The sequence below is a fragment of the Girardinichthys multiradiatus genome, chromosome 15, assembly GCF_021462225.1.
Source record: "Girardinichthys multiradiatus isolate DD_20200921_A chromosome 15, DD_fGirMul_XY1, whole genome shotgun sequence".
NCBI lineage: Eukaryota > Metazoa > Chordata > Actinopteri > Cyprinodontiformes > Goodeidae > Girardinichthys > Girardinichthys multiradiatus.
The window spans coordinates 8,115,616-8,259,794 of record NC_061808.1 but is presented as its reverse complement, the minus strand read 5'-3'; the positions used below and the strand labels follow the sequence as shown (position 1 = coordinate 8,259,794).

The 144,179-nt window shown below is 39.3% G+C and overlaps 2 protein-coding genes and 2 long non-coding RNA genes across 6 annotated transcripts; 2 read left to right on the top strand and 2 right to left on the bottom strand.

The window, feature by feature from the left end:
* Positions 1–91,173: 91,173 nt before the first annotated feature.
* LOC124881770 lies at positions 91,174–97,787 on the bottom strand. The gene is made up of 2 exons (XR_007041741.1): positions 91,787–97,787; positions 91,174–91,466 (listed from the first exon to the last, which is right to left on the bottom strand). It is a non-coding gene; the product is annotated as an uncharacterized LOC124881770 (long non-coding RNA).
* A 2,786-nt stretch (positions 97,788–100,573) lies between these two features.
* Positions 100,574–101,529, bottom strand: LOC124881574. The gene is made up of 2 exons (XR_007041691.1): positions 101,403–101,529; positions 100,574–101,021 (listed from the first exon to the last, which is right to left on the bottom strand). It is a non-coding gene; the product is annotated as an uncharacterized LOC124881574 (long non-coding RNA).
* A 245-nt stretch (positions 101,530–101,774) lies between these two features.
* tfap2d (transcription factor AP-2 delta (activating enhancer binding protein 2 delta)) lies at positions 101,775–120,179 on the top strand. 2 transcript variants are annotated; one of them, XM_047387193.1, is made up of 8 exons: positions 101,775–101,989; positions 102,595–103,113; positions 106,106–106,166; positions 113,596–113,761; positions 115,213–115,331; positions 115,420–115,561; positions 115,970–116,083; positions 117,482–120,179. In XM_047387193.1, the coding sequence occupies exons 1-8, from the start codon at positions 101,951–101,953 to the stop codon at positions 117,696–117,698; spliced, it is 1,377 nt and encodes a 458-aa protein (XP_047243149.1). In that variant the 5' UTR covers positions 101,775–101,950; the 3' UTR covers positions 117,699–120,179. The 2 variants fall into 2 exon arrangements, with proteins under 2 accessions (XP_047243149.1, XP_047243148.1); XM_047387192.1 differs by lacking the exon at positions 101,775–101,989 and having other exon boundaries at positions 102,544–103,113.
* Positions 120,180–128,743: 8,564 nt separating this feature from the next.
* Positions 128,744–139,861, top strand: tfap2b (transcription factor AP-2 beta). Of its 2 annotated transcripts, none has more exons than XM_047387140.1 (7): positions 128,744–128,859; positions 130,636–131,097; positions 132,422–132,476; positions 133,596–133,815; positions 133,968–134,086; positions 134,633–134,774; positions 138,815–139,861. In XM_047387140.1, exons 1-7 carry the CDS (start codon positions 128,812–128,814, stop codon positions 139,104–139,106), a joined length of 1,338 nt encoding a protein of 445 aa, XP_047243096.1. In that variant the 5' UTR covers positions 128,744–128,811; the 3' UTR covers positions 139,107–139,861. The 2 variants fall into 2 exon arrangements, with proteins under 2 accessions (XP_047243096.1, XP_047243097.1); XM_047387141.1 differs by lacking the exon at positions 128,744–128,859 and adding an exon at positions 129,771–130,399.
* Positions 139,862–144,179: the final 4,318 nt, after the last annotated feature.

Genomic DNA, 144,179 nt, shown 5'->3' with positions numbered 1-144,179 from the left:
AAACCTGATATGTTTTGAAATTAGCAGCTTTCAATCATGTGTTATGGCTGTTCAGAACAAATATTTAGCAGCAACAAAAAGCAAAAAAAAAAAAACAGTTTGAGTGCACCAAACATTAAAAAAATGGTCAGCTTTCATGTTCATCTTTGAATGACCCACAGCTGAAGCAGGTCTCACTTGCAGGCGAATATGCTGACGGTAGGGAGTTTTGTAACGTGGCTCTTTTGGCAAGTTTGCGTTTCAATCCAGTGTTTTTGACTCGGCAGAGTGCCCCATGCCTGCTGCTGGGTTTGCACGTTAGTTTGCCTTTTCTTTGAATGAGTTGTATTTACATTCAAATGTACATTTACATGTACATTTTAACGTACCTTTTGCTGTTGACTAATGCATAAATAAATACATAAATCTTTTATTTAATACAGCTTACTTTCTCAACTGCAACCTCAGTTGACTTAGAAACAGCAGCATTTCATGATTCTTGGGGGTCCACGAGCACTGGTTTGTCTGTGCTCTTCATGCTGTTGTGTTTTAGTGTTGCTGTACGTGATAATTTTTGAAAGTTGTTGGAGGAAACATGGTGTTCTGTACATTAGCTCCTGCACATAAACACTCTGTATTAATACATTTAAAACAATTTCTTCAGTACTTGTTCATAGCAAACCAAAAGAGCTATACTGAACATTTTTACCACCAATTCTTGTTTCCTTACACCCCTATTATTTAGACATAACTTCTCAACATCTCCTTGTGACATCTTTTGTGTGTTAATACAGTATACATCTAAGAGAACTGAGAAAAGTCTAATGCTGCTGCTTCTGCTTCTGCTTCTGCTTCTGCTGCTGCTGCGGTGACTACCTCCTACACAAGACAGGTTTATATACACCGTTTATACACTTTTATGTATTTACAGCTAAATGAAATATTCTTCTAATTGTGAAATAAAAAGTAGCACCACACCATTTACATATTACCTCCCCTAACTGCACTATATGTACTACATATCTCTGTTACCTCTTGGCTTTGTTAGGTGGTGTCCACACTGTAAAAGTCTTATTTGAAAACACAACCGCTTTTCTTTGGGAATGTGTTTTAGGTCTTTCGAAACTATGCTTTCTGAAAACGTGTATAAAAAAATCTTGCAATGCCACCTGTGCATTTTCAGATAGATAACCAATGTGCAACTTGTATACTATTGTGTAGTTTTTATACACATGTTTAACAACTTCCTCCATGGCATCATTAGACCTGGCATAGTTACCAAAAGGTTTTAGGTCATTTTCTGTGTTTTTTTTAAACTAAGACGTGTTTATTTAAAAAAAACAATGTCATAGTTTTAAGACACCTTTCACATCAGACTGATAAACTTTTGTAAAAGCTTGGTTTTTGTGTGGACAAGGTTTCATCCATTACAAACAGGCACAACCTGTTTCTTGTGCTTTCTTTTATTCTGCATCCTCATGGCAGTGATATATTCTAGGGTACAAGGGATCAAAATGTAGAACATTGTTTTGAAAGAGTGTCCCAAGATTCCCTTAGTCTGCCCTGTTAATTAAATTGTTTTAGGTGTCAAATGTTTAATCTAGGCTGCACGGTGGCGCAGTTGGTAACACTGTTGCCTTGCAGCAAGAAGGTCCTGTGTTCAATTCCCAACCTGGAGATTGCATGTTCTCCCCGTGCATGTGTGGGTTCTCACCAGGTACTCTGGCTTCCTCCCACAGTCCAAAGACATGCCTGTTAGGTTAATTGGTAACTCTAAATTGCCCTTAGGTGTATGAATGAGTGTGTGCATGGTTGTTTGTGTGTTGCCCTGCGATGGACTGGCGACCTGTCCAGGGTGTACCCTGCTTCTCGCCCATAGACTGCTGGAGATAGGCACCAGCTCCCCCGCGACCCACTATGGAATAAGCGGTAGAAAATGACTGACTGATGTTTAATCTAGAAGCTAACAGATCAATTTTAACAATCAAGAACACTGAATGAAATCTTGAACTCTAGGACATAATATAATAATATAAAGCCATGGCATTTTAAATATTGGTAGAAATGTTGGTCTTGTTCTTTCTTTTTAAGACATTTTGTTGATGTTTTGTTGTTTTTAAATTCTATTTTCTAATATCCTCGGGTTTTGTACATTATTAAAACCTTTTAGAGTGTTTTGTTTCAATTTTGCTCCACACATGGCTTAATATATTTTTTGTTAGTTAGCAGAAATTATTTGCACGTTCGTTATCCAATCAGTGTCAGCAATCATTGCAAACCCTCACAGAGAGCCATAAAACAAGAAACGTTGAAGCCAAAATGATTGCTGAATAATCCAAAAAGTAGTGACACTTTCCCCCCTCTATGTTTTTTAATTAATCCTCAGTGGAGTTGTGGAGAACCACGTGAACTATTTATCTCGTTGCCTGCACAGAACGATGGAAGGAAATGCTGGCAGATTAAAACCTGGAATGCTATAGGACAAAAAAGGACAAACTGGTTTTTTTTGCTTTCACATTACTGCATGTTCTTCCTATCTTCTCTTTGCATTCTACATCCGTTCTCTTTTCATCCGGTCTAATTGTAGAAATATAGCTTTGGAGCTAGGAGACATTTTGAAAGACTGGTTGAAGGAAGGAGGAGGTAGCCTGTCTGTCTCCAGCTTCAAACACTGACCTTGGCTGCTAATGATGCTAACTGAGCTAATCATAGCTCTATATGTGTGTACATGATTCAGTGAATGAAGAAGTGTGTGAGTGAGGGGAGCATGTGAATGTATCATAATCAGAGCTGCTAACGCTAATGAGCCGGCCCTTTGAAGAGAACCGCCTGGAAAGGGCTCCACTCCTGCCAACTCATTAGCTGACCTGAGGAGTCCCTGATTAGAATGTGTTTGATGAAATTTTCAAGGATTTTCCCCCCAAAAAAGAGAAAAACTTAAATTTTTGCGAAGTGGCAAAAATATTACACTCAACTTTTTTTTGTAGGGTGTTTGGTGGGCTGCAGTTGATGTGGAAAGTGGGAGGTCATTCACATCAAAAAGCCCTGCGAAGGGCGCCGAATGAGATTGATTTGCTGTTTTTATTGGAGATTAAATGCACAAATATGTTTAATGGGAGGAGAGAGCAGGAAAATGTATCCCTTCCCTCTTCAAACACCCAAACGCTCTGTCTTTTTCTCTCCCCAAACACAAACACATATGATACACACAGCCTAGCGCCCCTGTGGAAGTCAGCAGTTCCCTTTCCATGGTGTCACCGACATGCGAGGGAGCTCTGGTAAATTAGCTTTCGTGAGAAAGTGAACAGGACAGGTTTCTCAGTTCTGAAACTCCTCTTTAAAGCAAAGATACAGACTACACGCGCGGCGCTCAGCAGCGCAGTCACATCATCTCTCATTTGACTGCGTGGGGAAGGAGTCTGGATCAAAGTGTGGAGATGCCAGGCAGGAAATTATCTGATACAACGCCGTGACAGTAAAGTCTTACAGCCTTTGGTATGTTGACCAAAAAGAATAGCGTACCATTTTTAAGTTGTATTGTTCAATTTGCATAAAATTCTTCAAGAACATCTGCAGCTTTTCTTAGCCTTAATAACTGTTGACACACCTGATGAAAAAGTATGATATCTTTATGTGGTTTGCAGAACTGCACTCAGTGTTTAAGATTTTTGGCCCATTCGTGAGGATATTATGACATTTTCTTTCTATATGAAAAACCGCTGCAGCCTTTACATGTTCCTACATAAAGACACCTTCTGTTTACACTAATGGGCTACTTTGGGATTTTATTTTGACTGATCCCATCCACCATTCAAAAATTGCAGCTCCTTTTGTGTCATAATCAGAGGATCTTGAAGATTATTATTTATTTTTTTTACTGAATGCTGCTTTTACAACTTCCACCTGAAGTCTCATTTCATTCTGGGTTTGAATTTTCTTTCTTTCTTCCCCAAAGTTGACCCAAGTCCCAGTCCAATACATCAGTAAAGTCAATGCCATGTTTCTAACTACTTGACACATGCAGCTGCAGAATTTGAAAAACTAAAGTTTTCATGGGTAGCAGTTTGCTGAAGAGCTAGGATACCTGTATTGTGTTAACTCTTTTTTGACTCATTGATCACTTGGCATGTGGCACATTTTAATGTGTAATTGTGCACAGACAGCAATTACAAAGGAGTTGTTCTCCTGCCTTATAAACTTAGTGTTTTTCTTTGAACATCATAATATTAATAATGACTAGTGTTTTAGCTGCATTTTGTGAAGCTCCTAATTACACGAATGAGCACAGAAGGTCAGACATAAACAGACATGGAGCTGCAGCAACCAAAACATTCTCTACTTCAGTGTCAACATCATTGCAAAGGGTGAAAAACGCTTATTAGGAATAGGGCAACAAAATGGTATGCTCAAAGTACGCTCTCAGGCCACTTTATTAGGTAAAGGGTTCAGTTTCTTATTAACACAAATAGAGAATCAATCAATAACATGGCAGCAACTCAGCTCTTTTATGCATCTAGTCATGGTGAAGTGCTTCAGGTGTAATATGATTTTTACATAAAACCATCTCTCTGGTTTACAGATAATGGTCTGAAATATGGACAAATATCCAGTCAGTGGCAGTTTTGCGGATGAAAATGTCTTGTCGATTTCAGTGGTCAGAGGAGAATGGGGAGACTGGTTTGATAGAAAGCCAACAGCAGCTCAAATGACCACTCGTTACAACAAATACATGCAGACTACATCTCTGAACACACAACATGTTAAACCTGGGAGTAGATGGATTACTGCAGCAGTGGACAATCCAGGAAACTGAGACTACAATTTACACAGGCTCATAAAAATGGACAGCAATAGATTGAAAAAACATTGCCTGGTCTGATGAGTATCACATTCTGCTGCTACAATTTCACAAGTTTAGATAAATGAAGTAAACTACATTACAATACGACCCATCCTGCCATGTATCAACAGACTCACTGGTGGTAGTAGTGTACTGGTGTGGTCAATATCTTCTTGGCACACTTTAGGCCCTATCATACCAACTCAGCATTATTTAAATGCCACAGCCACCCTTTTATGACCACAAGGTACCCATCTTTTGATGGCTACTTCCAGCAGGATAATGCACCATGCCACAAAACTGAGATAACCTCAAACTGGTTTCTTGAATATGCGTGTACTGTACTCCACTGGCCTCCACAGTCACCATATCTCCATCCAACAGAGCCCAACTGGGATGTGGTGGAACAGGATACTTGCATCATGGATGTGCAACCGACAAAGGCAGTCAAAACCTCTGAGGAATGTTTTTCTGGCACCTTTGAATCTATGCCATGTAGAATTAGGCAGGTGCAGTTAACATAAAATCACAGACACCAAACCAACAACGGGTATCAGGAGTTAAGTTTAGTGGGCTGCTTTTACACTGGTCATTTAAAAATGACATGATTGGGACCCGGTTCAGAATGTCCTTACTTTTTATAAACCAAAACGTATTTTATTGCTTTTGTCAAAAAAAAAAATCTTGTGTTTGTTCAGTATCACTGTGTGTTTCCCAGTATGCTAAATGCAGGTTATTCGAGCAGCTGCTGTTTTCTGTCATTTTGTCATTTTTCCAGCTCTAACAGGAATACCTTGGTTGCAGTTTAATGTCTTCACAAATTTTCCACAGAGATTTCTACACTTGGATTTACGTTTTTTTCTTCCAGTTTTCCCATCGATAATTGTTCCACACCTGTTGAATTCTGTTTGGGGTTGTAGGGGGGCTGCTGCCCATCACCAGCAGTGAGTGGGCAAGTATCAAGGTCCACCCTGGACAAGTTGTTAGTCCGTCACAGGCCCAACTCAGGACTGTTCACTAAATCTCACACCTGGACAAATTAGGACCGGACTCAGAAGGCAAAACTCAATGCAAATATTCATTTTATCAGAAGTTTTATTTATCCAAACATGATTTTTAATCAGTATGGTTAATAACAAAGAAAATGCATTTTTGTTTTTGCGTAAAATTACAAAAGCTGTAACTTAGAATAACATTCTAATTTCTAATTTTCTTTCTACACTGACATTGGCTACAGTGCAGATTCCTAATGTGCACACACTGTGTACTGGGACATTTGTTGAGAAGTGCTAAACCTATCGTTTGCTAAGTTCTTAAGTAAAGGTAAACAATAAATTTGGGAAATATTTGCTTCTTTGTCTATTCTTTAGCTGTTTGTCTCTGTACTGTTTCAGTAGGGTTATGGTATCAATGAGAGAATATCCTTATAGACAGGACTTTGGTAGTATTGAGCATCCTGTATGTTTGTTTCGTAAAAGCCTTCTTAACTCTTAACGTATGCCTTTATAGTAAAAAAAAATAATCTTCAAACAGTCCTGACTGGGATTTGCAATTTCAGAAAAGGCTGAAAGTGTCTTTCAGCTTAGTATAAGTTATGAAAAAGCAAGCCAAAAGTTTTTCACAGCTTATACATTTTTGTAAAACGCATTAGATCTATAAATATAGTCGAACAACCCTGAGCATAGACTGGGCTGCAGAATGAGCTCTTGAACAATTTCCCATTTTAAGTTTCAGGTGGGACTGCTGGATGTTTGACTCCAGGTAGAAAACAGCACAAATTTCCCAGAGACCTTCTGCAGGCTGAAGTAAAGGTCCTGTGATTGTCTGTGCATTTCCCTCTCAGTCTATGTGTTTGTCTGTCTGCCTTCTTCCCATGCGTGTGTTTCTTCTTTCTTTGAGCATGTTTGAGTTGGAGTAGTTTAGCCAGGCACAGAGCTGGATCTCTGATGGTGAATTTGAGCAGACTGGAGCCTGAGAGGCAGTTCAAAGACCACAGGCCCACAGGCAACAACCAACACTGAGGCCGCTCTGCGTGTGTGTTTGCACTAGTGAGTGAGGGAGAGAGCATGTTTGGTCTGTGGGTGCATGTTTTTTTTTGTGGTCCTACATGTGCATTTTGATTTGCTTGTATTTCTAGGCGTATGTGGTTTTGCCTTGATGGTGTACATCCTAATCTGCCTTTCTTCTCAACGAGTTTCACTCCATATCCTCTTACATCGATAAAGTTAAAAACTGAACACAGCTGCACAGCACAAACACATCTTGCATTAGCATGGGCATGCCATGCGCTGCATACACCCTCAACAGCTGTTCTGGACTCTGACCCTTCTGTAAGTTATGCACGAAGGCTGCCACAAAAAAAACACCAAATAATTCATTATAAAAATGCTTCCTGCTAATTGTTGGGCTGTAATTAATGAACTAACCTTTGGAGAGTGGGAGAGGAAGGTGGAAATGGAAATTATTCATGTTGTGTTTGCATATATGAATATGGAAAAGATAATTATCCCCTCTGAAGAGAGTAAAAAAAAATAGCCCAATGTCTCTATCTGAAGCTTGGTTACTGTGACACAGACACAGATAAACACACACTTCCTCTCTTTACTCCTCTGTCATCTGCAGTTGCTTTGTCTTTGTCTGTCACTCTTTATCTCTTCAACATGATCTGGTCTGATGATAGGTGGCTCTGAGCAATGCACAGTATTAAATGGATAAGTGTTCCACTTTTGATGAATATCACGAATCGGTATATGACCTCTGGCTAATTCCTTTTGGAAACAACTTTGTTTTGTCAAGACTTTGTCCCAAAAGTGCAGAGCCTGACATGTGTTGCACGTTGACACACAGGTCAGTGTCAGGCTATGTGACTTTGATGAGCGGATTTTGCTTTAAAGTTGTCAGTTTCAAAAGCCACAGGAGAGTGGAGGTTTTAAAAAATATATCCTTGTTTATTGAAGGTAAAACTTTGTCAGAGATTGTCCTGCTGATACGTTTTTATGCTGATATATAAAAATGTCAGTAGTGAATTCAAGTTTACAATGTCTACTTTTTCTAGATGAATTTTTGGATTATACATATTCATCTGCCGAGCCTAGACTTTATTATGAATACAGAAAAAGTAGGCTTTGTCCCTGCTGGCTTCAAACAGTGACTTATTATCACTCGTGCAGCTTATGGAAAGTATTTTCCTTTTAATATTGCTCAGTTTCCCTTTTGGATACAAAGACATTTTCTCAGTTTTAGGATGATTTACAACCTAATTTCTTGATTTTCATGTTGTTTCCTCACCTGACAGTATACCCTAGCAGATGGGTCCATGTTTGACCAAGAGTTGCAAAAGTCATTCATCAGCATAAAATTTTGCATTTTGACAAGAAACATCTTGCATAGCTTGCTTCTTTGATAAATCCACTCAGCTAACAGAATCCAATGCAAACCCATAGAGATGTCTACATTTAGCTGGGATTCACAGCACAAATTACATGGCACCTTCCTAACTCAAAGAGCAGCCAAGTAACTGACATTGCACATAGCTTGCATGTGTTGACAGTGGCAATTTTTCCTCTCCACTGTCAACACATTCATGCTCAGCATGAGGGATTGCTGTAGAATCAAATATTTTATGCAATCAAATGTCCGATGTTGCCACATGCTCATTCAGGAGAAGCAATTGCTGCAGTGAAGTCAGTTACTCTATGCAATCGGCTGGGTTTCCTATGAATTGTTTTAAGGCTCCGATTGAATTGGATTGTAGGTAATTACCTTTAAATATGTGGATATGATTAGACTGAACTGATTGTGTATTTATTTACATTTAGATTTGTTTGTTTTGTAATGTTCTTTCACTCAACATTTGTTATGAATCAGCACTATATAAATAGATGGAAGTGACCTGAAAATTGAAATTCATGATTAGCCCTGTGTGATTTTCTTTTTATAATCCGAACTAAACCCAATCCTTCACAATATCCTGGAGACATCTGGTGAGTGCAGCATAGGATTAGTCACTATTTGTATCTCAGTAATTTACTGCAAAAGGATTATGAAGCTGCCATTGACCAAATGTTTGGAAATTATAACTGGAAATTATAATTCACAATGAAAAATATCTTATTTTTATCTAAATTTATTAATTCAATGCTCTCTTTTTGCCTCACCCAACCAAAATGTTTTTTTTTTTCCAATACCACACTATCATAACTGCAAAATCACAACTGAAACTGTTTAGACTTTTATCTTCAGGTCGGCGCTACAGACTACTAGTTGCAAAAAATCAGCCGCCAAAGAGACAGTTTCTTCCCCCAGGCTGTTTCTCTGATGAACACTTAACAGTCAGAGAGCCCAGATCGATCACATGCATATGTGCACTAATTCAACCATGTCTTCCTCTTTTGTAAAAACACTGTATATACATATTTACAAAAAACACTTTTATTTCTCACAATTCTTTTTAGATATTTATATTTAAAGTGTCTTCATTGAGAGCAAAGTGGAACTTAAGTCAAATCCAATTCAGTTTTCAATTCTTTAAATTAAGTTTATTTATAAATTCATAACACATGCCGTCTCAAGGCACTTTGTAAAGTCAGTTCAATCGAATCATACAGATTTCAAGTCAATTACATAAATTCCAATTGATCCTAATTATCAAACAGTACAGTCGGATTCAGTTTACTATTTAAATTGGTCAAAACGTTTTCTGTCTAAGGAAACCCAGCAGATTGCATCGAGTCAGTAACTTGCAGCATTTACTCCTCCTGGATGAGCATGTTGCGACAGTGGACAGTTGCTTGCATTGTGTCACTGACTTTGCAGCAATCCCTCATACCGAGCATGCATGTAGTGACAGTGGAGAGGAAAACTCCCCTTTAACAGTAGGAATTTTCCATCAGAACCAGAACCAGGCTCAGTGTGAGCGGCCATCTGCCCACGACCGATGTTTGAGAGAACAGAGCATACACACACAAAGAACACAGAGGCACTGATCCAAGACAACGTTCTATGTGAAAGAAAAGTTAAATGTTAATGGCAGTAGCTCCTTTGGTTGCTTCATCTAGGAGAGAACATACAGTTAGTCACAGTAGAAGCTCAATCAGTAGCTATGTCTAGGAGAGAGACAGGGTTAAAGACTGACAGGGCAAGTGTATCATCTGTAGAAGAACGTGAAATTGTTGACAGTAGTAGCTTAGCCGGAATTCCCACCTCTGGAAGGTGTCACAGCTAAACACAGAGCCAGGCCAGGTATAATTTCCAGGAAGAGAAGAAACAGAAAACATAAGGTTTAAAGATGAAACAATAGTAAATAATGCAAAATTGTAGAGTAGTCGAAGAATGTAGCAGAGAGACGAAGTGGTCATTATGTCCTCCAGCAGTCTAATCCTATAGCAGCATAACTACAGAGATAGCTTAGGATAACCTAAGCAATTCTAACTATACACTTAATGAAAAACGAACGTTTTAAGCCCAGACTTAAAAGTACACAGGGTGTTTTGTGTGCACAAACCTGGCAAATAATAAATACATTTTTATATTTTTACACATTAATTTGACCCGTTTGTCTTGTGAAGTGCCATGACATGAGATTTGTTGTAAAAATGACACAGTATGATTAAACTACACAGACCTGAATAAAAGGATCTGTCCTTTAAATAACATAATGGTTTTAAATTAGACATTTCTCTCCCCTTTCTTGTTTTATTTATCCTTTGTTAGGGAAGTGTATTGAGCATTTGTGTTGTTGCTGCTGCTGCTGCCCTCTGGGCTGGAGAGTCCATTTCAGATTCTGATCACATTGTAACTGACCTCTCTTGTGTGTGTATTTTTCTGTGTGTGTGTCAGACAACAGACTGTGCATATCATATCCAGTGGCCACATTGATTCTTTAGGTCAGATGAGGAGAACTGCAGCTAATTTAAAAAATGAATTATATATATCTGAATAATAATTTAATGTTTTGTTCTGGTGCCTCTCAGCAAGAGAAAGAAATGACCTCTCAGGTGGGATAAACTGTGTGTGTGTGTTTACGTGTGTGTGGTCTCATTAGCTTCAATATATTACCATAACGAACACACAAAGTACAATGTGATCAATGTCTATTGATGCACAGCAGACCATCAGACACAAAGATTTACTGATCTCCTGGAAGACTCATATTATTTTAAACAGACGAATACAATTGCACAAACTGCACTAAACTACAGCAAATATGGTGGTTTGCATGGTGTACAAAGTTGCCACATTCAGATAAAAGCCCTCGTGCCTTTAGGCATGCTAATCAATCTAAACGAATACATACGGTCTTCAGGATGCCTTCATCTCTGGATTTGCTTATTTCTTCTTCTTTTAAGATGCCACCACCAAACAACAAACTCCACCCATCCCTGGCCAGTTGCTCATCAATAAGGCATTGACTTGCATTGACCTTGCCTCACAGACTCTGTACATACACACACACACACACACACACACACACACACACACACACACACACACACACACACACACACACACACACACACACACACACACACACACAAACTCGTGTGAGCAGTTATTGTTATGTAGGTGCCCATCCCAGGTGGCGTTGATTAAGTTTTCATGGATGTCCTCAGGGCGAAACACTTAGGGGTTAACCAGCTTCCTCTAGCAGAATTAAAAGAGTTAAAAGTCAGCCCTACCTTTTCATGTGTCTCTTTATTCTCATCTGTTTTCTGTCTTAATGTCCGCTAAAATTCAGGCTGGTAGATCAAGATAATAGACAAAAAGTCACAGACTGTATAATACAATCATTTTCTATAATTAGATTTTTGAAGGTAATTTGGGTATCAGAAGTGGAGTTTTTAAAATCCTAAAATGGCATGTGAACGCAATTCAAATAAGGGTTTTAAAGCTGATAGAACTTTTAAAAAGTGAAGGTCTGTGTGCAACAATGTCCAATGCCTTGCAATCTTCTCAACATTATGTTAGGCTACAAGACCAGGATTCATTGTATTTTATTGGGATTTCACCTACACAACGCTATGTGTAACTGTAAAGTGGAAGGATGAGATAAAAAAGTCAACTTCTCAGCCAATATGCAACACACTCTGCGTCACAGAAAACCTATGCTGAACATCACTCTGAACTCAACATGCACACTATTTAACATGGTGGTGGCAGTATCATGCCGTCTGGGAGATGTTTTTCAGCAGGGACAGGGAAGTTGGTTGTAGGTAATGGGAAGATATATTGAGCCAAATATAAGGTAATCCTGGAAGAAAACCTGTTTGAGGCTACAGAAGACTTCAGACTAGGGGGGAGCTTCACTGTCCAGCAGGTCATCGACCCGAAACATAAGCTAGAGCTACAGTGGAAGGGTTTAGAACAAAATACTTGCAGCAGTAAATGCAGCTAAAAGTGTTTCTGCAAAGTATTGAATAAGAAGGGCTGAACACAAATGCGTGCCTCTCTTTGCATATCTTTCTTTGTATGCTTTTAATTTTGTTTTGTAAACTAACCTTGGCAGGCGTGCTGTGGTCCAGTCTTCATGATTCTTATTCTGTGACAAACCTCTGAGGTCTTTCCAGAACAGCTGTATTTACACTAAGATTAAATTGCACACCGGTGGACTCTACTAATTAAGTGACTTCTGAAGGCACTGCGTTTCATTGAATTATATTTAGGTTTTATATACTAAAGTGTGTTGAACACAGACGCACAAAAAACTTTTCACATTTCTATTTGTTTTACATTTTTAGGCCAGACATCCTTTTAATTCCACGCTACAATCATGCTTAGGTTAGGGTTAGCTTGGTGTTGGTCTGCAACAGAACTGCAAATGCACCACAGGTGAAGTAGAGTAATAGATGATGCATCATGAATTTCTGAGGTAAACATCATCAGTATTCTTTCACACAACGTGCATTTTGAAATGTACCACACGTCTCATCAAATCGTCAATATTCTTGTCATATTTTATCAATAAAACAACGATACTGGTGTATGTTGAGCCTATTACCATCTTTTGATATGTTTTTTTTTGCATTTTATAATGATAAACAGCCTGGTGTATGGTTTACACATGTTTACAAGCTTGATTAGTGCTGTTGTTGGTATTTTCATTTTATCCTAATCAAATCTGAAAATATTAAATTGATCATACATAAATACTAATAAAAGCATGTCAGTAAATCACTCAAATAATTGTGTGTTTTTGATAATAACAAATCCAATAATATCATTCCTGATGAAATCACAAATGTGACTAAAATTTTACTGAAAACTACTTTAACAACAAAAACATTTAAAACAGCCTAAGAGACGGATGCTTTCTTTGACACATTTCAATTGCAGAGCTTGTCAGGGGAAAGCTGACAGCAGCGTGTCAGAAGTGACATGCCTGGGTTTCGAAGGGCCGATTCGGCGTTAACATATCTGTCAGTTGTGGGAAACCTCCTCGCGCTGCTTTGACGTTCCGAATGCAGCCAGACATCCCAGACAGATGGCAGCAGACACGCAGCCGCAACCTCACATCAGTCATCTTAGACTTTTACTGACGATAAAAAACAGGGCGATGTCTGTCACTGTGGTGATATTTTTAATTCAAGCTGTCCAAAGAGAGTAGCAACTCTCTTATGTTTACAGATAAACACACAGGAGTCCAAAGAATCTCAGTTCATGATTTGCTTTTTTTCCTTAAAAGCTACAGAAGTATTCAGGAAGTGCGTTTTTACTGTTATATAAAATACAGTAATCTAATATGGCATCTGGTAACACTGTGAGTAAGCTCATACTTATCTTTAAAGTATCCTCATACCACAGAAGTAAAGTAAAAGAAATTACGTTTTGAGAAATTTCTCCAATTGCAGCATAAAATATACATACAGTTTCAAGTATAAACCTGAGCTAGTCGGTTTACACGTAATTAATACACAGACCTGTCCAGATGTTTCCATGTACAGGTCCTTCTCAAAATATTAGCATATTGTGATAAAGTTCATTATTTTCCATAATGTCATGATGAAAATTTAACATTCATATATTTTAGATTCATTGCACACTAACTGAAATATTTCAGGTCTTTTATTGTCTTAATACGGATGATTTTGGCATACAGCTCATGAAAACCCAAAATTCCTATCTCACAAAATTAGCATATCATTAAAAGGGTCTCTAAACGAGCTATGAACCTAATCATCTGAATCAACGAGTTAACTCTAAACACCTGCAAAAGATTCCTGAGGCCTTTAAAACTCCCAGCCTGGTTCATCACTCAAAACCCCAATCATGGGTAAGACTGCCGACCTGACTGCTGTCCAGAAGGCCACTATTGACACACTCAAGCAAGAGGGTAAGACACAGAAATAAATTTCTGAACGAATAGGCTGTTCCCAGAGTGCTGTATCAAGGCACCTCAGTGGGAAGTCTGTGGGAAGGAAAAAGTGTGGCAGAAAACGCTGCACAACAAGAAGAGGTGACCGGACCCTGAGGAAGATTGTGGAGAAGGGCCGATTCCAGACCTTGGGGGACCTGCGGAAGCAGTGGACTGAGTCTGGAGTAGAAACATCCAGAGCCACCGTGCACAGAAGTGTGCAGGAAATGGGCTACAGGTGCCGCATTCCCCAGGTCAAGCCACTTTTGAACCAGAAACAGCGGCAGAAGCGCCTGACCTGGGCTACAGAGAAGCAGCACTGGACTGTTGCTCAGTGGTCCAAAGTACTTTTTTCGGATGAAAGCAAATTCTGCATGTCATTCGGAAATCAAGGTGCCAGAGTCTGGAGGAAGACTGGGGAGAAGGAAATGCCAAAATGCCGGAAGTCCAGTGTCAAGTACCCACAGTCAGTGATGGTCTGGGTTGCCGTGTCAGCTGCTGGTGTTGGTCCACTGTGTTTTATCAAGGGCAGGGTCAATGCAGCTAACTATCAGGAGATTTTGGAGCACTTCATGCTTCCATTTGCTGAAAATCTTTATGGAGATGAAGATTTCATTTTTCAGCACGACCTGGCACCTGCTCACAGTGCCAAAACCACTGGTAAATGGTTTACTGACCATGGTATCACTGTGCTCAATTGGCCTGCCAACTCTCCTGACCTGAACCCCATAGAGAATCTGTGGGATATTGTGAAGAGAACGTTGAGAGACTCAAGACCCAACACTCTGGATGAGCTAAAGGCCGCTATCGAAGCATCCTGGACCTCCATAAGACCTCAGCAGTGCCACAGGCTGATTGCCTCCATGCCACGCCGCATTGAAGCAGTCATTTCTGCAAAAGGATTCCCGACCAAGTATTGAGTGCATAACTGTACATGATTATTTGAAGGTTGACGTTTTTTGTATTAAAAACACTTTTCTTTTATTGGTCGGATGAAATATGCTAATTTTGTGAGATAGGAATTTTGGGTTTTCATGAGCTGTATGCCAAAATCATCCGTATTAAGACAATAAAAGACCTCAAATATTTCAGTTAGTGTGCAATGAATCTAAAATATATGAATGTTAAATTTTCATCATGACATGATGGAAAATAATGAACTTTATCACAATATGCTAATATTTTGAGAAGGACCTGTATGCGTGGGCCTGAATACTACAACAATTTTGAGCTTTTAATCATGCATTTTTTACCAAATTTTAAAAGAGGAGGAAGTCTGACCTTTTTGAAAGGCCGTTCCAGAAGGTTAATGTTCTTTTTTCAGCATGGACTGATTATACTCAAATCTAGTTCAAATATATACCTACACCCTCTACCAATACTTTTATAAATGCCCCTTAGAAGCATGACCACACACTTTAAAACCATCAAGAAGCTTCTGGCTAAATAGTGAGCCATTCGTCTTTGCAGATTTGGTAGAGATATGTGTGTAGAGATTATTTATAGTTGTTGGTTTCCAGAAATGTGTAGTAACTAGTTACATCTACTCAGTGGCATTTACTTTTAGTAACTTTTTAAAGAAATGCGCATATATGAGTAGTTTAACTGGCATAGTCTTTAACCTTTATTTAAAGAATTAGCTCTTTTGAAGTAACACTACTCTCTAGTAAAATCTATCTACTCTACCCAACCTGAGTTACCTCTCAAGGCTCTCAAACCTAAGAACACCTTTCTAACAGTCAGGCTTGGTGGGGATAGCATCATGGTGGGGGCCCGTTTAACAGTCAGGGGGTACTGGCATTTCAGGAAAGAGGATGAATCCATATCAACTGAAAGATTGTGCATCTTCAGGTCTTTTTCCCCTTTTTAAATGGTATGATTTTCAGATACTGCATATCTACCTTAGATTGTCTCTTAGGCCTGGCTGTTCCTTTGTCCTCCTTTTTCAAATTTTAACACATGCTGCATAACATGCGGACATGCTACCAGAGTTAGGTGGTCACAAGAGAGCATACGATTTCAAAACCTGGAAGGCAAACATAAATGCATTAGGAATGACTCAAGACCTTTGCGCAGTACAGTTATTTATTTTATTATATCCTTTCAAGGCATAATTGAGGACCTAGTTTACACTATTCGAATACCATGCATAAGTTATTTGTTTTACTGTCCCCAAATTTTCCAAATTCTCAGTTTCAAGAAGAAAAATTATTGTTTGGTCCTTGATTGCAAGCATCAGATCCAGTTATCACAGCTAACAAATTATTGTTGCTGCTGCTTGTGTATTTTTACCCATGAATAAGAAGTTGCATCTTGCAAGAAAATGTTTTTTGTCTAAGATCTGAACATCATTTTGTATTTTTATAGGCATTGGCTTTTTTTGGTTTTGGAAAAACAAAAGCCTAAGTACAGTTAATATTAATACCGCTTAATTCTTTTTACATTTTGTCACATAACAACCGTAAGCTTCAAAATAGTTTATTGGGATTTTATAAAGATAAAGTAGGGCGTAATTGTGAAATAAAAGAAAAATTATACAAGGCTTTCATAACATTTTCTAAAAAAAAAAACATTCACTACAGTTAAAGTCTTTTGGGTATGTCTCAACCAGCTTTTCACATTTAAAGACTGCCATTTTTGTAAATATGTATTTTCAGAATAGCTCAAGTTCAGTCAGAGGTCTGGCTTTTTGTTTAGAGTTGTTGTCCTGAAGGTGTTCCCCTGCCCTAGTCTAAAGCCTTTGTAGTGTCCCATGGGTTTTCTCCTACGACTGTCCTGGATGTAGCTCCAGTTTCCCATCAACCTAAACTGGCTTTCCTGTCCCAGCTGAAGAAAAGCATCCCTACAGCATGATGTTGCCACCACCATTTTCATTCTTCGGAATGGTGTGTTCAAGATGTGAATTTTCTACCACACCTTCTTCCACATGATAACTGTGATCCTTGCATGGCCTATAAGAAACTCCTTTGGCTTTCTTTTAATAATTCAACAGGCCATGTTTGTGGAGTGCATGACTAATAGTTTTCCTGTCATTAGATTCTCCCACCTGAGCTGTGAACGTCTGCAGCTCCTGCAGAGTTACAATTGACTTCTTGGTGCTTTATTGATGAATTATCTCCTTGTCCGGGCCTGTCAGTTTAGGTGGACCACCATGTCTTGGTAGGTTTGTAGTTGTGCCATACTGTTTTTATTTTCAGATGATGAATGGCACAGAGCTCTGTGAGATGTTCAGAGCTTTGGACGTTGTTTTAGAGCTGAACATAGCTTTTAACATCTTCACAACTTTCTCCCTTTCTACTTTGTTCCTTGGTCTTCATGATGCTGTTTGTTCACTAATATTCTCTAACACACCTCTAAGGCCCTCACAGAGCAGCTGGATTTATACTGAAATTAAAATACAACAATAAACTCATAGAGTAAAAGGGGCTGAGTATATAAGTGAGCAGTACTAATATTACTTTTCCTTTGATTTTACAATTATGTGAAACTTTGTGTTATTCCATCACAAAAAATGACAATACAAATTTGCCATTTTGTAATTGTTACATGACAATAAGTGAAAAACATTAAGGGGTATTCATATTTTTTTCAGTGCATTTAAAATATATAAAGCCATGTTTCACAGAGTAGATAAAAAAAAATCAGAAAGAAAGTCACATTTTTTAAAATAAAAATCTTTGGTCAAGAAATAACCAACAAAATGTTTAAATCCTACAACACTGACTGAAATGTTCTTGAGCAAAAGGCCTAAATCCACATCTGAAAACAAAATGTATAAGATTTCCTTATAAAACACATTTAACTGCATCACCGCCACCGTTCCCACCTCCTCTTCTTCCCCCTGAAAACAAGCAAAACAACCAATCAGGGTGGGCTGAGCGAAAGAGGGAAATACGGAGACACGATGGGGCCTGGCAGCTTTTAGCAGCTGACACAGAACGGGAATGACACACACACAAAAATGGAAAAAAGCAACGAAACGAGATCTTGATGCACACCAATAAACACACACCAAGTGACACAGACTCATAGTGACAGCCTCTCTCCTCTGGCAGGGAGTGGCAGGTCTGAAGCCCCCCAGGCAAAGCTGCTGCTACTGGAGGGAAAAAAAAGTACCCAGCAACCCCCTGCCCCCATCAGCTAACTTCCCTCCACCCATGCTACAACCTTCTGCCCCAAAACGATTAATATATGTGTGTATGGTTTCATGTTAGAATGATGCTAAATGGGCGATGACTTCTGCCTCTGAGGCTGCATGTGTCTGGTGTCAACTATAGTTCTGCAGCTCCTGAGCACCACTGTGGGTGTGTGTGCATGAGAGTGAGTGTGTGTGTGTGTGTGCGATGGTCAAAGGCCCGAGGCAAACGTCCCCAACGTTCGCTGGAGGGAAGTCAATAATCGTTAGTTTTCCAGGTGAGAGGTGCTTAGAGCAAGAACCACAGAGCTCTTTTTAAGCTCAATTGGCAGGAGTGTGGTATTGTATGCATTGATAAAGCTCAAAGCAAATCTGTTTGGAACTATTTAAGGTGTGGTAACAAAATATAACTAGAGGATATTTTAAGATAGAACTAGATCCAGATAAAATTATTGATTTTAAAAAAGTAAATCAGATATATTCCAAAACCTGCTGCTTTTGTTTTTTAAGCTATTAAATCAGACTTTTCTTTTATTACTAACATAAACTCAGACTTTCTCCTTTAACATGAAGATGTCTGATGAAAAACCTTTCCTCAACATTGCTAATGTTTTAAAGTGCCTGACAAAAACATTCACACCCCTTCAACTGTTTTTCTCACATTATAACCAAAATTGTAACTTTGCTTTGGTAGGATTTTACAGATAGACAAACACAAAGTACTGCAAAACTGTAAAATGGAAGGAAAATGATAACGTTTGCAGATTTTGTGCAGTCAATTGTCACCTAATTAGTAAAGATTTTCTACCTGTAACATCACCTTGAGGAGCTAAGAACACACCAGACAGGTCTGGGATAAGATTACAGAGAAATTTAAAGCAGGGTTAGGGGATGAAACTATATCTCAAGGTATGAACATCTCACAGAGCATTGTGTGAGTTGGAGAGAGCCATGGCTCAGGTGGCACAACTATAAGTTGTGAACTCCACAAAAGTGGTCTTCATGGAAGGGTGGCAAGATTTTTGAATTGTTGTAAGAAACCCATTAGAGGTCCCCTCCACAGTTTCTTTCAGACAATGTAGAGAACACGGGACACATGTAGATGGTCAGATGAGAAAAAAATCTGAACCTTTCCAAAAAAGACTTGAGAGTAGGAAGGAAGTTCACCTTCCAGCACCACTAAACTTACAGCCAGAACTGCAATTGTAGCCCGGATCAAAGTGTATTCATGTGTTAGAATGGCCCAGCCAAAGTTGAGACCTAAATCCAACCGAGACTCTATAGCGATACTTGAGAAGAGACTTTCAAGGACCCTGAAACCTGATGGGGCTTGAGCTATTCTTCAAACAAGGATGGGCAGATTTGAAGAAAAAAAAAGGTGTTTTTATATGTAAAATGATTAGAGACATACGTAAAAGACCCAGAGGTGTAAGCACATTGAAAGCGGGTTCTACAAAGTACTGACTTGGGAGGCTGAATACAAATACACACTACTCTTTTCAGATTTTTATGTGCTCCTTCTTTTTCAGAAACACCAATAATTTTTCTTCCACTTCAGTTATGGACTAGATTAGGCCTCTCTATTATAAAATATCCCGATAAATTATAATGAAGTGTGCAATTATTATATAATAAGTTCAAGGAGCACTAACACTTTTGCAAGGATCTGTAAATTGTGAACTTACAATCTGAGTTGGAGCTCTTGGGTATTTCGCAATTTTTCTTTGCACTGCACCATCTAAGCTTTTGGTGCTTTTGCTGGGATGCCCACTCCTTTAAACTACTGTATCTTTGTCTCTATAGAATAAGTACTCTGCACAGATTGACGGGAAATTACAATCACTTCGCTGAGGCCCCTGCTGAGGGTTTTCTGTAACTGGCTTTTAAATGTAAGCAGTATCATTCTCAGTGTGCCCTATAAATTCAAACTTGTTGTCAAGAACTGACAAAAATGTATTATGTATTTTAGATTTATTGACAGCAATAATAAATTAATTAATCACAATGACTCAGATGTGGATTTAGATTGCTTTTCATCTGAGTAACATTTCAGAAAGTCTTTTTGTTTGTTACAACTTACAGAACTATTTTTCCAGGTGTTCCGTGTGAATGTAGTGAACTCCAGTTCCTAATATTGCTGGATTATTGATTGTTTGTGGTTTGATTTCAAGGAAAGATTTTAATAATTGCATAAGAGAAAAAAAAATCAACATTAACTTATAAATGAAGAGGTTTGTAAGGAATGCATTAGCAATAGCAGACGGATTAACATGCATGATGAGAACTACAGAAATGTGAAAATTATGCCAAACTGTACAGTTTCACTTCTGCCCATGAAAACTCTTCAAGGTCCCAAAAATGGTCTCAAAAGTGGATCAACCTTGGACAAATAGCATTCTGGGGAAACGTTTCCCAACAGGATTTCACTAAATGTATTCAGTTCAATACAGAAATATAGCCATGCCTTCTTTCAAGACAGTAACTCAGTTTGATCAAGTTAAAGTTTAGAAATATTTGATGGAAAATAAAACAACTTCGAGTTGATGTATCTCTTCCTTTATTTAGCTGAGTTTGATAGTAATCTATGTTATTCAGAAGTAAATTTATTCTACTGTATAATGGTTTAGTTGACCTGTGGATATATCCAGGTTCCCTGGATGCCTGGGTTTTTAGATCAGTATTCAGCTGCAGGTTAGTGATCAGTACCTGCTCAGGTTATTCACAATACATCCATGCCTCAGAAACAAACAGCTGGCATATTGACAGCACCTGATATGACTGTTATGGAGGCTTGGTCCACCTTTTCTGCAGTTACTTACATTAATTTTTCCTAAATTTTTTGTCTCCCTTACCATCCTCCTCACTGTCAAATGTTGCTGGATCTTAGTCCAGCCTAGTGGGCAACGACAAAAAGAAATGGGCATCTAAGTCATGTCATATTTATCCCCAAGGTGGACAACAAGTCATAGATTATTTATTAGAAGTTCTGAGACACTTAAGGGGCAAGTAAGGGGCATCAATAATTGCACCTCAAAGGCATTTACACTTTTTAAACAGGGATGCCAAAATTGTGAGGAGCACTGTCATTCACCAAAGTATTTCAGTAAGATCATACTAAGGCCAAGGTCTATTTACCTTCGGTTTGACTGATCTTAGAAGATTTCCTACTTTAAACAAGTCGAGAAAGTATTTTCTAAATTACTGCATATTCCAGGATCATTATTTCAAACAACTTTATGTCAGTCACCCCTTTTGTCAAGGACTGAAAGAAAACAAAACTGGATAAGATGCACAGGAAAAACATAGAAACCACTCAGGCTCAACTGGGAACTGTTCACCAATGACATTATTAAAATTAAAGCTATTTCTTTTCCAAGGCCGTGGATGAGAGGATACTCATTCAAATCTAAGATCATTGTACCAGCTGTCAAGCATGGTGGTGGTATCATCATGCTTAAGGTCATGCTTTTTGCTCATTCAAATAAAAATTGACATTCCTCAATTATTTTTTGCCAACTTGAACCAGACCTCTTCTGATTTTTCAGTTTTCTGCAGCAAAAAATAAGAAAGATGTATGTAAAATTGCAGCTATAATGTGGCGTCACTTAAGGTTTAATAACAGGAATAACATCTGTAGTAGTCTTCACTGGATTAGCAAAATTACCAAGTTAGACATGTCAATATTCCTCTACATTAGCTCTACAACTGTAATAACACATTTACGACATGGCTGGTTGGCTCACTGTGATCATGGGTAGGCACACTGACTGTTTTTTCCTAACAGTGCATAATTTTAATCATTCTTGCATCATTCTTTATTCATAAATCAGGTCAGTCTTGTTGCTGTCCTTTGTCATTCTCTAGCTTTAATTTTCCCTTCAACACAGTCACAACATTAAATCCGACTCTAACCACAGTGATGCTGCATTCATGTTCTATTTGGAGAATAAACAGCCCAAGAGTGTCTCTGTGTGCAAAGTGAGCTTAAGTGCAACTTGCATTGGTTTGGTCTGTGTGTGTGCACGTGTGAGTATGTGAGCGTAAATGTCCATGAGAGTATGAGGTTGATTAGTTCAGGTTTTAATGTGGTGTGGTCGGCATAGCCTCGGGTCATGCAACAGGCCTATTGTGGGAAGTAGACCCGTAGAGAGAGAGAGAGAGAAAGACAGGAGGAAAGAAAATTAAGCAAGAGAGGAAGCAAAGTGTGTCTATCTGTGTAAGGTGCACGAGTGCGTGTGAATGTTAATGTGTCTAATTAAAGACATAGGGGATCATGCTTCAGCACTGAGCTCTAGCAGCCGCCTGGCGTAGATATGACCTAAGGCCATGGTCTAACCCACCCACCCACACACACACACACACACACACACACACACACACACACACACACACACACACACACACACACACACACACACACACACAAACACACACACACACACACATTTAAAACCTAACCAGAATGAATGCATTCACAGCAAAGTGCTATTCCTCATTACAAACAAATTAATACAAAGGTCTTACTGTGGACAGATCCAAACAAGCTGATACACCTGGAATAATAAAAGCAGAGAATTACTCAGAGAAAACAACCCCCTCTGAAAAAACATTATTCAAAAAGCATTAAAAGAATAAATAAAAAATACCAACACTCAACAAAACTTTCAAGGTGATGCTTTTCCCTGTTATTATTAACTTAAGCATAGATTCAGTTATTTCACTGTTTACAAACTACCTGAAAGAAAACAAAGTTGAAAAGCTGCTGATCTGTGGTATTATATATACTGTATTAACATTTGCAACGTTTTTTTATCCATTGTCACGTTGTCTCACTCAGTGCAGTCTAGGCATCATGTTATGAGGAACATTTAACTCCAGAAGGAAGATTTGACTGGTGGTGCATTTGTTTGTTTTTTTATCATTCAAACAGCAGCAATACAATATTATTGCAATTCATTCAGGCAAAAAAAAATAATAATGAGAACAAGAACTGCAGCTTCCATCAAATAACGGAAATAGAAAATATTACAGCAAATTTGACATAAAAAACGTTTAATGTTTATCGTGACTCACTTGATGCACTATCCAATTCCAACGTTTGGATCCACCAGATTCATGTTCAGCTGACCAATGTGGGTACTAGAGGAAACCGGAATACTTGAAGAGAACCTATGCATCCACTGAAACCCCTTCACCAACGTGGTTTCCCGGGCGTGATTTCGAACCTGCAACGAGTGTTTCCACCAATGAAAAGAGGTTCCAAAGCGCAAACTTTGGTTCAACTCAGGCTTTGCAGAATACTTGGTTCCTTGTGCGAACCGTAACGTCACCTGTGGGTGGGTCGAAGCAGCAGCAAGTACGGCAGCAAAGAGGAAGAACGTACCGAATAAACATTTATATGTTTGCAAAAACACACTAAACACGCATAGGATACTACTCATTTCTGCTACACTCGGGATGCTGAACATATGCAAATGAAAACATCATACTTACCATTGTTCTTGCACGGAGTTGCCGTCTCCTTTTCCATATTAACTGTAGTTTATGGATGCTTTAATTTTGCCTTAAAAAGAAGGGGGTCAGCAGGTCAGCAAGCTCTGCTGTGTTGCTACGAAGCTTCCCCCCTGCACTGTGCAACACCAACTGTTGATGACACATGTTTGGTTCGCAAAACTGGTGGAAATGGTGCTGAACAAAGCAACACAGTTTAAAGGCACGCAAACCGAACTGGTTCAAGAACAAGAATTCTTTTGGTGGAAAAACGCTATGAGAGAGCAAGCAAACTCCATTCAGTAAGACCCTGGCCATTCTAGATGATACCTCGTATCTAGTATCACCTTAGCTGAGGTTTCACACAAGGTGAACCAGTTATAAAAAAAAAATAACATAAAACCCTGAAGCACCCAGTTTTAAGATTCTGTGGTAACAGAACTATTGAATCATGAAAAAAGACAAAGCTGAACTCAATCAATTTCTTTTCTTGAGAGTTTCAAAATGTCTCAGTTTGGTATCATAATATTTAAACCAACATAAATTGAAGATACAGAGATTATTTAAAAATAAAAAAAAATGTTTGCTACTTGCAATGATTTAGACTTTCTGATAAAAATTTAAATGGTTTTTGACTCATTGTCATTGTTTTTCTAGCTGCTTTGACCCACATGCAGAAATACACTCAGGAAACAGGAAAGGTTTAACAAGTTTATTATGAAATATGGTAGTTTTCTGAGGGGGATAAGATGACAGGTCTTAGAGAAACGGTCGATAATAGTGAGTATGGTGGTCAACTTTTGAAGTGGGAAGTCCGGTGACAAAGTCGAGGACTATATGTGACCAGGGTCGCTTAGGAATACAAAGGGGTTGTAATAGTCCCGCAGGCGGTTGGTTAGAGGACTTGTTTCTAGCACAAATAGTACAGGCTTCTACATACTCTTTGACGTCTCTATGAAGGGACGGCCACCAAAACCTTCTGGAGATTAGGGCGATGGTTCGACTAGAGCCAGGATGGGCCGAGAACTTGTATGAATGGAACCAGTGGATCAGCTGGGACTGGATAGTTGATGGGACGTAAGTCCGATTTGGGGGTCCAGTTCCGGGATCTGGTTAATTCCTGAGGGCCCAGGAAACCAAGTTCTCCACATCCCACGTGAGGGCTTCAACAACACAACTTGGTGGTAGAATGGGAGCAGGTTCCTCGTCAGAGTCGTCTGGGGAGAACTGTCGAGAGAGGGGGTCGGGCTTGATATTCTTGGAACCAGGTCTGTATGAGATCGAGAGGTTAAAATGGGAAAAGAAAAGGGACCAACGAGACTGGAGAGGGTTAGTGCGTTTGGCTGCTTGAAGGTAGGCTAGGTTCTTATGATCTGTCCATACCACAACTGGGTGTGCAGCGCCCTCTAGCCAATGATGCCACTCCTCCAGGGCCAGTTTTATTGCCAGAAGTTCAAGGTCTCCCACATCATAATTTTTCTCTGCTGGATTGAATCTGCGGGAGAAAAAGGCAGAAGGGTGAAGTGTGCCATCAGAGTCTGAAACTTGGGAGAGCACAGCTCCTGCTCCAATGTCAGACGCATCTACTTCTAAGGTGAATTGTTTGGAAGGGATTGTGCGGAATGAGAATGGGGACTTGATAGAAACTGTCCTTGAGTCTATGAAAAGCAGCATCTTACTGTGGAGTCCACTCAAAAGGGTGTTTAGTGGAAGTCAGAGCGGTTAATGGAGCTGCAGTTTGACTGTAGTTTCTGATGAATCTTCTATAAAAATTGGCAAAATCCAAAAACCGTTGAAGTTGTTTACGTGAGTCAGGAGTGAGCCATTCAAGTACAGCCTTTATCTTGTCTGGGTCTGAACGAACCTGTGCACCCTCTAGGATGACTCCGAGGAAGGTAACAGAGGTCTTGTGAAACTAACATTTTTCAGCTTTTACATATAAACGGTTCTCTAGGAGGTGTTGAAGGACCAGGCGGACGTGTTGTTGATTCTCTGAGAGGTTCTCTGAGTAAATGAGGATGGCATCTAGATACACAAAGGCGAAACGATCGATGAAGTCCCTCAGGACATCATTCAGAGGCCGAAAGGCATAACAAGATACTCAAAATGTCCCAAGGGGGTCTTAAAAGCTGTTTTCCATTCGTCCCCCTGGCAGATTTGGATGAGATGGTAAGCATTTCGGAGGTCGAGTTTGGAGAATATGGTTGCATTTTGTACAGGTTCAAATGTGGAAGAGGATATTTGTTCTTTATTAAGAATATTTATTAAGATAAGATTGAGTCCCTTGTAATCAATGCATGGACGAAGGGATCCATCTTTTTTCCCCACAGAAAAATCCTGCCCCTAGAGGAGATGATGAGGGACGAATGATGCCTGCAGCTAGGGACTCAGTGATATATCTTTCGACAGTTTGTCGTTCTGGGCGTGAGATATTATATAGTCGATATTATATAGTCGCAGAGGAACCCCAGAGAGAAGGTCAATGGCGCAGTGGTATGGCCTGTGAGGGGGTAAGGACAGAGCCTTGGTCTTAGTGAAGACCTGTTTTAAATCCATATACTCCTCAGGAACTGAAGTTAAGTATGGGTACTCCACTGTTCCAGGATCGGGTTCTGGTTGTTTGGGCCGAACGGCTGAATGTAGACAGGATGAGAGGGAGTTAGTGGACCAGGAACTTATTTGACAGTTTGACCAATTAAGCAGTGGATTGTGTTTCTGGAGCCAGGGAAAACCTAACACTAGGGAGTTCTGAGAAACAGGAAACACGAAGAAGGATATCTGTTCACGATAATTGCCTGAGATTATTATCTCTGAAAGCTTGGTCTTGTGTGTGATGTGTTGAAGGTTCTTACCGTCAATGGCAGAAACCAGTTGAGGGAAAGGAAGACGTTCTATGTTGATCTGAGCCTGCCCCACCAAGCATTGGTCGATTAAATTTTGCTCACTTCCTGAGTCAATGAGAGCAGATAAGTGGAGTGAGTCTTGGGAGAACAAGATGGAAGCTGGTATGGTGAATCTGTTATTGGTAGGGGTGAAGTGATGGTCCGTCAGGTTCCCCTTTACAACTGGCGGACCCTCTCTTTTGGTCGCACTGGACAAGAGGCAATGAAGTGTCCATGAGTCCCACAGTATAAACACTGCTTGGACTCCATTCTTCATTGGCGTTCCTCTGGGGAGTGTCGAGTTTGACCAATCTGCATTGGTTCTAGGGAGGGTGAAAGTGGTTAAGGGCGAGGTGCTGCAGCTGAGCTCAGAGGTGCCTGTGATCTCACAGCAAACCTTTCAAAACATGACTTTCTTCTATCTCTCAATCTATTATCTATTCGAGTTGCTAAAGCTATTAACTCATTTAGAGTCTTGGTTTCATCTAGCAAAACCTACTCATCCTTCAAAGATTCGTCAAGGTACTGGAAAAAGGCGTCTTTAAGAGCGCAGGTGTCCCAACCTGTTGCGGCTGCCAGAGTACGAAATTCTATAGAAAACTCGGAAATTGGTTTATTTCTTTGTTTTAATGCCCACAGATGGCGGGCTGTATTGGTCTGGTCTAATTCGGTGTCAAAAGTCTGCTTAAACTCACTTATAAAATCATTATAAGTACAGCTGAAGTGGTTAATGCCTTTCCAGTCGGGAGTCCTAAAATAAAGGAGATTTTAACATCGTCATGGAGAAAGGATTGTGGAGAACGATTAAACACTAGAGAGCACTGTAGGAGGAAACCTCCACAACTATCAACCTCACCGGAAAACTTCTCCGGGTTGGAGGAAATGACGTCACGGGAATAAGGAAGTTGCTGTGAGACTGCAGACTCAGCGGCGCCCCCTGGTGAAGCGGGGCTTAGGCTGTTCAGAGCATGCTGGAGTAATGAGGACATCTGCTCAATCTGTTGATTGGTGTGGTGTTGTTGTTCCAGAAGGGATTGAAGTGAGTTTCCGTGGGACTGGATCTGGAGGCTATGATCTGAAAGGGTCCTCCTGAGTGTATCTGCTGGTTCAGATTGGCCTGAGTGTTCTGTCATCGTTTTTCTAGCTGCTTTGACGCACATGCAGAAATACACTCAGGAAAACAGGAAAGGTTTAACAAGTTTATTATGAAATATAATTGAATGCTTGAGAACCAGGAACTCGCCACTGTATGGAGAAGGGATCAATGGTAAGTGGCAGAAAATATTCTGGGTTGTTGATCTTGATATATTTTGCTTACAGAGGGTGATTTGGAGATCCGCCAGGGGGGAGGAGAAGAAGGACTGATGGAAACTCCGAGAGTGTGTGAATGGTCCAGGTAATCAGGTCTTACTTGCACTTGAGGTGGAGGTGGCACCAGGTGGATAATCTTGGAGGGGAGCACGGTGGAGGGTGAGCCAGGTTCGTTCAAAGGAAGCCTGAGGAGCCTCGCAACCTGAATGCAGCCAACTGAGAAAATAATCCATGAAGCTCTCTTGCAAAGAGAGAGTCTGGGTTTTCTGCACAAGCAGACTGGATACAGAAGCTCGGAACTGGAGGTAACCTGGGAAGGAGGACACGAGAAGGTAAGTACTCAGAAAAAATCACAAAGAGACTTGTCTTGGCCAGCTAGAGTTACCACTGCAGGTTAACACTCAGGCACCGGAGTGTTGACAGCATTGGGTTCTTAAGCTCCTCTCCTGATGAGGCTGATGGAGAACACCTGTGGACTCAGCTCCTACCGTGCATCTGGTGCCATCTAGAGGTTGGATGGGGTTAGTAGCAAGTAAAACAGGTGAACAGAAAACTCCCAGAACTCCGACACTCATAGTTTTCCAGACTTTATCCAGGTCTTTTTTTTTTTAAGTTTTAAACAAATTTCTCAATGACAAATTGAAGATATGTAACTAATTTAGCTGCCCAAGCGTACTCATGAAGATAACTTCTAAAATTTAAAGTTGCAAAGAAAGAAATCACCCCTCTATTTTTCTATCAGACCTTGAGAGGTAATTGCTTTCATTTTCTGTGAAGGCAATATTAAAAAACACAGAGTGTTGGAGTTTGGATGTCATGACAGTCTGCATTAGTGTGTGTATGTTTCAAAGAGGAGGAAGAAGATGGTGTTGGTAGTAGGCGGGCAGGTTGGCAAGGAGAAGGTGGGGTGAGCTGGTGGAGAGGAACAGGGAGGAGGGAGTAAAATGGGTGTCAGAGTGCTTGCAGTCTGTCGCCCAAGGCTGTGACATTACTGCACTTCTGCTCCGCTTCAAAAGAACCAAATCTAACTGACGACTGCTGTGATGGCTCATTGCGAGTGTGTGTGTGTGTATGCAGCACGTACAGTATGTGTGTGTGTGTGTGTCTAAATCACACTCACTGTGATCTGAAATTGGGATAATGTGCTGTGACACACTGTGCAGTGGAAGACTTGGCTGTATTACTCCACTGAACCAGAACCCAGGGTGTGTGTGTGTGTGTGTGTGTGTGTGTGTGTGTGTGTGTGTGTGTGTGTGTGTGTGTGTGTGTGTATTGCATGCGTAAGGCCTAACATGTGATAGACTGATTGACAGATAAACAGGTCATGGTTAAAAACCATTCATGGATTCTCTATCGTGTTTTTAGTTTGTGTAAGTGTCATCGTTTTCTTTTAAGGCCGACTTGACCCACGTGCAGAGAGAAACACTCAAACAGAGAAGCGTGGATTCGATGATTTATTTACACAATTTTCAGAGAAATCAGTCAGAGAGTGGCATGGCCGGAGGTCAGGCTGAAAAGGAAACGGCAGACGGTGAGTGGTGGCCAAGGTAAGAAAAACAATACAATTGGCTTAGCTCACAGTTCAGGCGGGGATGGATCTGCCCGGGGGAAGAGAGATGCGAGTCTGGGGCTATACTGCTGCGCAGGAAAGCAACGTGGTCTGATGGTCCAGAGTGGTCTCGCAGGTCGAACACGATCAGACTGGAGGGTACACAAGAGCAGCTGCCCGGCATAAGTGATCCAGGGAAAAAATCCAGATTAGTTGTAGGTGGTTCCAAAAGGATCTCCAGCATGGAGCTCAGTTTACAGGCCTAGGAATAAAGGAAAACAGAACAGGCAATTAGTCAGAGAACTACTGTTCATGATTACAAGGTAACGGCCAGGTGATCACTACCACAGTGGTCAAAACACTCAGGCGTAGAAATGCTGGGGAACCGCCCTCATATAGTCCTCCAGCTGATGAGGCAACGATGTGCACCTATCAGGAATTCAGGACCCGGCTCCTGCGCCCTTAGTGGTGGAAGAAAGTAAACAGCAGGCAGGATGAAGAGCAGACTCTGACAGTAAGCTGTGCAGATCTTAGTGTCCATTGACAGGCTGAGTGTTATTAAATGTACAAAATCAGTTTGCAGCTCAACTAACTTAAAGCATTTAAGATGCATGACAAAAGGACAGGAGAGTTGCAAGTTAAAGTAAAGCAAGGGACGTTTCCAGCTTCATTTGACCATAAATTGTTACCCTTTATGTTCTATATGAATCAAAAGTCTTAGATATTACGCTCTTTTGATCAAAATGTAGCTTTTTTTATTAAGTTTTAAAGTGATTTTTAAAAAGGAGACATTAATGTGTTTTAGAGCCACACCCAACAATTTTCTTTGCCGTGCAACACTTTTTCTTTGTCATTGGAAACAAAACAGCATGCAATGGGTTACAATATCACCAAAAATAACATGAAAAAATAAAACTAAAAACTAAATTCTAAATCTTTAAACAATAACATTATATTTAGAGAGATGGTAAACATGTCCTGTGACAGTTGTAAAACAAAAAACAGAAAAACTAAACTAAAAAGAGAGTCATGATCTTGAAATATTTATCTGTTTGTCTGCTAACTTTCCTGAACACTCCCTGAGTCTGGCACCACTGCTCTGGCTACACCTTACGTTCATCAGCCTCACTGTGTAAAAGAACCAGCGGAGCTCACACTCACTGCCAGATTGTCATGCTGTGGTTGTGAAATTGATCTGAGCAGCTCTCCTCTGCCCGATTTGATGAGTGTAATATATTTCTATGGATATGTACTTAACAAAGGAAAATATATGATTCATTGTGTTGCACCTTTTTTTTTTTTGTTCTCTGAGGCTAAATACTTCTTAAATCTCTGCCACTCGTTCCAAGCTCTGCAAAGCTCAGCAATTCAAGACTAGGTAGGTTGTCAAACATTTTTATTTGTAAGTACTTGAAAACATAAACCATCAGAGTAGTGCAATGTTTAAAACATCCCAAGAAGGATCAAGCTTTTGTGGTTTTCCTGAGGTAACACTGTGTCTGAGCTGTTATGAAAATAATTGCCTCAAAACTCCACTGCTGGTTGGTTAGCATGGATTACCTTCTATTTGGTCATAGTCACCCATCTGCTACCAGCTGAATTCACCCCTCCACACAGTCTGCCCTCCTCACCCTGGTTAACAAGGAACTTAATAGATGCTCATTCTGGATGACCTTGATTTCTACCTCCTTGATCACTATCACCTCCTCTCCCTTCCTGCAAACCACAGTAAGGCTTTTTGCCACAATGTCTACATCATAATCCGGCTGTTTATTGAGGGATAACTCTCCTGCTTTGTCTTGTAGATCAACAGTCTCCCCTTGAAAAAAACCCACAGCTGTGAAACTCAAGTCATTATTGGACCTGGTATTAATAAATCATTTTAACTTACCTCAGTGTGTCTGGAGTGATTCTACCTTAAAGTCCAGAAGAAAACTACATATGACACAACTATTTACAGATTAATAGAAGCAGCATCTGAACAACAAAGTAACCAAATGTCAGTGCTACATACAGATAGAAGGTCTCACAAAATTAGAATATTGCATAAAAGTGCACTATTTTTTGCCAGTCATTTCAGAAAGTGAAACGATTATTTTATAGGGATTCATTCCACATGGACTAAAACATTTCAAGCTTTTATTCCCTGTACTTTTGATAATTATGGCTTACAGGTAAACAAAACCCAAAATTTAGTGTCTCAGAAAATTAGAATATCAAATTAGACCTCTTGAAAAAGGATGTTTGTAGCACAAATGTCAGACTTCTGAAAGGTATGCCCATTTCTATGTACTTGATACTTGGTTGGGCCTCATCTTGCATGAATTACTGCATCAATGTGGTGGCATCAAGGCGATCAGCCTGTGGCACTGCATAGGTGTAATAGAAGCCCAGATTGCTTTGATAGCTGCCTTCAGGTCATCTGCCTTGTTGTGTCTGGTGTCTCTCATCTTTCTCTTGAAAACAGCCCATAGAGTTTCGATGGGGTTCAGGTCAGGGGAGTTTGCTGGCCAGGAACACTATGGTCATTGAACCAGCTTTGGGTATCTTTGGCAGCATGGGGAGGTACTAAGTCCTGCTAGAAAATAAATTCAGCATCTCCATACAGCTTGTCAGCAGAGGTAACATGAAGTGCTCTAGAATTTCCTGGTAGATGGCTGCATTGACTGTGAAATTCAAAAAACACAGTGGACCAAAACCAGCAGATGACATGACACCCCAAATCATCACTGACTGTTGAAACTTCACACTGGACTTCAAGTAATGTGGATTTTGTGCCTCTCCACTCTTCCTCCAGACTCTGGAACCTTATTATCCAAATGAAATGCAGACTTTACACTCATCTGAAAACAGGACTTCGGACCATTGAGCAACAGTCCAGTTCCTCTTCTCCTTAGCCCAGGTAAGATGCTTCTGACCTTGTCTCTGGTTCAGGAGTGGCTTAACATGAGAAATACGAAATTTGTAGCCCATATCTATTATTCATCTGTGTGTGGTGGCTCTTGATGCACCGACTCCAGTCTCAAGCCACTCCTTGTGAAGTTCCCTCAAATTATTTTCGCTGGACAATACTCTAATGGTTCACCACCCCCTGTTGCTGCTGAACCTTTTCATACCACACTTCTTCCTTCCACTCGATTTTCTGTTAGTATACATGGATACAGAACTCTGTGAACACCCAGCTTCTTTAGCAATGACCTTTTGTGGCTTAACCTGTGTCGATGACTGTGTTGTGGACATCTGTCAAGTCAGTCTTCTTTCTGAGATAATTGGCAAAAAAAAGTGCACTTTTATGCAATATTTAAATTTTTTGAGATGTACCTGTACTGTCACTCAGACACACCCTCCTGAGCAGTAAATCATGTAGCAGGGCTCCCACCACCAGTCATGAGACTGGGAGTATTGCAACACATTGTTAGATTACTTATTGTTGGTCTGAACAGGGTTACCTGTGACCCACCAAATAATAAGTTCAGTACATATATTTAATTATGTGTATCATCCAGTGTTTTTCAAATTTGTTTCTACCTGTTTCTACACAGGAAACATCTATAAAGCAAAGCCTGAGGGTGTTTATAAAACCGTACGACTGGTTGGAATTGTAACCAAAATTTCTCTGCAAAATTAGCTTAAAAACATTTTTGTGCACAATGTGGTTGTAAGAGGAAGGTTTAATTGAAACATTCATTCCCCCTTCTGGCTCTTTGTGCATGGAGGAAATTTTATAATACACTTTAGAGCCCATGATAAAATGTATGTTGTATGAGAATCAAAAAAGCAAAGGTAACTATTTGGAGCAAACATTAAAAGTTGGGTTTTGTCAGCAGACTTGGTTAAACAAGTTAACATCTTACTTTCATCCATAATGCATATAGGTGGAGCGTCTATAGTCTTTTCCTCTTAAATGATTTATATAAGTTATAGTTATATAAACTACAAAAAGGTATTAAATAGTCCATCTGGTCTATAGTTTGCTATAAATGTGAACTCAATTTGCAGTGTGTTCACTATGAATACACATTTCTGATTCTAGTTTCCAGTTGTTTTTGTGAATTAGGGCAATCTGGTGGGCTTTCTTTTTAACTCTTTTTGAAAGATTGAGAAAGGTTTATACAGTGAGTATCTCAACATCTTATATGGATTGTAATTATTTTTTCTGCTCTTTCAAGCTGCAAAACTCTACCTGGTCACTAAGTCAAGCATCTCTTTGCAACCCAGCTTGTGTATCTTCAGAGCAGCACGTCTATGGGCAAACTTGTGTGCATTCACTCTGTCATGGCATACGTTCTGACATAAAATATTACAGTAGCTCCAGGTTTTTGTTTTTTTTTAAGTTATATATCAACAGAAAGTCATTCCTTATTAAAAAGCAGAAGAAAAATGGTAAATGATTTTCAGTTTATTATTAGAAATTAAAATGTAAAACTCATTGCATGGCGGTGTACGGGTGTAACAAAGCATTGCTCTAACCCTGAACCATAATTTAACCTTTCAGCAGAAAACTGTCTCTGGGCAACACTCTGAACACACCATACTTATGGTGAATGTGTTGGCAGCATCATGCTGTGGGAAGGCTTTCTTATTAAGGGACAGGGAAGCTAGTCAGGATTGATGGGAAAATAAATGGAGCTAAATAAAGGGCAGGGGTGGGAAACTCCAGTCCTTGAGTGTCCTGCAAGTTTTAGATGTGTCCTTGGTCCAGTACACCTGAATCAAATGGGTGAATTACCTCCCCAGTACCGGTCAGGTTCTCCAGAGTCCTGCTAATCATCGAATTATTTGATTCAGTTCATTGATTCAGTGTTGAAGCAGAGACACATCTCAAAATTAGCCCTCGAGGACTTGAGTTCCCCACCCCTGATACAGGGCAATCCTGGAAAAAACCTGTTAGAAGCAGCAAAACCCTTAAATTTGTGGTGGACATTGGCCCAATACATACCAGCAAAATTACAGTGGTATGGTTAGGATGAAAACATTTTCATGTCTACAAAGAGTCCAGTTAAAGATCTAAATCTGGTTAAGAATCTGTGGCAAAATGTAATTTTTCTTTCACAGATGCTCCCCATCCAATAATACTGAGGTGGATCTATTTTGAGGACCATTTTTTGTATTTCACCAGCAAAGTGAGAACCATTTGTTGTAAAGTGATTTTCATGGTCCTCACTTGCTATTTTGCTGGGGGTTAGGTTTAGGACTAAGGTGTGAATTGAGTTAAGGTTAGGCTTAGGGTTAGGTATATACTGGTATTAATAGTTTTATGGATAGGGTCAGGGTTAGGCCATAGAAAGGGTTGAAAATGAATGGAAATCAATGGAAGTCAATGCAAGGTCCTCACAATATATAGTAAGACCAGTGTGTGTGTGTGTGTGTGTGTGTGTGTGTGCTCTGTATGCACTCATGAAAGAGTGGTAATTTCACGCGTGGTCAGACGGTTGCATCTCAGCTTTAGCCTGGAGTGTAGCAGGAACTCCTTAACTGTTCAATGACTTTAGCTTGAGGCAAGGTCCGCCTACGCACACACACACACACACACACACACTCCCTCTCAGCACACACACGTTTAAAATTACACCCATCTACTTGTTCTGCTTCCATAACCACACACACACACACACACACACACACACACACACACACACACACACACACACAGAGGCTTTTGTTGCTGTAAGATGTATGTAGTTGTTTAACGCCGGAAGGTAAGATCACTGCATTGTCTGTTTGATAAAGCTACAACGTCCATCTCCTTCAAAGAACACCGTGCTGTTCTGATATGAGGTGAGCGTGTTGATGGATTTGACGATTATGCTGCCCAGGGCGCTGAGCAAGAAACACTGATGGTGCTACTCTGTAAACCAGAAAAAGGAAAAGAACAGAAATAACTTCATTAGAGAAGGGGAAAGGTAAGGAGTCTCCAATGAGGGACATCCACACCTGCTGACACAAACTCTCACCTGGCTGCAAACATGAAGCTTTAGTTTTATATTCTGTTTTAGGTTTTCATATCCTGATATATTTACTGTGCAAATGTTTTTGGTCTCAGTTCTTCATATTTTGCTCCCTGAAAGCCAAAGTTTCTAGCAATCATTTAAAGTTGGCTAAGGTTATTCAGTCTTTGTAAAGATCTTTTAACAATTTTCTTTAAACTTTTATTGCGTTTTCTGGTTGTATTTATTTTATAGGTATACAAAGGTTCCTGGAAAGGTTACAAAATCAACTTCACCAAAAGCGCACAACCAAACCAGAAGACTGTCACTTTTGGAGAAAAAATTAACAATGGTTAAAAAAAGATTATTTTTGTATGAAAACCTATACATAAAGCATACATATAAAGGCATGTGCATAGGTTCAATTCACAAATTGCAACGTGCTGAGTTGAAATAAATAGGGATATGAACTACAAGACAGTGGTGCAGTACTGACCATTTAGTTGCAGATAAAAGACATTCTCATGCAGAAGATGATCAACTAAAGCAGGGGTCCCAGAGTCCAGTTGTCAAAATACACCTCAATAAAATGGCTGAATTGCCTTCTCAAGCAATCAAGCTCTACAATGTCCTGCTAATTAACTAATTATTTGATTCAGGGGTGCTAAAATAGAGGCACATCTAAAAGATGCAGGACATCAGATCTTCAGTACCTCCTAAATTCAACTTTTCGGTCTTCTGTAGTTGGAGTTTTTCAGCCACATTTTAACTTATCAATGTTGCCAAATGTACGTTGCAAAAGATATTCAACTTTCCCGAATATTGTGTGGACATTTCCTGTTTACATCCCTCACAAGGAAACCCCACAGATTTTGTCAGATTTAGTTCTGGACTCTAACGGGGCCATTCCAAAACTTTATTATCTTCTGGTGAATCCATTATTTTGAACATTTGGTGGCATGCTTTGACTCACTGTGATGATGAATAATGAAGCCCCTCTACATATATATATATACATATATATACAGGGGTTGGACAATGAAACTGACAATGAAACACCTGGTTTTAGACCACAATAATTTATTAGTATGGTGTAGGGCCTGCTTTTGCGGCCAATACAGCGTCAATTCGTCTTGGGAATGACATATACAAGTCCTGCACAGAGGTCAGAGGGATTTTAAGCCATTCTTCTTGCAGGATAGTGGCCAGGTCACTACGTGATACTGGTGGAGGAAAACGTTTCCTGACTCACTCCTCCAAAACACCCCAAAGTGGCTCAATAATATTTAGATCTGGTGACTGTGCAGGCCATGGGAGATGTTCAACTTCACTTTCATATTCATCAAACCAATCTTTCACCAGTCTTGCTGTGTGTATTGATGCATTGTCATCCTGATACACGGCACCGCCTTCAGGATACAATGTTTGAACCATTGGATGCACATGGTCCTCAAGAATGGTTCGGTAGTCCTTGGCAGTGACGCGCCCATCTAGCACAAGTATTGGGCCAAGGGAATGCCATGCGTGATGTGGCAGCCCAAACCATCACGGATCCACCCCCATGTTTCACTCTGGGCATGCAACAGTCTGGGTGGTACGCTTCTTTGGGGCGTCTCCACACCGTAACTCTCCCGGATGTGGGGAAAACAGTAAAGGTGGACTCATCAGAGAACAATACATGTTTCACATTGTCCACAGCCCAAGATTTGCGCTCCTTGCACCATTGAAACCGACGTTTGGCATTGGCATGAGTGACCAAAGGTTTGGCTATAGCAGCTCGGCCGTGTATATTGACCCCGTGGAGCTACCGACGGACAGTTCTGATGGTAACAGGAGAGTTGAGGAGCACATTTAATTCTGCCGTGATTTGGGCAGCCGTGGTTTTATGTGTTTTGGATATAATCCGGGTTAGGACCAGAACATCCCTTTCAGACAGCTTCCTCTTGTGTCCACAGTTAATCCTGTTGGATATGGTTCGTCCTTCTTGGTGGTATGCTGACATTACCCTGGATACCGTGGCTCTTGATACATCACAAAGACTTGCTGTCTTGGTCACAGATGTGCCAGCAAGACATACACCGACAATTTGTCATCTTTTGAACTCTGGTATGTCACCCATAATGTTGTGTGCATTTCAATATTTTGAGCAAAACTGTGCTCTTACCCTACTAATTGAACCTTCACACTCTGCTCTTACTGGTGCAATGTGCAATCAATGAAGACTGGCTACCAGGCTGGTCCAATTTAGCCATGAAACCTCCCACACTAAAATGACAGGTGTTTCAGTTTCATTGTCCAACCCCTGTACATACAGATATATATATGTGTTTGGACACACCTTCTAATTCAAAGAGTTTTCTTCATTTTTATGACTATGAATATTGTAGCTTCACACTGAAGGCATCAAAACTATGAATTAACACGTGTGGAATTATATACTGAACAAAAAAGTCTGAAACAACTGAAAATATGTCTTATATTCTAGGTTCTTCAAAGAGCCACCTTTTACTTTGATTACTGCTCCGCACACTCTTGGCATTCTGTTGATGAGCTTCAAGAGGTAGTCACCTGAAATGGTTTTCACTTCACAGGTGTGCCCTGTCAGGTTTAATAAGTGGGATTTCAAGCCTTATAAATGGGGTTGGGACCATCAGTTGTGTTGTGCAGGAGGTGGATACAGTACACAGCTGATAGTCCTACTGAATACACTGTTAGAATTTGTATTATGGCAAGAAAAAAGCAGCTAAGTAAAGAAAAAAGAGTGGCCATCATTACTTTAAGAAATGAAGGTCAGTCAGTCCGAACAATTGGAAAAACTTTGAAAGTGTCTCCAAGTGCAGTCGCAAAAATCAAGCGCTACAAAGAAACTGGCTCACATGAGGACCGCCCCAGGAAAGGAAGACCAAGAGTCACCTCTGCTGCGGACGATAAGTTCATCCAAGTCACCAGCCTCAGAAATCGCAGGTTAACAGCAGCTCAGATTAGAGAACAGGTCAATGCCACACAGAGTTCTAGCAGCAGACACATCTCTAAAACAACTGTTAAGAGGAGACTGTGTGAATCAGGCCTTCATGGTAAAATAGCTGCTAGGAAACCACTGCTGAGGACAGGCAACAAGCAGAAGAGACTTGTTGGGTTAAAGAACACAATGAATGGACATTAGACCAGTGGAAATCTGTGCTTTGGTCTGATGAGTACAAGTTTGAGATCTTTGGTTCCAACCACCGTGTCTTTGTGCGGCGCAGAAGAGGTGAACGGATGGACTCTACATGCCTGGTTCCCACTGTGAAGCACGGAGGAGGAGGTGTGATGGTGTGGGGGTGCTTTGGTGGTGACACTGTTGGGGATTTATTCAAAATTGAAGGCATACTGAACCAGCATGGCTACCACAGCATCTTGCAGCGGCATGCTATTCCATCCGGTTTGCGTTTAGTTGGACCATCATTTATTTTTCAACAGGACAATGACCCCAAACACACCTCCAGGCTGTGTAAGGGCTATTTGACCAAGAAGAAGAGTGATGGGGTGCTGCGCCAGATGACCTGGCCTCCACAGTCACCGGACCTGAACCCAATCAAGATGGTTAGGGGTGAGCTGGACCGCAGAGTGAAGGCAAAAGGGCCAACAAGTGCTAAGCATCCCTGGGAACTCCTTCAAGACTGAAAACCATTTCAGGTGACTACCTCTTGAAGCTCATCAACAGAATGCCAAGAGTGTGCAGAGCAGTAATCAAAGCAAAAGGTGACTACTTTGAAGAACCTAGAATATAAGACATATTTTCAGTTGTTTCACAGTTTTTTGTTCAGTATATAATTCCACATGTGTTAATTCATAGTTTTGATGCCTTCAATGTGAAGCTACAATATTCATAGTAATAAAAATAAAGAAAACTCTTTGAATGAGAAGGTGTGTCCAAACTTTTGGTCGGTACTGTATATATACAGGGGTTGGATAATGAAACTGAAATACTTGACATTTTAGTGTGGGAGGTTTCATGGCTAAATTGGACCAGCCTGGTAGCCAGTCTTCATTTATTGCACATTGCACCAGTAAGAGCAGAGTAGGGTAAGAGCACAGTTTTGCTCAAAATATTGAAATGCACACAACATTATGGGTGACATACCAGAGTTCAAAAGAGGACAAATTGTTGGTGCACGTCTTGCTGGCGCATCTGTGACCAAGACAGCAAGTCTTTGTGATGTATCAAGAGCCATGGTATCCAGGGTAATGTCAGCATACCACCAAGAAGGACGAACCACATCCAACAGGATTAACTGTGGACGCAAGAGGAAGCTGCCTGAAAGGGATGTTCGGGCGCTAACCCGGATTGTATCCAAAAAACATAAAACCACGGCTGCCCAAATCACGGCAGAATTAAATGTGCACCTCAACTCTCCTGTTTCCACCAGAACTGTCCGTCAGGAGCTCCACAGGGTCAATATACTATAGCCAATATTGCTATAGCCAAACCTTTAGTCACTTATGCCAATGCCAAACATCGGTTTCAATGGTGCAAGGAGCGCAGATTTTGGGTTGTGGACAATGTGAAACATGTATTGTTCTCTGATGAGTCCCCCTTTACTGTTTTCCCCACATCCGGGAGAGTTACGGTGTGGAGAAGCCCCAAAGAAGTGTACCACCCAGACTGTTGCATGCCCAGAGTGAAACATGGGGGTGGATCAGTGATGGTTTGGGCTGCCACATCATGCATGGCATTCCCTTGGCCCAATACTTGTGCTAGATGGGCGCGTCACTGCCAAGGACTACCGAACCATTCTTGAGGACCATGTGCATCCAATGGTTCAAACATTGTATCCTGAAGGCGGTGCCGTGTACCAGGATGACAATGCACCAATACACACAGCAAGACTGGTAAAAAATTAGTTTGATGAACATGAAAGTGAAGTTGAATGAACATCTCCCATGGCCTGCACAGTCACCAGATCTAAATATTATTGAGCCACTTTGGGGTGTTTTGGAGGAGTGAGTCAGGAAACGTTTTCCTCCACCAGTATCACGTAGTGACCTGGCCACTATCCTGCAAGAAGAATGGCTTAAAATCCCTCTGACCACTGTGCAGGACTTGTATTTGTCATTCCCCAGACGAATTGACGCTGTATTGGCCGCAAAAGGAGGCCCTACACCATACTAATAAATTATTGTGGTCTAAAACCAGGTGTTTCAGTTTCATTGTCCAACCCCTGTATATATATATATATTTATAAAATGTCTCATTTATTTTATTTTATTCTATTATTGTTACTTTTTTTCGCAGATTTACCTTGTTCTTCTTTGATTGCACATTTCCTAACTATCTGCACATTACTTGTATGTAATAAGAGCTGCTGTAACAAGTGCATTTCTCCACTGTGAGATCAATAAAGTCAATCTATCTATCTATCTATCTATCTATCTATCTATCTATCTATCTATCTATCTATCTATCTATCTATCTATCTATCTATCTATCTATCTATCTATCTATCTATCTATCTATCTATCTATCTATCTATCTATCTATCTATCTATCTATCTATCTATCTATCTATCTATCTATCTATCTATCTATCTATCTATCTATCTATCTATCTATCTATCTATCTATCTATCTATCTATCTATCTATCTATCTATCTATCTATCTATCTATCTATCTATCTATCTATCTATCTATCTATCTATCTATCTATCTATCTATCTATCTATCTATCTATCTATCTATCTATCTATCTATCTATCTATCTATCTATCTATCTATCTATCCATCCATCCATCACCACAGAAAGGGATAGAATAGATATCAATTTATCTATTTCTTCTCGCTGGTCCACTTTTGCACATAGGTTTTTGGTTTGCACCTAGGTGAATTAAGCACATTAAAGTTTACTTTGATGAAATGCTTCACCAAGTTAAAAATTATTCCCAAACAGAGCTTGACTTAGGTGTCATACGTTTCATTGCTCTCATTGGCTCTAGGCTTGTCCAATTGCGTCCAGAGGTATTTCGGTCTGTGCCTGTTCATTATGTCGTTGTAAATCGAAAGGGAAGTGAGAGGTTCCAGGGTAATTTGCATTTGCACCTTTGTCTGGCAATGCCAGGGTTTATGCCATCGAGTTCATCAGACAGCCTGTCAAAATGACTGACAAGTGTAGCAGCAGTGATTGAGGGGCTGGATTTACAGCTGGGACAGCAAGAGAATATTATTAGCTGGTGGAAGGAGCGAAGAGTGGAGCCTAGGGAGACTAAAATACAGCAAAACAAAGGGATGGTTAATATACTATGGTTATTTGCTTCCTTCTTTCCTCTAACAATTTATTTATAAAATAAATTCATCACTTTTTGGGATTTTTTTCCTGTTGTTTTTTAAAGGTCAGCTAAAGATCTATTTGTTTAAAAGGGTATGGCAGCATAAAATTGGTCACACAAATGGTTATTTAATTTTATTTTCCCCAGATTTACATTGGAGCCATATTTCTTGTCTTATTTAAGGTGGAAATTCCATATATATATGGGCAATTCCCCTTTTTCTCATCAATCATCTTTCAAATTAGGGCCACCAGTGCCTAAGAGAAAAAGAAAGTTCTTATTTGAGTGGTATGACGGTCTCTTTGTTTGTCTATATGTAGAGTTTATAAGGAAAACGTTGAAGTAGTAGTAGCAGCAGACAGACACTTGCCTTTTTATTATATGAAGGTGAAGTTTGAGGTTTAATTTTTTTTCCTGAGATATGTTTCCCAAAATTGTCCTTGATCATCTTGAGCTGCTGAGAAAACCAGTTGCTTACTGAGACATGACTGGTTCTCCTCAATGGACAACAATTAGTTCTAAAGCCCTGTTACAAACTTCCGGTTGCTTTGGATGTGAAATGGGTAAAACAATTATAAAGTTAACAAGTTATTTCTGACCATCCAATTAAGCATGGAGGAAAACACTTCTCTAAGATTTCTGTTTTGATAGTGCTTCTTTAAACTCCTTTAAAAAAGGTTTTTGTTTAGTACCTTATGACTAGTTATGTTACTGTTATTTTCTTATTTTTAATTTCATTCATTGATATATTTTAGGTGTGAGTACTCAACAGCAGGCAGGCAGGAGGTCAGTGAAGCAATTAGTTTTAATAAAGGAAACAGAAATCTGAAACTTTCATGAACAGGATATTCTAAGCGCAGCCAAGGGCCGGAGGGGGTCTGGTTTGGGGACCAGTGGATTTCGTCTCTCCTTTTTGCAGATGACGTGGTCCTACAGCATGCATTGAGGTGCTCTTATTCAGACAGTGGCATCATGGGAAGTCTGCTGCTACCCCCCTTTCCTCAGTTGCTGGAAGTCGGTTAAATGCAATTTATTTTGAAAGTTCCAGAAGAGTCCGTACCAGAGTTTAATGTTGAAATCCATGGCTGTGAGTCCCAACAAGTGGGTTTACGATAGGGCTGGACACTGCAAATTCCTTGCTATTTCTAAAGTCTATGTTTAAGTTAATTCCTGAGCCGGAGCTACTTCCTGTACTTGACAAGCTGCTGTACATTTGCTAAGCTTGAGAGGCTGTCAGTTAGTCTGTAGACGAGTCCAACAGTACTTAGCTGGAGAAAGAGCTGCCCTTCTGATCTCCAAGGATTACGATGCATTCGTGCGTGTGTGTGTGTGTGTGTGTGTGTGTGTGTGTGAATGCAGCTGTCTGCACGAGTTCAGGCCCTGGATGGCTTAAGACGGACTCTATATTAGAGAGGAATGCTAAGAGTCTCGAGAGTTTCACACCTTCTTCCCCTCTAAAACGCAGCCGGCTAATGAGAGAGGGAGAGATGTGAAGAGGGCAAAAGAGAATGAGATGGAATATACAGACAGTCTCCCCATCTCTGACATATTGACATGCAGGCCATGTATGGATGTGTGTGTATGTGTGCAAGTGCGAGTGCATTTGTGCAGCAGTAGGCTGCTGGGTTAGAGGATAATTGCCAAACCGTTGGGACCTGAGCTCTGCCCGGCCTGTCAAAGCAGGCGTGACAAAACCTCCAATCAACCCTGCAGCATCCAGAGAGGCAGAGACAGAGATAGAGATCATGATAAAAAGAGAGAAAGAAAGATAGAGGTGGGAAGACAGGAAACAGTATTTTTTTAAACAACACAATTCCCATTCTTTGCATATAATTACCAGGATATTGTTTTGCATGCAGACACAGGAAGCCCTGTAAACATAATTTTTTTTGTAACGGTCTACTTGCCTGTCTGACCTTGTCTGATGGCTTTGGACCTTTCGACCAATTGCTGCCAAGGCTGAACTAACAGACACAAGGCTGAAGATCTGAGCCGTGATTGGCCTACACCTCTATAAATGAGATACTGTACATCCATATACACAAATGAACACACTTGGAGATTAACACAAACAACAGCACATTGATTCTTGCAATTAAAGGAAATATGAATATTGAAAGAGAAGAGAAGGCAAGGATGAACATATCCAATACATCAATACACTCATGAGCACACAGAACAGCATTACCACATTAAAACACACATATATATAGCCTGTGGTGGCAAGAGGATCCTGTGGTTATTACTGTACCACTGCTAGGCTGATGATTTAGGGCTTGCCACATACACACACCAATTCACACACTCTGTCATTCAAGTGTGTGCATGTACACAAGTACGGCATGTACACACGGTGTGAATGTCACCCACTCCCCTGGGATGCTGGTGGTTTGCCTGATGTTGGGTTTCTTCTCAAAGTGCTCCAGGGGAAACCTAAAGACAGAGAGGAAGTTGAGGACTGCTGTTGGTGATTCTGGACAAGGACATTTTATTTAGTTACATTCAACCTGTAAGCTGAATTTTAGTTTCCCCAACAACTAAAAATACCAGAATTAAAGATGTGTTACGTCATTTTTTTTTTTCAAATCAAAGAAATTAACTATTTGAATGGTACATTTGCGGACCACTTTTTGTCTACCGAAAGTAATCAGTTGATGCAGTTTGACCAGCCTAATCTACACATGACCATCAAAAATTTTATCTTTTCTTGGGGTGCGATGCTTGGCATACCAGCGAGCGCAAGCCACTTCCTGTCTGCCTACTTTCGAAAAAATAAAAATAAATAAAGTAATCTTTTTTTGTCAGTAAATAAATCAAAGCACAATGGGAATTAAAGTTTTTTTTTTTTTGGTTGAGTAAGACCCATAGTTTGCTATTTGTAATATCAGCTAAGCTTAAAAATCCTTTTAGAGATGGACATTGCACATAAGATAAAGATGGTTCTAAATAAAATGATAGATTCTTTGATAGATTAATGCAGATTAGAAAAGAGTAGATTATAATTTGTTTATAATATTAATTGAGAAATTTTTGTAAATGCAAGCTAAAAGAAAATATAATGTTGAACAGTAAAACAAGTAGTAGAGAATAAAATAGATCTGGAAAAACTAGATGCACTTTTGTGTTTAAGGTTTATAAATAAAAATATTGACTATAATTGTATTGAAGGATTTAAAAAAGTCTAAATTGAACTGGACAAGTCCAAGCTCTGCAAGAAAAACGCAATCAGCTCAGTTCAGAAAGCAAAGAGAGTTGATGGAAATGCATACATTTTTAAATGTACAACTGAGTGACATGTAACAGAGCAGCCAATATTAATCATAAAAATAATACTTTGTCTTGTCAGACATGTTGTGGTTTTCTTAGAAAGCAAATAGGATCGTTAAGCTTATGACAGCAACCATGTTTTAAATGCATTTGCAAAGTATCTTGTTAGCTGAAAGAAATAATAACTTTGACTTTTTTATGTTTTTGTTTCTGTTTATTACTTTATAATTATAGCTGAATGACTGCACACTCTAGAAGGTGATTTTCAGTGTATACAGTTTTTCAATTCCATGATCAAACTTAAACTGCAAAGGGTGGTCAAGGTTTTGAGCAAATATTTCTTACAATTTTCTTACAGATTTTAATCATATTTTCACCCCCCTCACTTAGAATCCCAGACAGCCCGTTTCTTATAGTCTGTTACATCCAAAGTGCCTTCTGGGAGCACATTTGTAATCTCTCAAAGAATATTTGACTTTAGATCAAATAACCACAACACACAAAAGAGTTGTTGTGCCTCTAGGATCCCAGTTTAAGTCCTACATGGAATATTTAAAAAACTTTAAAACTTAAAAAAAAAAAAAAGATACTATTTCTAACTGCTGTTTTGTTTCATTACCAATTGTCAAGGCAGGTCTTTTTAATTTTCAGATTATCCCAGAAAGATTACCTTTCTCATAAGATCAAAAATATTTGTAATTAGGAATAGTTTAATTCTTCTTTAATGGGAGATCTTTTGGTTTTTCTACAGGCCATTTAAGGGCTTGGTTTAAGCCCAGTGAGACAATTTAAATGATGTGATGTGAAAAATAACGCTCTATGTTTATAAAAACAAAACAACAAACAGGCAAATCAACTTTGGATGAGGATATGTGCTCTTTGACACTAGAGTGACAGAGTGTCTAAGTCTATGGCTTTTATTGTACTACAGTTTAAATCTGCTCCAGATTAGATCTGTTAACAAAGTTAGTAGTATATTGTTCAAATTTATCTGAATACTTTGTATTGCACCCTACGTTTAGTTGATTCTGGCTTTGATCCATGTTTGGACCAGTTGTTTCTTGTGAAATATGAAAGATTATCACCCCTGACCAAACCACAATAACTCAGAGTACTCCTGCTGATAGACATTATTATTTAGAGATGATGAAATGAAACATCCTGTTGGAAGCAGCTCTGTTTTGTACCCTCAAAGGTCAGGTACAAAACTGCAAAAAATATGAAATGGTAAAGGAGTGAAAGTTGTTAAAAAACACAAGCATGGTAAACTTCTGCAAGCTTTACCAGCACACCTTAAAATGGCTTTTACGAAAATGAGCAGACAGCCAGGCATATTAAAATATCTGAGACAATGCACCTCTTAAAGATTCCTTTATTGCCACTAAAAGGCTGATAGGAATACAGTGCAGCGTAACTAAGATGTTATGAGGCAGAAATAGGCATGCAAAGTTTTAAATATGAAAACTTTCCTCCCCCCAAGTGCCAGAAGACTTTTTTGTCAGTATTCTTAGCACACTTAAAAATTTTCAGAGTCATAATCCCTACAGAAGATGTATATATAGTAGAGGAAAAACTGTTACTGTTGACTTTATATACTAAATGTACCAAATGTTGATATTTTCTAGTTGTCTCTTTTGCTGATATGCATGCTTTCTGACTTTTCCCCTCACAGCACTAATCAAAAGCATAGAGCATCACCCCAGATCCCCCCTACATGCTGGAGATGTTTCAGCATCACAGAAGACATGTCAAATTTTTTAAAATATTCAATATGTTAAACAATATTTTAATGTATTTTACCTCCTGCAGAGATAGTTTTACAGAAAAGACTTTGAGTTCAGCAGGTTTGTTTTTGTTGGTGTAAAATATGATTGTATCCTAGTGTGTGCATGTGTGTGTGTGTGTGGACCGAGGTCACCTTTCCTCTCTTTCACCCTGGGAGTGTGCGTTCACAGGGTGTCAGTGCTGAGGGGATCTGGGGTGAATACAAAGTGGAGCCTCACTGGGAATAAGCTGTCAGATGAAACACTGAGGAACTACTGAGAGACACAAAAAAAGAAAAGGGTGTGTGTGTGCGTATGTGTGTGTGTTAGTGTGCGTCTGTGCGTGTGTGTGTGTGTGTTTGGAATAAGGAGTGTAATCATGAGTAGCAATATCCCACTTGTGCCTTGTTTTTTTGTGTATGCAGAAGTTCTTCCACGTCTCCGTCCCGTGTGCATATGCATGCATGTATTCACATGTTGTGTGTTTTTTGCGCCACAACACACCTCTATCTCATGGTGTGTTTTAGCTCGTGTATGTTTTTGTGTGTGTGTGCCATGTCCAGGGAAGCACTAGTTGAAAGGGAGAACCCTCACTCTCCACAGACCGACTTAGGATTCTCTCTACCTTCCCGAGAGTTCACTGCACCGGCCTGCATGCTGGACTCTTAGTCCACGCACAAACACTCACACACATAGACGTGATATCTACCTCTTAAGCATCTCACTCACACACTCTCAGCCTCTCAAAGTGAACCATGCACTTTAGAACCTTGTTACTTTGAGTTTGTGCAAGTTCAGATGGAGGAGCCTTTATATTCACATAGACACACTCTCACAAAGATGGACACCTTTTGTAGAAGTCCTCAACTAACCGACCGGACTGTAAAAGCTGCAGGAAGAGGAATGAAGTGCTTGCTGATTAATGCAGAATTTTTTTTACACAGTTTTTTGATTTGGATGAGGAGTACAATCAGATTTTTCTTCCGTCTTTCTTTAGCGTTAAGAATCACAATCAGTCTCATATTGGTTTTGTCTGCTGCTAACACTGAAAGCTGGCCACTAAGTTATAACAACAATTAAACCAGCTTCTAATTTAAATGGCAAATTTGGAGTGAAACCTTTGAGAATCAAAGCTTAATCTTTTTTTTTTTTTTGTCTATTCTCATGATATAACATGCAGATCTGGTGTGAGATTTGAAGACAATCAGCATGATAATGATCTTTTTTTCTGAGTTGACTTTATTGTGGGTTTTTTCAACTCTACTCAGTGTCAAAATTATCTACACAGACTTAAATATACCTTGCACAAAAAGTGAGGAAATTTGTGTTTGGTCAATTATATCTTTCTTTTAAAAATGCTTGGTAATGCATTAAATTGTGCCATCATTTGTAAGGAACATGCATGTGTGAGCTGAGCAGCAGAGCTGATTATATGGGTTGCATCCATTAAAAAAACCTGTCAAATCCGTTTTGCCAATGCTGAGCAGCTTCTTCTGCTGTTAACTTTTCCTTGGTGTCGTTTATTGGGTTGGATGTTTGAAGACGTTTGAAGAAACATTTCATTCAGTTTAACATTTTATTCATTTAATAAATAGGTCCCCAGTGGTGCGTGGAAGAACCACAGCCTGGCGCCGTGTACTCATGTTGGTCACCAGCTTGGTCACACTGCTGGAGGATGGCATCAGATAATTTATAACCAGCATTTGTTGATGGTCACCCAAGATGGTTGTGTTGGTCAGTCTGGCATGTACAGCAAACCCAAGCTGATCCTGCAAGTGTTTGGTGAATGGAGTGGAGAGTGGAGACATGGGATTTCCACTGTTTGAGGAATCTCATCTTGATATCTATCTGCATTGAGATTACCTTCAATGATGACAGTCTTTGTTTTTTCAGTGAGGGAAGTGCCACTTAACATCATCATAAAGCCTCCACCAAAAGTTGTTTGGCATTGGCAGAGGGGATTTTGCAAGTTTTTAAAAGGTACTCAACTCTATCAATCAACCTACAAATGCATTTACCATACAGATTCGGCACCATACAAGGGGAAATAAAGAGGCTTTCCAAAGATATAAGATTTATTACCAAGAGGCTTTGCTACAACAAACGCAAAATCAACCAAACACAAATTTTATATACATATATCCCACTAATATTTGGTTAAATATCCTTTAACAAGTCCCACCTACCCTTTTTGTAGACAAAAATAGACATAACTGGCATAATCCTGGCTAGACATTTGATCAGTTTGGCTGCAGATTTTGTTGGTTTGAATTTAATGTTATCCTGTTTTTTTCAATTCCAAAACCCGGTTCAGTGTGTGGGATCAATGTTCTCTTGGAACAGTCAAATATGTTCAAGCTTCAACCGTCAATTTGAGGTGAAATTTAGAGAAAAAAAACTATTGAACTAGTCGTGGTAGTCCTGGTATTTGACTCACTTTGTGCAATCCACAAGCACCAGCAAAACAGGACCACCGTATGATGCTACCACCACCATGCTTTACAGTTGGCACAGACTATTTAGTTTTAGAACCCTCATATTGACTCCTCCAGACCTTCTTCTTGTCATTGTGGCCAAAATAGAATGACCATAAAACTTTTTTTCCACAAGGCAGTTGGCTTATCCATGTGGGGAGCTTCATCTTTTAGTCAAACCTGATGACTAACCTTTGGAGCAGTTAAATAATTTTCATTTGGCACCCTTTCTATTAGTTCCCTGCTGGGAAACCAGTTTAGATAAATTCTGAAAAGAGGAGAGGTCAAATGTTCAGTTAGAATTATGGTAGAAGTTTGGTGATGCTACAAATTCACCATGATTTCAAACACTTGCTGCTTATTCCTAATAATTATTGACTAATTAATTACACTGCGAAAAGAATGACTCAAATGTCCATACATCCATTTTCTGTTCCCCCATCTTCTGTACAGGGTCGCGGGGGAGCTGGTGCCTATCTCCAGCGGTCTAAGGGAGAGAGGCAGGGTACACCCTGGACAGGTCGCCAGTCCATTGCAGGGAAACACAGAGACACACAGGACAAACAACCATGCACACACCAATTTACACCTAAGGGCAATTGAGAGAGAACAACTAACCAATTAACAGTCATGTTTTTGGACTGTGGGAGGAAGCAGGAGTACCTGGAGAGAACCCACACATGCACAGGGAGAACATGCAAACTCCATGCAGAAAGACCCAAGGCTGGGAGTCCAACCCATGACCTTCTTGCTGGAAGGCAATAGTGCTACCAACTGCGCCAAGGTGCAGCCCTGGCTCAAATGTATCATAAAAATATAAGAGCGCATATGAACTTCTGACCGCAACTGTGTCTCAAATTAATTTTTGAGTAGACCTGCAAACAAATATTAAATGTAAGCTCTTATGATGATTTATTTTTTCACGTTCTTTATATTTAACAAGCACAACAGCACCAACAATCTGTCAAAATGAAACACGAGGCCCCCAAGTGACTCTTTTTCTTCTTTCATTTGTGCTAAACAGTACTTAAGTAGCTATAACTGGACCAAATGTTAATCAAAATCCTTTCCTAACATATATCCCATGATTCACTGTATTTCAAAGAGCAGTTAGGATGAATGGTGAACGAATTTGGAAGAAAACTCAAATCAAATCACAAAACATGTCTGCTGTCCGTCCCTAATGTGCAACGTGAACGTGGAGATAAAAGGAAGCTTTCATGTTTTCTGCCCCTGCCACTTGAGATTGTAAATGTAATATAAATGATAGAAGTGGATGTTTTTGGCAGATATAACATGATATTCTATCAAAAAAGTACTTTTTCACTAATGATATGTGCTTTAATGAAGTTTTAGTTTGTATTTTCTTTTTGTTTTTAGACTATTTTTAGTCTGCTGATCACATCATTGTTCTTTTTTTGTAAGTATGTTTTTGCTTCTTTGATTAGAACTCAAATATTTCATCTACAAAATAAAAACTGAGGCTATTTCATACTTTTATACAAGATCCTGTGGTCTTTTAGCACTTTAATGCTTTTTCAGCTCAATGGTTTTGGTGTTTCCATGAGTTTCCGGGACACATATTGAAATGCGCCGTCAGGAACTTGTTGGTTATTAACGGTGCACAGAGGTGGGGAAAAGGAGAGAGGAGTATGATAATGACACTGCGATATGAAAATGTGTGCATGTGTCCCCCAGGTAAAAAACAGTGAAACATGGAATCAAATCTGAGCCAACATCCTGAGATTGTTCCTGTTGATAAAATGATATCATTAAATATAAATGCAGAGTGTTTCATTCCCGATGCCGCGGGCCCGGAGCGTCGAATGGGAATGCTTTGAATCCAAGGTTGGAAATTTTCCCCAAATCATCAAATCTGACAACAAAGGAAAACTCAAATAGACTGCCTTAATGAGTTAAACACACTCACATACGCACACCATTGCATGTGTTCTTGATCTAATAAGTCTTTAAACCATGTTCCTTATCCATCGTCTACTGACAGAAACACACTCACACACACTTTTTGTATGATCAATCCACATCAAACAATCACTCATTTAAATATTCATATAAGGTGTTAGAAGACGGTTGGACCATCTCTCCTTCTTTGGCTCTCCAGGTGTATTAATAATTCTCCATGTCTATCCACCACACAGAGTTGGAGGTTTTTCCCTTCAGACAAAGTTTCTAGAAGTTTCTATAAATTAATAAGAGTGTGTTCTCTGTGAAGACGGCCGCTTTGAATCCAGCGTATTGATCTTGCAGGTGAGTTGGCTGTGTGTCATGACTTCAAACAGAATCAAGTGTTCCTGCGGAGAGGCCGGCCCAGCCCAGAACAATACCCACATTACCCCTCCGTATGACCGGTCCAATCTGAGAGCCGAGGGTCAGAGTGGGGGTAGAGAGACAGACAGGAAGAGCCAGCACGTGATCCAGGAGGTTGAGATGGCTGAGGTAGGAATTTTGATCACAAGAATTTGCAAAGGAGACCTGGAAAAGGAGATTAGTAAAAGATATTGGATGTGATGGAGATGTTGAGGTAATCCAAGTGGAAGCTCTCAGCTGTAGATATTAAGGCTGGGTTGTCCAAGCGGTTTTAACTATAGAACACAACGGTATCAAGGAGGTGCTGAGAGGACTTCAAACTAACATTTAATTTGAAATTGAAAGCCTCAACTTTTTACTTGCAATTTTAAACCCATCTTTGGTATAACAGGACAGTTTGGTTAACAAGTGACCACTTTTGTGAAGAAAAAAAAAACTGTTAATTAATCTTTTCTCCATAACTAAATTAATTTGTTTTCCATAAAGACACCTGCCCCCCAAAAAGGTTGTATAGTGAAAAGTGAAAATCTGTTCCAGTGCATTTTACATGAGGAAGGGGTGATGATATGGTTCCTTTTATGTCTTTATACAATTTTTTGCAAAAGTATTCATAACTTATTGACACATGAAAACCACAACCTTAATTGGGTTTTATGTGATAGACCAACATGAAGTAGCATATAAATTTGAAGTAGAAGCAACAAATACATGTCTGCTTTGTTATAATGCTTTAGGAAATGGAGTCCACCTGTGTGTAAATTAATTTCAGTGTAACCACAGCTGTTCTGATTCTGGCCTCAGAGCTATGTCAGAGAACTTTAGTGAACAAAGAGCATCATGAAGACCAAGATACACAGCAAAGTCAGATAGAAATTTGTAAAGACGTTTAAAGCAGTTAGCTCAGACCATAATATCACTGAACATTCCCTTCCATGGTGAAACATGGTAGTGGCAATGTCATGCTACAGTAATGCATTTCTTCAGCAGAGACGAGGAAGGTTGTCAGAGATAGGAAGATGGCTGCAGGTAAGGACAAGGCAATACTGAAAGAAAACTTGTTAGAGGCTGAGAAGGACTTGATATCTACCAATGGTGTACCAACCATCTCTAAAGAGACGGTTTAGATCAAAGCACATTCATGTGTAGAAAACCAGTTAAATATTTGCAGCAAGACTTGCTGTTCACCATAGTTAGCCATGAGATTGAGCTGTTTTACAAAGAAGAATGGGCAACATTTTCTATCTCTGGATATTCAAAGCTCATATAGACATAAACCAGAGGACTTACATCTGTGACTGCAGCGAGGTTATTGACTCAGGTGATACAGCACACATTTCAGACGTTTATTTGAAGGCACTTCTTTGTTTTGGTCTTGCACATAAAATCCCAATAAAATGTGAATCAAATTGTGTTGTTGTAATGTGACAAAAAATGGAAATGTTAAAGGGATGTGAATACTTTTCGATGTCTCTTTAAAGTATGATCATTTCCCCACGTTTTCAGAATCAGAATCAACTTTATTGGCCAAGTTTGTGTGCACAAACAAGGAACTGATGAAGAATCTAACATCATTTTTTACAGAATGTACAGCATCTCAGGCCACTGTGAGTATTAGGTTGTACCACAAAGTTGAAAATATGTGACTTTTGCTTTCATCATTTAATGTCAAAGTAAAACAGAAGGGTGCCAAGTATACATATTTTCATGCAAACGGGGGCAGTGTTCAGTCTTGTGAATTTTGGTGCTACAAGTTATGGACCTTAACAGAACCTCAGCAGCTGCATGAAGTTAGACACAATTTAGAGCTTTGCTTTTATTACCTTCAAATAAAAGTCTTTCATGCTTTCCAAAGAGTTTAAAGTAAGGACTTGAAGAAATTCGGAAATGAAGATTAGATCTTTAAAAACTGACCACGCTTCCCTAATTATAACTTATAAAATCTTCAAAGTTTAGCGTTATAATTTCATAACAAATTCCAGCATGTGAAACGGTGTCTAAATTGCTGAATAATTTGCTTTAGATGCTCTTGTTTCCAGTTTACCCAGACACAGGCACATAGTTACACCTGGGCTTCCAGGGTGTAAGCCCTGGATGTTTTCTGAATTCTTGATAGAAGAAATGTAGAAGTATTAAAAAGATGCAACCACAAAAAGATATTGGACTTCTCTTTTTATTTAAAAACAATCAGATTTTTTCAATTGTGTTCCATATAAGTAATCACTTCCCGCTCCACCTAACTAAAGGAGAAGACAAAAAATAGCTATTTTCGCACTCGCAGCGCCACGAATGCGCAACTACGCGCAGAGCCAGAGACGGACTCCCTTCTGGAAGAGTCCAACGGCAGTTTAGCCTACTCCAGGTCGCCCTGCCTCCTTCATTACCTGAAAAAATACACTTAGCGCCTCAAACAGGGCTCATTTCAGAGCAACCGCGGAGCCAATCGAAGAGTGGGAGCCTAGTGCGTGTGTGTGCATGTTCAGGAACAGGTGGACGCAGAGCGGTATAACCCAGATGAAGATAGTTACAGCTAATCACTAATTCACCCAGCAAGACATGAGGTGGAGGTTCACTCTAATGAGCATCTTCAGGGTCATGATGAGGAACTTTCACCTGAGCTATAGGTAAAGTTAAATGATCTGGCTGTGATAGCAGTAACAGTAGCAACCTTCTCTGTGAGATTCTAGCTGGATTTGCATCATAATGTAGAAATATCTGGTCCTTCAGTCAATATAAAAGCATTTAATCCTAACGTAGCTGAACACATTAAAAGGTCCTTCAGATCAACACATTGCATCTCATTGCTGCATCCAGTCTTATAGTCTAGTTCTTCATGTAGACAGAAAAAGGTATTGCTCAATAAACCAGGAAAATATCTCCTGGTTCCGGTAAGATGTTGTAGAAAGTTCAAAAGTAAGCCTCCCTCTTTTCTTTCATATCTTCTGTGATGATTCTAAACATGCAGCTCTGGCTTTAAAGATGCAGGTTAATTAAGAAATAAATCATAGCAATTAATCACAGGTGGACCATTGATTAGTTAACTATTTTATTTTTACTGAATCACACATGTAATATTATATAAACTAAACTAATTAAACAAGGATACAGTTTTACTGAAGGTGAGACATACATACCATATGTATACATTTATTAATAACTAATATTAGTACTGATAAGGTCCAGGATGAGGCTCTATGCTATATTATAAACACCACAACTTAACACCCTTTCCTCTCAAAGTGTTTAATAGTAAGAACTGCACTAATGTCTCACATGTTCAGTGCAGAACAAAAGACTGTGTTGAAAAATTTTTATTTTATTATTTTTGGCAGGCCAAATTTCTTCAGAAGTGGAATGAAGGGCTGAAAAAATGGCGATAAAAGAGAACAGGTTCATAAAAGAAGGAACAATTTTAATAGAATGTTTCGAAAGCTCTTGGCATTATAAAATAAATGTGTTTTATAATTTTACCATTTGACTAAGATTTAGGAAAATCAACTTTATACCACTTTCCTTTTTTGAAATATAAGAATAAAGACAATGGAGCCTCAGGAGTGGAACACTTTGATGAGAATGTAACGTTAATTAAAAAAGGTAATTTATGTAGATGACAAAAGAAGCACATTTATCTGGCCCAAAGTAAACATCTCTGAGTTTAATAAAAACGTTTGTCAGCAAAAATTCAGATTGAGTTAATTTCTAAATACCTCAAAATGTGTCATTATTTGCTTCAGCAAAATGGTTTTTCATCAAGCCTAAACTCTGTTTCTCCTTGTCCTTCATTCAGCTTCTAACAAAAATAAAAAGTAAAATTATTGCAAACCTTTTTTGTTTGATTCACAATAATTTACATTCAGTCTAAAACCAGCCGAGACAGCGAACTAGTACAATATGTCCTATATTATTTTGATTTTAAATTACCTATAAATTGTCTTATTGAAATCTAAATATTTTGGATTTGGGCTAAAGCCCACAACGTTTTGAGACCCTAAAAAAGACCCTGCCCAGACAAATGGTTAAAAAACGACTGGTGGCTACATTAGAGCTTAATTTCTTATAGAAAAGTGAAAAATGAAAAGGTTCCAGACATATACATCAATATTGATATGATCTTAAAGACGTTTATTGCACTATTCAGTCCCCTTACGTGTGTGTGTGAGAGTGAGTCAGACAAGGGTTGTGTAAGTGCTGATTAGCGATTAGCAGGTCTTGAGGATGACGGCAGGGCTGATCAGTATTTCCTCTGTGTCAGAGCTTTAGGAAACAAATCCCAACATTAACCCGCCTCTCATCTGCCTGACGGAGCGCTAGTAGCAGCCTGCCAGCCATAGGCTGAATATCCAGCTACAACCGCAAGCTAAGGCATGTGAATCCTCCTCAGACGGCGCTTCATTGTTGTCTCATTTCAAATCAAACCCCCATTTGATCATTACAGAGCATCTAATGCTGCTCTCAACATCAAAGCTGACAGGCTGTGACATGCAGCGTTTAATAAGGAGTCTAAAGTTTGTCAAAATATGGTTGACAGAAATGACATTTAAGTAACACCACTTCAGGGGGACGTATGCGGATTTATATGATTTTATGAAAAAAAGAGTAACAAATGCATCAAAATGATCCTTTCAAGAGCTGATGTGTGCCTCATAAAGCCCCAGGAGGAATACTGACACATAATTGTTCTGACTTTGACAATAATTCATTTATAGGCATAAAGTGGATGTTAGTGGGAGTAGAAATGAGACCTGAGATTCCCCCAAAAGGGCGGAAATGAGGCCAACAACTCTTCTGACATGTAATCCTCTGTTGATAATTACCAGCTCATCGCTTAGCATTTGCAATGCTTTTTCCCTTTTTTATTTGTTTATTTATTTTTGTTGAAGTAGTCTACAGAAGATTTACTTTGAGAAATCCTTCCACTTCAAAGTTCTTCAAAGTTTTCACAGCTTCTTCTGAGCTCGTTAGAACTTACGGGGTTGATCCACATGGGTCAAATTATGAGGAGCTAAAACATTAGCTTTTGACTTCAGTATCAGTTTCAAAAACATAACTCATCAATTCCTCAATCTGACATCGAAATTACACAAGAGCTTAATTTAGTTACATTTCTAAAACTGTGAAAGTAAAAACCCAAACTATTACCATATAAACATGGGCTTAACCTCCATGTTCACCCTCCATGTTCAGATTTTCTACATGTGCATTTCATTTTCTTTAAATGCAATTTAGAATGAGGTCAGATTGTTCACCACCGTGCCAATATAAAGGCTTCCACTTTGGTTCTGCCTTCAAATATTTCGTTTTTTTTTCGTCAAATATTTCGTTTCATTTTTTTCTCTATTACTCCCTTTATTACCAGAGGATAACCTGAGTTTAAACTCAATTAACAACACAGGCATATCGTGCTATAAAATTGCAGGACTCTGATTAGCCCACCTTTGTTACAGGACCAGAAATGTATCATTATTGGTTTACTGATCATGGAAGACTTTAAAAAATGGGAGAAAGCATGTTTACCAAACTACTGGATGAAGATATTCTGCTCATAAAGAATCCGCAAAAACAGAATTTTAATCTGGACTAGTCTAAGTCTAGGACTACATAAAACCTTGACCAAATTTTAACATAAGGGTTCAGAATATAAATTTCTGCAGCAAGAGATGTTTTTGTAGTAAGAGAAAGTCATTAGCAAGTTATAAAATGCGATATGATCTGGTTCACTCTTTAAATAGATGCCGAATTGTAATATTCAGTAATTTGCCTGCATGTATAAATGTTGATAGACTGTTTTTATAGAGATTAACTTGCATGGTTATTTATCAGTTTTATTAATTTATACCCAGCTGACTGAGTGTAGCACGCATTATATAGCACGCTTGGAGATGGAGGCTTGGTAACGGAACATGGCTTACAGTTGACCTATATACAAAACAACTGCTGATCTGCATCTTTTGACTAAAATGATTCCAGTGCAGCCTGCTGTGCTTTCGTTTTTGATCATCTCCACAGCCATCTCTTGCAGACTAGCTAACACCCTTTCATTCAGACAAAAAAGTGTGAGAGAAAACCCACTAACTATTGGCCAGTGTAACAGTTGGTCATCATGGAGACTGAACATAGGCTGGTGGACAGACATTACTGACCAAGGTGTGATTTCTAAGGCAAGTCCCCCTGCTGATGAGTGTTATAAAACAGGGCAGGAACTGCTCCTCTTTTAATTGCTATTTTGATCTTCTTAAAGGAAAAGTTTGACCTCAGCTTTAGATGCATTAGAGAATGTGGTCATCAGATCTTATTTTCCATGATAGCCACAATCTATGTGAGGAAAGCAATTCTTAGTTTAAAACTCCTTGTAACTTTTAGGTGCTCCTCATAAAACACAAAACAAACTAAGTAGCTGAACTCTTTTAATTTTATTGATTGTAGCTGATTATTTCTGTCCTGTGAGGTTAAACAGTTGGGGGGGGGGTGGGACTCTTATCATATGTCAATCTTAATTTGAGGCCCCGCCCACCAGGACTCAACCAAGAGTGTCAGTTGAGCTGCTGTCAGCTCAACTCATCACTCAGTCCGTTTCATGTTTGCCTTTTTTCTTTGCTCATGAACGAGAGAGTGTATCCATACACACCAGTGAGGTTTCTTCATCTTAGAGTTGCAGTGCACGAGTGATTTTTTTTTCTTCTTCTTTGCTCTGTACTTACACACACATGCAAGCCAATCCCTCCACCAACCCCTATGTTATCGGCCGGGGGGGCAACATGAAAGAGATTCGAGATTCTAGCTGTGGGCATGAAGAGCCTGGAGACTGGAGTGGTCCAGGAAAGGCAGGTGGAAAGCCAAGTGGCCACAGGGAGCCTGGAGAACGGGCTAAGTCCTAAGAACAAGGCGGGCTTGGAGAACAAGGTGGGCTTGGAGAACAAGGTTATCCTGGGGAGCAATATTTGGTAGACTGCAGAGAGGGTCTAGGTCCATAAAAAGAGGCCGAAGGTGATCCTGGAAAGCATGGAGAACCTGGGGAGTAGTGTATGGATCAATTAAAAGAGGATAATGGTGGTACTGGTGATGACCATTCACCCTGAAAAGCCTCATTGAAGCCTCATTTGCAAATTAAAAGTTAAAGAAAATCTGAGAGGAAATGGAGCCACCACAGCACCAGAAAGTCTTTCAGAACTCCACAAATGTCTGATTGATTCTCTTAAAAATACCACCTACTTTTAGTTGGAAGGGATCCTCTTTTCATCCCATGCTCCTTTAAATATTAACATACTGACTACAAGCTCTCTGCACCATGCAGACAATAAAGTTCCTCAATGAGATAATGTCCATGTTTTATTGGTTGTACGCAGCAGAGAGGGGAGGGCCTGCAGCAAGCAGTGGGAGGCAGGCAGGAGAGCAGGAGGAGGCGGTGGGATGTGGACAGGAGAACACAGGACTGCCGCTGTTGCCTCTGAGGCAGAGATTGGCTTCTTGCTCTCATCTGCCCATCAGAGCCCTCCTCTGAGCTGCCAGTCAAAATGATGGAAAGCTGTTTTTTGGATGGAGGGGAGAAGTTTGAAGGAGCCAGTTGATTGAGGGTTGTTTCTGACATCTTTGTGCTTCTGTTTGTGACAGATACAAACAGATGTTTTCAAGACCTTAATTCTGTTAATTATGAATATTTTCCATTTAATTAGACAATTAGACAATTAGAATATTATATTAGACCAATAGAAAAAAATTCTATATATATTATATATTTATCATATACATAAAATCATGCAAGATTTTTCTTGCCAATTACACACAAAACAGAGGTGAAGGGGAAATAAAGAGAGTCCAAAGGTGGTAATTCAGTTCCTTATTTTCTACTGAATTACAAGAGTTGGTGGACTGGAAACCTACAAATCAAAACCTGTAAACAGAACAGAAATGAAGTAGTTACCCCAAAGTCAAAGCATTTAAGGTCCCCTTAACACCAGATTAAGACCGTTTTATAGTCTACAGAACCTCCAAGATCTTTCAAAGCTTACTGGATGGCACCACATTTTGTAAATCTTATTTAAGTGAACACAGTAAGCACGGATTTAGTCTGCAAGAATTTTTTAAACATCTGAAATCAGATTTTTTTTAACAGAGTAACATATCACCTTAAAATGACAAGTTGAAAGAAGGGACTTCTTGGGGCATAGGGTCAAAGCAGGCAACCCCAATACAGAGGCCTCAGTCTTCCATGCAGCCACCCCAGGTTCGGGTCCCGACCCTGGAGACCTGTGCTGCACATCTTCCCCCTCTCTCCACCCCACTTCCTGTTTGCCTACTTTGAAAAAGTACCAAAAATAAAAGCTGCTAGTGGCACAAAAAAATACTTAAAATAAGAGACTTTATATTAATATTAACATGCCTTTTCCATGAGCTACATGTCTGCTACATGTCTTTCACAAACACAAACTAAACAGTGTTCTTCCTCTGCCTCAGGGATATTCTGTCAGCGCTGCGTCATGTAAACAACTCGGTCACACAGTGTGTTAGAGTGCAGCAGCTCTGGCTGGAAATTACTGTTCATTCTGAACAACTGATATTTTTCTTTTATGAAAACACACTCAACATGGTTATATTGAGGAAATATTTTTAACAGTGGACAGCCTGTACAGCTTGAATGTTTAACAGCACTTTGAATGAATATGTGTGTTATTTCTATCCATTATTACATCACAAATATGTAAAAATTGTGTCTTATTTACCACTCTGCAATAAAAGTTTTTGTTTTTGCTCTCAAGTGAATATACACACACTTGTTTTCTGCACATAATCATCACAATATCTGAACTGAATAAAAGTAATTCATATATACAAAATCAAATGAAGCTGTCTTTGATTTTTTGTTTGGGCTTTCTGATATTTTCTGCATGATTTACAAGCATTTTTGAGGTCCTTGCAAAGTTTTATGTGTTTCTCTGAGATATATATATATATACAGGGGTTGGACAATGAAACTGAAACACCTGGTTTCAGACCACAATAATTTATTAGTATGGTGTAGGGCCTCCTTTTGCGGCCAATATAGCGTCAATTCGTCTTGGGAATGACATATACAAGTCCTGCACAGTGGTCAGAGGAATTTTAAGCCATTCTTCTTGCAGGATAGTGGCCAGGTCACTACGTGATACTGATGGAGGAAAACGTTTCCTGACTCGCTCCTCCAAAACACCCCAAAGTGGCTCAATAATATTTAGATCTGGTGACTGTGCAGGCCATGGGAGATGTTCAACTTCACTTTCATGTTCATCAAACTAATCTTTCACCAGTCTTGCTGTGTGTGTTGGTGCATTGTCATCCTGATACACGGCACCGCCTTCAGGATGCAATGTTTGAACCATTGGATGCACATGGTCCTCAAGAATGGTTCGGTAGTCCTTGGCAGTGACGCGCCATCTAGCACAAGTATTGGGCCAAGGGAATGCCGTGATATGGCAGCCCAAACCATCACTGATCCACCCCCATGCTTCACTCTGGGCATGCAACAGTCTGGGTGGTACGCTTCTTTGAGGCTTCTCCACACCGTAACTCTCTCGGATGTGGGGAAAACAGTAAAGGTGGACTCATCAGAGAACAATACATGTTTCACATTGTCCACAGCCCAAGATTTGCACTCCTTGCACCATTGAAACCGACGTTAGGCATTGGCATGAGTGACCAAAGGTTTGGCTATAGCAGCCCGGCCGTGTATATTGACCCTGTGGAGCTCCCGACGGACATTTCTGGTGGAAACAGGAGAGTTGAGGTGCACATTTAATTCTGCCGTGATTTGGGCAGCCGTGGTTTTATGTTTTTTGGATACAATCCGGGTTAGGACCCGAAAATCCCATTCAGACAGCTTCCTCTTGCGTCCACAGTTAATCCTGTTGGATGTGGTTCGTCCATCTTGGTGGTATGCTGACATTACCCTGGATACTGTGGCTCTTGATACATCACAAAGACTTGCTGTCTTGGTCACAGATGCGCCAGCAAGACGTGCACCAACAATTTGTCCTCTTTTGAGCTCTGGTATGTCACCCATCATGTTGTGTGCATTTCAATATTTTGTGCAAAACTGTGCTCTTACCCTGCTAATTGAACCTTCACACTCTGCTCTTACTGGTGCAATGTGCATTCAATGAAGACTGGCTACCAGGCTGGTCCCAATTTATCCATGAAACCTCCCACACTAAAATGTCAAGTGTTTCAGTTTCATTGTCCAACCCCTGTATATAGAAGCTGCACGGTGGTGCAGTTGGTAGCACTGTTGCCTTGCATCAAGAAGGTCCTGGGTTCGATTCCCAGCCTGGGGTCTTTCTGCATGTAGTTTGCATGTTCTCCCCGTGCATGTGTGGGTTCTCACCAGGTACTCTGGCTTCCTCCCACAGTCCAAAAACATGCCTGTTAGGTTAATTGGTAACTCAAAATTGCCCTTAGGTGTATGAATGAGTGTGTGCTTGGTTGTTTGTGCAATGGACTGGTGACCTGTCCAGGGTGTACCCTACCTCTCGCCCATAGACTGGTGGAGATAGGCACCTGCAACCCACTATGGAATAAGCGGTAGAAAATGACTGACTATATATATATATTTACATTCCACTCTGTCTGCTGAACTTCTGTCACACCAAGCTTCTAAAATCTAAAATAGTTTCTATTAGGCTTGCTGTGATTATTGTATAATTCTAATATAAACTCTATGAACCACTGTTTGCATTTTTTCATCCTTATACTACCTCCTCATCGCTAAATACAAGGGCTTCTTTTTGAAAGAGTGATAAAATACATTTTGCATTTCACACCTTGCAAGCAAATGGCATATGCACAATTTGGGGAGTGTCTGTCTATCTAAAGTCTGGAGCTCTATGCCGCAGGATGGCTCATACAGGGGCCTGATCATGCCTGGGTTTTTATTGCTGTAGAAATCATAAATTGTTTTTTGCACCTGCTTGATGAGATCTTTTTAGTTGCAACTAAAGCAGTGGTGGGACAGGATGCATTTAGCATTGCAATAAATTTCTCCTACAGACCGTCTACATGTTGGCTGGTTTTAATGTTGTGGTTGGGTCTTATTCTGGTTTGAAGGAGGGTTGTTAAAAACAAGTAAGAGGGCCAAATAATGCATATGATACTTTTGTGGAGAAAAGGAATCCAGGCAGAACAAAGAGATTAAGGATCCGAAAGTGAGCAGATAACGGGCAATAACATACACAATCTAGTTATGACAGCAAATAGCATTCAAAGAGCAAGGGATCTTGGTTTTCTAAATAAAACTGGAGTGAAACCAAATATTTAATACATAAATTGCAGTTTAAAAAAAACTTTTATGTTATGTTTCAATACTTTACTGAGCCTAGTTTTCCTTTATTTGGTCTTAAACATTGCAGGTTTTTCTCTGTGACGAGGCCCACTGATAACAATATCACATCCAATACTGGAAAAAAGCAATAAACTTTCCTATATGGTTTGTTAAATAACAGGAAACTGTTATACAAGCACAAACAGCTAAATATGGAGTTATCTAATAAAAACAAACTCAAAAAATAATAATTTTAACATAAGGTGACCTTTAAAAAAATGTTTAAACGTAAATTATTTGTCCGCAAAAATTAAATGTGTAGTCTGAGTGTGGGTGCGTGTGTTTGTAATCTAATGAGGACAGACAAAAGAAGTCTGTAGCTCAGAGCCAATTGGACAGAGAGAAGCAGAGCATCAGAGACAGAAAGATGAAGACAGGAGTGCAATAGTTGGGGGTTAGGGAGGGTTCAGGCTGGTGGCAGTCAGTGCCTGAGGCAGGGTTTTGGGGTCAGGCCCCCTCAGACAGCCACACCGGCCCCCCAGGCCCCGAGAGGGGGTACACCCGGACCGTGCTGGCCAAGGGAGGGGCACTCAATTAAAGCAGCATTCAAGATTTCAGTTTGGCACTTCAGAGGAAAGACCACCTGATACGATACACCTCAAAGATTATCCTCCACCCCATCAACCCTGCTAAATTTACATAGAGCTTCAAAGACTGAACGGTTTAATGTATATAACTTTCTAATTATCAGATGCATATTTTTTAAAGCTGAAATATATTACTCAACAACTCATGTTGTTCAGGAAAACATAGTGCCAGGTTTCAACAATGATTTTAGGGAAAATGTTTGAGTTGTGGAAAATTGGATAATGTTTAAGGTCACTCGTATATTCATCTGAAGCTTGACTGTTTATAGGGAAGGAAAAGCGTGATAAGGATAAAACCTGTGTATTCAAGATGTTACATAAGTCTTAAAATAAAAGGTGTAATAAATCAGATCAGATCATGTATTAAATTTATTCTGAGCACTGCTGTGAAGTTTGTGTCTAAATTTCAGAAAGGCTAAATGTTCCTGCAGGTCAGCATCTTTTTATTTAAATATGTTGGAAATCGTTGCATCAACATGTTTATCATTTGTGTATTGTTCAGAAAACCATTCAAAGTAATTTTCCTACATTGGTATGGTAGAGAAAGGAATAGTGAAGTGAATTTATGAAAATAAATTATTACTTTTGGAGGCATCGTTGGAGCTGTGCAGGATCCTGGCATTCCTCTTTGATTGCCCCACTAGCTTCACCGTTGCAGGAGATTTTGTGTAATTAATTGGTTCTTCGGGGGGTCAAGTGGTTTCATCTCATATCAGTCACCTTGTACATCAAGGAACTATGTCTGCACCTGTTTCCTGCTCTCAACAGCTGCCAACTGAGCCTCCCAAACCACTATTGATCCCATCAGATTATGAACACACACACATGCATACACACATTTATTATGCTTTGTTTCTCAACTAATTAAATTTGGCAGAGGAAACATTAAATATTAGAAAAGTTGTGTTGGATTCAATAATTAGCTTCCCACATTACTGATATGTTGTCTCTAACAAAAGAGAGCCTAAGAAGAAAAATCTAGAAATAAACACTAATGCAGGATTGTTGAATTATGTGTCTATTTATGTAATATTTTAAAATACCATGCAGTACTGTATAATATACTTTTCTGTCCATTTGGACATTTAGTAACTACGCTTAAGAGACATAGAGAAGAAATGCAAAGGACAGTACCTGCTGTGCTCATCATCATAATGTAATACAATAAAAACAACAGCCACAAAAAACAAGCAAACCCAGCCAAAAGAATGCCAAATGTGACACAACCTCCAGTCTTTAGGGAGTCTCATCCATTATACCACATTTACACCATGCTCATTATTGATCAAGTGTCATTTGGAAGTCAAAGAGGCCACCTGAGATTTGTTTTGAGTATGATTATGCACTGACATGATCTGAGTCCCAACCTAGCAGTCATGCTTTTGGATTATGGGAAGTAGCTGGAGTACCCAGAGAGAATGCACGCATGAAAGAAGAACAGGAAGCACCGGAAGAACATGCAAACTCCATGCAGAAAGACTCCAGCCCAGGATTTGAACCCAGGACAGTCTTGCTGCCAGGCAACAGTGCTACCAACTGTACCACCATTAAGCCACCATAGTTTATCAATCCTTTTTATTTAATTTTTCTTTTACTTTCCTTCACTTTTGATGTAATGAAAAGTATACCCCACTAAGCAGAAATTGGCGATGTGATTACATGGTAAGCATCCTAAAAATCACAGTCAGTATGTTTGGATCATTTTTAGTTTTTTTTTTGTTTTTATCGTTTAGATTCTCTGTGGCCCTCATTCTTCAACTGTTTCAGTTTGTTTAATACATTTCTGATAGCCTTTTGTGGAGCAATGACTACTACTTGTGTAGAGAAGCCTGTGTGGATATGTGGTCTGAACCAGCACAATGGCATAAAACTTGGATGAAATGCAAAATGACTGTTATGGCTGCAGAGGCTTTAGGCAAAAAAGTCAGATTTGGGCCACATTTGCCTGCAGTGTGAATGTAGCCAAGGTCTCTGCCAGTCTCTTGTTCCATTTATCATCTTCTCCTCAGTATCTATTCCCCTTTGGTTATATCAGTCACTGCTGATTCATCCATTGTTATCTGCACTGTTCTCTTTTGTCAGCACTCCTGTTTCTAGAATTTGGATTTGTGTCTGCTCCTTTCAGTTTAATGTTTATTTCTGTTTCTCACGTTTTTAGTGTCTGACTCGTCCTTTGGTCATTATAAACAATTTCTGTTTATTACTAAACCTTTTATTTTTGCATCCATCTCTGCTTTACATTTGCCTGCATTTGGGGTCATACACATAATTAAGTATGTAGCAGAAGTAGTAGAGGTGAATCTGTAGAGGTACAGAGACATTTTGCCAAGACAAAGCAATAAGGCATCATATCCATACATATCCACAAAATCTAAGCATCAATTTAAGAGCTTTAACAATATCACTTAAAATTTATATTGGCTTTATTTGAAACCAAAGTGGTTTCAATAGGTTTTAATAAAACATCAACTTTGGGGAGATAAGTATCTTGTAATTTTCTTTTTTAATGTTGGACCAAAATTACTGCCCACTGGCCTGTAAAATTAGGTGCAACTCATGGTGGGATACTGCGTAAGTTTCTCTGAGGAGAAACTCTTAAATTAGAGATTGTCGGGACACACACACAGAAGAACAAGCAGACATGGAAAACAGCGCAACACATTTTAAAGCTCATCGGCAAACTGATTCTGTCAGGAAAACTTAGTGACGTGCGGCTGCCTCCTACAGCTTTCCTCCATAATGGCAACAGCCGGCAGCGGCGTTGTGCTGTCCACCAGGGAGAAAAAGTGGCGGCGGGCTCTAAATACAGCCTCTCCGTGTTAAATATTAACACCCGCCTTCCTCTGACAGAGAGCGGCCCGCTATGTCGCCTTCCATCTCCACCACCTGGGAGATGCAACACGGCATAGCACTCAAGCACACTGAGAAACACATGGGCAGAACTCAGTTTATGAACAAAACAGGTTCTTAGATATGAAGTTATGCATCTGCTCAGAGTTACTGATGCTGCTTCCCCAATATTGGTGGAAACGTTTCTGCTTCAGTTTCTTTAAGAGCAAATAAATCTATAGTTCAAACTATTCAGCACGTTTAAATATTATAATTGAAACCAGATATTTATATACACTGTATGAAAGGACAAATAAAAGGTGTTGCCACAAGCTGACATTAAATGACTCTAAACTGCTTATGGTGCAGTTAGTTTACCTAAAATATTTCTATTTGCCAACTGTCAGCATAATACGAAAGGGAATGTTTTGAGATTTTTACTGTCTTAAATTCACTTTACATAAACTAAGATTTCTTTGCCTTTAAACAATTTCAAAGTCCAGATGGTAATGTTATGACATTGTAAGTGTCAGATAAATATTTGAATTAAGTGGACATACACCTTTTGGATGTCTTTTGAAGCAACACCTCCAACACACTGCTTCCTTGTGTGACCTCATGTGAAAATCAAAGCAGGCAAGAAATCAGTAAGAGAATCGTGGACATCCACAAGTGTGGTTCATTCTTCGATGCAGTTTCCAGCCACCTGACGGTGACGAGTTCATTTGTTAACACAATAATATGCAAGTAAAAACGCTTTGGGAATGTTCAGCCATCATGCCCTGTGTCGCAGCAATGAACATGTTTTGGTTAGAAATGTGTGCATCAATCCTAAAACAAAACCAAAAGGTCTGTAGAAGATGCTGGGTAAAGCTAATAATAGTCTGGTTATCCACAGTAAAACAAGTCTTGTACCAACATGGACTGAAAGGCCTCTAAGGGAGGAAGGAAACAATACACAAAAAGCAAAATGAAAAGCCTGTTTACAGTTTCCAGTTTGAAGACTTCTCCTTTGGTCAGATGACACTAAATTTGAAGTGTTTGACCCTTACAACCATTGATACATTTGGAAGACAAGGGGGAAGCTTGCAACCTGAAAACACACTCCCAACTGTAAAATATGGGAGTGGGAGCTTCCTTTTGTGGAGGCATTTTGCTGCAGGAGGGACTGGTGCCTTTTGCCAATAGATGGCATAATGAGGAAAGAACATTATGAGGAATTATTGAAGACACATCTCAAGACATCAGCATGAACGTTGAAGCTTGGGTGCAAATGAGTCTTCCACATGGGCAATGAATCTATGTTCTCCATCAAATTAGCTACAAAGTGGCTTAAGGGCAACAAAGTGATTGTTTTAGAGTGGCCACCATGAAGACATGATATCAGTCCTACAGAAAATATATGTGTGTGAGCAAGGCGGCCTTCAAACATGACCCCGTTACAAACGTCCTGTAAACTATTCTGAGAAGCTTGTGAAAGGACATCCAAAATATTTGACCCAATCATACAGTTTAAAATTATCTCTTATACTAAGGAAATTTATGTAAAGTTAAAGAATGTTGAATGGTTTCTTGTCTTTTTTATTGAGTGTTTGTAAATATCCTGTTGATATATTTTTATACTTAAATGTTCCTGTTCAGGATCATGGGAACCTGTCTCTAACAGTACCCCCAGGATAGGTCACAAGTTCATTACAGAGACAGAAGGGACAAAAACATTTCATGGACATACTCAAAGGGCAATTTCAAATCTTCAAATAATTTTACTCTTTGCATGATGTCCTGTCTCCTCAGAGAACACGTGAAAACTCCAGAGAAATCCAAATGGTGATTTGGACCCAGTACTGTTTAGCTGTGAGGTGGTAGATACCAAGCCATCAGGCTGCCCATTGACAATGTTTCTGTGTACTTACAATCTCTAAAATACATCCTACCCTTCTTGCCTGTAGCTAATTTATCTTCTTCCTGCTGGATCTTTTAAATAAAGCAGTTAAGGTTTTCAACGTTTGCCCAACCTTCAATAGCTTTTGTGCTGTCTTCAGAGTTGCCAAGAATTGATGCACGTCAATCCAGAGGTAAATTAAAAATCCTACATAAGTCATTTTGATTTCAGCAAAAAAAAAAAAAAAAGTAAAGAATCTGGTTTTTTCTTTTACAGATATAAAATATGTTGTGCTCCAGCCATGGATGGAGCATGGACTTCAAGGTTTATCACAATGACATCATTTGTCAAACATGACCAGTCAAAAACATCTTTTTTGATCAGATCATAAAATATAACTGTCCATAATCAAAGCTGAACAGTCAAATAAAGTGTAAAAAAATTATCCAAACAAAAACCTGTGACTGTTAGACAAAAATCATTATCAAGACACAACAAAAAGCCACACTACTCTAAATCAAGCTGGAATATGTTCAAATAAGCAGATCCAGCCATAAATCCAAGCCTATCTGAGCGTTCATCTAGACACTAATTTCTTACATTTATACAACCTAATCTTTTTTTTTTTTTTTTTTTGAAGTTGATGATTTGTTGAAAATAAAACCAAAGTTAATAAAGGATTGAGGGGCTCAAAGGGCATCCATGTGATCTAAATAGTTGGAGACGAAATCTTTGACCAAATGCAACCCTGTTCTTGCAGTAAGGTATGAATCTGACTGAGGTGTTACACCAGCATATTTAATTCATAGCTGTTTTCCTTCTTTCTGATCAGAAACATGAAAGAGAGAGTTTTGCCTGGAGAAAAAACAAAATTGCTGGACTCATCAATAAGCTGACAACACTTGTCTACCTGTTCAGCAGACATGTGCTGGAAAGGGAGGAAGAGATGCCAAACTTCATAAAGGCATTTTATTTCAATGACATAAATGCAATATTCCTGTATTTGGATTGTTTTATTCTTTTATGTGGCACTCATGATTATGTTTTCTGTTTTGCCTGGAGGAGAACGTGTGAAATAGAAAAGCTTTCCACAGACCAGAGCAAATACGTCGTACATCTGTCATATACTAATCTGATATCATTGGGCACACTATGTAAGATTAGAATTGCTTTGGTTGAACACTAATTCTAAGTTATAAATGCATTCTCATCAGTCTGGTTGAATTAAACATAAGAAAAGTTGCTGTCTTTCACTTGCTTAAGACAGAATCAGAAGCATTTTTTTGGTCATGATGAAAACAGTTTGCATGTCTAACCTTTGTGAGTTTTTTCAACAGTTCATAGTATAAATGTTCAAGCTCTATCAATCTGAATGGAGGGTGTCTGTTTGGTTCCTTCTAAATGTCCTTCTGAATTTCCATTTCCAGTTCCAAATTTATTTCCTAACAACTAAACAGCCAAACTTCCTTCTAAACCTCTGAGTTTTTGTCCCAAATGTTTCAACTTCCTTGTAAACTTTCTTCCAAACCTCAGAACATCCTTTCAAACATCCAAAGTTCAAAACATCTTGGTGCAATACTGATCTTTTGTAAATTGACTTCTGGGCCAGGCATGAGATGTACATAATGAAGACCACGTTCAAGCAAAATAGTGGTTCATAAGTGTACATGGTACAAGGCCATCTCGGATCAAAGGTTAATTATCAATTTTGTAACTGTACACCGAGACGTGTGGCAATATGTCTTGGACACTCAGGTGATGACAAGGGCAGAACTGGCAACTGACTACCTCCTGGTAGAGAGTTGGGTCTGCCAGACAGATGTGGGGAACCCAGACAAGTAATGAGGATGAAATGGAAATGTCTTGCAAAGGATCCCACTAAGAAAGTCCTGCACATGCATCTCCAAGAGAGTTTCTCTTATCTTCCAAGGGACGTTGTGGGCATGAATGCCGAATGGGTCAGGGCTTCCATTGCATATGCAGCTTCAAGGAACTGAGGCCTTGAGGTCATTGGTGATTATCATGGAATAAACCAGGATATATGTTGATGGACACCAACAATGATAGAATCTGTCAAGCTGAAGAGAGAAAGCCACTAGGGCTTGCTTGGACTTGGGGACTCCTGACATATCCAACAGGTATCAGGTGACCAGAGAAGTTGGATTGTAGGAATGGGGAAGGACTTTTAGTTAGCTTCAGGAAAGTTTTGAAAAACCTACCGACTGTTTAGAAAGAGTAATAGGGTCCATCCCAGTTGTGTTTGCTTAGGAAGGGGGACTGAGGACATGGACTGAGGAGGTTGCTGGGTGGTGGAAGCTGCACTTTGAGGATCTTCATGATTTTGAAGGCCCTGGAGCTGTCATGGTTGACACTCCTCTTTAATATCACATGGAGATGTAGGAAAAACATTTCCCCAACCTCAGTATACCTGTATCTAGGTCTGATTATTTTCAATTACTCTAATTACATGGCTGTATGTTCTCCAAATGAACACAAGGAATATCTTAACAGGGAAGATTACACAAGTGTATTCTAATTAAGACAGCATCGAAATGAAAATGACATGACAAACACCATATTATATACCAGAATATTCTAAAACGTACAGGATCCTCAAATATGTTCAGTCAGTTGAGGCTGAGGATGAAGAGGATGATGAATCATGAAGGCCTGATTGGCAGATTAATGAAATGATGACTGACCAACGTTTTTATCATTGGCCTGTTTTTAGTGTTTTAGAAATGTTTTTGTGTTCTATTATACCAACTCTTATCTAATTCTGTAAACTATCAGATCTGAACCCTTATACAGACAAGTGTGCACCTTCTTAATTAGGACTAATTGGTTCAAATAGGTACTAAAAGAAGTGTGCATTTTCATATTTTAACATAGCAGTCAGAAGTGTTTTAGTGCCTTCACTCTGGAGTATTATAGGGCAATTATACAAGAATATTAGCTTTTAAATATTGTTAAACTGAATCTTTCATCTCTATTTACATCTGACTTTTTTTTCCACTGAGTCACTCATAAGTCATCACTGTCTTTTCAGACCACAGTTAGTAGGGTTACAGTTTTCCTCGCCTCTAGACATTTACATTTACAGCTTGCATCTCATCAACCAAAACTAGACATTGGCCTGCACACACCCAAAAATCTCAGTGTTTTACCACAAATCACACGTAAACCACTTCAGAGGTACATGTTTTAAAAATGTCAATAAAGCGTCTCTAAACCAGCAAGTGTTGAGTGGGTCAATCTTGGTACCACAAGTGGGGTATTTCCAGCATCCATTTGCAAATGTGCTAAGGCACTTGATAAGTTTTGTGGTGCTGCAGCTGTGCTATCGGTTCCCGCTGATTGATTTTTCACCTCCCAACTCTTTCTGCTTTCTCTCTGTATTTCTTTCCTCGCATCACTTGTTTATACACGTCTTTCCTCTGTCTGAAATACATCTGAAAGCATGTCCTGCACAACCGTTCCATCGAGTGTCGTTTATTTAGGAGGGAAGCCCTTTTCACTCTGTGTCTATTCTATGTTTTGCATGTTCATAGCTCAGGAGCAGGGTGTTCAAACCGCTGGAGTCGGGTAAGAGCAAAGTGTGTGTGTGTGTGGGGGGGGGGGTAAACCGGGGTGTTTTTAACAGGCACAGTTCAAATAGAACGTTAAGAACCGAGGGCAATACTTTGAGTAATTTAAACAAGTCTCAAGTAATTCAGCTCAGTTTATTAAAGCTACTCCGACTACAGTGACGAGAATGTCGATGACTTCATAAAATCATAAGAGAAACAAGGTACATCTTTGCTGCTTCCATTGGTATTAAGGGAGAAAGTAGCAGGTAAGAGCTGTTAATCAAATGCACTTGATTAATTGAGTGTGAACACCTCTTTAAAGGTACCTCTATAAAGTCTGCTTCATATAAGTGTGTATTAACACAGTGCAGATGTCACAAGATATAAGCAGTGGCCTTAATGAAGCAACTAATGGTGCCCATCAATCTGAGAATGGTTTTAGGCCAGCTTTTAAACAGCTTGAAATCCATAAATTCACAAGTGGAAAACATTGTCACATCTGGACATCCCAGCTCATACACACCAATGTCAGATTGTGTGATGTGCACAGAAATTGCCAAACTCTACAGGTCTTAGTAAGCAAAATACAAATGAAAGTTCATGACAGGACTGAAAAGACTGAACAATATGCCTCTGTTTATCAGGAGAAAGCCTTTTCTCTTTAAGAAATATGGTGGCGTGACCTAAGTTTGCAAAGTTGCATCTGAAGGAACCACAGAGATTTTTGGGTGTTGTAAATATGAATCTGAGAATATTATTTAATGTTAATATTTTAATATTTTATCAAATAATATTTCGGTCTGTGAATATCAGCCCAGTAAGGCGATGGTATTAGGACAAAATAGAAAGATGTGAGAGAAGCTCTGACATTATTGAACAGCATAAACTCTGCACACACATGGAATGAATTCACACAATTTCTTAAAATACAAGAATTTATTAACAAAAATAAGTCAACTCAAAGTCAAACATATTTCAATCAACAAACTCTTTACTATGCTAAAACAATCCAACTAAACTACCAAGCAGAATTAAAGAATAATGAAGACTAATGGGCTATGTACAATATAAACAAGTTGATTAAAGATGATTGGAAATCATGACCAAAAAGAGTGATGCAACATTACCATGCAATGTTTATGTTTGAGAACCAAGGATTATCTTGAAGAATCCGGAAATGAAGTTAAATTAGTTTTGGATCTAACTTAGGCAACAATCAGCAACATCTAGACAACACTTCACAATGCAAGATCAGATCAAATATTATTTTAATAAAATAATGTTTTAAATAATGATCTGCCGAATAAAACCAACCTCCTGGATGACTAATTCTCAACGGTGTCTAATTAACTGCCTTTATTTATTGAAATAATATTTGAAGAAATATTATTGAGTATTTTGGAAAAGAGCCAAATCTTTCTGGAGAAATGGGGCTTAATGGTGTTTACTTAGGTATCACATCTAATAAATGATGTTCAGGGACTATTATTCACTAGCTTGAAAACCAACAACCTTTCTTTTGAATAGTCTTTAGTAGCACATGTTCTCTACCGGTTAGCCGTTAAGCTAACAAAGAAGCGGATAGCTTAGCATCAGAATCAACACATACCTTTAAAATACCAGGATTAATAAAAGGGTTCAAATGCATAAGCGCGGACGACGCGTTATGAGCAATGTTCTGGTTAAAACCACCCTTTAAATAAAGTTTATCTTAATTTTAAAACATACAAAGAACACAGACCGGCGCGTGCCGTAGCTAACCTACTAGCACTAAGATAGCCAGGTTCCACAAAACAAAACTTCATAGAATGAAAACGTTCAGATAATTTCATCCTAACTGTTATTCTGCCCAAACCTAACCTCTGACCATGGTGAGGGAATGTTGTCCAAGGGCGAAGTTTGAAGGAGGTATCCACAGTCAACAAGCGGTTAGTTCGGTAGCTAACCTCTGCGTTTGCTCTGTGAACAAAAGAGTTAGCTCCGGAGAGCTGGCGGCTCGTCCTGTCCGCTGCGGTTTCTGCCGTCTTCCTTCAGGCCGGGGCTTTTCTCGAACACCGTTTGCGTCTGCGGGCCTTGGAGAGACAGTCAGCAATGCTTGTACCTTAATTATCCCTGTTCGTGAATGAAAATACCGTATACACAGACAGTATTTCATTCTACTTAACTTTGCATATGATCGATGATCGTATGGCTTTGGATCTAGTTGAATTTATGTCTTTTTGTCAGCAAAAGACATCAGCGCGCTTTGTTCCCTCCTATCCCGATGGTCATCGGTGTGGAAGAGAAAGACTTGTGGAAAGGTGGGGGCTTATATGCGGGCAGTGTCATCGTGGGAAGTCCTCTGCTACCCCCCCTTCCCCTTTCTGAAGTTGTGCTGGAAGTCAGTTAAATGCCATTTATTTTGAAAGTTCCAGAAATGTTTGTACCGGAGTTTTAATGTTGAAATCCATGGCTGTGGGTCCCAACATGGGCATTTGAGACCAAAGTAGAGGGAGTTGGTCATACTACAGAGCAATGTTGAAAACCAAACACAGCATATAAGATTAAACACCCCAAACCTACTGGTTTTAATGACTCCACTTAGGTTTAGTTTTGAGTTGAGTTTAGTGTATAATGCCTTAAGTCGTACATGTGTTTCTGCCTTTTGGTTTTCTCATTTTTCAATGGGTTGGTTGCTGTTACTCCTTGCTTGTTGCTCCACTCACAGTTGTTTAACATCCATAATACCCATGTTTCTTGTCCCAGTTATCATGTCCCTGATAAAAAAAACTCCTGGTTTCTTAAATCTCCATTGTCTGATCCTCCATTGTTACTACCTGTTGGCCCTGTATGTTCATCAAGTGTTTGGCTAGTTTGTCTCCTATTACTCTTCTGTGTTGACTTGTGTTGAATTTGGAACTTGTACGTTCTTGTTTTTTTGATTTCTATAATTAAAACTAACTTGAAATATGATAATGTCTGCCTCATCGATGTGCTTGGCTCCTCCACCAAAAATCATCATAATAGGCTGTGAAGCACAGTGGTGGAGGGGTGGTGATTTGGCCCAAATTTGCGATCACAGGTCCTGAGTACCTTGCAGTCATCGATTTCACCATGAACCCATTGTCTAACACATTGTCTAGTTCACGACTACTTTCAGGTTATTGTTTCTAAACATGGCTCTACAATCTACTCAACCATCCAAATGAAGATTGCCAGGCTTTAACTCTCCACACCTCCTGATAGGTGTCATGTCCCTCTTTCATTACAGGTGATTGTCACAGTTTATTTGAAGCACAAATGGCTTCCCTGTTTCAAATTAAAAAATACTTTATTAATCCCAAACGGAAATTAAATGTTGTTGTAGCTCATTATGCAGGATTCTCCAAAGAGCCGTTGTAGATGCTGATGGCTGTGGGCAGGAAGGATCTCCTGTAGCGCTCCGTCTTACAGCACATCTGAAGAAGCCTCTGACTGAAGACACTCTGTTGGTGTAGAACAGTCTCATGAAGAGGATGCTCAGGGTTCTCCATAATGTTCTTCATTTTATGAAGAATCCATCTTTGCACAATGATCTCCAGAGGTCCCAGAGGAGTCCCCAGAACAGAACCAGCCTTCTTTATCAGCTTGTTGAGCTTTTTTAAGTCCCTGGCTCTGATGCTGCAACCCCAGCAGATGATGGCAGAAGAGATCACACTCTCCACAACAGACTTATAGAAGATATGCAGCATCTTGCTGCAAACACCAAAGACACATCTTATCACCAGCCTGCATCTCCAGCCAACATTTCCCTGAATGTGTGTGAGTCTGGCTGCCATAGCGAAGTCATTAAAAGTTAATCAGAGAAGCACCATTACAACAGAGTGGGAAAGAATTGCCTCTGTCAGTGGCTCCAGGCACAGGAAATCATACCACAGAGAGGGAAGAGGAAAAAAAGGCAGTGATAGAGACAGAAAAACACAATGAAGCGGACGGGCTGGAAATGAGAGGGAGGGAGAGATTCTCATACTAATGAACCATCACTTCTATATCTCAGACGATGCCCTCCGAGTCCCAACATCTGTCCCACCAAACCTAGCCTCATTATGACACCCCTCAACAAAATCCTAGCCTTATAAGTAAGAGAGGGTGTGTGTGTGTGTGTGTGTGTGTGTGTGTGCGTGTGTGTGTATGTGCTCGCAGTCGCGAGACTTGAAACGCAGGGTGACAGTGGGAAAGTCTGCCCCACTGTAGTTGTCACATCACATCTAGAGCAGGACGGCCGAGGGCATATGCATGTTGTGTATGTGTGTGTGGATCTGTGTGTGTGATATGAGGGTATGTGGGTGGTGGTGGTGTTAGTGGGGTTCTAGGTCTGGAGCTGTGCCTGAGGGCCTCGCCTGCGCTACAAAAGACTCCACTCAACTCCAGTTAGTCGCCCTCACTAGCATATCAGCACTGACGGATGGCACACACATATAAATATGCACATACTCCCACACTCTTTACTTATAGCTGCTCTGATTAACTCTTTTCCTCTAATTAGGCATTCTGTTTCATCTGCAAACAAGAAGTTGCTACTGCAGGACACCACAGAGTATGGTCGTGGCAAAATAAAATCTGTTTATTTCTGCATTTACCAGTGCGCTCTGTGCATCTTTGCACTCTTGAGCACATGGGAAGCAGCCGATGAATGTGTGTAAATGTTTTTAGGTGAGTGAGTGTGTGTGTGCGCTGCGTGCTATCACTCTCTTGCTAGGGGTGACAGGTTGGTTGGGGACTAATGCAGCGCGACGGAACTGAATGTGGCCTCGAGCAAAGCATCTGCCTGCAGCCAGTCCTCATCTGAGCTGTCAGACACACACACTTACGCAACCCATTCCAATGGAGAGAAGGCGAGTTTAGGATCCACACACACAATGCAAACACACTCATGAGCATTATAACCCCCATCACCCCTACTTTTCTGCTTGTGTGGGTTCCAGACAATAATGTCTCTGCCCAGATGAAGTACTGGACATGACATGGTGGGCGGGGCTTGGATGCTTTTACTTTACACTCCTCGGTTCGTCTAAATAGAAAAAATATTGTCACAATTTTCAACGTTATTTTGTCTTCATTGCTGAGTGCCAAAAAACAACTATATCTGTCATGCGCAATGCACTAACACCTGTAGGAAAAAATACGTTTCTGATCTCATTAGGCTATAACTTGGTTACTAATTAATGTCCAAGCCTCACTACGATGGGGCTTTTGGCTGTTTTCTAGCAGTCTGAAGCATCTACATCAACCTTGCAACCGCTTAGGGCCCTACCAGTAACTGCACACACAGCACAGTTTTATGAATTCACCGGTTATATACACGTCATGGAAAACCCTCATCATTTGAAAGATATTTTAACAGAGCTGTATTTGAATACTGATTTCATCATTTTTGAAGCTTGCGTCTGAGCTGGTTTCACATTTCATGCAAACCGTAGATCAACAAGTAATAATCTCTCCACCTAGAATCGCTTGGGGACAAAGCATTAAACTCCCAAACTCCCACAACTCGATTCGACCGAGATGGCAATAACTGCAATGGGCTTAGCTGGAAGTGGGACCCTGGATGTTTAGACGTGTTTTAGGTCGATTAAAAACAGACAGTTCTGGTGAGCAAACTCATTATATATAACGCAGTACTTTTTTACTACAGGGGGCAAGCGATGAGCTGTATGTCTGTTGACCAGCTGATTGAAGGCTGACAACCAGAGCAGATAGTTCAACTAAATACCCACCTGATATGAGCTGTTAGACTTCTGTTATTTCAGTGGGTGTGTATTTTGTGTTTTTGAGACACGATGTCAAAATCCACATAGTAACAGGTAATATTGTTATGACTGTGATAATCCATTTTATTATTTTAGCAGCAGTAGGAAGAATTATTGCTTTTCTGTTTGAAAATCTAAAACTGTTGTAAAAATGTGCCAGTAATACTCATTCTACTTTAGATGTGAATTAGCAACTGAATTTGAGAAATAATTATAAACATAAAAGAATGGAGCGATAAGAGAACTTTTTACACATTTCAGTATTGATCAATCAGCATGCACCATTCCTCTGTATTTCTGAACTATTTTAATGCATTAAAATATCAGCCTGAAACAAATATTCTCTGCTGACATAAAGAAGCTTATGCTGTGTCAAGGGCCTCATCTATTGTTTTTTTTTTTACTATTTCATCTCTTTGAGTTTGGCATTTGATTGTAGTTATTTTGCATCTTTTAAACAATCTTAGTTGGACAAGACAGTGCAGTGGCATTGCAATAGCTGTAACGTATGTAAGCCTAATATCAGAAAAAACAAAAGCTCTGAAGTTAGGATCTTAGATAATGACATTTTTCATCATTATTACATGAGATACTTATGTTTCATTTGTTTTACATCTGTAGGCTAATACACAGTCCATGTTCTTGATTTACTTGTTTAATTTTGGACAGAATGCAATAATTGAGTAAATTGCAAATTTTTTGGTAATAATTTCTATTTTGGGCATCTTTATGGAATAACAGCTCTAGACTGCGCTCCCTTCAAGTAGCTGAAAACTGGAAAATATTCTGCACAGTTGTCGCCAAGCAGTGGACTCAAAGGAGCAGAAGCATAATGAGAAACACACTTTCCATCATATTTACCCTGCAACGTTGCCTCCAATGTTGCCCTCGGCCATCAGGACCTTTTCCTCTCTCAGTGTAGATTTTTGCTTGTGGCCGACCTGTGTTTAGCCCCACGGGGTCCCAGTGATTATACTAATCTCTCCAGAAATCCTCCATGCTCTCTGCAGGCTGCCACAAGTTGGCACCCGTCTATATATGAGGGCAAAGCGGATTTAACTCAACATGGAAACAAGGAGGTAAATGGCTTTGTTTGGGGGAGTTTGCAGCTCGGATTAAAGACTAAAACAAACAGAATGTTGTTTTAAAGATGCACTGTGTCAAAGAAACAGTTTGATTCCATGTGTCACCACAGATTTCAAGTTCGCATGGCAAAATGTATTTATGCAACTGACTCTACAATTTCTTACCTAAACCCTCCACACCCTGAGTCAGCAGTGGGTCTTCATAAATTTTGTTGTTTGTAGTCTAGGGGGAAAATTGTCCCCTTTATTGGGTCTGACAATCAACAACCTCCATGTTTACATCAGAGCTGGGGTGGTTGCCATGGAAATGGAGTGCCCCTCTTAACCGGTGCACTCAGGAATAATGCATTGTTGAACAGTGCCTGAGGCTACGCACGCACACACCCATACATACACACTAATCCTTAACATCTGCTACAGCGTATGTGTATATGTGTGTGTGTGTGTGTGTGAGTTGTGTGTGCATAAAATGCACATCGGTGCTTCTCTTGGCCAGTTCATTGATAATGGGAGTTAAGGTGTGCATTAAGTTCATTGGTATTTTCCTACAGCAGAGTGTGCTCTTACTGTACAGTATGCAAGAAATAGTCAAAGTCATGGAAGGAGTGAGGGCTGACATTTGGGAACCTTTTGCACACTACTGGTGCTCCCTCTAGTGGAAGGTGATACATACTGCTTGAAACCACACATGCATGGGATTAGCACACACACAGGAAAGAAAAACGTGAAAGAGAGTGATGAAAGCAATCAGGATGTGTAAGAGTTATTCCCAGTATTTGTATTTATATATTAGTGACTGTACTTGCTGGACATTAACAGGCAGAAAAGAGAAGAGATCTTCATCTGATGAATGAGTTCTCAGTGCTGACTGGCACAGTTGTGAAGCTCGCTATGTGGACTTGTTCTGGACTCCAGACAGATCCTGCAGGGAATCAAGTACTCATCCTCAGGCACTGTACCTGTAATAATTACCCTGCTCTGGAAATAAGTTCATAAGGGACCTGCAGCTCAGCTACATAAAGCACCCATAATATGGGCAGGCTCCAAGGATAGAACATACCACATTAGCAAGTTTTAACTTTCTTCTGTGCAAACAAAGTTTATCTCTGCTTGCTGCAGCCTAACTGTAGAAATAGCCAAATGTAGAAATAAAAAGTCTGTAAGAGAACTGGTTTTGAAAAGTATAATTAGGGCACCTGGAGTTCTAAAGGTCTGAGGTGTTGTGTGTGTGGTGCAGGAAATTAAAAACTCGAATCGACCTCCAGTGATGGAATCAGGCAACAAGAGAATAAGATTCCAGCACAACAAAAGCTGTTTAACAAGGGTAATTACCAAGTTAAAATTGCACAAAACAAATCTTTTATGCATGCAGGCTACATTTAGGTGATGCATTCTGTATTTGCGACTTGCCAGAATCAACAAAACTACTTTCTTTTGTGCGTTGTTATTGCTTTGCCGACATTAGGGCTGCTCCTTTCATGGCAATGAGCCCTTGTTTAAATTTGAATGTGAATTTGAATTTTAGAGGATAAATGAGGGAGGGGATGAGGGGTGAAAGGAAAAGAAAGTGGGGAGAGAGAGGGGGAAAGAGAGAGGTTGTCAGTTGCCTGTCTGTGTTTAATGGAGGTCCCTGGTGTCGCCCTCAGGCTCCTTCACTTCACAATTAATGGAGGATCTCTCAGGGGAGAGCCATGCTTCTCAATAACACCTACACACAGACACACACACACGCACACACACGCACATCCAGTAATAAGCCTTCTGGTTGAGATGAACTCTGCTCTGGAGTTCTGCCTCAACATGAGCCTCATCTCCAGGCTTGCAGCACCACAGACTCCTGCTTTCTCTGTTCGAACCATGAGCTGGGCCTGCTTGTGTCTCCACCTTCAGTCACCACTGAGAGCTTCACACACCAGAGGTGGTTAAAGATGGTATGGCAATGAGAAGGGTATAAGGAGGAAGGAAAGAGAGAAATGCCTTTTCTTCAGAACTCAGGTTTCATTATATCCTTTCTCTGATCTGTCTGCTTTGGTTTATTTCTCCTGGATCTGCAGAGGAGAAGCCCCTGGTGCAGCTTTACACATGTGTATGTGTGTGATTACTTGTTTGAACTGCTCAGAACACTGAAAAAACAATGCAATAATGAGACAGGATGGTGCATAGATGGTGAAATATCTATAGCCATAAATATCTGTGACCTTTATCCCCAACAATTACAGGAGTGTTTGTCGAGGCAGAAATCTGAGGCCAAATATTTGTAAATATTACACTCGCAGAAGGCAACCTTGTAAGCTCAGTTACACTTTGATTTATTTACGATGCCAACAATCTCTTGGGAATTACATTTTTTGGATTGTTTTATATTTCTAAGCCTAATGATGGAATATATTTGATCAGGAAGGAAGCAGTTGTGCTTTGGATCACACACGTCTTCTGTTACGAGTGTGCTTACAGAAAGTCTGCCCCTTATTACTGAGGTTAGCATTGCTTATAAATGGAAAGAGAACAGCCTTCATTAGACAAGAACTATTGCCTTCCAAATGCAGAAGGAAGCAGCACCTTTTGATATGCACTAACCTTTGCACAGGTTCAAGTGCTCTTTTTGTTTTAAAATGCTTTATTGTCTCTGACAATTTATGTGCCCCTCAGCAAATCTATCTCATGAAAAAGCATGCGACATCTGTGTTTGTCTAAAGCACAAAAGTGCACACTTTCAAGATACAACCTTAAAAATGTGTAAAAGCATGCATTCACACAACTCTGTGTAAAATGTACGTTTCTCTACATATCCAGTGGAACTATAAAAAGAGTGTAAGAGATAGTGAGATCCTTTCCTTTCCTTACTATTATTACCTGCTGTATGCTGTCTAAAAGTTCAGGAGAGGGAAAATCAGTGGAAAGCATTTAAAATTTGTCAGTCATTTTCTACCGCTCATTCCACAGTGGGTTGCTGGGAAGCTGGTGCCTATCTCCAGCACTCTATGGGCGGGAGGCAGGGTACACCCTAGACAGGTCGCCAGTCCATCCCAGGGCAACACAGACACACACAGGACAAACAACCATGCACACACTCATTCACATTCACCCCTAAGGGCAATTTAGAGAGACCACTTAACCTAACAGTAATGTTTTTGGACTGTAGGAGGAAGACGGAGTACCCGGAGAGAACCCACGCATGCACGGGGAGAAAATGCAAACTCCATGCAGAAAGAACCTCGGCCAGGAGTCGAATCTGGGACTTTTTTGCTGCAAGGCAACAGTGCTACCAACTGTGCCACCGTGCAGCCCATTTAAAATATCTGTGTCAATTTCTATCCTCTAAAATTTGTGTGAGAATGAAAGAAAGAAAGAAAGCAAGAAAGAAACCTGAGAACATCTCTTGTCTGAATACCTCATCAGGTGACCCCACAAACTTTCAGTCAGAATTAATTTTGGACTTTGTTTAGACCATTGCCAAACTCTTATTTTCCTCTCATGAACTCATCCTTTTGTTGGTATAGATGATCTACTCCTCAGTCTAATTACTGTATATGAAGAACACAAGAGATTGTTGTTGCATGTAGAAAACCACCAGTACTGACTAGAAATTACTACGACTACTTCCCAACTTAATCCGAGGAAAACAAATATAAAGAATACTGATATTGGGCCACACAGGAGCTTTTTTAGGTCCTTTTAAAGCATTTAACAATAGTGCTGTGTACAATCCAAAGTTTTCAAATCCAAACAATGTCACTAAAGGTATTTAACAAGGGTTGCTTTTTCTCTTCTTAGAACATACACAAAGAATCACAAAGTTTGGTGAAGTATAGGGCTGATAGGTATCATGAATTTAAGTGAATGGGATCTTCTTTTGGGTCAGAAAAAAAAACTTTTGCATTCTGGCACGTTTTTTAAAAAGCATTATTCTCTAAAATGTCTAATGTGATGATTAGTAAAGTAGCTTCTTTGAGTCTCAAATTGTGAATGTATGTCTTTAAAGCCCATATTTTATGCTGATGTTGCAGAAGCAACATTAATTTTGTGCTAATACTAAGGGTAACAGAGTTTAATTTAAATTTACATAAAAATGCATGATTCTTGATTTAAAGCTTAAAAACATTTGAAAAACTGTTCTACGACCCGTGGCAATGGTTTAAAACTTTCTTTAGAACCAGGTATATGTAGAGGACATTCAGTGCACAGAAATGAGACCAGAACTTGGTTGAGTTGATTCAGTTAAGACTATCCTCAAATTTAAGCTGCTTTATCATTTTAATCATGGTAAGGCTTTCATTTTGAGCTAAGATGCCATTTCCTGTCAGTCACCTGGACATCCTGTGCATGCCTTGGCCTCAGACTGGTGGGCTGCGGTTGTTCACCTGGTTACCGTCTCCTTTTGTTTCCATTTACATATTCATCACAAATTCTCATGAATATTGATGAGCTGGCTGCGGGCGCAATGGGTGCCCAGTGGCTGCAGGGCATTGTGGGAAATTAGCTGCATCACTAATTGTGATCCACAGCCCCTCGAGTGTGTCAATCAAAGGCAGGAAGGATGATACTTTTGGGGGCACCTGTAGCTCCGAATATGTATGCATGAGGAGATAGAGGGAGAGTAAATGTGTTCGTGTGTGTGCTTCTGCGTACATCCAGGGCCACAAGACCACTCTGTTTCTATGGAAACCTCCACAATCAGAGCACAGGAGGCTATGGCCCGGGATCACAGAGAGCGTTATGGAATGAGGATGAGAAATAAAATTAGCTTCGGAGACAAGGTAATATGTCTGTCTAAGAGTCTGTCTTTGTATCTGCAGTACCCTGAGCTTTAACAAACAAAAAAAGTTGCAAGTTCATAAAAAGGATGAAAAACAAAGTTGCTTTAATTGTAAATTGTGCTATTTGCTTCTTTTTTTTAAGTTACAGCAAAAGACTCCAACAAAGGGTATGAGCAACTTGAACTTGCAAAATCCAAAATACTCTTTTATCATGGTCCAGCTGTGAGCTACCACTTGGAAAACAAAGCCCCTATAGAGAAGCTGGATCGATGCTGATAAATTAAGAGCCTTTTGTGATGTAATGCAGAGCTGCAGCAATATCAAATCTCAGTCCTAATAGAGAAGTTTGCGTGGGGCAGAGGTGGGTAATCCAGGTCCAGAAAGTAAAAGGCCTGTACAGAAATTAGTTCCAACAATTTGTATTTCCAGCTCCACAACATAGACAGGGACTAATCGCCTGCTTAATTGAACAGAATGAAGGAAAACTAGGCAGGGTTTTTACTTTGTGGACCTGGAATACCCACCTCTGCTGTGGGCTAAAAAATAGATTTGTTTCTCTGCTACTTACGGTAGTGCAAGATTTTTAATCTGAAATATAATGAAATTAAATTCCACAAATCTAAAGACTAAAAGCGGTCAATTCATTGTATCTACTCTATGGTAAATGGCCTGCACAGTATAGCGCTTTATCAAGTCCGAGGACCCCAAAAGCACTTTACACTACAATCAGTTATCCACCCATTCATACACACATTCACACACTGGAAGTTTTTTTTTCTGTTTTGATTGAGGCGCTTCCTAAAAATAGCAGCCTTCCAGCTTTTTTAAAATATTTTCTTCCAAAAATGTTGCACAGATTTAGTAAATGTTGTAATTCCAATTTTTTATTTTTTTGTGTGCTTAAATGCAGGTGTTGATGTTTTAACATTTGGTATTTTTGTAGGATTTTTCGTTACTTTATCTCTCACATCACCTGTTTTTCGTCTCATTTCAACTGCTTTACATACAGTTGAAAAATTACAAACAGTCTAAAAAACAACGTTTTTTTTCTCTGTCTGACATTAAACTGACATAACCTTCCTGCTTAAGGTCAGTTAGGGTTATCAAAACAGAATTAGAGAGAGACTATCTTTATTACTTCCTTTAAAGTGAGACGTTTACCTTTCTTTTTTATTCAAAAGCAGTTATTTTCATTATAGCCAAACACCAGTTTTAAACCATAGGACATGTCTCCAGAAATTGAAGCTTTTTTTCCATCAGTGCATTTGCAAACTGTAGTCTGTCTGTTTACTTTGCTTTTGGAGTAAGAGCTTCTTCCATGCTGAGAGGTCTTCCAGCTGATGTAGCACAGGTCTAGTTTAAATAAGGATTATGACACTCTCTTAACTACTTCAGCCAGCATCTTCCTATGGTATTTTGTTTTTGTTCTGGGGTCACTTTTCACCAAAACATGATGATGATGACAATGATGGTGATTACTGTTATAATTGAACAGTATGGACATTCCCATTATACTTGCTTATAATTGTAAAGTGCACCCACGGATGAACCAGATGAACCATTTTCTTTTTAAAGGAACAGCATAGGAAACACTTTTATAGTTGATTATGGAGCTTTCTCTCAATGCTGCTAAATTTCTGGAGTAGCTGTTTTGACATTTGGTTTTTTAGAGGATTTCTGGTTTCTTGGTTTCACACATTACCTGCATTCTCAAACTCACAGAATGTCATTGAATCATTTTAACTTTCAGTCTTCAGCCTTTTTCTGCCTGCATTTGGGTTATCCTTCAACCATCCACCTTTAACCCTAACAGTTGTATTCAGTGGCGAAACATAGTTTTATCCACCTATAATCCAATATTTAATTTCGTCAGGTCTGGTCAATTTATATTGTGCATGTGGCAAAACATTGCCCTATCAATCCCAAATATTATGCACTACTTGCCTCTTTTTTCCAGGATTACTTGATAAGCAGCTTCAGGAAGTGCAAATATTTTATACCACTTAGACTGAAGTAACCATGGATAAGATATTGATTTTTTTGTTTAAATAGTTCTAAAGCATGAACTGAATAAAGATTCTTCTGTCATGCAATGCAGAGCTGTGGGAATATGGGAATCAAAACTGAATCCCAACAGAGGAGATTGCATGAGAAACCAAATCCAGCTTCTAAAACTTGTGTTTCTCTTGCATTTAAAGTAAGCCAAGATTTTTACCTGGGAATAACCAAAAAACTCATCATAAATCTAAGTCTCAAAAAGCAGTTAGTAATGTTTACATCTATATCTCCATACATCTATACAGACCCATTCAATATATTAGAATATAATTGAAAACCATTTTTTTCAGTAACTCAAATCACTAATTGAAACAGGTACAGATTAACTACACACAGACTGATGTTTTCAAGCCATTATTTCTACTTATATGATGATTTTTCACTTACAGCTGATAAAAACACAACATTTAAGATTAGAATATTGCATCAGACCAATACCAAAAGTGTATACAGAAATGTGGGCTTAGTGAAAAGTATGTTTAATACCTGCTTAAAACTTCAAAAGTCAATTTTAAATGAGCCTCAATGGAACACATATTCTAAATTATTGAACATAACTGTATTTACAAGAACAAACTATTAAACTGGTTTGTGGTGACATTTCAGAATAATCCGCTGTGAGTTTTGAGTAGTTAAAAATGTTTTGATGTCAGTAGAGCAGTGGACCAGAAGCATTCTCCTGCAGCACCTGTGCTATTTAACAGATATTAGCATATAGAACTGTGTCATCAGCATAGAATCACATTTTGTAGTTATTGTGCTGATACATAGCAGTTTTGTTAAATGCTAAATTTTGGCAGTTTTCCATTTTTTTGCCATTTGCTTTTAAATCAAATGTGGAAAAAGTAATGCTTGAGTGGCTGTTATAGAATTGTTGACTTTCGAGAATTTCTGGTTACTTGGTCTCTCACATTACCACATGCATTCTTAGTGTCAAGCTAATTCAAAAAAATTCCTTTCAATCTCTTGCCATATGTGGCCTGTGTTTGTGTCTCCACCCCAAACCACATCTTTTCCATCCCTTACAGCTGCTTAAGAAAGCACATACCAGCTTTATAGAAGAAGGGGAAAGGGCTGAATGTTGGGAATACAAAAGACTGAAACAGTTATACTCAAGATAAACTGAACAAAAAGGTTTTGTTTTTTTAGCAGGACTCCCAACTTTGATCTTGCAGGAAACATTTGTACTTTTGGAGCCATCCTCAACCAGTCCTATCCTGCAATAACCTAAACGTGCTGTTTTGTTTCCGTTATTTTTTGTTCATATTCACTCTAATACTGTTGCAAAATGTAGTACAGATGCTGCAACAAGACTATTCTTTAAATATATTTCGGATGATTCAATTTTTATTTCAATGTCATGACTAAGAAAGCTGATATATTTGTACCTTGTGCTGAAACATATCCCTCATCATCTCTGTTGTCTCTGGTTTTCACAATGTTCACTGTTTTCTCCTCAGTGCAAACATATAGCAACATTTGATATGATACTATTGTTAAAACAACTACTAAAAAGATATGTCAAAGCACACACAAAAAAACGAGTGACAAGTGTTAAAGACATGCTAAAATAACACGCCATCTTGCATTTTTTTACCACTTGAAATGACACCCTTTGACACATTCTCTCCCTGAGTGTTTGTGTGTGTGTGTGTGTGTGTGTGTGTGTGTGTGTGTGTGTGTGTGTGTGTGTGTGTGTGTGTGTGTGTGTGTGTGTGTGTGCGTGCGTGCGTGTGTGTGTGTGTGTGTGTTCAGGGACAAAGCATTCAGTGTTATTTCACCACGTTTCTCTGATTTGTTTTTATTTGAGTGGAAGTTTCAAGTAGTGCGTCTTGACGAATTGCATGGCCTGGTGTTGGAAGTGCAAGACGCAGCAGCATATTGCAGGTGAGTGAAGTCATTAATATTTCCTCTGTATCAATATTACTGGTGGAATGGTGTGTGCAAAAAATAGGTTAAAAAAAAGTGTGTATGTGTGCCTCAGATTGACAGGTGGATGATCTCAGTGAGTGGAGCACCCTGGGATCGACTGCATAATCAGGGAGACAAAGGAGCACAGGAAGAGACGAAGAAACGAAGAGACGGAGAAAAAGTGTGTGTACGTGTGTGTGTATGTGTGTGTGTATCTGTGAAAGAGAGAGAGCGCAAGAGAGGGATGAGAGAAACAGAGAAGTGCGGAATAGTAAAATTCCCAGAGGTGTGATGGGGTTGTGTGCTCTCGTCTCTGTTTATTTCTCTGCATTCGTTTGAAATGGTTTGCATGAGTATATACATTTCTCTAGTGTGTATGTACACCTCTATGTGTGTATGTTAGTGTATTTAAACCTTCATCTGTGTAAGTGTGTGTGTATGTGTGCAGGAGGTGTTTGATGGTTTCCAACAGTAAATAGGTTCATTGTGAGAACAGCAAAGGTTCCACATCAGGAGACTTGCCTGGTAATTATGCAGAGCAGTCCTAACCCCTCCCCTCTTTAACGCTCACATCACGATGTTGTTGTGGTGTGTTTCTTGTGTATTGTGGTGCAAGTGTGTAATATGGGTGTTTGTCTTGCCATAAAGCAGCGAATCTGTGATCTCAGGTGCCTTATGTGTAAGCTGTGGTTGACATCCTCGCACGCTGTTCAACAGTAAACAGGTTTTCTCTGGCAGCTCAGGAATTAAGAGGAGCGGCGTATGAGCTTGTGGCCGACCATGGGGCTCAAAGCTGGAGGAGTCTGTTATAATTGACCAACTCTGTCGACAAGTTTCACAAGCATCTCCCGTTGCTCTCCGTTTGGTTTGGGCTCTGCTTCATCTGTGCCTTTTTCCATTTCAGATCTTCCCCACTCACATTTTAGGACAAACAAAAGCTTTACGGGGCCAAAAAGAGAACATGGTGAGGTTGTGAATTCAAAAGTGCTGGAAATCAATATGGCTAATGGTGGGCTGTCAGGAAGAAAGACACATTTTGATCTTTGTTTATTTTGCAACATAAAGGCTGTGTTTGTCTTTTTTTAATAATATCATTTTAGTTAACCTTGTCCCAGCAGGGAAGCACTGATAATGCACTAGTTTGCTAAAATAGAACTCTTACCATATTTTCACCAGGAGTTCAGGAAGATGTTACCTACAGCAGTGGTTCTCAGCCCTGGTCCTCCAAGCCCACTGTCCTTCATGTTTTAGATGTGTCACTGCTCCAGCACACCTAATCCAAATGTTAGCATTGCCTCATGCATGCCAACAAGTGTTTGAGAAGCCTGTTAAACACCTATTTATTTCAGTCAGGTGTTGGGCTGCAAGGAAACATCTAAGACATGCAGGACATTTGGCCCTTAAAACCAAAGTTGAGCAACACTTCAACACAGATGTAGGAGCAGAAGGTGAATTAATTGATCCTTTTGTATAGCGTATGGAGAATCAGGTCACATGGGTGATCAGTGGTCATGACTGTTTCCCCCTCCTGAGTGGAACACCTAACCCAACAGAGAAGGGTTCCTACCATATATACTCTTGACCACTGATCACCCATGTGACTTGATATTCAATTCCCATACATAAATATTAATTATTTCACCTTCTGCTCCTACAACAGGTATATGCCCCTTACATGATTCTTCTGTTCTTTCTTTTCACACATAAATTTTTTAGATCGTGATACAGTTTTATATCAGACAAATAAAACCTGAGTAAAAATGCAGTTTTCAAGTGATTTGCTGTAGGATAAAAGCTATCGGTACCAACCAGGCCCTGTGTGAAACAATACTTTACAACCAGAAGAGCCTAGCCTACCAAAACTACTACAAAAGTGCATCAAAGACATCCAGGAGGTCACAAAAGAACCCAGACCATCAGTTAAGGTTTAGGGTTCATCATTCAACAATAAAAAAAGAGATTGAGCAAAGCTGCTGCTGACTTACAAAAAATGTTACAGACTCCTGTCTTCTTGCCAAAAACATCTTGATGATTATAAGGACATCTGGAAAAATGGTGTGTGGACTGGAGAGACAAAGGTATAACTTAGATTATCACCTTACATCCAACCCTAAACTAAAACAGCATTTCAAGATATAGCTGACAATCAAATAACGTGGTAGTGGTGGTCTTGAGCTGCTTTGCTGCTTCAGAACCTGGGCAACTTGTGATTGTGATTGATGGAACAATGATTTCAGCTCTCTAACAGAAAATCCTGAAGATGAATGTCTGACTATCAGATTATGCCCTTAAGCTAAAGCACATTTGCGTTATGCAGCTGGACAATGGTCCAAAGCAAACCTGCAAGTCCACCTCTAAATGGTTCAAGAAAATGTAAGGTTTTGGAGTAGCCTAGTCAAAGTATTGACATAAATCTAATGAAAATGTTTTGGCCTGCCCTTAAAAGGCCATTCATGCTCCAAAATCTTCCTATATAGCTGAATTAAACAATTCTGCAAAGAAGAACGGGCCAAAACCGAACTTGACTGCATTGCTTGATAATTAGGATCAGACTGAAATGTATGTACTTAACTTCGGATCTGCTAGTAATGACTGGATTAATACTTTTGCAGTCTCTAACATGTTTTCTTCCAAGATTGCTATATACTTATCTTCATCCATCTTCCCATCAACTCTGACCAGGATCCCTGTCTCTGCTGCATAATACCCTCAGCATGATGCTGCCACCACCATGTTTTACTTGGGGATGGTGTATTCAGGGTGTGTTAGCTTTCTGCTACACATTTCATACATGTAGACTATATATGTACATATGGAGAGTAAGAAAGGAGGGAAAGACAAAGGCACCCCTCCATTTTCAGTTTGTTTTCTTTTGAAAACTATGTATTCCTTTCCTTCCATTTTGCACTATTCTGTCTTGGTCTTTCACTTATAACCCTAATAAAATGCATTGAAATTTGTGGTCACAATGTGACAAAATAACAATTTTAAGTAATATCAATACTTTTGCAAGGCACTTGTCCAGGCATTTTTCAGTGCTCATAATGGATATATATATACACTACTGGTCAAAAGTTTTAGATACACTTTATCACTTAATGGGTCTCTTTATTTTCATGACTATTTAAACTGTAGATTCTCACCAAAGGCAACAAAACTATGTGGAATTATGTAGTAAACAAAAAGTGTGAAAGAACTCTAACATTTTTATATTTTAGATTCCTTAAAATAGCCACCCGTTTGCTCTGATTACGGCTTTGCTCTCTTGGCGTTCTCTCCATGAGCTTCATGAGGTGGTTACCCGATATGGTTCTCCAAAGTGTCTGGAAAGAACTTCCCAGAGGTTCATTGAGAGATGGAGAAACGTTCATATTTCTGTCATCACAGCAAAGGGCGGCTGCTTCAAGGAATCTAAAGTATAAAACATTAAAGTTCTTTTAAATTTTTTGGTTTATTACATAATTCCAAGTGCGTTCATTTACTATTTTGATGCCTTCATTGAGAATCTATGTACAATGTAAATAGTCATAAACATAAAGAAAACCATTACATGAGAAAGGTGTTCTATAACCTTTGACCTGTAGTGTGTATACACCAGATATATGTTTAAAAAATACATATTTCTTTGTTCTTAATCAGTGATTTCAGTTTTCAGGATGCATTCCATTTACTGAATAATATACAGAAAAAGATATATTCATCTCAGTCTTGTTTAAATGTTGGTAAGACACCAAACGTTTGGTGATAAACTCTGTGCACATTTATGTCAAACAACACACAATAATGAGGGCCTTATAATCATAGAATTTATTATGACGTAATTCCACATACAAGACACATTAAATGTGACATCTTATACAGTTTAGGTTACATTTCCTCAACAATACAACAACAAAAATGTTCAGAGTGTGGTGCCTGGAGGCTTTCATCTGACACCTTGTTAACATTTCATATACCTGTCTCTGGTTCTGAAATGTCCGTCCGCTTGCCGGGGACATTCTCTCAGTAGTTGAAACAAGAGAACTTGTAGCAAGACGGTTTGACTCTGCCTGTGCCCTGTCATTTCTCACAGAACCACTGCAAGAAAGGTAAATAATAAAACCTTGAACCTGTATTTTTGTCAAGACTGGACTAGACTAAAAAAAAAGCCTGAAAGAGCAGGTGGCCAAATAGTTTCATGCTTAAAGATTTCCTTTTTGCAGAATTCTCGGCCTGTGTCTAATCTCGCTAATTCAATGTACACTGCACAGATCCTCTCTTGCACATTCACACTCATACAACATATATTCAAACAGCTCTGCTTTAAGAGATTACAGAGATTACCCAGGAATTACACGATCAAAGTCATTGAACCTGCATCACCCCCACCCACCCATACTTGTCATGTGTACACTTACTGGGTCTGAAAGTAGGAGAACAAGCTGGTGTGTGTGTCGTGTTTTTTTTTTTTTACAAAGCAAAGACCTGCAGGTTAATCTCCCCTTGGGCTGCACGGTCCGAGTGGCGCACTCTGCTGGAGTGGACAAGAAGAGCAAGAAAGGGAAACCGACGATTTGTGATACAGAGCCACAGGACATACTTTGTGCACTCATTGATCATAGTTTTACATGTTCTTTACTGCATATTCTTTATATGCAGTATAAAAAAATGCATTATTTTAAAAAATGCAGGAAATTAAAAAAGTTGTTTTCAACAAACTGTGTTGTTAGGATTTGCCAATAACAGTTGTGATTCATTGTTTAAAAAACATTACTTCACTTGTGAGTGCAAAATAATGTTAGAAATATTGCAACAAAAAATCATTTGTGAGGAAAGAAAATCAACAACAAAGACACATGGAAGTAAATCAATGGAAATATGAAACTAGTTAATTGTTTTTTTATATGGTACAGACTTTCAACAGGTTTATCAGAACTTTCAAGGCTTCAGGTATAGGTAACAAAAAAGAAACACACAAATAACATAATTTTTGTTTATTTAGGCCTGACTATAAATTCATTTAAAACAAAACAGAAAAACAAATTTTAAAAAATCTGTTTATTCTTGAAAGTTTTCAAAGGATCATTTGTTAAAGTAAAAGAGGCTGAAAGGTCTGCAGAAAAAACATTGTAGATGGATAAAATTGCATCCGCAGGTAAGCTGTTGCAGTGGCAGTTTTGATATGGGTCGTATTGGTCACGTGTTCAGGGCGGCATAGCTTTGGGGGTTGCATAATCCCTCAATAATTACAGAAATAAATTGGTTATCTGTCAGCTTCTCACCCTGCAAGGTTTCTGTTGCTTAATTGCATGCCCGATCAAAGGCCACATGAAGAAAATGGTACTTATGGGCTTTTCATTTCCAGCTTCAGATTTGACAAATCAAACAAACTTTGCATATCATTACTTGGAAACTGGTGAAAAATGTATATGGTTCTAAGTGTTTGACCAATCACATCCAATTATCAAAAAGTTGTGCAAACAATATATAGATGCCATGTAAAAAAAAAATCTTTTTACATTACCTCACACGTAGAAATACTAAAATCAACACATACAAAGACCAATCACTTCACTATGTATATAAATAATATATTTGGAGCCAAAGTTTGAAGCATATAAATCCAAAAAGTAACTTAAAGAAAATACAATGAGCATCATTAAAGTGCACTGCAACAAAATAATCTCTATCATTTCTGTGTATCCTTTGTTTTACCAACATATCTATAAGGGCAACAAGTCAAATATTTCACATGTGGATACACAAGTGACAACACTATTAACAGCAAGTTTTCTGCCTTTATGTGGATGGAAAAAGTATTATGTTTACATAGTATTGTTACACTGTTCACAATTACCACAGAGGAAGCAAACGTGTTTGTAGTTTTTAACCATATTTCTTTTTACATTGAAAATTTGCTAAAACAATATGATCTTTAATGCTTTTTTTCTTGCTTTATGAATAAATAAGGATTTTTTAAATCGAATATAGTTCAGGATCAGATTGCAAGATATACTAGTCCTTTCAAAAAACAGACTTTGTAGTGGCAGAAGGAACTGAAAACAGGGTAGCACATGTAACATAAACCTTTTTTGGGTTTTTTGTAGTACTCATGAGCCTTCTTTTTTGGATTTTGTGTTATTTTTATTAAATCTGACCTGCATTTGATCATTTCTAAGTAATTATTAATAGGATAATTCTGTTTTGCACTAAGATTCTCTAAGTTCAAGAAGTTTGAAACTGGGAAGTGTTCATGTGACTGTTGCATCCCACCCACCCAACTAACACAGCATATTACATCTTCCCTTTATGTGAGTCATCATATTAGGGCATCATAAACAAAAATGAATTGAGAGACAATAATACAGAATAAAGGAGAATGTATCCAATCTGACTGTTCTCCAGTGTGTGTTGAAGCAACGTTTGATATATACACCCTACAGATGCCAGGTTTCAATTAAGACCTCCCAACTAATAAAAATTTATTCAACCAGCAAAGATCCATTAAACTCTTGGCATTGAAGCCTCCATTCAGAGTAAAGCCTGGAGCCACTTCTGAAGCAATAACGCACATGAATATCACCATTATTCTGTTTTTAATGGGGGTAATTATCTGAATAGTTCTGAAATCCCACAGACACAATGGAAGAATCATCTGACTAAATAAACAGACCATTAAATGTTTAACGCATTGTGTGATTTTTACATCTCGTCTGAAACGCTGACGGATCTCACAAGGAAAAAAAAAAAGAAAAATAAGAGGTGATGAAAATCTTACGAGTGAGTGCTGCTCTTTTCCTCCCATCTGCACGGGAAATAGTCGAAAGATTTTTGGCTTTCGTGTGATCTTCAGGAGCACTTCAGAAACTCTTGAAAAGAGAAGTTAATGAACTTCGATCGCCGCGCACGGACGCGCGCACGCACGCACGCACATGCAGCAGGCTCACACTAATCCAACAGCTGCTGGAGTTAAGTTTTCAAAATCAATTTTACAGCTTCGGTCCTGCACGGCTGATGCTTGTAATCGTTTATTAAAAGTACTGTTAATCATTCAGCGCAGAAGACCATTAATTGGTGGCTTGGAAGCAACTAAACCCGCCAACCGAACACTCATTAACAGCCGATCAGTTGTTGCTCACATTTATGCTAATTTGTCGAAGTTATTATTTTATTAAATCAGCGTCATATAAAAAGGAAAGACGCCACCAAACTTTTTCTCTAAAAAAAAAAAAAACTCCAGACACATTGGTCATCAGTAAAACAAGGCTTGTTTATAAGAGACCAGAGGATTAAATACTGTCCGTTGGGAGCAGATTGGCCTTTTCTTCTGTTTATTCGCAGCAGATGACACGTGTCTGACCTGGATTGAACCTCTGAATTGACTTCACGAGTAATTACAGCAACAAAGAAGCAACAATTAAACACGCTAATTGGCAATACAAACCGACAAAGATACTCGGAGGTTATCTGTCGTTGCAGGTAACCAAAGGATGCATGTTATTCCCCTTTCTGAAGCGTCCCTGAAGCAGACTAAACGTCCCGGCTGATGGTGGGTGGGTCACCCCAGGCCATGTGATTATCAATCTATTATAGCATGTCCAGCTGACATGGGATTAGTGTAGGCTATTTCACCAGATATCAAGTCAAATAAGGGATAGAAATTAACAATAACGCATACTTATAAGCAGTGGCCACACGAAGGGGGGCCAAGGGGTCAATAGCCACCACCAAATATTTGCTCATTCTGCTCACTGCCTCCCTGGTCAGATAGTGCTTGATCCATTGTTGAATATGAGTTTACAAGAGCAAAATATCGGGTTCAATGAGTTGCAAATATTATCTGTCTTTTTATTTATTTAAGGCAAGTGTCATTTTTTATCTATCAAAACATCCCCCCAGCCGCGCAATCAGGCTGAAGCTGGCGGGGGAAAGGGGGGGTTGACACCCCAATAAAATTGCTGGCTACCCAACTATAATATTATTTCTGAATAAGTATTAAAGCTAGAAAAATGATTTTGAAATTTGATTTTTGGTATTTTCATGCTTGGTCATTTTAGGCATAACACCAAGGAAAGGTGTGGGGGGCTGGGGCAATGTCTACCCCTATGAGTTTGTATTATTTTTGTGTTAATTAAAAATTTTAAATAAATAGTTGAATTATTAGTTAGTTAGTTCGTTCGTTAGTTAGGCCAATTTTATGTCCCTCAGAGCCAGATGCCACTGGTGCCACCGAAGGGGGCCAGTGGAGCCAGTAACCACTTCTACATATTTGTCTGGAAGTGTTCCAATAGTTGGTTAGTTAAATATGCTTGAGTCATCACTGTGTCCTTCAGAGCATGACATTATAGTGGCACCAACACAGCTGAGGGAAAAGGGCCAGTAGCCATTATTATAACTTTTCCTCAAAGAATTACATTATTTATTTATCTAAATGTGCCTTTCCTGTCCTTCAGCAAAAGCTAACAGTGATGCAATGATCGTGTATCTTTCATAAGGAGAGAGACAGTCGTTCAAAATTTTGCAGAGGCTAAATAAACACATGTACAAACATCTTAAATTTGCACGTTTTTGATGTGTATGTACTTGAATGCATGGAATGTTAGGGTATTATGTTTTTTCTGGGTGTTTTTTGTTGTTGTTTTTTCATTGGGATGGCTGACTTTTTTCTTTTTTTTTTTTTTTACCTCAGACCCCCATTTTTGTTTTTGAACTTCTCCAGTGGTCTGTTTCTCATTGACTGCCTATTTATTTGCAAACACCTGTTTTCTGCCTATTCTGCTCTCCTCACCTCACGCACCGCATGAGAAGAAATTAATTTGCTGCACATCTTGAAGGCTTAAACAAGGCAGTGACGCGCCCCGCGGCCCCTCCCCTCCGCCAAAACGACAAAGTAAATCCCCACAATTAGCAGATCCATATTAGCATATTAACCTGAGCTTCCTTCCGAGGCGCATCCTTTATGTAGGTCAGACACAGTTTTAATTACTTTTTGCTGCTGACGGAGGGCAAACATGCTCTGCGCCGTTTGTTTTGGTCTGCGCCTTCATTGTGTCTGACGTTATTTTGGCTGGAGAAAGGTGCAGACGCAGCCGAGGCTGCAGCACCGACTTAACGGACGCTGATGGCCATATGAGGCCGGTGTCTGACCAGGGTTGATTAAAATCCTAACAGACTCATAAACAAGAACAAACACATGTGCGCTGACACTGGAAGCGGGCTGGGAGTTTTTTAACTTATGTGTGTATGGGTGTGTTTTTTTTTTCTCTAATTGCAGACTGGTTAGAAATGTGAAACCTGGGTTGTTGTTTCCTTTTCAAATATGCTTTAATATAAGCAGCATTTTATGGTTTCTAAAAGCATTCAGGGTATTTTAAACGCAGTATGGATCCAGCTAACCTCTAAATGTATCCTGAGTGGATCTAAGTGTTATAATCTGACACAATGTGCTGAAAGTTGTGTTAAAGCTTTGCCTATAAGGGGCTTACACGGCAGTAACAGGCTGGATTAAATGACTGCAGGCTATGAAGTGATCTATTATGGATAAATCTTGGCTCTGTATTAAACCGTTTAAAGAAATCTGGTCTGATCATCATGATCTCATGGTGTTTTTGGTCTTGGACCGCTGTGTATTCTAAGCTTGCTGTGTGACATTTAATGCAGGTTGTCGTTAAATGAAAGACCTGCAGCCTATTAAAAGACCTAAAAACAATTTTAAAAAGTCTAGTAAGATAAGCATAACCCCTTGGGCACATTTCCATAGACAGAAAAAAATGACACCTACTTCCGTCTACTTACGTGCGGTTAAGACGTCCATTGATGTCCTAATATAAAAGAAAGGTGAGTGTGGTTCATTTTGACCTCCAAAACTTTCGTTGAAGGCTAATTAGATGGGAGGTCTTGGTTAAAAAAAAACACGCACAATAGTTGGGCGACCTTAAACAGACGTCGATGGACGTCCAGTGTGAGGACAGCTTTCAAAGAGACACATTTAGACTGAACCACACTGGAAATGGATTATTAAACTTGTTATAGTTGTTATTTAGCTATTTTCAAAACTAAAGAAAACTTTTCGTGGTAAACATAATACTTTTAAAAATGCTGAGAAATTATAATACCAGAACACTGAGGCTTTCACATGCTTTCCACCCGGGTCTGGTCATGTGATCTCATGGTGCTTTGCCTTGAATGTTATAAGCTTATTGTGACATTTTATTCCGACGGTCATGAATTTAAAGAAGTGCAGTTTGTTAAAGTATATAAACACAAACAGCAACACGCACGAGTTAACACAAGTTCAATAGAAAAGATGTCTTCAATCTAAACAACGTTAAATTGTAGTTGAGAAGTAAAAGGTTAAAAGACGTCAGATAGAAAAAGATGTCTATTAAAGGGACAAGCTGCGCCAGATCCTTCAACAGTTTGCTGGGCCAAATTTACTTTTCTATCTATCTATCTATCTATCTATCTATCTATCTATCTATCTATCTATCTATCTATCTATCTATCTATCTATCTATCTATCTATCTATCTATCTATCTATCTATCTATCTATCTATCTATCTATCTATCTATCTATCTATCTATCTATCTATCTATCTATCTATCTATCTATCTATCTATCTATCTATCTATCTATCTATCTATCTATCTATCTATCTATCTATCTATCTATCTATCTATCTATCTATCTATTTATCTATCTATCTATCTATCTATCTATCTATCTATCTATCTATCTATCTATCTATCTATCTATCTATCTATCTATCTATCTATCTATCTATCTATCTATCTATCTATCTATCTATCTATCTAGTATGGAAGTTACAATCTTAGCTCAAATAACCTTTTACAAGCGCCACACAAGCCTGAATCTTCAAGTTATTTTTACTTCCTGTTTCCTGCCCCTTAAATATGATGGTGCCTCTCCACCCCACCCCATCCACCCCCCGATGGTCCATCCAGAAAACCTCGGGGCTGATCTAAATTCTCGCCTCTGGGCTGTACTATCGTGCGGGCTTTCGGGCCTTTCCCTGCCTCGTCAGGCGCCAGATGGACTGGCTCCTGTCCGGAGATCAGTGCGCATCTGCTGCGGCGCTCTCAGCCCCCCGGTAAACACGGGGCCACTCGCCGGCGTTAAGCCCTATTAGGTGCAACTGGTGCCTCGGTTCGGCGGTGGACTGTAGCCGCACAACTCTGAAGACACAAAGCATATACTTCATTATCTTCTACTAGTAATCCGTACCAAATAAAGAAAAATTGGAGTAATGTGCTCCGTGATCCAGAAATCAAGATTTGGGGCACCCCTTCTACCATTTATGTATTTAATTAAACGTGTTTATTAAAGACGTTTAACGTTTTCCTGTTGGTTTTTAACTCGTAACATATGTTAAACTATATTAACCTCATATATGTTCAACCTATCTTGGCCATGGTCTAGAGGGAACAGTAAAGATGTCCATCTAAACCATGGGGTCAAGGAACCTTGTTTTTATGAAGACCAAAAAAAATGAAAATGTATTCAGAACAAATGTAACATCAAAATTTTGCCTGAGAAAACAGATTGAAACAGATTGTATGTGGCCCCATGCTGAATTTTATTTGGTGCCCCATTTCCACCTCACGTTTATTGATGAGTTGTGGTTACATTGTGTTTTAACGCAGCAGAAATGATGGAACAACATCCTTGAATTATGTCATAACTATCAAACTATGAATATTTTCCTCTGTGTGATTACAGCCAGAACATTTACAGGTTCTTATAAATCTTTAATACATTTAAATCAAATTGTTAAAGAATTTTAAATTATTAAATTATTAAGAATGTAACATCTTTATTGAATAAAATGATGACCATTCTATTGAAGGTAGAGGCATCATGATAAGGTTTGATCAGTCAGTTACGTTTAAAAAGATATATGTTCAAGATGTGGCTATTCTTGTCATTATGGCACAAAACTAGATATTTTCTTTAATGTCTGGTGTCTAAACAAAAGTAAAAAAATAACCGCATTTAATCACTTGAATAGACACTTTCTCTCTTCACCTCTACCTTTGCCTGGTAGCCTTCCTGTTCATCCCTCCTCCTCTTTCCCATTCTCCCCACCCTCGTCCCTCCCTCCCTTGCTTTTTCTTTCTCTTTTTTTGTAATACCTGGCGTGCGACAGCCGGTCTGGTCGCGTAGAGGTTTCACGTGGAGCCTCGAGGCAAAACAATCCGTATCTGTAAATTAAAATAAAAAGGGCCTTGAGAACTTTTTTGTACTTTGCTGCTGGTGCACCTGACTTTCCCCACCGAGGGACAAAAAAGATATTTCTATTCTATGTTATTCTAAGAGGCTATTTAAGCCCCCCCCCCCAACTACCCCGCTGTACTGGGGCCACTATGTGCTCCCTGTGAGGACAGGACTTTTTCTCCTCTACATTTGAATGTAAGACAATGGATTTAAACCGACCTCTTAATTAGGAAGGAAGTGAAGCTTCTGTCGAATAGATAATCTTATTTAGAGGGTTACTCTTTAGTAACGTGAGCAGTTGTACATATAATTGTAGAATGTGGGTTAAATATGGTGCCACACTAAAATAAAAAGAACAAATATATTTACAAAGGCCAAATTATTATGATTGTATTATTATTTAATTGTGGGTTGTTTTTCTTTTTTGCAACCGATATTGGACTGAGATTAAGTCGGATGCAGGAACAGATGGGAAGGAAAATAGTTACTTAATTAAAGCGCAGAGTCAATCTCGGCGTCCCGGCGTCAGCGCGGTCACAGTCTGCACTTTATTAATATCAAGGAGTCGCTTTGGTTGCAGTTATAGCTGAGTAGGGGGAAATAGGGACATCCAAAACAAGACTGATTAGAGCTTATCTCTGCTCCGAGTAAGAGCTATTGCCCCCTCCCTCTACCTCTCTCCCTCTCCCTGTGTGTAGACTGGCTTGTTTTTGAATGGCAGGAAATCTGACAGACAGTAGAATACCTCTCCTCTGCTCCTCCAGTTTCTATCCTTCTCCTTTATTTTCATTTTCTCCTCTTCACCAGACTCAGACGAAAAAACGTCCCCGTTTACTCCTTATGTATGTCTATTGCTTTTACCAGAAGGCCTGAGGGCAACTCTGTGCCTGTTTTCTGTATGTTTATCGCATTGTATGTATTTTGACTGCAGGTTCTCTTTGTGGCTCTATTCACCTGTTAGTATTTAGCTGCGTTTATTTTCCTATAATTTAAAGACAACCCATGGCATCAGATAAGGGATTTCTTTTTTTTCTGTATATTTTCTAAAAAAAAAAAAAAAAAAAAAGAAGAAAAAGAAATATACTCAAGGTATTTCAAAAAGTAAACAAAAACACGCTCATCTGTACACTATAACGGCACCGTTCAGCTGGGCAGGACCACCGCGGGGGCGCGTTCAGGTAAGTGATAGCAATGGGAGAAAGACAAATATGGAGAAAAACACATAGGTAAACAAAAAAATTATAATTATGAATAATAATAAACACGTTTGGATCCAGACATGCGCACGCCTGGCTTTAATACAGCATTGATGTATAATGAGTGTATTATCAACAAAGAAAACACTCCACGACCGGAAAGAAAAAAGAAAGAAAATAACCAAAATGCATAAAAAGATTAATGTAGGCGTTAGGAATAGCTGAAAAAAGAGAGGGAGAAACAATCAACAGATTTGCATATAATAAAAACATTAAAACAAGAACATGTTTCAATTTAGGAAATATTAATCCTAAAAATTATGTTTTATGTAAATCGTTTGGTAAATTTAATCACTAAATTTGAACACAAATGCGTTTTTATTGTTATTTTTGGAAAATGCAAATGGCTAATACGTAAAATAAGTAGTTGTTGTAAAATAATTTAAAGGCTAAAATTACCCTAACCCTGTGTGCATGCAGAAAGAATAAAAAATATCCAGTTTCACAAAACTATTACAGCTTCCAGCAGAAATATGAGCATATCTTGACATTCAGTAAAACTCAAAGCTTTTTTTTTTTTTTTAAATGCAAATCAAACTTACAATTTTGTTGGAAATCCGTACGTTTTTCGTTAAACAATGTTGCAGCTGAGAGTAAAAAAAAAATGATATCACGACGAAAAACAAGCTGCGGACCTTGTGAAAACACAAACGAGTCAAAAACGGAGAAAATGTCCAGAAAAAAGCGTCGAAAACGTTGAAAGAAGCTCTCGGTTCCTTATTAGGGCGAAGATACAATATTTATTCCTTGTCTCCTGGGATGCTCCTTCCCCGTCTATTGTCCTCCCATTCCTCAGTGCTGATGCTTAATTTTCAAAACTTCTATATTACCAAGGGACCTACGACATCAGCCGAGAAATACCCTGCAAGTACAAAATCCGTGAGCCAGCCCCGTCCGTGCAGAGGGGAGACGCTCGCGTTCAACCAGCTTTCTACCAATACCGAGAGCGCGCAAAAGGGGACTTTTCCATCTCTCTCGCTTTTTTGGAGGAATTTAAAGCGCATTTTTTTATCATCGTTATTATTATTATTCGATCGGGCCATAGAGGAAAGTAAAAAAATACACTACTGGTTATTTTGGAGAAAGAACAATGTCAGCGACCTTCCCCGGACTTGTCCACGACGCAGAGGTAGGCTGCTTTTTATTTCCTTTAATACCCTCAAATTTTTTTGAAAAAAAGCAAAGGTTGCAGAATTTACTATATGTTTGAGTTAAACTGTCAAAGAAATATAGCTTCCCTTCATTGAATGGGAGAAAATAAAAATAAATGCATAAGATTAGAAAAGAGTATTTCAGAGATTTTATTTGTTTTATAAGTGTGGAAGAAAATGCGGCCGGTGTGATTAGCACATTTCAGGGCGGAACTCTCTCCGCTGTGTCTTACCTTTCCTCCATGGCGAGCAGCAAGGCTGGGGTAGTGAATTTGCCAGCAGCTCGGTAATAATAATAACATATAACAGCACGCCTTTTTAAATGCTGCTCAGAGAGTGACAGGCATGCCAATGTGAGGAAAAAAACTACCTATTGCTCCTGTTGCAGCGCTATCGTTCCCCTCCCAGGCGCGTTGAAATGACATCTCCTTCAGGTGGTTTAAAGTGAGGAGGAGAGAGAAAAAAAACGCTTTGAGAGTGTGTGAGTTGTGTTTTGGAGTGTGTTTGGGAGGCAGAGAGGAGACACCGGCTGATGCTAAATGACACTGCTCATATCTTTCTCTGTCTCTTTATTATCTTCCAGATACGTCACGACGGTTCAAACAGCTACCGGCTCATGCAGCTCGGTTGTCTGGAGTCGGTGGCCAACTCCTCGGTCGCCTACTCCTCCTCGTCGCCGCTCACCTACCCGGCGCCTGCGGGGACGGAGTTCGCCTCGCCCTACTTTTCGGCCAACCACCAGTACACGCCCCTGCATCACCAGTCCTTCCACTACGAGTTCCAGCACTCCCACCCAGCCGTGGCACCGGAGGCCTACGGGCTGAATTCGCTGCACTCGGGCCAGTACTACCAGCAGATCCACCACGGGGAGCCCACTGACTTCATCAACCTTCACAATGCGCGCTCGGCCCTGAAGTCCTCGTGCCTGGACGAGCAGCAGCGGCGCGAGCTGGGCTGCCTCGACGCCTACCGGCGGCATGACTTGTCGCTGATGACGTCACACGGCTCTCAAGCCTACGGCGTCGGCATGCACCACCCGGACCAAAGGCTGCTGCCTGCCGCCGGCCTTGGTCTGCCTCCGCCGACGGCAGACGACCTACAGGTACCAGCGGCCTCCGAATCCAGACTCAACACATCACCATGCACCTTCAAAAATATCTCCTTCATTTTGATTCCCTTTGCTTTAACAAGAAGTAGTAAACACGGATATGGTTCTGCGTATAAAGGGCTGCCACACTGCCCCAGAATCCCCTGCCCCACTGGCCCACTATTCAAAAAACCTGCCCCCCTTCTTATTGTAGGAGCAACTTTGCAATTCCGAAATATTGAACAGAATAACAGCGCCAGATGTCTGTCTGTCCGCCTGTCTGCTTCATCTGTCTACAGTCTGTGAGACTCATAAAGCTTTATTGGCCTATATTTCCACTCAGGGACTGTAACTTTACTAATATTGGATATGATCTTGAGATAATTTTGTTTCCAAAGCAAAACGTGAGTGCACAAAGGGGCTAAGTAAATGTCAAGTCCACACGGCACGACGACTGTGAAAAGCATGCCTGTTTCTAAAGGTTAATTGACTGGCAGTCTATACAGTCCTATTGTGAAATCATCCCTTTATTTCTTCCAGAAACACACGTGACCCATATTTTTACATAATTCCTTTCGATGTAAAGAACTGGCCGAGATGAAAAAAGAGGGATTCGCACGGCTTTTGAGCGTGTGTGTGTGCTGGGGCAAAGAAAAGCCGCTGGTTGCTCTATTCTCCGGTAAAGGGCGGATTAACGGATCGGGCTTCGGGACACAATAGCCGACTCGAGGACCATAAAGCACCGTAGTTTATCCAATTACGGACTTAATGTCAATCAACTCTGTTGCTTATGCAGCGACATCTGAGCTGGTTTCAAAGACTTGGCTCTGGTTAAACAATTTAACTCACCGAGACAGTTTAAGTCGTGTTAACTGTGTTTTATCCCCAAGCAGAATTTGTTCAACTGGTTAAAGTCTCACTTTTGTCCATATTTATAGATGTTTTAGGATCATGCATAATAGTAAACTTGAATTAAGAAATGTATTTTTCCATGACAAACGACATGATCTAAATAACGTTTAATTTAGATATTTAATTATAATTTGCTAATGCAGGTATAAAAAACAGGGATTTATGCATATATTGCATATATTATGGAAATATTTAATGTCTCTTTTTTGGTCGTATTTTTAATTTTGTCTGCATGTGATTTAATATCTTAAATAAGGAAAACAATACATCAATATGTATTATTATTATTATTAGTAGTAGCATAATTATTATTGTAAGAGGGTTTTTTTATTTTTAAGGTTTATCATTTCACATACAATTCAACATTCCTATTATATACGTTGGCTCTTTTTAGATATATAAATGTTTCTTTTTTTTACGTTTTACCATAGGCTTTCGGGATTTTAAGGGGCGCACGTTTGACCTTTTATTTGCGGAAAAGAAAGGAGCGGCTTGTGAACCTGAGCTTGCACGAGGCGGATGTATGAACCCAACAGATGCGCCTATGGTCTCGTGCAGCCCCGTCGCATCTTTGAGCGCGTTAAAGAGATTTTCATGGCGAACAAAAGCAGCTGCCACACCTTTCCCCCGTCAGCGAGCTAATTCATGCAAGACCTCTGCGTTTTGTATATTGATTTTATAATCACTTTAGCTCCGGAATAAGAAGAAAAGAAACAGAGCAGGGGCTGGTTAAGAAGGAGTTCCACACACCTTCTATCTCTTTTTTTTTTTCCCTTCTACTCCCACTTTATTTTAATCAGAGGGGGCTCTGCGTGGGCCAGGCCTCGAGGCTCGCACGAGGGATTAAGTGTTTTCTGAATAAAAATCGCGTGTTCTTCTTTCTTGATGACATTGTTGATAGTACGTGAGTCTGATCCGGACTAAAATGTATTGCTGAGAACAGATCCTCATACATTACAGGCCCATATATGCTTGTACATACTAATTTCAACAGGTATCAGAATGTTGCAACCAACTCCGGACACTTCAGTTAATTTCTGAGTCTGGATGAGTCGCGCTGGCCTTGATTGTAGCCAGAAGCCTTATATTAGGCTCGTTTCTGGGCGAACCGTGAGCTGCATCTTTTATTTTACTGTGACCTCAGATTTGCTCAAAGCTTCCTAAGTGGTGTTCACTTTCTAACAAAACGGCTTCCTTCAATTTGCTGCAGCCTAAAGTTATATTCATTTTTATACATTTTATGATGCGTGAAAGCATATATATATATATATATATATATATATAGACATAGCTAGCTATAGTATAGAGGACCTTGCCTTCCGCCTAAACAGAGTAAAATTGCGACGGAAAAGTAAAAGCTGAGAAGATACTGGATACTGGGATACTGTCAGTCTCTTAATATTTAACTAAAATATTGGATCCATATACCATCTAAAAATTTTATGTAAGATCTTTCAAATTTATGTTGATCCAAAAATTGTTACTCAGCTTGTTTTTCCTATGCTGTTATATGACGGAGGTGGGTGCAGGGTGACTGGCCCAGGAGTGAGATAAAAGGACAAAAATAGTATTTTGGCATATTAAAAATAAATAAATAATAAAACTAAATGTTTGAACTAATTAAAATTGTCTTTTATTCTTTTCAGTTCCTATTAATAAAATATATTGCGCGTAGGAAAAATTCATTGGTGCTGCTACTTTCCACAAAACGTCTGTCGATGTCGAAATGTGTTGGAAAGATTTTATTTATTTATTTGTTTGTTTGTTTTGTTTGTTTTCGATAGGCTAAACTTAGACAGTATATGGGCTAAAACGTCACAGTTTGGAAATATTTGTCAGAGCTAAATAAAAGCTCTCTCACTTTTCTAACTGAATTCTGCTGTGTTTTTGGGGAAATTGATCCATTGAAAGTATCCGAACAAATACTCAGCATAAATAGAAAGATTTCTTCACTTGGCTGATTTACAGTTCATAACTTGAATCAACGCCTCGGATCTTGTGTGCACCTGTACGTAAAAACAACAAACATAGTATTAAGCTTTGCAGCAAGCGTGTTATTGCAGTATACCAAACTAATGAGTCCTTGTTTCTGCAGGGTTCCGTGGAGGCACAGTGTGGGCTCGTACTGAACGGCCAAGGGGGCGTCATCCGGAGAGGTAAGGGCCCCCCGTTTATTTCCTCTCTGTGTTGTTGCACCGGAGGCCGTGAAAACAATCGCGGCTCGACACAAGACAAGACAGCGAGCAGACAGACAAACAGGCGGAACACTCCTCTCTTGTCTCCTGTCAAAATGTTACAGCAGGAACGGCACCGCTTTTCTCGCCTGTTTAAACACGAACACGCATACACACACCCGCACTGCTCCCCACTTCCACCGCGAAACGAACTGTCACTCAACACCTACGTTATTGTTCGGGGAGCAGGCACACTAAACTCTCCCAGACAATTAAAATGTCAACAAAGTGACGAATTAATGTGTAATAATAATGCTTGAGATGACACATCAAAAGACAAAGGTTGTCCACTTTATATATATTTATATATATATATATATATATATATATATATATATATATATATATATATATATATATATATATATATATATATATATATATATATATATATATATATTCTTGAATTTGAGTGATGGGTTTTACAAATTAGAACAATGTTTTCAATAAACTGTAATGGGTGCAGATCCATTTAATCTAAGATGGACCTGATGTCCAAACAATTACACAGAATTTCTCTGTCATATTGTACAAATAATACATAAAAATGTTTTATAGAATCTCCATTCAATGCAGAATATCCAGTTAAGCTTTGATCAGTCCAAGTGTTATGGGGTTTGAACAAGAAATTATTATCTATTAAAGATTCCTTATAAATAGCTAACTACACATTTCATTTAGCATAGTTACTCTGCTGTCATTAGCAAGGTGGGGTGTGTGGGCATATTTTCTTATAATGATTATAGTACACTGGGGGCTGCACGCACCGTGTTGAGTGCACACTAAAAATAAACAATAGAAAACTTGCTTGTGCTGCCCCTTATAAAACCTCCCCTGGGTAGTGAGCCACATCAAAAACCACCATTGCAAATCCATATTTGTGTAGCAGACTAAAGTCATATGTGATAATAATAATTACAATAATATCCATTTGAGGAATTTCAGACTTGAAATTCTTTATCTTTTATTTGTATATCTTCATTTGCATTAGTAGCTCAGATTTGCTATCAATTGTCAATTCACAGCAAAAATAATATATTAAAAAATCTATTAAACTAAATTCATCCTTTTTATTTGCCTTTTAATTTTGAGTGTAGGGTCATTTTATTCCTATTGGCTCTTAATTACTTTAGTAATTATATTGTTGTGTTTATTTAGATGTTAACATTAGTATTTATTAAAATGCAGTGATGCAGTAACTTTAACTCTGGGTTTAGAGGATGAAGGTGTTTGAGACTGCCTGCGCATGTTGTTTGGGCCTGTGTAAACACATAGCAGGCCATCCTGTTTCCTCATGAGTGGGCTTAAACACGCTGCGGATCTTCTTTTTGCTCCATCAAAGCTTGCTTGTGTTTCTTTTTTTCCCTGCACAGTGACTGTGTTTCCATTTTCCATACAGAAGCAGAAGAAGGCTAGTGTCTTTTGGGTTAAATTTTTCATCAGCCCTGCCCTGCCTAGGTGTTGGGGCTTTTCTCTCAGATTGACGCGGGAATCCCTTCGCCATCACTTTCGGTTTATGGTGCGCCGTATTTGGCCCTGAGCTCAGCCGCTGCAACCATCACAACCAATAATCTTTGCTTTACCTCCCGCTCCCGTATCGATAGCTTCTCTCGCCTCGGGCGCACGCTTTGATATGCTAATGCCGAGTGGGGCCCCCGGATTCAGCCGAGATCATATTAATGTTGTTCTTTCTGACTGCGGCTTTGGCGGCATGAATATTCACATAACCTTTTTCAAAAGAAAATCAGTCAAGAAATGCGGATCCTACTTAGGAGGAGTCGTCTGTGTTTTTAATCACGCTGCGTTCCCTTTTTCCTCTTCAGCTCTAACAGAGGCCCGCAAAGAACAAGCTGATCTGTCTGACGCGCGCCCCCGCTACGTTGCTCCGCGCGAGCACATCCCTTTCCTGTCAATACATTTTTTTTCTTTTTGCAGCTATAAACATTGTTGCTAAAATATGAAGAGAACGGTATTTGGCCCTTGTCTCTTTTTCTTTAATTTTCGTGGCAAACTCGTAAAAGGCGCTTGATTCCGCGTGTGATCCCGCCCGCCGCTCGCGCCGCAGCCCGAGGCTACTCTCCGTTGCTTAAATACCGTTATCGCCTCTGGGCCCGCGCGCTCCACTGACTGCACTACCGGCAATAGCTCTTTTCGATCGCCCTTGGCAACATAAAATACAAACTACTTTGAATCAAAACATTTTTAGGGGAATTAATATGATGTGAACCGTGCGGCTTTCAGAGACGCGCGCCCCTGTCAGAGCGCGTGAGCCTGACGGACAGGTTAGCGCGGGTTTATGTCACATGCAGGCAACAGGCGAGCCCGGGCACGGACTCGCGCGCACGCACGCACGCACGCACGCGCCCGTGCGCCGGAGCGTAACCAACAGCAGCCCTGTCTATCGACAGGCTGAGAGAAACCCGAACTCGGGTTTCACTCAGTCGGCCTTTGTTTTTATGCTGTGGGCTGGAGGCGCTGTCCAAGTGCTGGAATGAAAGGTGCAAAAGAGCTGTCCACGGTACTGAACCTGGATGACACTTTTTTTAACAGTCTTCCTGCAGCCAGAAAATGAGGAAAATCCACAACATTTCTGCTGACTATGAACAAAAGATTGCCAGTGGAGAAAAAATAAGGTACGGTTGATTTAGTTTAGTTTATGTTAATGTCTCGGACCATCAACAAGAACCGTTTCAAGGCATTTGGCTAATTTCCATCTGTAAACACAAAATGCATATAAAATATAAATCAGCAAACATAAATAAACATTAGTTTAATCAACTTAATTTAAATTTCCCTTTATTTTTTTAGATATCAACAAATGTCAGGGTAAGTTTAACCCTGTAACTAACCATTAATAGCAATATTTGATATCAGTTAAAGCTGATAGTGGTTTGTTTCATCCAAGAAGCTTTTTCGACTATTCTAAAAGTATGTATGATTGTCAAAATTAGTATCTAATATTTAGAGAATAGTAACATAATAATTTTGTAATTCACCTTTTTATTCCTCCTGTCCTGGCAGCTTAGATTTAGAGTATGGTGGGTGTGGTTGCTGAGAAGTGTCACGTCAGATATACCCTTCAATTGTCAGTGCATGCACAAAAAGAGTCAAAAAGGTCAAGTCATTGGTTCATTTCTGTAGTCACAAGGCTACAACCACAGAAAACATATAAGGTACATACAGAAGTCAACAAACATAACTGATAAAAGCTTATATACATTTATTCATCCCAGTTTCAAACGTTTATTATTTGATTTAGACAACAATAAAATGTAGCATATTGTTAACCCTGTAGCTAAGTACTTTATATTCATTAAAGTTGACAGTACTGTTTCATTCCACGCATGGAGTTTTTGTATGAAACCTCAGGGTACCATAACTTTGGGTAGGAGGTCTATCACCAAAGTCACATGGAAGAACTGAGGTGGCATCACATATAGGGGCATATAGTCAGCATCAAACACGAGTTGCTTCAGCAATCCACAGGAAAGAGAAAAACCATTTATTTAAGGTGGATTATAAATTTCTTTATGTCAAAGGAAGTGCATCAAAACAAACACGATTTTCCTCTGTTTTTAAAATGTATTACCTCTTCTTGTTAACAATTTACCAAATGAGAGATTATTATTTGGGGCAGCATGTTTCAGGTGATGTGGGATAGATCTTGAAAGGTATAAGACAAAATGTAGAAAAAATGAATGCGTTAATTGGAATTTGGAAATAACTAATATGTTAACACTTAACCCGAGAGATGTCTACTTCTTGCAAATCAAATGCTTTTTAGCAATACAGCAAAGCATTCTTGTTGTGACAAAAGTGTAAGTCTATGCAGGTGGTATTGATGCAATCAAGTGTAGCCTCACAGCCTTATGATCATTTTCATGTAACTCATGCTGAATATGTTTTAATGTATGTAAGCTGAATGGCACCCTGGGCGAATGACCAAACATGTCACTCAAATTTTGTTTTCTCTGAACTTCAACAACATAGTGAGCAATACTTTGAAATAAAATATCATACAGGCCAAATTTTTGTTTTGCTTAAATTGGAGGAACACCTTGAGGTGTTGGAAGCTATAAGACACTTTGGGTTAGTTTTTAAACCTGATGACCAAACTGAGCACATACGTATCCTTAAAAATCTAAAAACAACCCAAATATTTTGTGTATGATGATCAAAGCTCAATATGGTGTTTAGACAACATTATTCAGACCAATTAAGTTTTTTCCTTTCTTGTGTCTTCTTCTGGCAACTCTAAACAAACAGTATGGTGGATCTGATTGCTGTGCAGTGACAGGTTAAAATTAGCTTTAGACAATAGGGAGAGTGAGATGTTGCTCATGTTGCAGAGTTAAACTATCCAATGATTGAATTACATTTAAGGCTTGATTGTAGAGTGACCTCAATTAAATTTTTATCTAGACAGCAACTCATCTCAGAATGATATAACTCCATAGCTAACAAACATCTATTTATAAAATATTTGAATATTTGTATTCCTGGATTGATTGAATTTGTTTTAAGGCTTGATTGAAGAGCAGTGTTCATTTTGTTGATGAATTCCTGACTTAATAAAATCAAAACTCATACAGATCAAGTTTTAGTCGAGTAGAAAGGAGAGACTAGCTTGGAAAGTAGCCAATGAGATTGAATCTTATTGGACAGTATGAAGGAAATGACCCATGGCATTGAGCAAGACGTGAAGGTCTTGCGTTTTTGTTGGAGATTCTCTTCTTTTGGAACAATGTGGAAAATAAAACATTGACACCAGGAAGAAGGAAGAGTGTACATTTGAGAACGTTTCACCTTAAATGACAAAAACAGACATTTTGCAAAACTTGTGGATCTGTTTCATTGCACTGCAAAACATAACTTCAGTTTTATTTCATATTAAGATAAATTAAGTTTTAAGTGAAAAGAAACTATTTTCCTTGAAGGTTTAACAGGCAGGAAAAATGCATTCATTTATGACTTCATATTTTACCTGACTACATTTAATTTAGTCGCCTAAAATGTAATAAGATTTAGTTGCCTGAAACAAAAATTAGTACAGATGATTAAACCGTGAGTTAAACTGAATTATATTTAGTCTGAAGATTAAAACTCAGATAAAATTAGCTAAAAATGAACAAATGATCTGGAGGACATTCATGTAGAAATAGATAGGAGTGCATTTAGATTTGGTGATGCTTCCACAGTGGGTTTTCATTAAAACAAAAACTTGTTGGTGGTCAAATAATCTAAAATGCCCCACAAAAATGTTGTCCAATCTTAGCCTGCAGCACTCTTCCATTTAGCTCAAAAGGTTTCTTTTTATTTCTCTTCATCATATTCAACACAGCTAATAACAAAGTAACACACCCTGCTGTTAGATCTGATAACGAGGCCGATAAATAATAGAATATAGCCTACAGTACATCAGACAAAAACCTTGCATTTCGGCTACTTCAGTTCAAGTGAAAGCTTAATAATGAAAACACACACCCAGAGAAATCAATACATATTTTACATTTGTTTATAAATATATTTCAGAAATAACCAGTAGCATTGATGCAGGTGTGATTAATAATGAGAAACAGCATTCTGCATCATTTAATCACACATTCAGAAGCCACAAGTACACAATGAGATTGGTGGAAAGAATGTTTTGTTTTCGCCTTCTGGAAGAAAAGCTAAGGATTAATATTGAGCTGAACCTGGACAATAAATATATGTAAACGATTAAAAAGAAATAATGATATGTTATATTTAAAAAGTCTGTCGGAGGGCTGAGAAGAACTTCTTTTTATTAAGGCATGCATTCAATATCACATTTACATAAAAGGATTAATTTTCCTTTCGGATGTTACTGAAATACAGTAGTATAAGGGGAAAATATGGATCTGTGATTTGTCAAGAACCAGCTTTAAAATAATAGTTTTGCATGTTTGATCAGCACTTCAGAAATATTTTTAAAAATTGAGATTTACTGAAAACATGTTTTCAGGCTCAAAACAGCCAGTTTTAAATATTCACATGCTCTCACCTGACTGGATGTTCTGGCTGTTGGGCTATTGTTGAAATACCAAAAAGTTTTAGCAGTGCACTTTCTCACACATAAACTTTCCAAATAAGTGATTCTTTACACATCATTAGAAATGAAACTTCAGCTAGAAATTAGATAAAATACTTTCTTGTTGATCTCGTCATATCTATAACCCTCTCTTTTTTTTGCACTGCAAAAAATATATTATAAAGGATTCTTTGAAATAAGAACTAGAGAGACCTCATACAAGATGTTTACACAGTTAAAGTAGCTTCTGTGAGCAGAAGTGGACATTAGTCCAAATGTGTGGAACGTCATGTGAAACATCTCAATAAAAAAACTAATGTACATGCTTCTTTTAAAATTAAACTGTAAATGACCAAAAACCCAACATGAAACATATATATCCTGTGGTCTTCATTGCACAAAGTACTCTAAAATGAGCCATTTGCTAATTTCTTTGCTGTATTGTATATAAATAAGATGGTTGCTTATGAAGACTTTCATTCAAACAGAGCAGAAGGAATATCCAGATTTTATTTAATAATAAAATTGTCCCTAGAGGCTCCTGTAGCTGTTCAGGTCTAAAATACACCAGAACACACATGTTAGGTACATTGTATTCTGTCCACTGGTATAAATTAGGCTGTGATTATGATGTTATTGCTGAAGCTGGAGGGGATCCTCCAGAATGCTTTAAAGGGTTGGCCAGATGGGGCCCCTGATAATCTCAGTGTGGGCACACCAAAACCAAAACGGGCATACAGAATTTTAGGAATTCAGATGTTTTACTATTTAGGTGGGGTTAGTGGACGTTGCTGGAAGTGAATAATTGGCATGCTATGAAAGAAAAAAGGCTGCCAAATAAATAAATAAATAAACTTGCTGAACCTTGTTCTCTAGGTCTTAAATTCATAAAATCATGTAACATAATCATAAAAATATGTAAATAAGACTATTCAACAAATTTATTGAGCTGCCATTGGGCTCCTGTGGCCCCTCAACCAATTCTGCTATTGCATTGCTTATTTCAGCGTTATGGTTAAAATTGAAATGCCTCCCCAATATTACAGCTACTGTATCAGTTACGTTCACACATTGAAACAAACCAAGAAATCAGCGCTTCACAAAAGAAATGCTGAAAGCCACCAATGCCAGGCATCAGAATACCATGCACTAGTTTCTGTTGCAATGTTTTAAATTTCTTTTTAATTTGTGTTTTTACTTTTTACAGGCAGCTTCTTTAAATCACTATAAATGTCCAAATGTTGTGCTGCTTGTCCACCTTGAACTACATAGTGACAGTGTTGCTGTGTGTACTTGCAGGGGGGACATGCGTGGTGAATCCCACAGACCTTTTCTGCTCTGTACCGGGCCGACTCTCGCTGCTCAGCTCCACCTCCAAGTACAAAGTCACCATTGCTGAGGTGAAAAGAAGACTGTCCCCCCCAGAGTGCCTCAATGCTTCCCTGTTGGGCGGCATCCTGCGCAGGTCAGTGCAAATGTAGCTGTTGACACAGCTATGGTGATTAACAACAGGACATATTAAACTCTTTTCCTGTGCAGCTGTAAATGTGCTAGAACATTTTATGAAAACCCTGGGCATACTCTGAAATAAAAGGATTAAATAGTCAAAATATATATTTTATACAGTTTACACTCTTTATAAATCCTCACACAATGTGTAATAATGTGCAAGTGGGGACATGAGTGTGATAGAGAGGGATTTTTGGTAGCAGAAGCTGTGATTTTTCAGGCCTAAATCTGGCTGCTGAGCTTCGGAGAGTCTTTGTTGCACCTCAGATAAAACAGAGGATATATAGCTGCACCCACAAGAAGGCCTGGGCTGCATGCGCCGTCATGCCCAAGGAGCCAGAGGGAGGCGAGACCAGGCCAAAGCATGCCAGGATCAGAGAAAGCAGAGGAAAGCAGGAGTTGCCAGCGTTGTATTATTGATGAGCTGGAGAGAAAGAGAGAAGGGGGGGAAGAGAGGAGAAAGGGAGCAGACAGAACATGGCTACCAGGCGATGCATCAACAAAGGGAGAGAAAAACATAAAGAACAAATGGGGATGCTAATCTTTTCGTGGATTGATATTGATAATGTTGCAGCAATTGGTAGTTCATGTTAACTGTAGACATTGTTGCATGAATGGTGCTCCGGATTAGCCTCTCCAATCTACCACTACAATACTCAATCCAGGATTTATCAGTCTGTAATATTTGAGGTTTCTTCAATGCCCAAAAAGCAGTGCAAAATGCTCTTTTATTAAAAATTCAAACACAGAATTAAGGGTTAATAAATCTTAAATTGTGTTTTAAAGAATCTTTGAATTTCTTAAAATACCAGGCACATAAGAGAGGCGCCTCCTTTTCAGGAACTGGACATGCAAATAATCAATTTTAAAAAAACCTCAATGAGCAACAAATGACTGGTAACTATTTTATTCTTCATTTTATTAAATTATATAATTATTACCTGGTGGTGCCCCTTAGGCCATGCCACATTGGTCATATCAAAAGATGCCCTTGGATATAATGTTGTAGAAATTATTTTCTCTACTCTGTCAGCTTCATTTGCTGAAAACAAGCCACAAAGTGATCAGCAAAGTCAACGAGCTGAGGAAAAATCTATTTCACAAACAGAAACTTTTACAAATTTCACACAAAAGATGACAAATTGTTGACTTTTATGTTGCAAAATACACCAGTTCACATTCTAGATGACAGAGTTTACAAAAAAGGAATGCAAAACCTTGTTAGAAATGTAATAAATTAGATGTTTTAATCTGTTTAATTTTTACTTTGCCTTAGTCAAACTAAATGAGTTCTATCATTTGAATTTCTTTACATTTCTTTACAAATGGGAACCTGGTGCTGCCAATGTTTTCTTGTGCAGTTAAAGTTGTCAGAGTTCATTAAATATATGATTTTTTTCTTTGCAGAGCAAAGTCCAAGAACGGCGGCCGGTGTCTTCGTGAGAAACTAGATCGCTTAGGCCTCAACCTGCCAGCAGGAAGACGGAAAGCTGCCAATGTCACCCTACTCACCTCCCTGGTGGAAGGTACGTCACTTCACTCATCAAGTTTTTAATATTTAATCCTTTTCAGTGCCTCTCTCACTGCTTATTCCTCTGTTTTTGTTCGCTGCAGGTGAGGCGCTCCACCTGGCGAGGGACTTCGGCTACACCTGTGAGACAGAGTTTCCCAGCAAGGCGGTGGGAGAACATTTGGCGAGGCAGCACAGTGAGCCGAAAGAGACCAACGCACGCAAGAAAATGGTCCTGGCAACAAAGTGAGAATAAAAAAAAAAAACACTCCCATATACTCACCTACAATAGTACATAAAACAAAACTTCTGGATGTGCTTCAGGTGTTTTAAATAGTATTATCTTATATATTTAAAGTTGTTAGAGGTATTTGTGTTAGGTTCTTCTGTTGCATTTACCTTAAAAATGTTGTTTTAGAAATGAAGAAGGGCTTTATTTCATATGAAAATGCAGACTTTTGGTCACCAAGGAAAATTCCACGCATAAGCAGCGTTGTTATTATTGTGATGCATGAAAAGGAACTACTCCAAATGATTGAAAGTAATAAAGATTGTTGGGTGCAGAGGAAGGAAAATAATGAACTCTAGATTTGTGCTGGTTGTGTTGGAGACAGATGGTAAACCCTCAGTCCCTCCCTCCCTCCTGTCTGTCAGGCAAATCTGCAAGGAGTTCCAGGACTTACTGAGCCAAGATCGATCTCCTTTGGGCTCCTCGAGGCCGACCCCCATCCTGGACCTGGACATCCAGAGACACCTCACACACTTCAGGTAACATTTCTACAAGAAAATGATGGGAAATCTTTAAGGAAGCTGCCTGATTTGTGTTACTCTGTGTTTTAAAACGCCTAATCGAGAAGCTTTGCTTGTCGTGCCAGTGACCTCTTTGCCAGTTTTTGAAAGACGCAGCTGTGCATTTTGATATTTGGCACAAAGAGCAGGAGGAGAGAACGCATCCTCATTAGCAGAAATGTCACATGTATGGCGTCACCACTCGCAGAAGTTTTATCAAACTGCTAAAGAGGGTTGAGTTATCAACTGATAAGCAATCAAAGACATGAGCGTAGAGGAAAACTGCAGAAAACCATCCTTTGGGGCGCATAAAGTGAGTACTGAGCAATGAGCTTTTAGGATTGTGTTAACCATTTAGCTTTTATTTTATTACATGAGCTGGTGAATCTTTTGAATCTCTACTGACTCTTAATTCAGCATTGCTTGAAATTTATTAAAGGAATGCTAATTGGTCTGTTTCTACCGGTCACTATCAATAATCAGATTGGAGGCGGACACCCCTGGTACAATTCATGCTCACAGGGAGGCATTTCATAACTGCTGCTACCTCCAAATATAAAATAATTATCTGTATTCTGCTCATAGTGCACTATAAATAAATCCTGTTATCTGACTCTAAAAGATAATACAAACCAGCTGGAGGTCACTCAGAGTTATCTTAGTTTAATTGAAGGACATAATTTGGTTTTGAGCGTTAATTGACCTAATAAGCATTAAGATCACGTATCTAAATATGTAGTTTGATGCACACCAAAATATTTGTAGAAATAAGGTCATATTTCTCCATTTAACTGTAATGTCTCATTTGATAGGCTTAAGATGTGGTGGATTTTGGTAGTGGGTGCAGAAGGAATCAGTGACAATCAATGACTTCGTAAAGGAATGTCACATTTGTCAGTAAAATATTTGAACCAATAAATGAATAAGTGCGAAGGAATAGTGGGAGAGGAAGGGATAGAAGCGGGGTAACTCTTGGAATTTGAGTTAAGTCTTGGAATTAGCTTCTTTTTGATACACTGGGGTGACAATCATAGCATTTCCTGTCTAAAAAGAAGTCAATATAAGAGTAAAAAGTAACCCTCAGATGTTTCCAAAGCAATTAATCTTTCAAGTCAACAACTCAAAACCATAGAAAAATATCAGCAAATCTCACATCAGATGTGGTCGGCCCTGGAATTGTTCACATGGAAAAAGTCTCTATAGCCTATATCTTCTCCCCATGAATTCTTGAAGGGTTGAAGCCAAATTCAGACATTCAGTGGACATTAAAACCTATGGTGGGAGGATTTGATGAAGCTTTAGTTTCCAGAGTCCTAAAGAAGCATGAACTCTGCCAACCCTCATGATGACATATTTCTCTGTATTCTACCTCTCCAGCCTGATCACTCACGGCTTCGGTACGCCAGCGGTCTGCGCAGCTCTCAGCACTTTCCAGACAGTCCTGAGCGAGATGCTCAACTACCTGGACAAAAACTCGAGTGGGAAAACGAGCGGACCCAACGAGCAACAAATCAACAACAGCTCGGAAAAGACGCAGCTCCGGAAAACAGTCGAATCCCAGAACAAGGACGGGAAGTCAGAAAAGACTGAGTAGCACATCCCCCCCCCCCCCCCCCCCAACACTCACACACCTGGTTGCCGTGCCTTGGAGCGCTGAATCTTAGGAGTGTATCTGTGTATGAATGAGTATATGTGTGTGTGGGTGTGTGTGTGGGACTTCATACTGGAGTAACTCCCACACATTTTGAATATCTTCTTAAGGACATATTTATTCCAATTTATTTATCTATTGCTTATCTTATGCTGAAGTCTAACACTATTTTAACAGTCCCAAACATGAAAAGTGAGGATGAAAAAATCAAAAACGAGAATCGCCATGGAGACTCATCTGAAACCTTTAGTTTTTTTGGTTATTTATTCTGAAAATGTTATATTTCTCCAGGTTAGGGTGTGAACAGCCAGCTTTACAAAGACACATTGATGCATTTATTGTGACAGACAGCAAAAACTGAAAATGTTTTTCTGCTCTGATAATTGATTTGTTCTGAATAGTTAGGATTAAGTGATTGCAAATCATTTTCAAATATCTACATTTTGCTTAAATTTTCAATTAATTGAAATTTGTAATTCCCCGCAATTTTAGCAAATTAGCTCTGAATGCAAACCTCCAAACCTCATCCCTGCACGCAAACACCCCCAGTAACCTGTAGGAACACTTGAACTACAACAATCTGGCTTTTATTTTTACAGTACCAAGCAAGTCTTTATGTCCCTTGAGTTTTTTGCACATTGTGTCATGTTACAACCACAAATATCAGTGTTTTATTTGGATTTTGTGTGATAGACCAACAAAAAGTAGGACATAATTGCAAAATTAAGGGAAGAAGACATATTTTAATAAAGATCGGAAAAGTGTAGCATGCAAATATATTCAGCCTTTTTGATCAGATGCCCCTAAATAAAATATAGTACAATCAACTGCCTTTAGACTTTACCTATTTAGAAACTGTAGCCCACGTATTTTTAATTTTGTTTCATTCTAACCTCAGCTGTTCTGTAAAGACCTCAGAGTGTTTTTAAGAGAACAGAAGTAAACAAACCGCCTCATGAAGACCAAGAAACACACTAAACAGGTCAGGAATGAAGTTGTGAAGAAGGTTGAAGCAGGATTCAGTTCTTAAACAATGCAATGGACATCTCATGGAGAACTTCTCAGCCCATTATGTGAAAATGGAAAGAGTATGGCATGACTGCAAACAACCTATCAAGACTTGGCCATAATCTAAGACTTAGCAAGAAAAACAATATTCAAAGAGGCAGCAAAATACCCCATAGTAACTCTGAAAGACCTGCAGAGATCCACAGCCAGGGCCAGATTTGCACTGCATATTTTGCTTTTTAAATGGAGACATTAAAGGTTTTCCACACACAATGTGGGACACAGCAACCATGTGAAAAATGAACTTTCTGGCCAATAAGCAAAACATAATGTTTGGTACAAAACATCGCACCTCACTCTGAACACAGCACTGTGACATGGTGGTGGCAACATCGTGCTGTGGAGACAGGGAAGCTGGTCAGAGTTGATGGGAAGATGGATGGAGCTAAGTACAGGGCAATCCTGTAAGAAAAACCTGTTAGAGGCTTCTAAAGATTTGAGAGTGTGGCAGAGGTTCACATTCCAGTAGAGAACGACCCAAAACACACAGCCAGAGCTACAGTGGAATGGTTTGGATCAAAGCATATTCATGTGCTGGCCTTTACAAGGGCCCTGTCAAAATCCAGACATAAACCCAATTAAAAATCGGTGGCAATAATTGAAAAGTTATGTTCACAGATCCTCTTGATCCAATCTGACTGACCTTGTGCTATTTTGCAAAGAAAAATGGACAAAAAAGTTCAGCCTCAAAGTATGCAAAGATGGTAGAAACATACCTTAGAAGATGTGCCGCTGTACTCGCAGCAAAAGACAGTTCTACAAGGTATCGACTCAGCGAGGCTGAATACTTCTCTGAATTTTATCTGTAAAACATTTTCAATAATGGGCATCATTTTCCTTCCACCTCACAAATATGTGCTACGTTATGTTGGCCTAATTTTGTGGTTGTAATGTGACTAAATGTGAAAATGTGTGAGGGTTATGAAGACATTGTATTTTCAAGCTGTCTGTTAACCATGTAGATGGCAGAAACAATAACAAGACTCAGTAGGCTGCACTGAGGGGTGTGTGACTGTGTTTTCAGCATGAATGTGTCAGTGTGTGTGTGTGTGTGTGTGTGTGTGTGTGTGTGTGTGTGTTTGTTTAAGAGAGAGAGTGAATAAAAGCAAAAGAGAAGGGTCCAACTCAGCCATTTTGTAAAAGAGTGACTTTGCTTTGTGCATGTCTGTCTTCGTACATGATCCAGATTGCAAGTTTAGCCGACACGAGCCCTCCGACTTGCTCATGAACATTTGTACAGATATATATAAATATTTAAATAACTTTTCTTGTAGGCTTTCGACTATATAAATGTTAAATCCCAACCTTCTAAAATGCTGGTGTTCAATAAAGACAGTTGTGTTCTACAGATTTTTATTTAGTCTGACTCTGTCATCTGTTGCACTCACATGCAAATATACACGCTTCATATATAAACACATGTGTGCAAACATCAGGAAGCAACAGAGTGAGCGGAGACAAAACACACAGTGCAGATCAAAGCCAGTGAGTGTGAAATATCTAAAAGAGTTCACAGTGTCAAAATTATGAAAAGCCATAGTTCTTGTCTAATGTTGCGAGAGAAAGCTCTACCTACAGGAATCTTCAAACGCCTGTGTGTTTTCCTTCAGTTTGAGCGACTTCTGTCAGGTTCCCTGTTTATTCACATTTTCTAAAAATCTAATGATAAAACAGAAGGAAGAGCAACTGCCTGCTGGCGTCTCCATCCGGGCTCCGCGGGTTCTGTTTGCTTGTTAATATTCCAGTCATTTAGAAAGGAGGTCACGTTCACTGCACAATGCAAACACACAAACACACACACACACACACACACACACACACAGTCAGACAGGATGCATTTACACTGATGTCTGCACTGATCTGTCACCCGGCATCAGCACAAATTGAGCCTCGGGTGGAGAAGTAATGATGGTAAAGAGAGCTGTAAAAGAAGGAAGTGACACAGGTGGCGGAGACCAGTATGTTCCTGGTTTGACTGGTTGCATTTGGTGTGCTGCAAATAAAAATATGCAACCAGGATTTCCCTGAGATGCTTTGAGCAGCAACACATGCTTGTATCTACACTTTTGAAACCACCTGTTTTAGATCTTAGTTTAAGACCAAAATTGCCTCTAAATCTTTAGCAATGCCTTAAGCACCAGCTTTTTTTTGCAAGAATATACAAAATTATTTAGCAAAATATTTTTTGTAAAAACGTGGTACTGGGGTACCAGTCAGGACATAATTTTACTGTCAAATCTGAGTACTAACTTAAATTCTTAACCTAAATGTCAAACATTTTTCCCAAACATTATTTTCAAACATGAGAATTTACTGATTTCATTCCACATTGGATGATCGATAAGACAAAATGTGATATCTAAAAACAAATTTTAAAAGACCTGCATTGTGGAAATTTTTACAGTTTCTATTTCACAAGATGCAAAATATAATTTTAAATTCTATAATAAAAATCCAAAAACATTATCTTGTTGTTCACTGATTTAAAAACTAAATGATGTTTCCTGACAGCTGCCATTTTGTAATGTTCCTGCAGGGTGTTTCCGTGCTGCACTTACAGGATCAGTCAGCAGAGCTTCTTTCATGACTGCAGGGCATAAACCGTTAACACACCTTGATTGCAAATTATCCCTTCAATAGACAATATGAGCAGTTTTACTACCTGCCCATGTGCCCGCACAAATATGTTCGATGTATTTGTCAAAACGGGTCAGTTTGTTTGATTGGGAATGTCACAGACTTCATGGAAAATCTCACTGAGCCCAAACATTACTTGCTTTTAGGGTTAATAAAATTCAAAAGAGCTTGAATATGATACTTGATTTGCATTTGATTAAGAGAATTTTTAGGGTTCTAACAAGATCTCCATCTCGAATTTTCAATTCTTTCCGGATGTAAATTTCTGGATTTTCCAGCACTTTTTCTATTATTCTGGATTCATTTTACTTAAATTCTACAAATCAAGAAACCACTCAATGTTGATGCTTTATATCCCAGAGAGATTTAAAGGGCTATGTGACTACTCTTTGGGCATCTTTACCAACTTAGAACAGCTCTATTTCAAGACCTATAGCTAACATTTAGACTTGTCAGTTCTGGACTGGAATACGCTAAATAGAAACTCAGTTTGCCATCGTTGATATCTACTTTTGTTTGAAAATACTCTAGAAATATACATTGTTTGGCATCTAAAGAGAGAACAAAAAGGCATTCAAATGTATATTTTTTAACTGTGGATTCTGTGTCAATAACTCAAAATGTGTGATGAGACTAATCAAAGATAAAGGATTTAATTTTAATGTGAATCATTGTTTTCGTTTTCAGAAAATCTGATTTTTAGCTTTTAGTTTGAGGGATAAAGAAAATATCTGAAAACAAATATTTTTCTAGACTCAGTTTTCTTTTCTCCATATGCTTATCCAAACTGTAGAACCCCTGATTTATTTTGCATAGTAAATATTTGGTAACTGAATGTCAATCGCATTAGCAAATGGTTTTAAAGATTTATTATAAAATATACTCACACCAAAGTATGTCAAACAAATGAAGAATTAAGAGAATGATCAGCAAAACTCTCCTTTGATGGATGCAGCTTCTTAGTAGAGGGTGTGGGTGTCAATAAATAAATCAAAATCCATTTTGGGCCTTTATGGAAGTGTGGCAAAAAGAAAGACATTGTTGGAAGAAAGCCATCAGATGTCCCATTTGAATCTTGCACAAGGGGTCACAGCAAATCTGTGGAAGACGATGTTCTGGGCAGATGTGACCAAACATTGTTGGCCCAAATACAAACCCACTGTGTGGCTGAAAACTAACATTGCACATAACCCTGAAAAAAACATGCTGGCGGGAGCATCATAGGATGAAAAGATGATGGCCTGTCTTCCAGCAAGATGAAGATCCACAGTAAAACATGAAATGGTTTAGGTCAAGTCATATTTATGTTTAAGAATGGTCCAATCAACATTCAAACTTAAATCCAGTTCAGAACAAGGCGCAACACACAAAAATCTGCTTCACACCCTTTCTGTCCAGTCCAACTGAGCTTGAGCTATTTTGCAAACAGGTAAAAACTTCAGTTTCTAGATGTAGAAGCTGGAAGAGAAATAGAAAAACTTTTCTTGCAGCTGTAATTGCAAGAAAAGATGGTTCTAAAAGGCATGGACTAAGCCCAGATGATTCATGCCATACTCTTAAGTAATTTTAAAAACAAAATTCAGAAAACTGTGTATAATATTGCACTTGAAGGGACTAGAGACTTGTCCAGGGTGTTCCCCACCTCTGGACCACATAAAATGGATGGACGGATGGACGGACAGACGGACGGATGGACGGACGGACGGACGGACAGACGGATGGACGGACGGACGGACGGACAGACGGACGGACGGACACGTGCTGGTTTGAGTTGGCCTATAACGTACAGTGATATTAGTGGTTGCAGCGTAACAAAATGTAAAAAAATTTTTGCTAGGGTGTGAATACTTTTGCAAGGCACTGTACATGGAGTCCAAAAATGTTGTGCAAATGACAGACTCAGAATAAAAAATAACTGGAGTCAAATTTAATTGGAGAATTAAATCGATAAACTTCTACCTTAAACTGAGGAGGATAGAATTAATTTGCAAGTTTGACAAACGAGGTGCATAATGTGATGGTGCAACCAGACTATTGATCGCATTAATATGCAGCGCTTATTTATGACCACATAAAATATCAGGAAACAACTTTTACTTTCACCATTATTCACCTTTTATTATTAGTTATTGGAAATTTAATGAAATAATACACTGACTACTAACCAGATTTTTCACTGCATTTTCATTCAGGATGGTTTACCATGCTAAGCACATACTAAAAATATACATTTTCAACTCCAAAATCCATGTCAAGGTAGAGCCATTTATATGGAGGTGAATGAAACAGTCGGAGGTCTCAAAGGGACTATAACTCCCGCTGACTGAGCCCCACAGTCACGAACACCAAACTCTGCTGACTTCTAAAGCCCCATCTCTCTCCTCTGAAGCTATAACCCTGTTGCTCCCCCTCCTCCTACTCATCTTCCCTCAGCTTCTCTCTGCTAAAACCCTCTTCCTCCTCTGTCCTGATCCCATTCGGTCCCAAGAACATTCAAGGCAGTTTTTCTCTTTTCTGCTGCCATCCTAACTGTCCTTGTCACACCCTGCCATCTCATACTCACACTTCAAGGGCTTTTGTATTGCATTTAAAACCTGCAAGTATCCAAATAGAGGTGTTGCAGCAGCTTCAGCTTTGTTGATAATGAAGGGAATTAATATTTGTCAGAGCTCAGATGTTAGAGCAGTTATTATGTCATGTATTTAGCAGTTATATCTTGATTGACAAGAAACATTTACTCCAATTCTATAAAAGCTGTCATTAAAATTGTGAAGATTCTGATTTTGTATCTTTTTATACAAAAATATTTGAAAATAACTGTGGCAGCAGTGAAGACCATTAAAATATTCTTTGACAGTGATAGAAATAGAAAGAGCAAGAGTCCATATATCCACATTGTCAGCTTTGTAGACTCCTTTGTGTGGTGTGTTATTGCCATCTAGCGGTCAATATACCAAACTGCTGATTCAAATTTGTCTTTGTAATTCTTTGACTAACTCTTACAAAGTTACATTTGAAATTACAGAATAGAATATAAACAAGTACAAATTGTGCTAAAATCAACCATTTCCTGACTAATTATTAAAAAATGTATAGATGATGCAGGTGTTGTAGCTTCTCCTAACTTCAAACTGATAAAATTTAATCTTTTTTCATTCTACATTACAAAACATAACAAGAAATTTGTACCAAGAAATTGTTCTGAAGATATATTCAGACCATTGCTTTTGTCTAAATGTCGTAATTAAACCCCTCTAAACATCACCACAATGTATTAAGATTTTGGTTTTTTTTTTTACTAATTATGTGTTTTTTTTATGCAAATACCACTGAATATAATTCTACATGTAGCTTCATGCAGAAAGGGTGTAAAGAGCTTATTGGTACAGTAACCTTGAGATAATTTAAAGGTTAGAAAATGAGAATCACAGCAAACAAAGCTGCCTTTGATACTGAGATGCCAAAGGAAGCAAAACTGGCTCATTTGTTAAAATGAGATTCTGATTATCAGTGTGGCATGTGTGTAATGTATGCTGATACATCGTGTGTCAAGGCCCTTCAGGACAAGCACCACAACTATGCCTCCAGACTTCCAGACTGTCAGGACATCTGCTACTGCTGACAGTCATATGTCCCGCCATGTGTGTGTGTGTGTGTGTGTGTGAGAGAGAGAGAGAGAGAGACACGAAGAAGAGGATGGGGATATCTTTGGCAGCGGGTCATTGCAGAAAACATGGGAACAGCAGTGCTTCTTAAACATTCATGCTTTGTATCCTTAGTTTTGTTTTTCTTTCGTTTCATGTATTTTTGAGCATTAAACATCAAAGAATGTCCTATCACATGCCCAGTACCAAAGAAGATTGCTGGTAGTAATCAGACTTGGACAAAATGTCTTTAACAAATCTAACTCCTCCCATAAGGCAACAACTGGAGATGCAAAGCTCTTTAGTGGAGAAAACAAGAGCATGATTTAAATTAAAAGAGGTTTTTAAAACATATCTGATACATATTGACCATCCACTCATCTTGAATAAAATGATGTATAAAAGTCAAATCAACCCAACAACTGAAAAGTCTCCTTTTATCTCTGTAAAATTAAAATTAAAACTTTACATTTTAACAACCTTTGCATTCATAAGTTTAATTCAAATTTAAAACCTTGAGTCAGAAATTACGGCAGATTACAACAGATTTACTACAATGGCCCTTTTTTTTTGGCAATTGTAGTACTTGCACATATTATTTATTACCACTAGAGGGAGCAACTTGCACACACTTTGGCAAATCCTCTGGGACTTGCAGTAGCAGGACTGTACTATTCCAGTGTTCCTCTGTGGATTTTCACACGATAAAAAAAAAAAGAAAAAAGTTTACTGTAATATATATGCTTCCATTATTTATACCTGCTTACATTTGCAGGGGAAGTGGGGCTTGGTCTATCAGTCACTGGCTCTGGACAGGTCACCAGCCCATCACAGGGCAACACAATGACACACACACTTAATTTAGAGGAACCAGTTAACCTTACAGACATGTTTTTGGCTGTGGGAAGAAAAAACCCTCTGAGGAGAACCCCTGGAACATGTAAACTCCATACTACATCACATGTTGTTGCCTGGCTCTTTTACATGAACATGGAGAACCAAGTCACAGTTGTAAGCTGCTTTTGCTTATTTATTTATTGCTGTATTTCAAATAGGTGCATGAACGAACTCCTCCTTTGCTACTCCTTTAAGGGGGACAGAGAACTGGCACAAGAGGAGAAACAAAGCAGAGTACTTGTGCAGTGATATGCAAATATCACGTGACGTCATCTGAGTCGTCCACACTGCCTTCACATGAGTGTCTAATACGCAGCGGTCTAAAAAGGACAGCAAGACACCCTTCATTTGAAGTGAATGGCTGGAGGTTCAAAAAGACACCATGACTCATCTGAGCCAAAGAAAACGCAGCAGCATCAGGATGCAATTTCTGGTGGCAAAAACAGTAATATAATTCTTTAAAAGAAACAGATCCATATGATTTGGCTCCTTTTAAACAGCCATAAATCCTATAATGTATTCAATAAATAGCACTTGGTATGGCAGTATAAGTTTAAACATTTTCATTCAGTTTTTTAATTTAATTTAAACAGTAATTTGACAAAGCTAACACAAGGAGATAGTAATGAAGGGAATACTCATTCATTTATTCCTTGTTTGAATCTGGTACTGTGTTTTCTTAGCTGCTCACACAGTTTAAAGAAGTTTATCTTAACCTCTTAACTTAAGTTAAAGACATATTTAATAATATTGAATCATTCATTTCATCTGAACCCTAATCAGCAACAAGTTATTTACATCAGAAGACTTTCTCCATTTCAAAACAAATAAAAAATGTTATACTGGAGAATAGACGTGTTTAACCGGGCAGAATATGCAAATGGTGATCCTTCTGCTCATGTATGTGCAACTGCATCTATTCTTACCAACTTAGCCACTTCACATTTCACAAACCATGAAGTTTTAGAAACATAATAATTAAAAATGTGCTCTGATTATGCTAACTAAATTCACTATTTACCTAAATAACAAGGTAGGGATGAAGAACATCTTCATCTTCCAAGCTCTGGAAAGCCTTATATCACTACAGAAATAAAATTTAGGAAAGAAATAAACAAAAACTGTTTTTAACATAAGGTTTTGTCCCAAATGTTATTTGTTTAATAATGTGACATTTTACATAATCAATTTGGTTTATTGTTGGGGCACTAGGTGCTTGTAAAACAAGTTAAATGGAAATGGAAAAATGGCCCAGCATGGACATTGTGAAAGGGACCTCTAGAAATTCTGTTTATGCATCATTTAACCTCTACTTTTCTGCAGTAGAATTAACTAACCCAATGACAGCAGAGTTCTTCTGAACCCAATACAACCAATAGGTTTTTTCTATATTAAACTCCTACAGATCCATAAAAAAGCATTTTCCTCTTACAGATTTCTTCTGTTTTTGTTATATTTACATGTTTCAAATCATCAAACATTTTAATTTCACACAAAGATAGCTAAGGTAAAATTCCAGTTTTCAAATGATGATTTTATTTAATAAAGGCAAAAGGCTATCCAAACCTACCAGGTCCAATGTGAAAAAGTTAAATTGAAAGTAAATAGTAATTAAAGATGGGGTTCAATTTTACCAGCCACACCCAGGCCTGAATACTGACAGACCTGTGGAATCAAGAAATATTGTCAAAATTATCAGACAACTAGAAGTAGGCAAAAAGATCTCACATCACCCCTCGACAACAACAAAGGCAATAGGAACGAAGGCATCCATGTCAGAGTTCCAAGGTGAGAACACTGCTGACCAAAAAGAACACAAATGCCTGTCTCACAGTCTCCAGAAAAGTCTTGATGATCCCCAAGAGATGAGACAAATGGTCATGTGGAGTAAAACAGCATTTCAGAAAAAGAACATTCATATAGTGGTCAAACGCAGTGATGATGATCCAAAGCACATCAGCAAGTTCATGCTAAATAACACATAAATAATAAATTAATTGTTTTGTAAGGGCCTAGTCAAAGTTTTGACTTAAATCTAATTGTGGTGCTGTCCATGCTCAAAAACCCTCCTCTGGGGGAAATTTAAGACACTTCTGCAAGGAAGAGTGGGGCAATATTATTCCATAGCAATGATTTTTTACTGAAGTTATTAATGGCTGATATAAAAAAAATAATAGTTTCATGATCTGAAGCATCTTAGCAGTACAAGCAAAAACCAAAGAAATCTGTAAGGGTGGAAATACATTTTCACAGCACTCTATTACCGAGAGGCTATTTTCGAGATAATAAGACAAATATCAACAATAACTTTAAATGTGCCAGTGTTCTGGAGGGAGAAATTATTTAATGAATTATTCCGTAATTTCAATCAAAGTTTCTCAGAAGAAAATCTGCAATTGATCTATTGTGTTTAAGTTATAATTTTTACAATTTTTACACGTCCTTGGAAAGCAAACAGAAAGGTTTTCATCGATCCCTGCATTGGCATCGCACGTCGCATCCCAGACATCCACGCTAAATAAAACATGCATCCTCTGCATTTATTCGCTGCTCACCACAAGCGCACCCTGCTGCTGTCACAACGCCCTGTAGCTCCGTCTCACGGCGCTGAAGTCCTTCCGGGGGTTCCCCATTCACAAAGCCTGCCTGGCTGCCTGACATTATTACAGAGGGCGGAGGGAGGAAGAGGAGAGGAGATGAGAGGGGAGGGGAGCGAGGGAGGGAAGGAGGGAGGGAGGAGAGAGAAAGAGAGTTGAGACGTCCCTGCCTCACTTGGCTGCATTCGGTTTACCGACACCGGAGAAGCGACCATGCTGTGGAAACTAGTTGAGAATGTCAAGTATGAAGATATTTATGAGGTAACTTGGCCATCCAGCTGTTTGCGACATCGGCAGATAAATTTAGCGGATTAATTAGAAAAACGTTAGACATTGTTCAGCTAAGTGTTTTCTGCAAGGCTTTAGGCCTACGTGGGATTTATTTTATGCTGTAAAATTAGAAAGTGAGAAATTTGCGCTGAAATCAGTTGTTTGAAATATTTAAAGTGCTCATAATGTTTTTATGTGTGGTTATATTTGCTTTTTTGTTTCTAAGAGGATGTAGTTGACAATATCTTTAGCGTCTATTTTCTCCACTTTCCAAACAAAAAAGTGCAACTGAAAGCTTTTTGAGCGAATCACTGATTTATAACCAGAAATGTATTTATTTTTTTACTCAGACTATAATTCAAGACTTTTGTATAACTAAAAGTGTTGCTGAAAAGCCTAAATTATCGCAAGAATTTATAAATACTAAAAAAGATTTGGAATTCTGTTTGAAAAGAAGAGATCATTTGAAGTGCGTTAAGCGCATGCAGACATTTTGGCTGTCATCCCAAAGCAATAATTTGTTTTAAAAAATGGTGACATAAAGCAGTGGGGATGGAGATGGAAGGAGGAGAATTGCGCCGCGCTGAATGGGCTCGAGCACAAAGCGCACGAGGCCCCACGGCTGCCTCGAGCCTGGTGGGAAGCCCTTGTCTTGTGCAGCACATGGCTTTTCTCCCACGGTGCGGAGGGGAGGGGAGGACGGAATGTTGTTAAACAAGTCATCCAAAAAGGGCAAAGAGCGACCGCGAAGCCTTCAATGTTAAGTTTAATCGCATCTTTAAACTCGTGACATCATTCATCCGATCCCCTCTCGCGCCACGCTGGATGCCGGGTTTAACAAGGCAAAAAAAAAAAAAAAAAAAACTGCTGCTGGATCTCAGCTTTAGATTTATAGACATTTACTTTTATGTTTGATATGGATTACATGAATGAAACCTAAAATAGAGTAAAAGAGGTTGGTTAAAACACATCTGACTTTTACTAGTGTGCCAATCTCTTTGCGCAGAAGATATTTGCGCCATAATGTCTCCCTCATGCAAGAAGATGCGCTTTACTGGGTCAGATTTTGTCCGCGAAATGCCTTTAGTCCGAGGGGAATTCCTCACTTTCTCCTCCGAAAGCGACTCCTCTTTTCTGTATCCTTTCGGCTCTCCACGGAATTTCAACGTCACTCACGGCTGCGCGGACGGTTTCACGCTCCATGTGTCGCCAGTCCCCTGCCACGGCGCGCATTAATATTCCTGTAAGTCTCAGTCATGAATAACAATTACACCGTGCACCGGGGGTAGAGGCGGGAGCGCGGTGCACACAGTCACTCAGAGCGGCGGCAGCTCCGGGCGCAGGAGGGTTCTGCATGGAGTTATAGACCAGGCCTGCCTGCAGACACACAGAGGCTTCTTCTTTGACCTGGAATGAGTTTGTTTGTCTGTCTCGGACCGAACACGTCCTGTTTCGTGCTGTTATTTCACTCTGAGCTCGCTGCGGTTACCAGCACACTTTACAGATGTTAGTTCATTCCTACTCCACTGGGGTGAGTTTTCTTCCAGACTATATGTTTCAGTAGATGTTGCTGGAAGGTTTGAAAAGTAGGTTGTAACAGTTCTGCTTCAGGCATTTATGTGTTTTACTCCAGGTGTGTCAGTGGCCGTTATTCAAATGCAATATGATACATGTTTTAAGATTATATTTTGTTTCTTCTGAATATGGTTCCTCTAACAAAGCAGTTAATATTTTTATTTTTTGCTGGTTTTATGCACGCTGGTAAAGGACCGGCATGACGGCGTCTCAAGCCACAGTTCGCGCCTGTCCCAACTGGGTTCGGTGTCGCACGCCGGACCCTACTCCACCGCGCCGCCGCTGTCTCATGCCCCTTCCTCGGACTTCCAGCCTCCATACTTCCCTCCGCCGTACCAGCCACTCGCTCACTACCAGAGCCAGGATCCGTACTCCCACGTAAGCGACCCGTACTCCCTGAACTCGCTCCATCAGAGCCAGCAGGGCGCATGGGGTGCGCGCCAGCGGCAGGACGCCGCCGGGGACCGGATGGAGAGCTCGGCTCTGCTGGCGCAGCCTCGGGCCTCTCTGCCTCAACTCTCCGGATTGGACCCACGGCGGGATTACGGTGGCGTGCGGCGGCCTGACGTGCTGCTGCACTCCGCTCATCCGGGATTGGAACCCGGGATGGGAGACGGACTGCTGCACGGTCTTCACGGCATGGAGGATGTTCAGGTGAGTGCTCAAATTGACACAACCTGAACTGCACATTTCTCTGTTTTAGGTTAGAGATATTTTTGTATCTTTGACTCTTAAAAACCTTCCTACCAGAACCGTCTTCATGTCCATTCGTTATTTTGGAATCTGTTATTTTCTCTTTTTTTTTTTCATCAGATGAAATCTTTATAAATAAGGATAGCTAATTTTAACCACACACATTTTCGGACATGTTTGGAATAAAATTACACTTATATTTAAACAACCAATTACAAACTACTGAATAACATCAAAACCAAGACGAGCCTATTATTTCTGGCAGTTTTTGTTCTTTAGCTCAACATATTTCGTGCATCTTTAAGGGTTAAGGTGAATAAAAAGAGAGCAGCTCCCTCAGGGCTGGACGTTCAGCTGTAGCCTGACCCGGAAAAGGCCCGCAGCAAATATGAATCATGCTCGGGTTGGATCCTGCCACATGGAAAGAACCGGATATGTGCGTAAAATTAGTGCGCAGGACTCAAAACTAACTGATGTGATTTTTTTTTCTAAATTCACCGAATGTATAATTATTTAATAACCGGTCCTCAAATACATTAAAAACATAAAAAGTATACTATTAAGACAGTGACATTAAAGATGAAAAAACAAGAATGTCATCAAACTAGGAGGCATAAAGTTGTGCTTTAACACCAGCTGCTTCTTTTCTAACCAACGTTCATTTGTAGAAAAAATAAGTCATTACTTGAATTTTATTTGTTATTTGATTTATTTACGGTTTTATTGTATGTTATTTTCATTTTATTTTGATCTGTTTGATAAGTTATTGTAGGAAATTGGTTTTATGATCAGCTGTGCAGAAGTCTGTCCTTTCTCCTCTCGTTTCCCCTCAGGGCGAAGCCATCATGAGCTCATTGTCATTTAACCCCCAATAAAACCTTATTTCTTTCATGCATTCATGCAATGCATTTATTAGCCCAGTGTAACATCGTTTCCAAGCGTTTATTCTTTCATTTCTTTATCCTGTTTCTAAGACCGCTGCTATATTTTAGAACAATACCTCACTGAACGCAGTTAAGTGAAACGAGTAGCATGTTTGAATCAGGTTTGAAAACTCTGGTAATCATTTCTTGCAGGTACTCCTAATGAATCACCACATCATAACTTTGGTCTGAATTCAGACTACTCGGAGACATTCTTCCATTCTGTGCGAATGTTGGGTTGTTTTCCTCCTCTCGTTGTGTGTGAACGAGTTAAGCAGAGGTTTAAATGCGTGCTTATTAAATCGTGAGTAATTCTACATGACGCAGGCTTTAATGATTTGTATTTATCTCGGTTCTAACAGGCCATTGAAGACGCCAACGGAACCCATATCCTGGATCAATCTGTAATTAAGAAAGGTACGCACGCTTTATCTTTTATACACGCACGTTTGTTTACCAATATTACCAACATATACGTTGCAGAGACATTCAGATATCTTGATGTATTTTTCTGTCTGAAAACGATGCAAGGTATACTATTATTATATAATTAAAATAATTTATTTCAGTACGAAATTATACATATATATGGTTTTATATTCTGTAATTAACAACACTGTACAATTACAATATTTGCTCAACTGACTAATCCTAATTAACACAGTGATATGTTGCACCATATTTGTTATGTTTTTAATTGATTGTTTTGTTTTATTTTGTGTTAGTTATAGTAAGAGTTTTTAGGTTTGGGTAACAAATAAAATGTTTAAGCATGCTTCTTATTTGGAAGCTTTCTGATATGTCCACAGAAGTGTGTAACGTGGCCTCAGAATTAGTGTGACTGTATGTTTGGCTCCTGGGGGCCAGGTCCCCCCAGTTCTGGGAGTCCAGAGTGAGCAGTTTGGAGCCGAGTTAACGACCCCGGTATATTGACTGGCAGGCAGTGTGTTGCTGACAGGCTGCCACGATGATGTGCGGTGATTTAGTTACGGGATGCTGAGCGACTGAGCTCCCCGCGGGGCATTTAAGCCGCTGATGTAATAAATGGCACCGCTCACGGAGATCTCGTGAGCTCGTTTAGAGCTAATCTGCGGTATTATCCCCCGTGGAGCCATCAGGAAAAAAAGCCCCATCGCCCCGGCCTGCTTTACGCACGGATGCAGGAGGACAGTTGGCTGCTTGGTTGGCTGGATGCTTGTCTCTCTCTTTTTTTTTTTTTTTTTACGCCATTAACGCTCGGGATGGAGGAGCTTCCAGTGGTGGTTGGAGCTAAACTGGCCGTGGAGAGGAGACTAGGAGGTGGTTAATGCGATCTGAGAACGCGAGCCAATCAACAATCGATAACACTATAATGAGAATGTCGCGCGACATTAAATAACAGCAAATGCCCGGCACGTGGGCACTTCATTAGGCCACGAGCGCCTCCTGAGTGCGCGCGTGGCTTTATTGGAAAAATGATTTAAAGCTTCATAACCGGGCCGGGAAGGTGCCCTGTTCATGTAACACGTTTAATTCCTGTTTACCTTCTTCTTCCAGTCCCGATGCCCCCCAAGAACGTGGGCTCTCTGATGCTCGGCAAGGACGGCCTGATCGGCGGAGTCACCGTCAACATCAATGAGGTGTTCTGCTCGGTTCCGGGCCGCCTGTCGCTGCTCAGCTCCACCTCCAAGTATAAAGTGACCGTAGGGGAGGTGCAGAGGAGACTGTCTCCACCTGAGTGCCTCAACGCCTCTCTGCTAGGAGGCGTGCTGAGAAGGTAGGACGCACAAATGACGCCATTTTTACTATTTGAAGCGTAGATTATTTTGCTGTAATCACTATAAAAAGATTAAAATAAGATATTACGAATATTAGTCTATTTTTCAGTCTTCTGCTACAGTTTCTAATTTTTAACATTTTTTTCTCCAGAGCAAAGTCTAAAAACGGTGGCAAATGCCTGAGAGAAAAACTGGAGAAGATCGGATTGAATCTTCCTGCTGGGAGGCGTAAAGCGGCCAATGTCACGTTATTAACATCTCTCGTAGAAGGTGACTGCGATGTAACACTAAAATAAACTGTCTTACTAACAATTAAAAGTCAGCCATGTTTAAGGATTTGGATTTGAAGTGCCCAATTATCGGGATGTCCTAAGATGCTCCCGGAAAAAAATTAAGGAAATTCGAAGCTTGTAAAAGTTATGACAATCATTGTCATTGCTATTTGCATGGGAATGAACAAATCTTAATAATAAATAAGACTTCTTACTGCAATGATCAGGCGAGCTTGTGTGCCAACACCTTGGCCATGCGAAGTTGTGCATTTTTCACAGAGATCAAACTGTTTGCTTGAACTTTCACTTTAAAATATGATCTCCTGCTTATTGAATGTAATGCAACCAGATCAAGGAGCTCAGAAAAAAATATATCGCTTAAAACAGGAAATGTGGCACGTCGACCTGATTAATAAAGCGGAGTTCTTCTGTTTTTCCAGACAATGTATCAAAATGTAAAAAATATTAGTGTTTAGCTACTAGTCTGGTTTGCTTATTTATGTGCTCAATGTTTAACATTAATTGTGTGTACTGTTCCCTGCAGGCGAGGCGGTGCACCTGGCCCGTGATTTCGGCTACATCTGCGAGACGGAGTTTCCCACGAAAGCTGTGAGCGAGTATCTGAACCGGCAACACACAGATCCCAACGAGCTGCACACGCGGAAAAACATGCTGCTGGCCACAAAGTTAGTCCCACAGAATATTCTATTATTTCTACTCCACCTTAACCTTTAGAATTGGCGTTTTTTATTTCCTCAGAATAAATCTTACCTACAGTATAACTCTGGGAGTATCCTTTACACGAGATTTAAATATGGTGTGTTGCTGAATGGATAATTTATGTTAAAATCAGAAGAAAATTAAAACCAAAAATGTAAGATTATGATAATTTTGGGGGCTCAGAAAAGTCCATTTGGTTTCTCATTTATATTAATTGTACAAAAAGCTATGCCCTATACAGTGCATTTATTGGTTCAGGATTATTTAGCAGTTAAAATGACATCCACTGATATTTCCTGCACGGGGCCTCCATTGACCCCAAAAGCCCCGCAAGTGCAAAACGGAGATGTTCCATATCTCTTAAAAAGCCAGTTCTTCAGTGAACATAGAGGTGACATTTGAAAAGCAGGATCTCACTAATAAAGCCTATTGAGCTCAATGTGGATTAAACTTGTAATAATGGAGATAAATGCCACTCTAAAAATTGCAGCAGTTAAATTTGGAATTTAATGGAAGTCTGCATTAAAATCAGGCAAACTAAAGATAAAATGCTTTTTCACGTTTTTATTAGATTTGACCTTATTAAAGAAAAACTAGATGTGAGGTAGCCTGAGCGCACAGGAATCCACTTACATTAGCTGCTATATAATTAAGCAGTTTTAACTGTACTGCAGTTTAACCTATCACATTTTTTGATACTGAAATAAAGGTTTCTAGTGTGTATTTGACCTTGTGACATATTCATTTGTTTTGGGGAAAGTTTTTTTTTATTGTTGTTCAAACTCTTGAATTCAGTTTTGGACCAGGTGATTACTTTTAGCTTATGGGTGTGTTTTTTCCAATAGCATCATGGCAGAAATTATTTATAAACTGGATAAATAATAGATATTTTTCCTATCAACCAAAGCTCAATGTTAGTTTTTTTTTCTTTTGAGTTTTCTGAATTTAAAAACTTCAAATCACCTAACAAAGCCTCTTACTTGTATTTTTAGCTTGCATAAATAGCATTGTCTGCAAGCTTGCACTGGATAAACCATCTGCCTGCTTGTGTATGGGTGTGTGTGTTTGCGCAGAACTGCATGCACGGTGGGTGTTTGGTGGTGGATGTTTGATGCTCAGATTCAAACCTGTTCCAATAGTGTGTGTCGGTGCTGCCTGTTAGAAATTCATTATTTAGCAGTGGAGTGTTTCAAGTCGTCAGAAAACAACAGCAAGAGCCGTGAGTGTTGCCTGGGGTGGCAACTTCTCCTCTCTTACTCCCCTAACCCCAGCTGGGCTCGGCCTCCACAGCCTGTCACTCATTTAGCTCTGCCCTTAGGCCACCTCCAGCCTGAATGCGTCTGTGTGTGTGTGTGTGTCTGGGCTTGAACCTGCAACGGTAAGGAGTTCTCCTAAATATTAAATGTGGGCCTAAACCAGCGAATGATTTTGGTGAAAAGTAATAAGAAGAATGTAGTGAAAAGGTGATTCTCTTTTACCATTACACTTAAATAATATATTGAAGATCAGTGAGAGCCCCACCTTGTAATGTTAGATAATTTCCTTCTACTGGGAAAGCTGTGTTTTCCTGGTTTCCATTATTCAAATTTGAAATTCTGTCTTCAGTCAGAGACATTTAATTCAGTTATTAATCGTTATATTTAAGTATCTCTAATTCACAACAAATGTCAAGGCACTTTAGAAGAAAAAGAAGTCTGTTTTTTAAACAATTATAAGCAATAGAATCCAGTTTGGTCTAATTGCGTTCAACTGAGTTCAACTCATTCCAGTACAGTCCAATGGTGTGATCAGTTTCAGATCCAGAAACATAGTCCTATCCTATCTACATTACAACAAAATAAAGTCAAATTTATTAAGTTATACATTGCCAGTTAGTAAAATATATTGTTTTCTTGTCAAATGCAGTCTGATGTCCAGGCAGTTGCTCCTACAGTAAATTATATTAAAGTTAACCAATGTGAAGAAAATATGCAATAAAACCTAATGAATAGGTTTACATGAAAAATGACAAAAGAATAAAAAAGGTAAATATAAAGATCAAAATTATTAAATAAAGTTTGACCAAATAAAATGCAAGATGACTGTGTTTTTCACAGACAAATCTACAGAGCAAAACACTGGAGTTAAAGACTGAAAGTATTTTTTATTGTTATTAATAGTGGTATTTTTTCTAGTAATTTCACTCATGCATTACTCTAAATGGGACAAAAAGAATCATTCATCCACAGTAGAAACAAAACAAGCATTTTTAAACATGTAATCTGAGTAGAAATGGTCTATTATGTCCAACAGCTTTTTTCAATTAAATTTAATCAAATAACATCAGGGACATCATTTTCTCATTAGTGACTTTCTCCCATGTCACTGAGAAACATTTTAAAGCAGCAAATTGTTTTAAATTCTTACAGGACACTTGGCTGGCAGGGAAAAGTTAGCTTAAACAGACAGAGAGGACTTGGCCTTCGGACCAAACATGTCAGTGTGGTTGAAAAGGACATGAAAGGACATCCACATGAAGACATGTGTTGATGTCTAAAATGATGTCTAAATGATGTTAGGGCTCATTAACTGGGCTAACACAGCCTGACGTGTCAATGTCTTTGTTTAACCTAAACGAGGAAAGGGCATGCAGAGTGTAAATGTCCAATTTTCAAGATATTTCTCTGTAAAAACTGACAATGACTGGATGATCTGAAATAGCTCTAAAAAAATCAAAGATTCATCATTGTGATCTAGAGGACAGCTCTGAATACTAATATAACTGGATGGGAATAAGCTTATTGTTCAGTGATCTGTGAAACTAAACCAAACCACATGCTATATATGTTGCTTTGAGAGACTGATCTTTGTAAAGTTGGACCTTTGAATGATAATTCTCTTTATATCAGCATCTAAAAGTAACCTGTTGAATAAAACTTACAGAGTTTATAAAGTTCAGAAGCTCAGGGATACCTGAAAATGTTCATCAAATTCATTTAGCAAATTTTGCCTCTATGTATCTAAACGTTATGATTCTGTAATCATTGGTTTCAATGCCTTTTCTGAGCAGGAATATCTTTATTTATTTCTGCAAAATTTCCGTGTGACATTAAAGAAACCTATAGATTTTTGGTTGACAAGATTTCATAACTCAAACCCAAACAGGAATGGTTGTTGCCTTTTAAAACCGAAACCTGAGCCCCCCAGTCAGCGATGAAATGGGTTAAATGCAGCATTATTCAAATCTCTCACAAAAACGACAGTAATCACATTCAGATCAAATTATGGGGTTCTAACATTTCAGGGCCTGAAGGAAATCTTGGGCTCTGGAGGATGCTGCCCATTCTGCCTGATTAGTAATTAAGGAATCCTACGTTTTGAGTCAGTCATGGCATTAAGATTTTCAAGGAAACAATGAATAGACTTTTGGCCCATATAGAGCCTTGCAAAAGTATTTAAACCCATTGAACCTTTCCACATTTTGTCACATTACAACAAATTTCCAAATAATTGATTGGAATTTCATGTGATAGATCAAAGCAAAAAAAAACAAATGCCACTCTGAAAACTGTTGCAAGCATTTGTATTCAGTCCCTTTTACTCTGATACCCCTAAATAAAATTTCCTGATGCTAGTTGTTTAAACCACGGAGGCCGTCCCAGAAGAGCTGAGATGAATAAAGACAGACGTTTGTGCCATTTATTAGTCACATTTTGTTCATTTCGGGGTATCAGAAGAAAGGAGCTGAACAAACTGCACACTTTTCAGATGGTTTTCGTTTATGTTTTTAAACAAAAATGAAAAACATGTATCATTTTCCTTTCCCTTTCCAATCATGTTTCTTCCACTCCACAATTTGTATTGGTCCATCACATAAAATCCCAATAAAACCAATTAAAGTTTGTGCACTGCAGAAGTATAACTTCCTGTTTAAGGCAGTGTCGATCTGATGACAGCAAAAGCCATTTTGAGGAAACACTACAGCAGATATCCGTCCTGAAACCTTATTGTGCCTTCTCCCCTGCAGACAGCTGTGTAAGGAGTTCACGGACCTGCTGGCCCAGGACAGGACTCCCCTGGGCAACTCGAGACCCACACCCATCCTAGAACCTGGCATCCAGAGCTGCCTTTCCCACTTTTCCTTCATAACACACGGCTTCGGCTCGCCAGCCATCTGCGCCGCACTCACCGCCCTGCAGAACTACCTCACTGAGGCTCTCAAAGGACTCGACAAGATGTTTCTCAACAACCCGTCCAACAACCGGCATGGGGACGCTGGCAACAAGGCCGGCGACAAAGAGGAAAAACAGCGAAAATGAAGCAGGCGCAGAAGGGGGAGTGACGAAGCAGAGGCAGGAGGAAGGCCGACATGCTGACAGAGCCGTAACACAGTTTCTTCTAGCTTTTACATCGCTGCTACTGCCCTGCCACACAAAGCTGAGGTGGAGGACAGGGAAGGCATGGTATAGAGAAAACAGCAGAGGTAGACACCCGTGGGCCAGTGTCTGAATGAGCGGAGGGATTTTTCATCTGTGTTACGTTCTTCTCATTCCCCCGAGGACATGGTGGTTACTGTGTTCCATCCATTTTGCTCCCCCCGTCTGCATCCTGTGAGACTGAGATGCTGTGAGCAGCCAGCAAAAGACACTGTGTTCAAATGCCTGAGTGTGTGAGTGAGTGAGTGTGTGCTTCTGTTTGTCTTCACACAGAAAAAAAAAAGCATTGTGGGTTTGGAGATCTTTTTTGTGCTGCAGCATTCTATCTGTGAAACAGGCCTGTCTGGTTATTTAACAAGAGTACGATGAGGGATGACGTTAATTTATGTGTGTAAATATTATTTATAATTATTTAAATTGTTTAAATAGGTACGCCAGCTACTTTGGAGTAGACCTATTTATATGTGATTTGACCTTTGTGAGCCAGTGGGGAGGGAGAGGGCAGGACTCGTTCAGTGTTTTTCTGTTCTTATAGAGCTGTTGTCATGGTGCTGATGATGATGGGTAGAAATGCTTCTAATTGTCCAGTGATTTCATTTCTATCATATTGATAATAAACCATGTGTTTTATAATGTGAGGTGTGCAGCCTTCGCCTTTCCTCCTGGAAGATCATCTGACAGAGTCTGACCAAGGTTGAATCTGGTTATCCCTATTAATAGCGCTACCCTTTCCCCCATCCTTTGGCACGTAATACAGGTAGTGGTTCAAATATCCCACTAAGAAATGGGACAAATTGATCATTAGTTCTCACTGTTTGCTAATACGTAAACAGATGTGGCTTAATATGTTCGTATTTGTCAATTACACAGTTATTAGTACTGTGGCAGGGATATTTTTTACACTTATGGAACATCAAAAATATGACACGTTGGCTATTGAAAAAGAAACCTATTTTGATGCATTTCAAATGCATTTAGATTTTTCATTGTGCATTGTCAATAAACTGAACTAACCTTTACTTTATCCTGTATACTTCCTGCAAACTATGCTTAGTATTTTTGGATTCAAACGTGCTTGAAGTATACCCTTAACTAGCCTGACTGCAACTTTACTCATGTGAAAATCTAATATACGGTTTTTATATTTATAGTTTTTTGCCCAGCGCAATGCCAGTACACTTCAAACTAAATGTTATAGTCGTATTTATATTTTTATTCCTCAGACAATATAAGTAGAACTCCTATTTTTCCTGGTTTATGAGAAAAACTACAAAAAAATCTCAGAAAAAAAAAAATTGCATCAAACCAGACAATTTAATGGTTGATGGGTGACGGAGTTAATGGGGTATCAAAGTAAAGGGGCTGAACAAAAAGCATGCCACAAACTTCAGGGTTTTTTTCATAATCGTGAAGTGAAAAGAAAACAAGTAAAACTTAGAAGACGTCTGGCGTGCATTTGAATTCAGCCCCTTTACTTTGATACCCCTACATAAAACAAACCTTTGAGGCATTCACAGAACAACTATATTTGTACCGTGATTATTATGGGCAGAGAAACTATTTTGCTAATTAGGTGACTTCTGAAGGCAATTTGTTGCATTTGACTTTATTTAGGGGTATCCAAATAAAGGGTTGAACACAAATGCACACCACACTTTGTTTTGTAAAGATTTTTTTAAAGTGTTTGTCATCTTCCTTCCACTTCACAATTATGTTGTGCGTTTTGTTATTCTATCTCATATAACCCCATCGCCCCCACTATAAAACATGGTGAAGGCAGTATCATGGTGTGTGCATGCTTGAATACATATCAAATTAGATATTAGAGTGGTTTGTGCATTTTTATTCTTTTGATCATTTATTGTAAATTGACATGGCTATTTTCTGGGAGGGGGAGGAGGCTGGGGGTTTAGGGTTTGGCTGAAGATGATATCAAAGAAATACAAAAACACTGGTATGCATCAAACCACACAATCTAATGGTTGTTGTGATGTTAAAATATTTTAAGTAGAAAAATTAAACTTTTTGCCATTTTACGTTGATTTTATAGACTTTATAGTCTCTACATTATCATTAAAGTAAGTTAACTAAGAAGATACTTCAATTTGAGTGGATTTAAAAACTCCCTTTCATTTTCAAGCGCCCATCCGCCCCAACCCCTCCCTAAATTGGGGCACCTTATAAAAGTATACAGGTCCTTCTCAAAATATTAGCATATTGTGATAAAGTTCATTATTTTCCATAATGTAATGATGAAAATTTAACATTCATATATTTTAGATTCATTGCACACTAACTGAAATATTTCAGGTCTTTTATTGTCTTAATACAGATGATTTTGGCATACAGCTCATGAAAACCCAAAATTCCTATCTCACAAAATTAGCACATCATTAAAAGGGTCTCTAAATAAGCTATGAACCTAATCATCTGAATCAACGAGTTAACTCTAAACACCTGTAAAAGATTCCTGAGGCCTTTAAAACTCCCAGCCTGGTTCATCACTCAAAACCCCAATCATGGGTAAGACTGCCGACCTGACTGCTGTCCAGAAGGCCACTATTGACACCCTCAAGCAAGAGGGTAAGACACAGAAAGAAATTTCTGAACGAATAGGCTGTTCCCAGAGTGCTGTATCAAGGCACCTCAGTGGGAAGTCTGTGGGAAGGAAAAAGTGTGGCAGAAAACGCTGCACAACGAGAAGAGGTGACCGGACCCTGAGGAAGATTGTGGAGAAGGGCCGATTCCAGACCTTGGGGGACCTGCGGAAGCAGTGGACTGAGTCTGGAGTAGAAACATCCAGAGCCACCGTGCACAGGCGTGTGCAGGAAATGGGCTACAGGTGCCGCATTCCCCAGGTCAAGCCACTTTTGAACCAGAAACAGCGGCAGAAGCGCCTGACCTAGGCTACAGAGAAGCAGCACTGGACTGTTGCTCAGTGGTCCAAAGTACTTTTTTCGGATGAAAGCAAATTCTGCATGTCATTCGGAAATCAAGGTGCCAGAGTCTGGAGGAAGACTGGGGAGAAGGAAATGCCAAAATGCCAGAAGTCCAGTGTCAAGTACCCACAGTCAGTGATGGTCTGGGGTGCCGTGTCAGCTGCTGGTGTTGGTCCACTGTGTTTTATCAAGGGCAGGGTCAATGCAGCTATCTATCAGGAGATTTTGGAGCACTTCATGCTTCCATCTGCTGAAAAGCTTTATGGAGATGAAGATTTCATTTTTCAGCACGACCTGGCACCTGCTCACAGTGCCAAAACCACTGGTAAATGGTTTACTGACCATGGTATCACTGTGCTCAATTGGCCTGCCAACTCTCCTGACCTGAACCCCATAGAGAATCTGTGGGATATTGTGAAGAGAACGTTGAGAGACTCAAGATCCAACACTGGATGAGCTAAAGGCCGCTATCGAAGCATCCTTGGCCTCCATAAGACCTCAGCAGTGCCACAGGCTGATTGCCTCCATGCCACGCCGCATTGAAGCAGTCATTTCTGCAAAAGGATTCCTGACCAAGTATTGAGGGCATAACTGTACATGATTATTTGAAGGTTGACGTTTTTTGTATTAAAAACACTTTTCTTTTATTGGTCGGATGAAATATGCTAATTTTGTGAGATAGGAATTTTGGGTTTTCATGAGCTGTATGCCAAATTCATCCATATTAAGACAATAAAAGACCTGAAATATTTCAGTTAGTGTGCAATGAATCTAAAATATATGAATGTTAAATTTTCATCATGACATAATGGAAAATAATGAACTTTATCACAATATGCTAATATTTTGAGAAGGACCTGCAGATAAGGGTTAAGAATGAGTAAAAAAAAAGTAGGATTTTTCCCAAGTGTTTGCGGTCGACTTGACTTGTTTTCATTTCACTCAAAAACACTTATGGCAACAACACCTGAAACAAGAATATATTAAATATATTTAGACAAGAAAAGCTACCTTCAGCACAGCTCTACAAACATCAGCGCAATGTGCTAAATTCTGTTGAAAATACATCAATAAATGAATTGCTTTAAAAGGCACTAATTTGAAAAAAAGACAAAACTTAAATGGGTAAATTATAACTCTAAAGAGAACTGATTGATGTGATGAATATAGCATTGATTTTGCTTTGACAAGTTCAAAAAGCGAAGCTGAAGAAAACACAGAATTGTATTTAGGCCTTTATTAAGACACTATTTGGATACATTGCTCTTTTTAGAAATAAACATATGAAAAAAGTAAAAAAAATAAAAAAAAGGATAATCTCTTACAAAATGTATATCGTTTTGGAAATCTATAAATATAATAATAATAATTATTATTAAATTGAGATAATTAGCATGATTTCCCGTCAGTAGAATTTCTTATTTTTTTTTATTTTATAGAGAGAGCCTTCCCTCAGAAGCGAGGGCCTTATTTTGGAGGAACAGTATGGTGCCTTGAGGGCCTCGACATCCGCAGCCGGTGCGCTAATGACGACCGCGCTAGACTCACATGGGGGGGAGGGTAGGGCAGTGAGAACCGGCGGAAAGAAAGCTAATGAGAAAGGGAGAGACGCGGGGAGAAAGAAAATAGGCTGACCGCAGGATGAAAGTGTCCTGCGGGCTCAGTGTGACCCATGGAGTGGAACGCGGCGTGACGCAGGTGCAGAGTTCAGCACCCGCGTGTCCGCGAGCGGTTCTCGCTCAACAAAAGGCAGGAAGCTGCAGAGTATCAGGGAGCACAAGACTGACAGGTTGGCTGGAGAAATGAACAGAGAAGGCGACATCAGAGGATAAGATATTGTTTTGATTAAACATTTGATTTAATCGAATAATGCACTTTTTAAAGTCTGCCCTCATTTTGTGGTTCAGATTAAGTTTCAGATTATTCATGCTAATATAAACAGGGCAATTGCTCTAAATACAGCTTTTAAGAATTAGCAATTAAAGCATAAACCCTTTGTTGCACATGAACAGAAACA

What these genes read in the sequence shown, in the direction of transcription:
- tfap2d (XM_047387192.1), top strand. Translation starts at nt 102,544, where the DNA reads ATGCTAAATGACACTGCTCATATCTTTCTCTGTCTCTTTATTATCTTC. An exon ending in CGACGGCAGACGACCTACAG is followed by an intron (nt 103,114 to 106,105) that starts GTACCAGCGGCC and finishes TTGTTTCTGCAG; the next exon opens with GGTTCCGTGGAGGCACAGTG. An exon ending in TTGGGCGGCATCCTGCGCAG is followed by an intron (nt 113,762 to 115,212) that starts GTCAGTGCAAAT and finishes TTTTCTTTGCAG; the next exon opens with AGCAAAGTCCAAGAACGGCG.
- tfap2b (XM_047387140.1), top strand. Translation starts at nt 128,812, where the DNA reads ATGCTGTGGAAACTAGTTGAGAATGTCAAGTATGAAGATATTTATGAG. An exon ending in CTAGGAGGCGTGCTGAGAAG is followed by an intron (nt 133,816 to 133,967) that starts GTAGGACGCACA and finishes TTTTTTCTCCAG; the next exon opens with AGCAAAGTCTAAAAACGGTG. An exon ending in ATTAACATCTCTCGTAGAAG is followed by an intron (nt 134,087 to 134,632) that starts GTGACTGCGATG and finishes TGTTCCCTGCAG; the next exon opens with GCGAGGCGGTGCACCTGGCC.